At 34.6% G+C, this 102,191-nt stretch overlaps 6 protein-coding genes, 3 long non-coding RNA genes and 2 pseudogenes across 10 annotated transcripts; 7 read left to right on the top strand and 4 right to left on the bottom strand.

Moving 5' to 3' along the window:
* The first annotated feature begins 4,191 nt into the window (after positions 1 to 4,191).
* LOC112020076 (epidermis-specific secreted glycoprotein EP1) lies at positions 4,192 to 6,074 on the top strand. Its single transcript, XM_024052637.2, has one exon. The coding sequence runs from the start codon at positions 4,250 to 4,252 to the stop codon at positions 5,495 to 5,497; it is 1,248 nt and encodes a 415-aa protein (XP_023908405.2). The 5' UTR covers positions 4,192 to 4,249; the 3' UTR covers positions 5,498 to 6,074.
* Positions 6,075 to 7,985: 1,911 nt separating this feature from the next.
* LOC136070312 (uncharacterized) lies at positions 7,986 to 11,127 on the bottom strand. Its single transcript, XR_010631587.1, has 2 exons — positions 10,829 to 11,127; positions 7,986 to 10,224 (listed from the first exon to the last, which is right to left on the bottom strand). It is a non-coding gene; the product is annotated as an uncharacterized LOC136070312 (long non-coding RNA).
* Positions 11,128 to 14,221: 3,094 nt separating this feature from the next.
* LOC112020070 (uncharacterized) lies at positions 14,222 to 16,571 on the bottom strand. Its single transcript, XR_002883757.2, has 3 exons — positions 16,346 to 16,571; positions 15,219 to 15,305; positions 14,222 to 14,735 (listed from the first exon to the last, which is right to left on the bottom strand). It is a non-coding gene; the product is annotated as an uncharacterized LOC112020070 (long non-coding RNA).
* Positions 16,572 to 24,260: 7,689 nt separating this feature from the next.
* Positions 24,261 to 25,797, top strand: LOC112020075 (G-type lectin S-receptor-like serine/threonine-protein kinase SD2-5; annotated as a pseudogene).
* Positions 25,798 to 38,069: 12,272 nt separating this feature from the next.
* LOC136070469 (uncharacterized) lies at positions 38,070 to 40,881 on the top strand. The gene is made up of 3 exons (XR_010631707.1): positions 38,070 to 38,511; positions 38,785 to 38,844; positions 40,475 to 40,881. It is a non-coding gene; the product is annotated as an uncharacterized LOC136070469 (long non-coding RNA).
* Positions 40,882 to 45,857: 4,976 nt separating this feature from the next.
* LOC111997384 (G-type lectin S-receptor-like serine/threonine-protein kinase SD2-5) lies at positions 45,858 to 47,575 on the top strand (annotated as a pseudogene).
* A 10,692-nt stretch (positions 47,576 to 58,267) lies between these two features.
* Positions 58,268 to 59,194, bottom strand: LOC111998131 (uncharacterized). The gene has a single exon (XM_065780488.1). The coding sequence runs from the start codon at positions 59,192 to 59,194 to the stop codon at positions 58,268 to 58,270; it is 927 nt and encodes a 308-aa protein (XP_065636560.1).
* A 1,651-nt stretch (positions 59,195 to 60,845) lies between these two features.
* LOC136070315 (uncharacterized) lies at positions 60,846 to 61,965 on the bottom strand. The gene is made up of 2 exons (XM_065780119.1): positions 61,664 to 61,965; positions 60,846 to 61,564 (listed from the first exon to the last, which is right to left on the bottom strand). Exons 1-2 carry the CDS (start codon positions 61,748 to 61,750, stop codon positions 61,082 to 61,084), a joined length of 570 nt encoding a protein of 189 aa, XP_065636191.1. The 5' UTR covers positions 61,751 to 61,965; the 3' UTR covers positions 60,846 to 61,081.
* Positions 61,966 to 62,043: 78 nt separating this feature from the next.
* LOC112020084 (G-type lectin S-receptor-like serine/threonine-protein kinase SD2-5) lies at positions 62,044 to 65,561 on the top strand. 2 transcript variants are annotated; one of them, XR_002883760.2, is made up of 3 exons: positions 62,044 to 63,893; positions 64,201 to 64,271; positions 65,353 to 65,561. XR_002883760.2 is itself a non-coding variant. In XM_065780113.1 (2 exons), exon 1 carries the CDS (start codon positions 62,152 to 62,154, stop codon positions 63,853 to 63,855), a length of 1,704 nt encoding a protein of 567 aa, XP_065636185.1. In that variant the 5' UTR covers positions 62,044 to 62,151; the 3' UTR covers positions 63,856 to 63,893; positions 65,353 to 65,561. The 2 variants fall into 2 exon arrangements, 1 of the variants encoding a protein (XP_065636185.1); XM_065780113.1 differs by lacking the exon at positions 64,201 to 64,271.
* Positions 65,562 to 74,331: 8,770 nt separating this feature from the next.
* On the top strand, positions 74,332 to 79,691 carry LOC136070316 (CRM-domain containing factor CFM2, chloroplastic-like). Its single transcript, XM_065780121.1, has 6 exons — positions 74,332 to 75,133; positions 76,288 to 76,816; positions 76,891 to 77,021; positions 78,626 to 78,940; positions 79,021 to 79,177; positions 79,339 to 79,691. Exons 1-6 carry the CDS (start codon positions 74,453 to 74,455, stop codon positions 79,674 to 79,676), a joined length of 2,151 nt encoding a protein of 716 aa, XP_065636193.1. The 5' UTR covers positions 74,332 to 74,452; the 3' UTR covers positions 79,677 to 79,691.
* A 61-nt stretch (positions 79,692 to 79,752) lies between these two features.
* Positions 79,753 to 90,217, top strand: LOC112020091 (CRM-domain containing factor CFM2, chloroplastic; the record flags this gene model as incomplete). Its single annotated transcript, XM_024052652.2, has 14 exons — positions 79,753 to 80,322; positions 81,477 to 82,005; positions 82,080 to 82,210; positions 83,815 to 84,129; positions 84,210 to 84,366; positions 84,528 to 84,820; positions 85,381 to 85,440; positions 85,564 to 85,620; positions 85,713 to 85,832; positions 88,049 to 88,276; positions 88,361 to 88,580; positions 89,115 to 89,245; positions 89,339 to 89,635; positions 89,747 to 90,217. Coding segments are annotated over 13 exons (3,030 nt in total), but the record flags the coding sequence as incomplete, so codon positions are not given.
* Between the last annotated feature and the right edge of the window lie 11,974 nt (positions 90,218 to 102,191).

Consider the following 102,191-nt stretch of genomic DNA (forward strand, 5'->3'; position numbering starts at 1 on the left):
AGAGAGAGAGAGAGAGAGAGAGAGAGAGAGCACTTTGATATTTATTCAATAGCCATCATAAGAGCATTCGCATCTGCTCTGTTATATATGTGTAAAATACACATTTTGATCACTTTTACACATTTTGATCCAAAAAACACTCCGCATCAATCCTTTTAAAATCATATAAAACTGTGGAAATTTATCAACGAGCTACAGTACCCGTGTATATTTACACGGGCACTGTAGCTCGTGTATTTAATTTTTTATTAATTTTTTCTCCCTCATCAACTGACGCTCATCTCCCACCTCTCTTCCCCAACTTCCAGCGCGCCAGAATCAACTGAAAATGATCCCAAACAAACCCACACACAAACACACATACAAACCCAAACAGCCAGAATCAACTAAAAATTAACCCAAACAAACCCACATGTAAACACACCCACACACAAACAAACCCAAACGGACAGAGATATCGGTGCTTATCGGAGCGATCTGGGTTGCCGGAGCTCGTGGGTCTGCCGGTGAAGCGTGGAGCGGCCGATGAAGAGAGGATCTGGATCGCCGGAGATCGTGGGTCTTGCTTAACCTCGTGGATCGCCGGTGAAGCGTGAGGGAGACCGAGAGGGAGACTTGTGATCTGGATCGCCGGAGCTCGAGGATCGCCGGTGAAGCGTGAGGGAGATGGAGAGGGAGACTTGTGATCTGGATCGCCGGATGGATCGCTGGAGCTTGTGATCTGGATCGCCGGTGAAGCGTGAGGGAGACCGAGAGGGAGACTTGTGATCTGGATCGCCGGAGCTTGTGATCTGGATCGCCGGATAGAGCTTGATCGGAGATGGCTATAGAGAGGGAGACCGTGAGAGATATGAGAGGGAGACCGTGAGACCGTGAGAGATATGAGAGAAATAGAATCAGAAAAATGGAAAGAGAGAAAGAAAGTGAGAGACAGCGCGTATAAAAAGGTCAGTAGAAAATAATAAAATAATTAAAAAAATTGATTATTTAAATAGAAGGGGGATAGAATAGATGAACTGATGTGAAGGTATTGTAAAAGTGAATGGGTAAAATAGAAAAAGTAGGTTTTTATGTGTAAAATAGACACAAATTTTAAACGAGCTGATGTGAATGCTCTAAGTTCTGCAGAACTTGTTTCTAAGTCTCCAAAAATCATCTCATCCAGAATAGCGTATATCTGCGCATGATAGAGATAGACCGGTTGAACAATAAATGTAATTGGTTAAAGTTCCAAATAAGAGAAGGCTTTGACTAAAAATAAATATATGTGTGTAATATTTATTTATATATTTTAATTATAAAAAAATAATTTAATATTTTTATTAGTCAATAAAATATATTAATAAAGTACATTGTATCTTAAAATACAAAAAATTAAATAGAAAAAAATAAAAATAACCAAACTTTGGCTAATAAAATCAAATTTTAAAAAGTAAATTTATTAACTCATTCTTAAAATATGTTAAAATTAAAATTAATACTAGATAAATTTATTAATAATATAACATAATTATCTTAAAATATACTAAAATAATGATTATAAATTTCTAAATAAAAAAAAGGGTAAAATATCATTTTCATCCCTAAACTATCACAAAAGTTTATTTTTCATCCCTAAACTTTCAAAAGTTCTATTTTCATCCCTAAACTATCATAAAAGTTCGTTTTTCGTCCTTAAACTTTCAAAAGTTCTATTTTCGTCCCTAAATTTTCAAAAGTTCTGACGAAGTGCTGACGTGGCTTAACAGAGTGCTGATGTGGGAGGGACGAAAATCAATACGTTTGGAAAAGTTTAGGGACGAAAATAGAACTTTTGAAAATTTAGGGACGAAAAACGAACTTTTGTGATAGTTTAGAGACGAAAATAGAACTTTTGAAAGTTTAGGGACGAAAAACAAACTTTTATGATAGTTTAAAGACAAAAATAATATTTTACCCAAAAAAAATCTCTCATCTTTCTTTTTCTCTGCCTCTCTATCTATATTAACTCATTTCTTTTCTTCGTCGTGATACTTGATCGTTTTTTATAAGCTCAGTCATTCATTTCAACTTATATTTTTTAATAAACTTGATTGATAGGACGAGTACAGGGACAATACGCTGGTCTTGATCTTTTTCTATAAGTCTAGTCATTTATTTTAAGTTATATTTTTTAATTTACTTTATTGAGAGGATAAGGACAACACGTTGAGTCTTGATCCTTGATTTTTTTCTATAAGCTCAATCATTCATTTTTAGTGTACTTGATTGACGGGACAAGGACAGCACGCTGAGTTTGCTCTTACACTTGCACAATCTGCTCACACTCCACAGCACTAATGCCACTGCACAGTGACAATACACACTGCACAAAGCTTGATACTTAATAAAATGACAGTACTTAGCACAGCACAGGCACAGCTGCAAACTCCCCACCGACACAGCTGAAAACAATTTAGGCCCCTACCGACACAGCGTGTGAGCAGATTGTGCAAGTGTAACAGCTAACTCAGTCAATCAAGTAGATTAAAAAAAATAACTTAAAATGAATGACTGAGCTTATAGAAAAAAATTAAGAACCAAGACTCAGCGTGTTGTCCTTGTCCTCTCAATTACGTAGATTAAAAAATATAACTTAAAATACGTAGATTAAAAAATATAACTTAAAATGAATGACTGAAAAAATCAAAAATAAAGACGAAGAAAAAAAATGAAAGAATATAGACAAAAAGGCAAAGAGATAGAAAGATAAGAGATTTTTTCTTTATAATCTTTATTTTAGTATATTTTAAAATAATTATATTATTAATAAATTTGTTTAGTATTAATTTTAATTTTAATATATTTTAAGAATGAATTATGAATTTGTCTCTTAAAATTTAATTTTGTTAGTTGAAATTTGGCTTTTTTTTTTCCTATCTAATATTTTATATTTTAAGATATAATGGTGCTTTTTTAATGTATTTTACTAACTAATAAAAGGACCAAAATATTTTTTTATAATTAAAATATATAGATAAATATTACACACACACACATATATATATATATGGGGCATTTTTTTATTTAGAAACTTTAGATAATTGCATCAATTATTCAACTTGTCCTGTTTATTTTACCATCTTAAACTCATATTTTTACATTTTAAATAACATTACACATTTTTCTACACATTTATTAATTCACACGTATATAAAAAAAACAAATAATCTTTTTTTAAACTACTGTACCAAATACTCTCATATATATATATTTTCTTTTTCTCATTGTTTAAGCACAGATAAAAGGAGTGTTTGATAAAGTAGTTTGAAAATTGTTGTTTGTAATTTTTTGAAATACATGTGAGTGAAAAAGCGTGTTAAAATACATAAAATACTGATTAAAAACTAAAAAATATTGTTTAAAAATACAAACCAAACAGGCCCAAATAGTTTCCTCATTAGCTTTCAGTCTTGTTTCTTGTTCTTTCAGGTGTGGCTTTCTCTTTTTCCTTTCTTTTGTCAGGTTCACGTGGGATGGGAGGCCATGATTGTTGACTTACCTATTTTTTTTTTCTCATTGTTTAAACACAGTCAAATAGAGTTTTGTTTCTTATTATTCTTCCAGGTGTGGGTTTCTCATTTTTTTTTTGGGTCAGTCTCACGTCAGATGGGAGGCCACAATTGTTGACTTAGGTTTTATTTTTTATTTTTTTTCATCGTTTAAAACACAGGCAAATCCAAGGAACTCTAGTTTCATAAACTCTATTTTTAAAAATAGTACATTGTTAAATATTTTTTAAATAATAATAATAATTTTTAAATAATAATAAAATATAAATAATTTCAAAAAATAGTTATATTTAATATTTTTGCCTAAGTCTTTGGATGAGCCAAGGAAAAAAATATTAAAAGCTTAAGAAAAAGAAAGTAAGGAGAGTTTATTAAAAAAAAATACTAGGCCAAAAATAGACTTGGCGTTAGGTATAAAGAAGTTTAAATAGTGTTATTTATAATTTTTAAATATATATAAATAAAAAAATAAAAAAATAAATATAATGTTATTTAAAAATTAAAAATAAGTATTTAAAATGTCGTACAAAATTAAAATTTAAATTAAAAAAAAGTAAAAAAGAAAAAGGAAAAAAGGTAACAGCGAGGATCACGTTTCAACTTTCCTGTAGCAATTCAGAATTACATAAAAAATGTCTCTTTAGTTATGCTACTCATTCAATCCGCCTTTCCTTGCCCTCTTTGCCTTTCTTTCTTCCAGCACTGCATACGTGTTAGTTATGCACACGGTGTTACAGAGTATGGGTATAGGCAGCAGTTGGGCTTGCTGTGGTTTTCTTCTTTACCTGCTTGCTCTTTTCTTAACACCTTTTCGCACCATAGCGACGGCCTTACCTCGCAGTTCTCTGAGTACAAATTCTTCTACTTCATGGAACACCGGTTTTTCTGATCCCAATAATACTGTGAAGTTCGATGATGGATCAATTGCGAGAAGCATACTTGTCAGTGAAAGTGTAACAGTATCCGCCGAGGCCAATGTTGAATATGCTTGTGGTTGTGGCTTCTTCTGTAATCCACCGTGCAACAGTTATCTCTTTGCCACTTTCGTTCTTTATTATAATGACTACGACGAAGACGACAGCGGGACGGTTGACACATATTGGGGTCCACATGTGGTATGGTCTGCTAACCCAAATAATCCGGTTAGTGCTAATGCGACTTTGCAGTTCGCGTCCAACAGAGGCTTGGTGTTACTAAATGCTGATGGAGCTGAAGTGTGGTCCGCAAACATCACCAACAAATATGTGGCTAGCCTAAAGTTAACTCCCACATGCAACCTCATGCTCTTGGATAAAAATAATAAAATAATTTGGCAGTCTCATGAACACCCAACGGACACGCTGTTTCGTGACCAAAAGTTGGGGGTAGGGAAGAGCCTCACTAGTAAAGGAGGATTGTTTTCGCTCAATCTCACAAGTGAAGGGATTTTTGCTTATATCAAGTCTAATCCTCCTCAACTCTATTATTCTTATAATATATCCGGTTCTGATATCTCAGGTATTGAGTTTCGGAATGGAAGCATACTTTTGTTAGATTCAAAAGTGGGTTCTCGAGAATTAGAATCACCTGGTCGTTCAGCATCATTCGCGCGGTACGCAAGATTTGAGAATGACGGACACTTGAGAGTCTATTATCTCCGTCCGAATCCCGGGGATGACATTCTTCTGGCAACACAACTTCAAAGTTGTGACTTCCCTAAAGCTTGCGGCGACTACGGTGTTTGTGAAAACAAAGTCGACAGGAGTAATAACCAGTGTATTTGTCCTCTAGAAAAAAATAAAAATGGAACAAGCTATTTTAAGCCAATCAATGAAAGGAAGCCTGACCAAGGATGCATCCTGGTTACTAACTTGTCCTGTGATGCTGAAGCTTTGAAACGCCAAACTTTTTTGGAGGTCGACAACATCACGTACTTTCGGTTTAAAGCACAAGACCCAGATGATATAAACCAGACCATCGAAGTATAACTTTAGAGAAATGTAAGGAGGAATGCCGAAACAAGTGTTGGTGCAAGGCTGCTATTTATTATTATAAATTGAGATCAGAAGACGTCGGGATTGCTACTTGGAATCCCAAATCTTCTCAATGATAAATACCACTCAAGAAGAACTCCGATATTCTAGTGATCGCTATAAAATATGCATGAAGGTGCAGGATGTTCAGGAGCAAGGTGTTCAACGGCAAAAACATGGCTTAGAATAATTGTGGGATCTAGCATCACATTTGGTCTGTTTCTTTTGATTGGAAGCTTTGTTTTCCTAATTTGAAGAAGAGAAGTGCTGATGAAGGTGATGAGTATTATTTGGATCATATACCAGGAATGGTCACAAGATATTCTTACGATGATTTGCAATACATTACAGCAAATTTCAAAAAGGAGCTTGGTGCTGGTGGATTTGCACGGTTTTTGAAGGGACTCTAATTGATGGCACTGAAGTTGCTGTGAAGCGTCTAGATGGATTAAATCAAATCAAGAAGAGATCATTTTTAGCTGAGGTTGAGACAATTGGCAGCATTCATCATTTCAATTTGGTGAGATTGGTTGGAATTGTGCTGAAAAAATCATCTTCCTGCTATTCATCACGTGGATGAACTGAAGAACTTTGCAGCCAACCATTCTTTCTCAAGTTGGTGTTCTGAAGTCGCGTACTTGGATCCGCGCATTGGTTAGTCACGTACTTGGGAGTCGTGCATCAAAGGTGGAGACTGTCACTACAGATCAAGTCCAATTGGGTATTGGGGTAAGGGTTCAACTGTAGGTTGGTAAGGTACTTGGGATTCCTTTCTTGTAACCGCTTGATTTGATAATAGTGGAGTTTCGGGAGTGGTGACCTGAAAATCACCCGGTGGGGTTTTTGCTGTTAGGGTTTTCCCCATTCGTAAACAAATCACCATGTCATTTATTTTTTCCGCTGCATAATTAGTATTTGGTGATTTATTTGTGCTTCCACGTATTTGCATGTTAAATTGATTAATTAATAACTTGGCTAATTAATTAATTAATTAAGGTTAATCACAATGGGTCATTCAGATTGTGACCAAACAACTAGTATATGTTATTGCTAGTAACAATGATATAGAATATAGTAAGTGTATTAATAAACACCTTATAAATATTCTCTTCTTTTGAATTTTTGGATGGATATTGTTGAGTTATATTTATTGATTTTTTTTTTTTCAATACTTGTAAGCATTCTTAAATTTTATATTGTGATGTTGATAATTGTGTTAGGATGAATTGTTGAGTTGGAGCAAGCGAGTGGCTTGCATGGTGTTATAAGATAGTTTCCATTCATATTGGGAGTATTTGTTATTTTTTGAAAATTTGGATGGATATTGCTGAGTTATGTTTGTTGATTACATTTTGGACTTCAATAATTGTAAGCATTCTTAAACATTCTATATTGTGATGTTGATAATTGTGTTAGGGTGGATTGTTAAGTTGGAGCAAGTGAGTGGCTTGCATGGTGTTATAAGACGGTTTACATATATATTGTGAGTGTTTATTATTTTTTGAAAATTTAGCTGGATATTGTTGAGTTATAGACCTAGACATAAAGGGTGTTATTAAGCTTGTGATTCTAACTCTTTTTTTTTTTTTAGGGGATTCAAACTCATTTGATAACAAAACACTTTTGATTTATTATTGTTATCCTTCCTCTTCTTCTTCTTCTTCTTCTTCTTCTTCTTCTTATTATTATTATTATATTGTGATTGCAAGGTGCAGATAAACGAGCTTGATCAGTTTAGCTTGAAACATATTGAAGCTCATATCGCTATGCCAAAGCCTTAACTAAATGTGGTTGCAACTGGATTGTAGATTTTCTAGTATACTAGTATTATGCCCATGCGATACACGGTTTAATTAAAATTATATAAAAATAAATTGAAACTATCACTACAAAAAACTGGTCTACAATCGAGTTTTAAAAACACAGTTGTAGCTCCTAAAAAAGTGGCTATAGGTCCATTTGGTCTATAGCCACATTTTTAAGTGCGACTTATACATCATGACAATAGACCAGCAGGTCTATAGCTGCGTTTGTAAAAACGCTGCTATAAGGGTTATGTTAGTCATGTTTAACAAACGTGACTGTGGGAGTTACTTTAGCCACGTTTCAAAAACACGGCTATAGATTCCCTTTTTTTTTTTTTTTTTTGGGTAAATCAGAAATTCCTATTTTTTTTCTATAGAACTGTGTAGGTAGTTTGATCACCCTTGTTTATCAACCTGTTTATACATTATAAATCAATGGACAAACCAACCTATCAAAATAATACAGTATACATTCAAATTAACACATTAGGTATCCTACAATATTCATTCAGCAATAACTAAGTAATAGTACTACTAAATCCCAAAAATATAAGAACTAAGTTAACTATCCTACTTTATACATTGATGTATACTTCTTGCAGTCGGATAGTTTTCATCAATCATCAAAACCATCATCATAGTCATCCTAAATATATTAAGGGCATCATATTAATATCACATAACAATGTTCATACAAAATAGCCAAAAAAGAATACAATACAACTAATTTCCATCCAACACATTGCAATAAGTTGAGTTTTATTAAATTAAATTTTTTTGGTACTTGAGAAAGACGTGAAGAATGCATATGTGTGCTAAATTTGGCCAACATTTCTCTCATTTGCAACATTCTTTGTTGCATTTCTTCCTTCCTCTCACTTCGCCCTTTCTCTAGTTGCTCTTTATGCATTGCATTTAATTGAATTCCTTCACACATTGGTTACAAGGACATGAGATCTTCCCATTGCGTGCAGTTAGAGATGCAAACTCCACAAAGTTGACTACACCTTGAACATATTCCATTGAATTCCTCCTCTTGTCCATCCAACTTTTATCCATTGTTATACAATATTTTCAGAATTTTACCTACAAGACCATTTTACAGCAGGAACTAGGCAAAATAAAATTAAAAATTACCCAAATCTTTCACACAAACAAATGCATGCAGATAGAAATTAAGCAAGATATGGTACAGAAAGTTAAGCACGTAAATGATTAGCAGGAAAAAAAAAACATGTTTTCTTTTCTAGGACAAGATATCACAGAGAAGGGTGGTATGTTCCTGCAATAAGCTAGTAGGAATTTGGATAAATCCCTGCAAAAAGAGATCGACTTTTTCCATAGAGTGCTTTGAGGGACAGGTGTGATTACATATAGCAAACCTTTATAAGTGTTAATGCCTCCCACTATCTCAGTTCAAAATGGAATTAAGTTTGTGGGATTGTCAGAGTCATCAAATTAGGGATTACATTGAATATGGAAATGGAAGCATAATATGATAATAGATATAAAATAATTCATGGAAACAATTCCAAGAGGAAATGAAATGGAAGTACAAATTGCTATCTTAAATAAATACTGAAACATTTTTTAGCTACAAATTACCATCTTTTAAAAGCACTGAAACATTTATTACTCCCTTAAAACTTATTAAAGCTCAAAAGTAAAAACCTTTTCCAATCAAAATATCATTTATATTGCAATTAATTTTTCCAGTGTGACTCTAAGGATGAAAAGGCATGGAATGCTTTGCAGGAAATTGATGATGGGATATAGTTCTACAAAAAGTGTTATTGTTAGATGATATGCAACCAAGAACAATAAGATGATGACAATGAAGGATAAAAAACACCTTGAGTTTATCTTCCAAAGAGTAGTCTCCCATTTGCAATATCATATATGAAATTGAGAGAGAGAAGTAAGCTCATGGGGGTTTCTGGCATCCTAGGATAGTAAATACACAATCTGTTGTACTAAACATTAAAATTTCCATTGACATTTTTGTAAGTAAAAATTAGAAATATCTCTTATGATTTATGTAATTAATTTATAATAAGAACATGCAATCATTGGGCAAGTAACAATCTATAGTATATACTTCAGTACAACAACTTGACCACAACTCAGCAACCATCTATTACGAGAAATGATTCTAGCTTATTTTATATAATAAAACTTTACCCTTCATCTCCCCAGACAAACTTGCATTACAATGGATAAAATCATGACTGATTACAAATCATGGCCAGAGCTATGCAGCTAAGAGACAGTAAATAATGATCGATTTAGCAAGTTGACACAATAAAGTAAAAGTGACCCACCAAGGCCAACACTCAAAGGTAAATTTTCAGAGCCTTCAGAGCTAACTGCCAAGCCAACGAGACTTGCATTCAAACTGTAGAATACCTAGGAACTTGGGACCTAGCATTGAAAATTTGAAACATTTTTAAGAACTTGAATTAATTTAACAAATAAATGTATACATTCCTGTGGCATGGATAAAAAAAAAAATAAATAAATAAAAAGAGTTAATAGCAATATTTTAGCAAATTCTAATGACATGAACTATTTTTCTCTGAATTCTACCTTAATATATCCTAGATGCTCCTACACTGAATAGGTAGGTAATATTACAATCAAAGTGGTATGTGCTGAAAAATAAATTTTAAAAACAACACTGCATCAATGCAATCTACATCTTGAACTAACCTAACAATGAAGATGCTTGATACTGGAACTGCATAAGAAAGATGAGAAGCTCGTGCATGCACAAGTTCTTTAATTGTGGTAATATTCAAGTTACTAGGAAAGTACTACCTAAAATATGTCATTATACGAAACTCCCACAAAGAACATGCATCCTTTTGCACAAGCACCCTGCAAAACAAAGTGAAGATAAAATGTAAAGAAGAAGAGCCACAACTCTAACAAAAATCCATGTCTTGTAGCAATAAATATTCCACTCATCAAGACAACAGATTGTATAGTATCCTACCACAATTACTTTAAGGATTGACTAACCAAGAATTCTTTGCATAAAAGATCCAAAATAAACCCAAGACATTATGACATTCAAACTGCCAAATAAACTGTAAATTCCTTTTAAAACATAGTAAGCTAATTCGACAGTCAGCACTTTCACACTGACTAATGTTATCAGTAGAACACACTTTTTATTACGGATAGGTTACATTGAAAGACTCCCGAAAAAATTGCATCAACATAAAAACTTTTCACCTTAGCCATGGTTAGTCAAATGGCAGAATGACTTTAAGCATAACCATAGCAAAACAAAACAACACATTTGCACAATAGCAAAAATAACCAAGCCAAAATTTAAGAGTAACAATAGCAAAACCCAATCCAAAATTCAAACTTTAAGCATAACCAGAGCAAAATAACACATTAGCTTTGTTTTAAAAAAATATGAAATTGAAATTATAAAAAAAAAAAAAAAAACAAAAAAACAAACAAACATAACTAGAGAAAAGAGAGAAATATCTTGAAGAGTGAGGTGGGGGTTGGAGGACAGGCTTCGTTGGTGGCACATGGAAGAGGATTGGCTAGTGAGAGAGTGAGAGAAGAAATTATAGAGGCGGCAGGTAGTGGCTGAAGGCCAATTAGCTCGACAACTAGAGGCTGGTTAGCTAGGCGGCGGCACATTGAGGTGGTAGGTAATGGCACATTGAAGATGGATGTGTGAGCTAGCTAGAGAGAGAGAGAGAGAGAGAGAGAGAGAGAGAGATGGGTTAGGGAGAGTGATATGATTGAATGGCTTAGAAAGAGATCTGATTTGGTTTAAAATTTTAACCCTAATTTTAAAAAAATAAAATAAAATTTAAGGGCCCTATTACCTACTGTGGCACGTTTTAAGCGCCATAATAGGTTATTGGTACACCCTTCCTTAAGCTCAATGCTTATAAGGTAAGGGTGGGAGGTGTCTCTCCCCGATGTGGGATTGAGTAAATCCGTAAGGGTCACACCTGAACTCAAAGCGGACAATTCCTTCTTGGGGTAGATTCGTTCCTCCCACAATAATAATAATAGTTTCACAAAAATTATTTATAGCCCCATGTTCTTGTTTAGTATTTTTTTTTTTGGGTCGAATTTGATTATGATTTTTTACATGAGTTACATCTAGTTGATGTACTCAAACTTTTATCCTTTATCATCATACATAGAATTCCTCCAAGTTTTTATATCATCCTCCTCACAAATCTTGCATATGCTAGAGAAGGAATCTATTATTTTCCACCAAATTAATGTCACTATATAAGAAAAACGTAAAATTTTATAAATAGTCATATTACACTATTAAGAAAAAAAAATTTAATTCCTTTCTCACCCAAATTTTTTTTTTTTTTTTTTTTTGAGAAGAGATAGAAATTATATTAAAAAATAAAGAAGGGATAATTACAATTTACCCACCTGTGATTTGCCTCTAATTCTAAGTGCCTACCTATGGTTCAAATTTTGACACTTTACCCACCTATGATTTCCTCTGTTACTGAGCCGTAACCCACCTCTCCTTCAGTCGTTACTCTAACATATAATATGTCAAAAAAAAAAGCCTAAACGGATCAAAACACTCCTCACATGAAGAACATAGACAAATATGAAGAACATTAACCCAAAAAACTAATACAAATCAAATCAAGCATTATCATCCAACTTGCTCACCAAACTAAGATCCTAGATCCAAGGCAGTAAATCTACAAAAACAAAGTAGATTGCAACAGCACCCAAAAACAAAAAGTAATTTCCAAACCCCATTTCAAAAATCATAGATTACAGCAATCTCAGTTAACTTTCCAAGCATTCATCATTAAAAACTGATAGCCAGAATTCCATCCCATTACTTTCTTTAAAAACCCCAAAAACATTAAAAAAAAAAAAAGTAATTCCCAAACCCCATTTCAAAAAATCACAAAACACAACAATCCCAGCTAGAGAGAGAGAGACAGAGAGAGAAGAAGACCCCATCAACAAGAGCATCATAGAAGCGAACATCGTCTTCACGGATAGCAAAGGAGGCGCAAACAATGTCGCCTACGGAGACTTTAGAGCAATCAGAGTCTTAGACCTGTACAGAAATGGGTCTGAAGCGCCTCTCTCTTTTATCAACTCCATCGCCTCTCTCCTCGCTCGCACCTCTCTCTTTCCTCTTGTGCAATGAAGAATGTCGCCCCTCCATGAACCCATCCCTATCGTACAGTCTCTCGAGCTCCTCATCATCGGACAACTCGCGTTTCGCGTCGCGATGCTTAGTCCTGTCCTTTTCTCTACTCCCTTCCCTCTCGTTCTCGCGCTTCGAATTGCGGACTCTGCTTCCTTCTCGATCCTTGTGAGAGCGCTCTTGACCAGATCGGTGGCGGTGAGAAGAAGAAGAAGAAGAAAAGTGGTGGTGGTGAGATGATCGGTGCTTGTGGTCTCGGTCGCGATCGTCTCTTTTGTCTCTGGTCCGCTTGCTTCTTCTGTCTCTCTTCAAGAGGCGGTCCATGCTTGGGTTTACTTTTGCAAATCACTCTCTCTCTCTCTCGCGCTCGCTCTTTCTCTGTGTGTCTCTCGCTCTTTCTCTGTGCTGTAATGTATGATTTTTGAAATGGGGTTTGGAAATTACTTTTTGTTTTTGGGTGCTGTTGCAATCTGTTGTTTTTATAGATTTACTGCCTTGGATCTAGGATCTTAGTTTGGTGAGCAAGTTGGATGATATTGCTTGATTTGATTTGTATTAGTTTTCTGGGTTAATGTTCTTTATATGTTCTTCATGTGCGGAGTGTTTTAATCTGTTTAGGTTTTTGTTTTTGACATATTATGTGTTAGAGTAACGACTGAAGGAGAGGTGGGTTACGGCTCAGTAACGGAGGAAATCACAGGTGGGTAAAGTGTCAAAATTTGAACCACAGGTAGGCACTTAGAATTAAAGGCAAACCACTGGTGGGTAAATTGTAATTATCCCAATAAAGAATACATATACAAGAGGTCTGGCTATCCTGTAGACCAGGTAAAGAAACAAGACACTTCTAAGCCTTGCCAAAACAAAATAAAGTAAGCCTAGACAAAGGAAAACTATGGGACTAAACAACAATCAACCCTGACGTTGAGCTTTAGTCAAGTACTGGTACTCAGTCAATAGATTCAAGGCATTGTCTAAGATAAACTTTGGCTGAAGTTGCACTCTTTTAAAATAAAATTTATTTCTTGCATTCCAAATGGCCCAAGAGAGTGTCGCCCATACCTCCAGGTCTTCAATCTCTAGCTTTGACATTAGCATTCGAAATAGTAAGAAAATATCTTGACCGGTATTAGAACTGTCATACCCCAAACCCAAAAGGGTCCAAAGCGTGAGTGAACATCCCAAGGGTACCTGTTGGTTTTTCCTTTTTGGCAAATCAAACTATAGGAGATCTTTATTTTCCTTTCTTTTCCATAGGATAAGAATAAAAAACCATACTAAAATCTTTATATTACAAGTCAGAGCTTTGTAACACAATTACAATAACTCAAGTCACGTGCCTCCAAATAATGCATGAATATATTTCAAAGCTCCAAATGGAAAACACAAAACCACAATCCCTTTTAGAATACACAACCTTAACATTGACGTTAGGCCTACAAAACCTAAGGCTAACAAACCTCAAGTATCCAACTTCCAATAGAATTAATTATAATCTGGTTAAACTTTGCAAGATTGAGTCACCAACCAATCATAGCATAAATCTCTCACTTAGCATAATGCTCCAATCACCACCAATAAAACAAGCTCCATGTTTGAGGTATAGTAAATTTATCTGAAAAACTGTTGGAAAGTGGGATGAACTAAAGCCCAGTAAGTAGCATAATTAATGGGGGTGGGGGAAATGCAAGTTTCATCTTCTATAAAAATAATATGACAAGAATAATTAAATAATGAAACACAAAGTTTCTCAAAATAGATACCTTGAAACTACATACTATAACCTTGAAACCTTGAAACTACAGACTGTGAGCACCAACAATATAATTTCCAAATCCATAATATCTAACATAAGGTAAATTATCACAAATATATCACACTACCACATAGACCGGTCAGGGGATTCACCCATTCACAACTGGCATGATATTGTCCTCTCTGGTATGTAAACTCTTGGCCCCATGGACAGCAATCTCACCCATACCCTCAAGGTTTTTCTCTCCTCCCGTGGGCAGCAGAGAGAGCATGTCAAATAGGACCTCTCTTGCATGTGGTCTCTTGGCCCCATGGGTAGCAGCCTCACCCCTACACAATCAAGGTACCTCTTCCCTCCATGGGAGGCAGGGAAGAACGCGTCATCCAAAGTGAAAGGGCACTGACCTTGATTTGATTCTGTTGTCATAAAGACTACGGAAACCAAATCGGATGATCACTGAAAAATCACACATGGCATGGTGTTAAAACCACATAAACTCACAGGTTACATTACTTTAAAACACATAGTTCATATCCAGGTAGTTTCAGAAAACCTTAAATAATCTAACTTATACAAAGTTTGTAAGGTTTTCAACTTCATTCTTGTCAAGAGATTTTCTATCAATTTTCCAAATAATACAAGACAAGATAAGCATCTTTAAATTTTTTTCAATATACCATAAAATCAATGATTTTCTTATAAAAGATTAAATAAAAAATACTCATTTTCCCATATCAACGATTCATGCATTTCCCTAACTGCCATACCAAATATGATGCATTTTCATATATAATCATATATGTATATTAAGGTTACGACACAACAGTTTTTAGGAAAAATATATTTTCCATAAGTAGTTTCCAAAAGCGTGTCTAATCCAAAAACGACATTCATGCAACATGGTTATTTTTCAAAAAATCCCATTAAAAAGCTACTTACCTCAGAAGGCCAACCAATTTTACCTCAATCGGGCACCACAAAATCAACTAATCTAGTCACTAGGTCCATCACCAAGTATTTTAGAACCTAAAAACACAAGCATCAAGTCTATTAATAACAAGGTCTAGAACAAAATTACACTATCAAATTTGTCTCCATAAATCCGAGAAGATTCTGTCAAAAATCAAACCTAAAGCCCTAAAGCCTAGCTTGACCATCCCAAGACAAGTATCCCTACCCAAACGGGAACCAAACAGACATCCAAGAAATTCATAGTGTTGACACAACCAAAACATTTTAAATTCATTACCGCAATAATGTGCATCATAAGATAATGTAACATCCTCATGAATCTCTTTGAATACTAAATAATATATTTAAGCCAAGATAAGATCAACCGAGATTTGGGATTAATTCCACAATGTCTCAACGTTTTAGTCTTACCTTCAGATTCAGTACATAGCAGGGCAGCCATTTTGTAAAAATTGTTTGGCCAATGAAAAGTTATCCGATTAATTCAAAACTTTAAGTGAACATTCCGCTATATGTATACAATGTACCACACAAAATTCAGCCCAAAAAGATTTTTCTGTAATTTATTAAAAATCATGCATTGCGGCTGACTCAAATCTGTCATGACAGCTTTAAAAAATTGTTATAGTTGTAAGACTAGCCCAAATTATATGAGAATTTACTCACATTAAAACTATCAAATTTAAAGCATATTAAAAACAAGGAATCAAACCCAAAATCTCATATAAACAACTTATCAAACACTTGGTATGCAAAAACACATGCTCACACTTAACTTGCATAAATTCGTAGTTATCACTCCACTTACACCCACATATGCCAAAGTCATTTAAAATGCAAAGAACACACTTCCAAAAATCAATCCAAACTTCCATAAAATCCACCCACATGATTTGCTCAAGAAAACCCAAATTTTTTTAACTATGAAGAAACCCCAAATGATCATCATTTGTAAAAACCCTTAACCATTTAACAAATAAATCCACCAAACCAAAAACCCATGTACTCAATCACATGTATACCACTCATGTAGCTTAGATTAGAAAGAAATCTTAGAAAAACTTGAAAAGCTACCAAAGAATTAAGAGTTTTACCTTTAAAAGCTTTGAGAGAATGGAGTGTATGGGGTTTCTAATGGGGTTCTCCAGTGAAATCTGCAAAAAATGGTGGTGGGTGGCCGGTTTACTAGTGAGGGAGTGAGAGAAGTAGAGGAGCTAGAGTGTGTTTGTGTGTTTCGGTGGGTGGGTGAGATAGAAGGATAGAGAGACGGAGAGAAGGGGCAGCCGGTCAAGATGGAGAGAAACATATCAACGTGAAAATGAGGAAGAAAAGGGGGCTAACTTAAGTTGAAAAGCTTAATTACTGATTTGCCCCAAAAATATCTTATGAGTAAATTTACCAATTTGCCCCTCTATCTTCCTCCAAATTACACTTAACAACCGGGATGTTACAGGAACACTTCTGAATTTTGCCACGACCCATTGCCCAAATGTTCCTAGCGAAGGATATTCCCACAATATATGGCCTGCTGTCTTAGAATGGTGATCACATAGCTCACTCCTCGCCTCAATATTCACTTTCCTTCACTAGAGATTTGTTCTTGTTGGTAAAATATTCGAGCATGCCTACCAAACAAAATTCCTAACCTTTGGAGGTACATTGAGTGACCATATTTTCTTCCACATAGATCTGTCCAATCTTGCTAGAAAGTGTTCCCCAGTTGATGCTTGCTGTAGTCGAATAGCAACTTGATACGCTGACTTAACAAAGAAAGTTTTCTGCTTATTTTCTTGCCACATGAGAGAGTCATTAGAGCCAAAATTGTTCAAGGGAATAGCTAATATTTCCAGCCAAGTTGGTGTTCAAAAAGTGTATAGATTTTCCCCCTATCCCACTGCCTTGTTCAAAAAGTGGATAATTATCGAAGCTCCAAGGGCTATTGTTCAATACCCATTTCAATTGGCTTTCCAAGGTAAACTTAAATTGGAACAAACCATCCCCAACATCCACAATTCTCAAGTCTGTACCAAACTTCCACACAAACCGAAGAAGCTCTTTGGCGGCTCTCTGATTATATGGCCTTGTTGTAAGGAAATGCCCAAGGAGACTAAGCGAGCATTCTTCAAGAATTTTCTCCCTATGTGCATTCTTCATGACTTCGCCTTCTTCCTTAGTCAATGTGATGCTCTGTAACTTTTCTATGAACTCCGAGTCCGTAGGGTTAATTGAAAAGAAAATTATTCGGAGCAAGACTACCGAGTGTTGGATTGCATAAGAAAAGAAAGGAAATCAAAAGCTAAGAATTAACAAGAACACTAGAACTCACCCTGCATGAGAGGAAGCACTCACCCTAAATGAGAAGAAAAACTCACCCTAAGGGAGAAGAAAAATCGTGTTTTTATAAAATAAAAAAAATAAAAAAAAATTATTTTATATCCAAAGCAAACTTTCATTAAGCAGAAAGAGAAATTGCATCAAAGGAAGTAGAATTCTCAACAAAGAGAGGTACATCCTCAAGCCAATACATCGAATCGTTTAAGGATTTGGCATGTTGTGCTAGCAAATGAGCCAAAACGTTTCCTTTTCTTTTAACATGGGATGTTTCAAAGCTCCTAAAGCCTGGTACTCTATGTTGGATTCTGGAAATAACCTCAAAGATTGAGGAGGCAGGGAGAGATTCCCCTCAGATTGCTTTGATGACATTCTAGGAGTCACTGTCTAAAATTACTTCTGCCATTCCCAGGTCTGATGCGAACAGGATGCCAGATTCCACTGCTAGAGCTTCTGCTTCCATGGCCCTAAGGGGAAAAGGGATCTTTTTGCTTTGTGCTGCCACAATGTATCCCTGCGAGTCTCTAATGATCACGCCAACTCCAGCTTCCCAGCATTTTTGAAGATAGCTCCGTCCACATTAATCTTGAGTTTATTCCTCGGATGTGCTGACCACTTAAACTCCTTAGTGCTAGTTTAGTTCTGAGCTAGGAGGTTTGTTGCAAAGAACTCGTCCACAAGGTATAGGGCTCTCTTGACAATCTCTCTATCTAATTTTACAGGTTCCCCATTTCTAACTTCATTCCTATCAGCCAGATCCCCAAGCAGATGGTGATGAAGAGTTCTAGATTCATAGGAGAGCTAGTCTCATTTTCTATGAACTTCCATAGTATGTCAGTGAAGTCATCACAACCATTTCCCAGGCCTTCAAGATTTAAACTTACCACATTCCATATTTCCTTAGCCCTGTTGCAATCCACAAGGAGATGACTAGTTCTTTCTGCAGCTAGGCCGCAGGCCTCACAGACCGGGTCAGATATAAGGTGTCTGTGGCAAAGGGTGGCCTTGGTGGGGGGGGGGGGGGGGGGGGTTCTTTTAGATATTCTCCAGGCAAAGCATTTGATTTTACTAGGGATAGTCATGCTCCAAATTCTTTTCCAAATTGGCTTTAAGCCTTTATTAGAGCTACCACCATTGTAGGGGCCTAGTAATGATTCCATAGCCAGCTTGTAAGCTCTCCAAACTGTAAACATCCCATTTTGCATACCAACCCAAACCAGCTTGTCCTCAGGGAATCATGGCTTAAGGGTATGCTCAAAATGGCTTCTGCTTCATGTTGGAGGAAGACATGCTTTATCACCTCTGATTTCCACATAGTTGATCTATTATTGATTAGGGAACTAACTAGTGCTTCCCTGGGGAGGTGGTTTGATGGGGAAATAATCCTGAAAGGGGATGGGGTAGGGATCCATTTGTCTTCCCAGATTCAAATTCTCCTACCATTTCCTACCTACCATCACAAGCCGGGTTTGACTCTTGGTTGGACATGATACTTCTCCATGCAAAAGAGGGCCTATGCCCCATTGTGATTTGGATAAAGTCACACTTTGGGAAGTACTTTGCCTTGAAGACCTTGTGGAAAAGAGAATCACAGTTTGTCTGGAGTCTCCAACCTTGCTTTGCTAGGAGAGCCAGGTTGAAAGCTCCCAGGTGGCGAAAACCCAAGCCCCCCTCACTTTTAGAGACACAAAGCTTCTCCCAGCTTATCCAAGCCCGCTTCCTTTCCTCGTGAGAAGAAAAATCGTTGAATTTATCTATTGTTATGACAATACATTAGTCAAAGTAAATTGTGTCATATCATTTAAAAAGTACATGTAAGTAAATATAATTTAAAAAGCACACGAAATCAAAGGTTTAGACACAAAACCTGAAATTTCCTATCTCTTGCCTCATTTTTTGAGCAACCAAACAAAGACTATAGAAAATTAATACTATCCAGAAAAAGAAAAATATGAGAGAGAGGTTTTAGTCAAATATTTATCAAGCTCCAAACACAAATTCAATGAAAATTTTCCTGCGTTTTTTTCAAGGAAATTTTTTTTTAATGATTTCCTCATCCTATTTCCAGTCCAACTAAAGAGGAGGAAAAAAAAAAAAAAAAACCTTGATAAAGTGGTACTTTGTGCTTAACCTAGTCTATCTTGATTTTTATTTTAACTTCTGTAGTGGTTTGAATATTTTATCACTTTAAATAAATATGAGGGCGTTGGGGTGCATGGCTGGAAAATTAGTAAATAAATGAATAACATGATTTAAAAATCAAAGCTAAGAATAAAAGGGTAAAAAAAGATATATAAAAAACCCTCAAAAAATAAAAATTCTTGAGGAAGTGATACTACCATCAAATCACAGGGTTTTTATTTGGGTTAATAAAAAATAAAAACAAACTAAGCTAAACAATCCTATTTGAAACAGGTTAGAAAAATTAAAAATAAATGAGTCTCAAACATTCTAAAACATTAAAAAATTAAAAAGAGTTTCAAATATAAGTAGTTCATATAAATAAAATACACCATTTAGATTCAGTACCACATAATATATACATACATATTTCAATGATTTATCCAAAAATTTCAAATCCTACTTTTAGAAAAGAACAGTAATTTTTTTAAATATTAGGAAAGAAGTCTCCACCTAGCCCGTGGACCTACAAGCTTTACCTACAAGCTTTGCTGAGTTCAACAGAGATCTCCGCACTCTAGTCTGGGCCACTTTATTGAACCTGGCTGTATGATTTTTCCATAGTGAGCCCAACAAGAGAAAGCCCACTGAATGACAATAAACCACCTAATCTTTTCCCATACCCACCGCTAGTTATCCCCTTCGATCCATTTATTCAGTTTGACTCGTTAACCTCAACCCTCTTTATAAGCCAAGATTTGTAAAAGAATAATTAATTAAGCCCAATGGGTGTTTGCCGAGAATGTAGTGGACCTAGTGGTAGACATGCCTGGTTTGCAAACTGATATTATGGGGCTTTTGGAGGGCTGGCCCTAATGAGCCACCAATGGAGATGCTATGAGGATCATCTCTTTGAACTGTTGGGGTTTAGGCAATTTCCTATATAGCTTGTTCCAGCCCAAAAAATGTCCCAAAGGTAAAAACCATATCCATCTTAATTTCTTATGGAAACCAAGTAACAATAAGGGAAAGGGAAATACTATGCTCACAAGGGGGCTTGTGTTAACTTCAGGTCTTAGAAGTAAAAAAAATAAAAATAAAAATAAAATGTAATCAATGTAGCAACAAGTACAAAGTTATGTTATAATCTCTCTTTTGTTTATGGGCGGCAGTGTATCCATGAAAGGCAAGAGGTTTGAACTTTGAAATGTGGCTATGGAAGGGAGATTATTTAACCAAATTATCTCACCACATATAGTTAAGCCCAAAGCACGTCCCTAATAAAGAAATTAAAACAATATCATCTTTATCCGATCCCTCCTAATTAGTCACCCACTTCCACTTTTACCTCAAGCCAGTGTTTTTAATAGAAATATATAGAAATAAAAAAAAAATAAAAATAAAAAGCTAAAATGCAAAACTGACCTTTTAACTTTTTCCTGATTTCATTTTAATGCTCTAACTTTGCTTTCGTTTATTTCAGTCATCTAAGTTTCAGATTTATTCAATTAAGGCCTTTCCGTTAACTTTTGTTAAATTTTTTTTTTTTTAAATCTAGAAAATATTTTTCAATTATTAATTGAATTTTTTTAATTTAAAAAATTTGAAGAAAAATTTATAAAATTAAAAAATTAACCACAACATATAACAAAAGTTGATGAAAAAGTCTTAATTGAATAAACTTGAAAGTTAAAGGACTGAAATAAACAAAAACAAAGTTAGAGGACTGAAATGAAATTTGAAGAAACTTAGAGAGTCAGTTTTGCATTATCCCCAATAAAAAACTTAGGTCTTTAATCTTTATCCTCTCAGACCTCTCCTTTGTCAAAACCTCCCTGGCCCAAACAAAATTACCCCCATCAAAACACTCTAGCCACTACGCACACGGGTCTAAGTCTTCAGCTTTTCTGCCTCCATCATTTTGTATTAGACTGTAGCAAACAAAGCACCAAAAACACACAACAAACAATATATGTTGCTATAGTACATATTACTGTTCACTCAATGCAAACACATGGATAAACTAAATTATTACATGATTCTCGTCCAATTGCATCACTTTTAATCCTTGTCGAGTGTCCACTTTTCCTTTCTTCTTCTTAGCACAGAGACAATGGATATAAGCTAGGCTTGCTGTATTGTTCTTCTTTACCTTGGTCTTTTTCTAAAGCCTTTTCCCATCTTAGTCACAGCCCTGCCTGGCTATTATTGGATCACAGGCTCTTCTCCTTTAGTGACCAATAGTATTTCTACCCCCCATTCTGTGAAATTTGATGATGGGTCATTTGTGAGAATCATACTTGCTAGTGATTTAGAAGGTTATTATGCTTGTCATTATGGCTTCTTCTGTAATCCAACGTGCAACGGCTATCTCTTTTCCATTTTCAGTCTTTATTACGTAGATGGAAATATTTCAAAATCTGAAGCTCCAAGGCTAGTATGGATTGCAAATCCTGAGAATCCAGTAAGCGTTAATGCGAGTTTGAAGCTCACTTCAGAAAGAGGTTTGGCGCTAAAAGATGCTAATGGAAGTACAGTGTGGACAACAAACTAATATCGTGAAAGCCTGAAGAAAAGTACACACGACACTCTCTTAATGGAACAAAACTAAACTATTAATTCCTGGTAGTAAACCTTGAATCCACGAGGGGTTTCCCTGAATCCACAAGAGGATAAAACTGGAATCCACCATAAGAAAATTTGACAAAATGTCTGTTTTTATTGATAATAGTCTATGAAAAACGTTTACAGACTAGGGGCTTACTTAAGAGCTCCTTCAAACTTGACAGACAAGAAAATATAATCTAAAATACTTCTAATCGATACCTAACCATAACAGGAATCAAATTTGACCTAAAAAGCATTAGATAAACCTAAAAACAAGGAAGCAAATCACCTAAACCTAAAATAACGTTTTCTACATAAAAATACCAAAAATAGTAAATTACAATAATTAAAATAGTAAATTTTGTCCTACATCAGACCCCTCAACTTGAAACAAACTCATCCTCAAGTCTATCTTTAAAATCTGAAATCTCCCATGTCAAGAGAACAAATACTTTGAATACTTCATCTTCTTTGTCTTCTTGCCAAACTTGAAAGTCATTAATTGGGAAACTTGAACTTCTTCTCCCTTGATCTTCATGTAATTGACAATATTCACCAAATAAGAGTCAATAATCAAATCAAATCCTTCTACCCCAATAAAATCAATAAACTTTGTTTCGGTATCTCCCAAAAAAATAATAGGAGTTTGAATATTGCAATCATCTAACTTGATTTCATTGAGATCGTTGACAACTTTCTCTATAATTTCTTCTTTAATAGTCTTTACTATCTCAACCTCAAGATCTTTCTCTATAATAGGGTCTTCATTAATCTCCCCCACAATCTTGATTTCAGGTTCTTCTATAACAAGACCTTCATTAGTTTCCTCAGAAATCTCTATATTTTCTTCTTTGACTTCTCCATATTCTTCAAGATCAATATTTTCTTCAACATGTAATTCTTCCTTTAACGGTGGATTATTTGGCTCTTCAAAATAATTCAAGTATGAACTTCTTGGCCAATAATAATCTTGTATTGTATACGACAAGATTTCTTCACAATCCAAAGGATAAAATTTGATAGCAAGCATCTTTTTTCATCCTTGGCCATAATCGAATTTTGTCTTTACCTTGTCAAATTCTATCAAATTGTACTCATTCCCACCAACATAAGGCATACTTACTAAGTTTATACAAAGCAAGTCCAACTCTTCTCTCATAACAAATATTCTCATAGTCAAATAAATCTTCTAGATCAAGTAACCAATCAAGAAAATCTTCTTTTAAAAAATATCCATTAAAATTTGTAATTCTCTTATAAGGTCTATATGAAATTTACTTACCAATAGGTTGCTCGTGAGTTATGTCTCCGCTGAAGCTATCCCTATTGTTTCCTTTCTTCAACGGCGCCATCCTATCATAGATATTTGTGAGTGCTTGTTGTACGTCACGTAATACTTGATAAGTTATTCGTCATTGTGGTGGTGGTGGTTACCGTCTCGCCGGTTAGCAATCAGACCAGGGTAAATCAAGGCTCTGATACCAACTGATATCACAGAAATCTGAAGAAAAGCACACACAATGCTCTCTTGATGGAATAGAAACTAAACTTTTAGTTTTTGGTAGTAAATCTCGAATCCACGAGGGAATAAAACTGGAATTCACCAGAAGAAAATTTGACAAAACATCTATTTTTATTTATAATAGTCTATGAAAAATGTTTACAGACTTAGGGCCTACTTAAAGGCTCCTTAAAACTTGACAGACAAGAAAATATAATATAAAATACTCCTAATTGATACCTGACCATAATAGGAATCAAATTTGACCTAAAAAGCATTAAATGCACCTAAAAAAAGGAAACAAATCACCTAAACCTAAAATAACGTTTTCTACATAAAAATACCAAAAATAATAAATTACAATAATTAAATTGTAAATTTTGTCCTACATCACGAACATCAGCAGCAAATCTATAGGTAGCCTTTAATTAACCAAAACGTGCAACCTCATGCTCTTGGATGACAACAATGCAACAATAATCTGGCAATCTTTTGATCATCCAATTGATACTCTGGTTCTTGGACAAAAGTTAGTGGCAGGGCAGCAACTCATTAGTCAAGGTGGATTGTATTCGCTCTCTTTCAACAGTGAAGGTTTGTTTTCTTATATCAATTCTAATCCTCCCCAACGCTATTATTCTAATGATCCTTTTTGTAAAGGTGAAGATCATGTCAATTTCCATTATAGGATACTTACGAATAGAGGAATGACTCTCATCTCAAGGATAGAGGGTTTGTATTCTTTGAATATTAACTTTTGTGTTCCTTTGGGCATCTTCTTGCTGTACATGAGATTTGAGCTTGATGGACACTTGAGAGTGTATGATAGTGACTAGAAGGAAGAGCCTGATTTGCTGAGAGAATTCATTGGTGTCTGCAATTTTCCAATGGCTTGCGACAAATATGGTATTTGTACAAATGACCAGTGTAGTTGTCACCCACCCATAAATGGAACAAACTATTTTCGGCAAACCAATAACAAGTTGCCTAACAATGGGTACTCCCTAGTTACTCCCTTGTCTTGTGAAGATTCCAAATATCATGTTCTTTCTGAGCTAGAGAACACCACATACTTTCCCATGGATATCCCCTAGAAATAAAACTAGACCACCAACATCTAAATTTAGAGAGTTGCAAACAGGCTTGCTTGAAAGACTGTTCGTGCAAAGCTGCTATTTTTAATTCGAGCAATCGTGTGGGGAATTGCTATTTACAATCCCAAATTTTTTCACTAATGTCCACTGATGCAAGACAAAAAACTTACCTCTAAGAATACATCAAGTTGCAAAAAGTTACCCCTTCGCAGAAAAAACACTAGCTTGAAATAATATTGGGTTCCAGCTTCACATTTGTACTGTTTCTTTTAATTGGATTATTTGTTTTTCTATTTTGGAAGAAGAAAAGTTTCGGTGAAGCAGAATAGTATTATTTAGATCATGTATCAGGAATGCTCACAAGATATTCTTATCATGATTTGCAAGCAGTAATAGAAATTTCAGTAAGGAGCTTGGTAGAGGAGGATTTGGCACAGTTTTTGAAAGGACTCTAATTGATGGCGTTAAAGTTGTAGTGAAGCGTCTTGATGGTCTAAGTCAAATCAAGAAATTGTTCTTAGCAGAGGTCGAAACAATTGGTAGCATTCATCATTTCAACTTGGTAAGACTAATTGGATTTTGTGCTGAGAAATCACATAGACTTTTGTTCATGAATACATGTCTAATGGGTCTTTAGATGGATGGTTATTCCAAAAAAATCTTGAGATGTTGCTTGATTGGCAACATAGAAAAAAAATCTTCAATGACATAACAAGAGGATTAACTAATATACATGAGGAGTGCAGACATAAAATTTTTCATTTCGATATAAGATGAGAATTTCAATGCAAAAGTCTCTGATTTTGGGTTGTCTAAACTAGTTGATTGTGAACAAAGCCAAGTTGTGACAACTATGAGGGTACTCTTAGCTATATGGCTCCAGAATGGTTGAATTCAGTGATTACAAAAAAAGTAGATGTCTATAGCTTCAACATAGTACTCTTAGAAATATTGTGTGGAAGGAAAAATGTTGATCACTCTCAACTAGAGGAAGCAATGCATCTACTTGATATTTTCAAAAAAAAAATTGAGGACGGCAAATTATTGGATCTTGTTGATAAGTACAATGAAGATTTGCAATTGCATGGAGAAGAAGTGGTGAATATGATGAGGGTTGTAGTATGGTGTTTGCAAAATGATTTCACAAAGAGACCTTCTATGTCCATGGTGGTTAAGGTCTTCGAGGGTGTTCTAAATGTTGAATTAGACCTAGATTATTTCTTCTCAAATCCACATTTACTAAACACTAAAGCTGGAGTTGATAACCAGGAAGTGCACATTGTTGCTACTACTCCATTATTGCCTTCAATTCTATCAAGACTTCTGTTAGGATTAGTGTCCTTAAATCCTATTGTATGATGCTATGTATAATATTAAGTATGACACTATGTACGACATTATGTATGACTTAATATTGTGATTGATAAAGTTGTTTTATTATTATGTAAAATAATGGTAACATGAATGTTTAGACATTATCTTGTAGTCCATGAGATGCATAGTATGTAATTTATGTGAAAAGTCACAGAAAATATAAATCACAGGTTCTTGGTAAATTCAGAATTTTAATTCATAGTCGGTGATGAAATTGGGCGTTTCATCTGCGAAAACTATAACATATCAACAAAGATGATTTGTATTGATCATAAAAGTGGAGATTTCTAGTTGATGTGTTGATATGTTTTAAGAGTTAAGACATATTGAACTGGATTGCTGTGAGATTTATTATTTTCCTAAAGATTGTCAAATAAATAATAAATCACACGACTTATATTTACGTGAACTCTTAATCTTGAGAGAATAATGGACATGATCATAAAGTGTAGGTTGCTTTAATATATCATAAATGAGATTTAAAGTAACAGTCAAAACCTTAGTATGTTGGGCAACCACATTTAGTATATATGAAACATATATTCTCAAGATGGAATTCATAGTCTCTTAATGGAGATACAAAATATTCCGTTGAGAAAGTTTAATGGGTTTGTTATTCAGAATGTTAGGCCTAAACTGGGTACTCAAGGATTAAGATGTAGTAATTTACAAAGTGACAATCTACATTCATAACTTTGTATTATTAAGAATATTTTATAAAGGGGTTGCATGTACAATAAAGTCTTAGGATATAATTTATTAATAAGGCCTAGAGTGCAATTATATTTATATAATGATATTAAATATAATTAATGGTAACTTTGAACTTGTTAAGAGTTGACAAAAAAACCCAAGGCCCATTGGAGCTAATGTCTTATTTGTTCCCTTTTGGTCCTACTCCAAACCACATACTTAAGCCCAATTGGAAAGACCCAAAAGCTAGCCCAATTAGATAATCAGTTATAAGGAGAGAAATATACAAAATTTTTGGTAAGTACATGAAACTGTATGTATGTGAGTGTTGGACACTATTTTTTTTCTCTCAAGAACATATACATATAACTGATTGAGAGACCACACTTCTTGGGTATCAAGTGGAATTGAAGTAAAGATTAAAAATGTTCTTAAGTGCTTCTAATCTTTGGTTTTTGAATTTCACCACTTCAAAGTACACTATCTTGTTCTTATATTCTGAAACTTACATAGCACATGTTATTAATTGAGAATGAAGTAGATTCGTTAATTTTCCGTTGTGTACATTCATATTTCCATCAAATGGTATCAGAGCGTTCTTTAATTTCCAATCTGTATAACATGTTTTGTGAGTTTTGGAATTAGAGATAATAGTTTCATGATATTAGAAGATTATATATGTATTTAATTTTCTACATGGTTGTTGAAACTATGGTTTGATGAAAACTGATATTGATGTTATGATGTTGTTTAAATTGAATTTAAGTATGTTAAATTGAACTTTAAGGCTATAGCATCAATGGAATTCAGTTTTGATATCAAATTCTATCTATCATGTTCATATGGTGGTTGTTTGTTCATGAAAACTATTGAAAACTGTTCAGATTTTTCCTTCAAAAACTGAAAACATGGGTTTTCCGCGAGTAACTATCTTGCGAAATTACTCACAAAAAATGCCTCTGAAGTACAAAACTTTTCACAGGTAAGCTTTACTAGTGAAACAATCACAAAAGTTTCTGTTTGATTTTCGTGTTTTCACAAAATTTTTCACGGGTAAGCTTTACTAGCGAAACCGTCACGAAAGTTTCTGTCTGAATTTTGTATTTTCACTATTTTTCCTTAACTCATTTTCGTGAGAAGAGCTTAGTCGTGAGATTCTTGCAAAAATGCCACTGAAGGGAATTTTGAATTTTTTCTAAGTGTTTTAAAATGTATAAAGTGCAAGGCTATATGTGATCAGTTTACATATGTTTATAAAATAAAAACCTTTAATTTAAAACATCTAGTGGGAGAGAGATACAAGGGTTGGATCTCACGGTCTCCATTGTCGGTTCATAGTAGTGTGAAATATGTACTTTGTATTTGCTTCGAGCTTAGCATTCCATGCAGAGAGTATTTATTTCATGGTACTACAGGATTGAATTTCTTGATTTATAGTGATTTGATCAAATATCTTGTCTTAGCTTTGAACTTTACATTCTATGCAGAGGGTGTTTTATATCATGGTACTACAAAATAAGCCTATTAAGGGAATGAAATGTGGCTACACATGATTTTAGACAATGGTATACACTAGACTAAATATTATGGTATCCTCTATGTTGAGTTCTTACTATTATTATTTATAGGCTAAATGTATAACGGCATGTTATTAGTGTTTGATAAGAGTTATCACGATAACACTAGTAATAAGAATAATTCTCAATCAATCATAGTATTTTATATTCACTCTATGCTGAGGGATATTGAATATGGAATTGGATTGTCATTGCATATATTATATTATAATTTTATTAAGGTTCCATACTATATGTTTATATGCTAAATTGATAATGTCCAGTTTACTTATTATATTCATGTTTATTATTTTCAGATTTAAACATGGCATCATTTAACCCACTTGTTACTATTCTTAATCAAAACAAACTGACTGGATCCAACTATGTTGACTGGAAAAGAAATTTGGGCATTGTTCTTATAGCTGAAGAGCACAAATATGTGCTTACTCAACCATATCCTAGCTTTCCTTCATTAGATACTCCTCCTAAGGAAAAACAGCAATATGATCGTTGGCAAAAATCTAATGAAATGGCCAAGTGCTACATCCTAGCATCTATCTCAAATGTTCTTCCGCATCAAATGTAGGATGTAGAACTAGTTTCGGACATTATGCTAAGTCTGAAGGAGATGTTTGGTGAGCAGGGTCGTTCTGCAAGGCAAGAAACCATGAGGTAAATTTATAATACCAAAATGGCTGAAGGCAGTTCAGTTAGAAAGCATTGTCTTACAATGATCTCTAATCTGAATACATTGGAGGTTTTAGGTGCCTATATTGATGGAGAATCCCAAGTGGATATGATACTCCGGTCACTACTGGAATCATTCAAGGAATTCAGATTCAATTATAATATGAACAAAAAGATTTATTCTTTGTCTGAATTAATAAATGAATTGGTAGTGGCAGAAGCCATTCTTGGTACTTCTAGTGTTGATGCTAATATGGCTGAAGTTTCTACTTCTCAACCTAAGTTGAAAGTCAAGGGTAAGAAGAAGAAGAAGAAGGACTTCATCAAGTAAGGTGGTAAACAAATTGCCTTAGGGGTTGCCGACAAAGGAAAGAAGATCAAAGGAAAGTGTTTCTATTGTGGAGAGAAAGGACATTGGAAGGGGAATTGTCCAAAATTCAAGGCTGCCAATAATAAGGGCATGAAAAGTTCATTCCTCAATGAAATATGTTTAGTACAAAATCTCATAAATTCCTGGTGTATGGATTCAGGTTGTACTAATTATATCTGCAATTCTTTGTAGGGGTTCCAGGAGACTAGAAAGCTTAATGAAAGGGAATTGTTTCTTACTTTGGCTGATGGGAGCAGGATTTTGGTTGTAGCTGTTAGAGTGTTTAATTTATGCTTTGAGTCTAGGGTTTTAATATTGGAAGACTGTTTATATGTACCTAATATTTGTAGGAATTTAATTTCTGCAACTTACTTAGGTAAACATGGATATTGTGTTATCCTTAAAGACAATGTTATAATAAAGAAGGGTAAAGAGTTTATCTGTTCTGGCAATATTGTTGATGATCTTTATATTTTAACTCCTGATAAGCATGAATTATATAATTCTGAATTAGATAATAACTCTCATGTGAAATCATTAAAGAGAAAGTTTTCTTCTACTAGTGATGCATATATTTGGCATTTACGTTTGGGTCATATTAATCCAAATAGGATTCAAAGACTGATCAAAGATGGACTTTTAGAGCCATTAGATTTTGATAAATTTCCAGTTTGTGAATCTTGTTTGGAAGGGAAAATGACCAAACAACCTTTTAATGCAAAAGGTAGAAGAGCCCAAGATTTGCTAAAACTAGTACATTCAAATGTATATGGTCCTATGTGAATCCAAGCAAGAGGTGGCTATAAGTATTTCATTACTTTTACTGATAATTACTCTAGAGTTGGTTATGTATATGTATATCTAATGAAACGGAAGTCTGAAACCTTTGAAAAGTTCAAAGAGTTTAGGGTTGAAGTTGAGAATCAATTGGGTAAACGCATAAAAGCTATTCGATCTGATCGTGGTGGTGAATACCTTCTTGGGGATTTTAAGGATTACGTAACTGAAAATGAGATTATATCCCAATTGATTGCACATGGAACACCACAACAAAATAGTGTAGCAGAAAGAAGGAATAGGACTCTTTTAGATATGGTCAGGTCCATGTTAAGTTATTCAACTCTACCAATTTCCTTTTGGGGATATGCCTTAAATATTGCAATGTATCTTCCAAATTTAGTACCTTCGAAGTCTATTCCTAAAACACTTGTAGAGTTGTGGAATGGGCGTAATCCTAGTATGAGACATCTCCATATTTGGGGTTGTCCAGCACATGTGTTAAAATGAAAGTTTGACAAGTTACAGTCTAAAATAGAAGTGGTTTTCTTTGTAAGGTATCCAAAATGAACTGTTGGAGGTTTATTCTATAGTCACAAATGCCAAATTCTTAGAAAATGACTATATGAATGATTATACTCCTAGAGGTAGAGTTGTTTTGGCTGAAATGATGAACCTGTAAATGAACAACCAACGAATGAAACTAGAGATGATGTGGCTATATTAGATACATACTACTCATGAGATGTCTAGTACACAGGTGCTTCGTCGTAGTGGGAGAATTGTTCAGCCTCCTATTAGATTCATAGGTTTGGGAGAAACTTATGAAACTATCTCAGAAGATGCTGAATTAGATCCCTACACTTATGAAGATGCAATGAATGATATAGATGCATATCATTGGGTCAAAACTATGAAATCTGAATTAGATTCTATGTATTCCAATCAAGTTTGGGATCTTGTAAAGGCGATTAACGGCATTAAACCAATTGGTTGCAAATGGGTTTACAAGAGGAAGAGAGGGATAGATGGAAAGCTTGAAACCTTTAAAGCAAGGCTAGTGGCGAAAGGATATACATAAAAAGAATGTATTGATTATAAAGAAACCTTTTCACCAGTAGCAATGCTTAAATCTATCAGAATTCTCTTATCCATTGCTACTCATTATGATTATGAGATTTGGCAAATAGACGTCAAGACTGCTTTTCTAAATGGCAATTTTGAAAAAGAAATCTATATAATGCAACCAGAAGATTTCATAGCAAAGAACCAAGAGCATATGGTATGCAAGTTGAAAAGGTCCATTTATGGACTTAAGCAACCATCTAGGTCATGGAACATCAGATTTGATCAAACAATCAATTCATTTGGTTTTGAACAAAATCTTGATGAACCATGTGTGTACAAAAGACATATGGATAAAATAGTAATGTTCTTAGTGATTTATGTTGATGATATTCTACTCATTGGAAATGATGTAGGGGTAATGTCATCGGTAAAGGTTTGGTTGTCAAGCCAATTTGATATGAAGGACTTGGGTAAGACTAACTTTATTTTAGGGATCAAGCTTTGGCAAGGTCGCAAGAATAAGATGTTAGGCTTATCACAAACTGGATATATAGATAAGGTTCTAGAACGGTTTAGCATACAAAACTCCAAGAAGGGATTACTTCCTTTCAAACATGGAATTCCTCTGTCTGGTGACCAAAGGCCTAAGACTCAAGAGGAAGAAAATATGATGGGACAAGTTCCTTATGCTTCTGTAGTAGGAAGTCTCATGTATGTCATGCTTTGTACTATACCAGATATCTGGTATTCAGTTGACATGATCAACCGATATCAATCAAATCTAGGACCAAAACATTGGCAAGCTGTAAAGCATATTCTCAAGTATCTACAAAGAACGAGAGATTATATGCTTGTTTACTATAGTAGGGATTTTATTCCCATTAGCTATACATATTCAAATTTTCAATCTAATCTAGATTTTAGAAAATCCACTGCAGGATGTATTTTTACCTTGGGAGGTGGAGCCATAAGTTGGAGGAGTGTTAAGCAATCTTGTATTGCGGACTCCACCATGAAAGCTAAGTATGTTGCGGCTTGTGAAGCGGCAAAGGAAGCTGTATAACTCAAGAAATTCCTTTCTGATCTTGGTGTTATTAGAATGGAGCAAGTTCCAATCATATTATTTTGCGACAATAATGGAACAGTTGCACAATCCAAAGATCCAAGAAATCATAAGAAAGGAAAGCTCATTGAGAGAAAGTACCACATTATTTGAGACATTGTTACTTGTGGAGATGTAATGGTAGCAAAGATTGAAAGTGCAAATAATCTAGTAAATCCCTTTACCAAAGCCTTGCTTCAAAAGACTTTCAAGTCACATTTGGAAGGAATAAGAGTTAGATTAGTGCACAATAGTCTTTAGGGTAAGTGGAAGATTGTTAGGATTAGTGCCCTTAAATATTATTGTATGATGCTATGTATGATATTAAGTATGACATTATGTACGACATTATGTATGACTTAATATTGTGATTGATAAAGTTGTTTTATTATCTAAAATAATGGTAACATTAATATTTGGACATTATCTTGTAGTCCATGAGATGTATAGTATGTGATTTATGTGAAAAGTCACGGAAGATATAAATCATAGGTTCTTTGTAAACTCAGAATTTTAGTTCGTAGTTGGTGATAAAATCAAGCGTTTCATCTGCAAAGACTATAACATATCAACTAAGATGATTTGTCTTGATCATGAAAGTGAAGACTTCTAGTTGATGTGTTGATACGTTTTAAGAGTTAAGACATATTGAACTAGACTTCTGTGAGATTTATTATTCTTCTAAAAACAATCAAATGAATAATAAATCTCACGACTTATATTTACATGAACTCTTAATCCTGAGAGAATAATGGACCTGATCATAAAGTGTAGGTTACTTTAATATATCAAGAGTGAGATCTAAAATAATGGTTAAAATCTCAGTATGTTGGGCAACCACATTTAGTGTTGATGGAATATATATTCTCAAGATGGGTTTGTTATTCAGAATGTTAGGCCTAACTACTTTAGTAAATAGTTACTAAAGTATATATTTATGAAATTGGATTTCATAAATATATGATGAATAACTTAAAAGATTAAACCGGGTACTCAAGGGTTAAGATGTAGTAATTTACAAAGTGACAGTTTACATTCATAACTTTGTATTACTATGAATATTTTATGAAGGGTTTGCATGTACATTAAAATCTTGGGATATAATTTATTAATAAGGTCTAGAGTGTCATTATATTTATATAGTGGTATTAAATATAATTAATGGTAACTTTAGACTTGTCAAGAGTTGACAGAAAAGCCTAAAGCCCATTGGAACTAGTGTCTTATTTGTTCCCTTTTGGTCTCACTCCAAGTCACATTCTTAAACCCAATTGGAAAGGCCCAAAAGCTAGCCCAATTAGATAATTAGTTATAAGGAGAGAAACATATAGAATTTTTGGTAAGTACATGAAATTGTATGTATGTGAGTATTGGACACTATTTTTTTCTCTGAAGAACATATACATATAACTGATTGAGAGACCACACTTCTTAAGCATCAAGTGGAATTGGAGTGAAGATAAAAAGTGTTTCTAAATGCTTCTAATCTTTGGTTTTTGAATTTCATCGCTTCAAGGTACACACTCTTGTTCTTATATTCTGAAACTTAAATAGCACATGTTATCAATTGAGAATTGTTAGGACATATGTGATTCATTTGTTATGAACATATATCACTATTTTATGTAATTGGCTAATCCTTTGACAAAATGCACTTTAATTGTATCTGAGTATATTTAGGATGTGTTTAATACTTCAAAAAACCTTGTTTCAAGATCAAGTGTTGAAGCCATGCAAGTCTATCTGAAATTCAAGCTGAGAAAGTGGCTATCATTAAAGCTCAACAGCTAGCCATCTATCGAGCCTTGAAGAGCTAGTCTAGCTCATGGCTTGACAGCAACTCGACAGATAGGGTATCTGTCGAGGTTTATGAGAAACAGATTTTTAGTTCTGTTTTAATTGTAGTTCGTAATTATGTGTTTGGACTTTTTTTTCTCACAACCCTAGACATATAAAAGGATTATTTTAAAGGCCGTCAAAGTGGACACAAGTTGCACAAGTATTGAGCAAAGTTTTGTTCAAGCAAATTGTGACTGAAGACACAGTTTTGCCCTAGTTCATCATTCTTGTGAAGAAGTTGCTGTATTCATACACAGTAGGGTTTTGTGACCAAGCATCCTTTGAATCTTCATCGCTATAATGAACTCAAGAACTTTGCAGTCAACAATCTTCTCTAGTTGGTGATCAAGTCACGTACTGAGATTCACGCAATTGGTTAGTCACGTACTGGAAGCCATGCATCAAAAGGAGAGATTGTCGCTACACTACAAGTCCAATTGGGTATTGGGGTAAGATTCAACTATAGGTGGGTATAAGGTATTGGGATTTCTTTACTTGTAACAGTTTGTTATGATAATAGTAGATTCACGGGAGTGGTGATCTTAAAATTACCTGTTGGGATTTTTGCTGTGTTGGTTTTTCCCATTCGTAAACAAATCACTATATCAAATTTATTTTTCGTTGCATTTAGTTTAATTGGTGATTTGTTTATACTACCACGCGTTTGCATGTTAATTTAATTACTTAATTAAACCTGGCTAATTAATCAATCAATTAATCACTAGGGGTCAATTCATTTTTGGCCTATCAAGAATGAAGTAGATCCGTTAATTTTCCGCTGCGTATATTCATATTTCCATCAACCACGATGATTGTTCACTATACAATCTTTTGCTACTTGACAAATGAGGTAATTTCCATACTTCTAATAAAGTCTCACATAATGACTAATATTAGTAGTTCAAGTTTTGACGGAAGCTTTCAACACATTATTTCACGTGGTCATTTATTGGCAATAACATGGCTTCTCTAGTAACATTTATTTGACATTATTGCGGTGATGTATAAGTGTTTGTTCTGTCATTGACACTAAAATTTAAGTTTGAGTTGTAGACTTTTTTTTAAAGAGGATGAGTTGTAGACTTTATTGTAATGTTGTGTTTTGATCCTATATGTACGTTTTTAGACCCTATAAACTAGATTGTTTAACCTAATTAATTAACCAAGTGAGTACTTAGATTTATTATTCAGATCTAGGTTAAACACAAATAATCATAAACAATAAAGCAGCGGAAAATAAAGAGCACAAAGATTTGATGACCTACGAAAACCAAACCGGTAAAAAACCTGGGAAGGATTTAACCTAGCTATCCTCAAGGCAAAACAGATCCACTATGAAATAATTGAAATTTGTATAATAGAACTTAATCCACTAACATTCTAATGCTACCTTGAGTAGAAAGCTTACTACCATGACCACGTGACAACTCCGAATTTACGGACTATTTCTTTTTTTGATCCACTGCAACCACAAGTACTCCCACTTGTGACTTTGAGACTTTACTCAAAGGTTTCAGATCTTCTTTAAGTTCTTTATGCAGTAACTGAAACAATCACCAAGTTCTTGACATAAATCTTGATCTTGATAACCCTAAGTGTGTATGAAGGTAAACACCTTTAGATCTCACAAGAGATTCAACACACAGCACATCAAAGACTTATAAAATGTAGCTAGAGTTTTTCCTTTTACACTTGGAGTAAAACATAAAACCCTACACGTCACATGGACTTAGGCTGAGTTGAAAATTCTACAGAAAAATTAATTTGCACGAGGTTTGATCGATCAGGTCTAATTTTCAATCGATCGAGCCTTGCAGATTTAGTCCAATAAATTCTGCAATTATTCGATTCCAACTTTACAAATAAACACTCTTTGAGCAAGTCTAAACCTGACTCTATGTTTTAATCATGGTTTGCCAACATAATACACAATAAAGTTCTAATACATTTAGTTTCTAAAGACTTGGAACTTAACACAATGTGTAATATATTATTATATATACTTAGCATTGTTTATGTAAGTTTGAACCGTAGTAGCAAAACTGAGATTTTGCTGTGGTTGTGTGCTGGATAGTGTCCCAGTCAGGGAGGTCCTTTGCCAAGAGAGGCATTAATTGTTCCACTACTTTTTCTGTTTGCAACTTAGGTAATGAATCCATTATTTACATTCTCAGAGGCTGTAAATTTGCTAAATCCTTTTGGAATAGAATGGGTATTCATAGAATTTGTGTTCAAAATTAAACAAATCTTAAAGGTTTAGTACAGTGAAGATTTGTGGATTCTCTAGATCTATTGGGACTTCTTCCAGAGTGGTTGCTGAGTTCTTGGCTGATCTAGCTTCTAAGCATGCTAAATCTGTTGTGGACTTAGTCAACTCCAACTCTTCTTCTAATCCTCTCTTTTATCTGATTGCAAGTGTTTACTGAACGAGCTTGAACAATACAATAGAGTCCGGCATGTCTTACATGAAGCCAACCCCTGTGCTGATGCGTTAGCTAATTTTGGATGTAACCAAGAAGAGGACATAGACTTTTTAGTTTATTCTGTTGTTCCTTGTAAAATCGTTTTGTACCTTAATCAGGATGCCATTGATTCGTTTTTGAACCAAGTGATCTCAGTTAACATCTTTGTTGTTAGTCCTACCCAAAAAAAAAAAAAAAAATTGTTGTTCATAATTTTATATATGTATTTAATCTAGTTCAAACTTTCCTGGTTTAAATCACATGAGAATGGTTGCATATTGAAGTTCGTATACCTGAAGAAAGGATCAGATCATGAGGTTTGTAATCTACTATTTTGAATTCCTCATATTCATTCTAGTATCCTGAAGCAGCTAACAAACTTTTTTCAGGCAAGTTAATTTATGGCAAACAATGTTTATGGTGTATTGTAGTTACATCCATTTCTAGGATGCTACTCAGTCTTAGAGCTTTGTTGAGCACAACGACATTTGGCACAGTTCCCTCTCTTAATTTTGACTTGTAAAATGCATAGATGTCCAATTGCAAAAATCCTTATTTGAAAATTCTTTTAATGCAATGTTGATGAAAAATCTTATGTATTTATGTAGTGGAATAACGATTTAATTGATTGATTTTCAATTACGTCTAAAGTCTTTTCTTGTTTTTTTTTTTTTTTTTTTTTTTTTTTTTTTTTTTTTTTTTTTTTTTATAAAAAAAACAATTTGATATATTGATATATTGAATTGAGCAAATACAATAATTATCACCAATATTGCCACCACAACTATCAAATTATCAATTGATAAAAACAAGTATCACCAAAATCCAAAAGCAATAAATAACAATAAAAATCATACATATTCGTAACAAAATGGCAATTTTGTAGAACTTTTCAAAAATACTAGTTTTGCTGCAATTTTGTTTGAGCAAGCATATAGCAAGGATCGAGCAAAAACTCGAACACAAGAAAGATGTGTTAACTTTTTTTTTTTTAAGAGAAAGATGTGTTAACTTCAAATAATTATATTTTTTATTATACGCTTTCTTTGCATGCGTTTATAGTTTTATACCTCATTGACGTTGTAGTTTTGGGCTTTGTCAGCATTCACAAAATCAATTGTAGTGAATTTTCTTTTTCTTGATGACAAGGAGCTACATTCTCATTAATTATGAAATTAGTTTTTCTATATGTATATATAAAACCGAAACTTTTGAAGCTCGTATAATTTTCCACGTCATCATTATTTAAAAAAAAATAAAAAAACTATTTCTATTTCCCATCCACGTCATTATTATTTTTAAATCATCATAATTATTAAAAAAAAAATCAGCTAAAAAAAAACCTATTTCTATTTTCCACGACAATATCAAACCCAATACCCAAAATTTTTGTTCTCCTTCCCCAAAACCCCAACTCTGAATGCCATTCCTCTTTGTTCTCTATTTCTCTCCCTCATCTCTCTTCTCTACCCTTTCAGCATCCTCTGATTTGTTTTTCAATCAAATTCGAAAAAACCCTAAACCTCTTCAAGAACTGACCACCACTGACTCTCACCATTACAGTTTGCATACCCAAGCCAGGCCACAATATGTGTAAAGTCATTCTATTTGATTCGATACCCAAAAGTAAGTGTTGCCCCAAAATCTCCCGGTTCAATTTCTCAAGAACTCCTTGGTAAGATCACCTTGAATCCTCAATCTTCCTTATCTTCTTCCTTTTTTGTTGCTGTTGTCCTAATCTATTTGCTTATAATTAAATTGTGGTTTTTGTTTCCATAGTTTCTGAACATTCTTGAATTAGGACAAAATCAAGATGACTTTGAGGCTGAAGGATTGATTTGGGGTTTTTATTAGTTTTGGGATTTTGGGGTTCCTAATTAGGGTTTGCTGCAATTATAGATTTCAATTGCTAATATGTTTCCTCTTTGTTCTTTTTTGTTTTTCCCAGGGGAACACCATAGAAGATCAAATTCTACCTAGGCTTTGTCTCTTGGCGTTTTGAGGAATGGTTAGTGATGTTTTTAATTTAATTTAGGATTTCCTCCCTAACCTGTTCTCTTTATTTATTTGTTAGTAGGAGTGAAATTGTGGTTTTTGGGTCCAGTTTAGCACTTTGGTTTACTAATTTTGTTTGTTTGTTTTTTTTTTTTTTTTTTTAATTCAAAGCTTCTGAATAAGGTTTTAAATATATTTTAGGTTCTATTTGTTGTTATCTATATAATTGTAGACAAGCTATGAGTCTTCCATGTTTGAAAGACTTAATCTTCATCAAAATATATGAATGCTAACAAACATATTTTTAATTTTGCATTTCATAGGATTTAGTTTTCTGTATTTTGGTTGGTTGGTTTTGATTTAATTTATTGGGTATCAAACCTGTGAAGAATTCCGGAGAGCAAGCTTGATCAGCTTTGTGGAGGCTCTTTGTGTTCTAAACCTGCTTGTATGTCAGTTCTCTGTGCACCAATGAACTCTAGCAAATCACACATCATCTCCTTGTAAGAGCAAAGTGTAGGTTAGCTCAGTATGTGTAACTTACTTATAAAAAAATGTAGGTTAGCTTAGTCTTTAGGCTTATCATAGCAATTTCTGTTGTAATTTTGTACAATATCAGCTCTGTTCCATTTCAATTTTTTTATACATTGTATAGTTTCTTCTTATAGTGTTATAATTTTTTCAATGATATGATTGTGATTTAAAATGGTATGGAGAGTTGCAAAGATATTTTTGATCCAAATTCCAAAAGGAGCAGCTATGCTAATTGTTACTCCCTATAAGATGCATTTAGATTTTATTTATGTTGCCACTTCCCCTATTGTTATATCACTGAATTATCCTCTAGACTTATTATATTTATAAATGCTCTTGGCCGATTTCTGTCTTTGGAAGAGACCCAAATAATGGTAAGTGGCCTACTTTGCAAATCAAATTCTTTTTGAAGCTACTGGCTAAATTCCACATTGATGATAGAATATTGAAGGGTTGATTTGGAACCATTGTAATGTTTGAATAGTAGATTTGCTAGGCAATACTACCAAAAGAGCATAATCAGCCAAACTTAGAGTTATCTAATCTAGAAGAAAATTGAAAGTCTCAAATTTTAGAAGCCTTGAGCTATTTGCAATGGGTTTTCAAAAAGATCTTGTTGTTAGTCATTTGTTGTTATTTTAATGACTTAATTTAGAAAAGATTGCATTAAACGACTTCAGTTTAGGAGGTTTGGTTATTTTGGTGTTTTAGAAGGTGTAGAAGTGGTGGAAAAAGTTCTGTTTACATAATGTATATTTTTTACCTTGAAATCTTTGTGAACATGTACTTCTTCTTTTTTTGCCTCCTATCCATATGGCTGTGGCATGTTCTTTTTGATTTTAGGGTAATTCTATAGATTTCTTAGAGTAATGCAGGATGGAGGTTGTCTAATCTTAGCTTTTGAGTAAAATTTGATGGCCAAAATTGCACCATATTAGAGTAAAAAGATATATGTTGCAAGTAACAATGGCAAAATTGCTAATTGATGTGCAATCATTAAAATGTTGAATTTTGGTTAAAAGGTTGATATCAATCTAATTTTAGCATCTTTCACAATTTTAAGTGAATACATGTAAATTTGGTCAAATGTTAATTTTTATGCCTTACAGGTCTTTGAGGAGTACATAAATTTGATTTTGGAAGATGTTGGAAAAGTCAACTTCAAGAGGGAGAGCAAAAAACTTTAGGTGGGTTCATTTTCTCATTTTACTTTACTCTTAATCTCCCAAATGTGCATACTCTAAATGTGGTACATCTATTTTGTTATTTGTCGATTACATATCAAAAAATGTATAGGGTAGATTCTTCTTAAGAGATGCAATACAACAGCCACCCCTCTCTCTCTCACTCTCTCAATAGTGGAAATAATGATTTTAGAAATTGTGTAAATTGGCATTATGTTGCCTTTGCAATCCCATTGAGGTCTAGCATCTTTGTTTACTAACAATGTTAGAATTTAGATACATCTTGGACATCAAGAACGATTAATCTAATTTATGAAAGATACTTGATTGAATGAGTATGGAATTAACTATATTTGTGTAATTAATTGTATTAGAGTGTGCTTATATTAGTTATATATTTTCTAAATATGATCTCAAGCTCTTGGTTATCATGATATCTCATTGTATGTGATAGATTTTATTACTTCGTAAGTGATAGATTTTATTGGTTTGGTATATAATTTATACCATGATATTGATTTTTTTTTTTTTTAAATATATTAGAGAAGTTATTAATAGCTTTCCCGTGCATCGCACGGGTTAGCAACTAGTTTTATTAATTATCGTTACAATTCAATATATAATTGAGAGTCCTTATAAAGGAGAACAAACAATACCACCAAAGCATCTTCTTCTTAATTATTAGGATAATTTAATTGAAACTAAACTCTTTTACCTAGATTTTAAGAAATTAAAGATTCTAATCCAACTTATAAATTGTATTTATTTCCTAAATTTTTAGGACAGTTTAATTTTGGCAAAAATCTATTATCTTAGCTTCACGAAATTTAAAATTCTACTCCAATTAGAATTCTATGACAAAATTTTAAAATAAAATTTAATATGATCTCATCAATTGTTATAATTTTCAAATAAAAATAAATAAATCATGATTTTCTAGATAATTTTAAAGATCTTATCGAAATTTTATTTTAATTAACTATCATAATTTTATATTTTATACAATAGAATTTGCATATATATATATATATATTACATACTACGTACTGTCCCAAATCAAGTGTGTATATATATATTCATAAATAAAAAAGTGTGTGTATATATATATATATTAAAATAGTTATTATAATATAGTTTCAATAATATTTATAAGTTTTTTTTCTTTTACATAAATTTTTTTTATTAGTCCGTGCATTAATTACATAGGCATGCTGTTAGTAATAAATAAATATTAGAGTTTTTGGACGAAGTGGCTTGCTTCTGTTATGATTCAAACAAGCATTGTCATTCAACAAGGGACTCTAGGCTAACTAAGGATGATGATGAAGATATACAACATTAATTTAACATGAATAGTGTCAATATCTTGCAGCATCAACAGAATGGACAAATTAATGACTAACAAGGTGGATAAGCATGAGTGTTAGTTATCCAAGCAAGACAGTTGTTAGTAGTCTATTCGCATTAGAATTTAGCCAATAAATTCCTTTTTAGGCAGTTTTTTCAAATTGAGTAGTTGTAGTTTATTATTTGTTCTTGGATATTGTCAGGTTGAAGTTTACAGGATGTATGTCTTCTCACAGAATGTATTTGATATTATATATGGTAGATTGCTCAAAGAAAATTCATGATCTATGAATTCCTAAACTAAGCAAAAGCCAAGAAAGTATCACAAGTATTGACTATCAGTTTCATATAGACTGACTTTAGATTAAAAGCCTAGTTAATTAATATCCATATAAACTACAATTGCAACCACTCAACAATGCCAATGCCATTGCAGCGCAAGTTTGGGTCACCAATGGCCGAAGTGTAGAAAAGGTAGGGGTAGGGAGGATTTTCATCAGGGCTGGCCCAAGGCCTAGGCCTAAGGCCCCAAAAAAAATTCTAGGGAAAAAAAGGCCCTATCTCCCATTGTCAAATGCCCACAATTTTATAAAAATATAAATTTTTTTAAATGATTGAGCACTTATTTTTTTGAGTGATCTTAAGGATATCATAAATTTTACTATTGTCTTACAAATTGAAACGTCACAAATCACATAAAAAAGTATTTCAAACACTCATTAATGAAGTTGAAGTTCATCAATTACATCATATTGTGAACATTTTATAGTATTTTTCTTTTTCATTTCTAACAAGGCTTTCAAAATAAGAGACCAATAGAAATTCAACCCAATTGAAATCTTAAAATATTTTAAAAAAAATGTTGCAAATGTGTTAAATCATCAATGTTGACTAATCTCCCCTGATAGTTTGAGACATTAATTTTTTTAAACTAATATCCTACAAAGTCACACACCAAATAATATTTATTTTTCTTCTTAAAAAGAAGATATAAAATTAAAATTTAGATTACAACTTTACTTAACTTTGCAGAGTCATATATCTAAGTTAAAGTAAGTTCTATTTTAAAATTTATGTTTCAACTATGATATTTAATCTTCTATATAACATTAACCTTAGTTCAGTTAGTATTATTCATCTATTTTTATATTTAATACATCAAATTAGTCTTAATTTAATTAGTATTAAATAATTTTATTTAATTAATATTTACATATAAAAGACTCCACATAAATTTTTTGCCTTACGACTCAAAGTATGTTGAGCCGGCCTTGATTTTCATAGGCCTAACTTCTTGTTTATGAGTTCTATAAGCACTAGTTGCAAGCAAGCAAGCATACTCTTAAAGATTCACTAAAAAAATGAAATAAATCAATTCTTAAGCGGGTTCCATGTGCTCCCATCTTTGCTAATACAACCTACTGTAGATTATTGAGATCTATTTTGATCAAATTTCGTTTATTTTCAAATCAACCATACACTCCACAGTTCACGTGTAAGTCCTGCGCATGGAACCAACAGATTTATGTGAAGCATTTCAAAAAACACTTTCTATGCAACCAATAAATAAATGTTGGGGATTGATGATTTGCCTAAATAGTAAATAATAATATAGCACTTTTGATCCCAATCACTCCCAAAAGCTATCCAATCAGATCAAATCCAATAAAAACAAAAACTTTTTTTTAATAAGAAACTAAAACAAAAACTATTCCTCATATTTAACAATCAATAAAGTTCAACTGTAAATCAAATCTAGAATCAATGTTCATGATTTACTGAACCTAAGATTCCAACAAAGTGCTACTAAAGGAATATGATTAAAGCTTGACCCATATAATATAAAACAAAAGTAAGGCAACAAGAACTTAACCCAATTAATATTGAGCTAAGAAAGGAAAAATAAAAAACTAAAAGCAGTGAGATAGCCGTAGAAGCGGGGACAGATGAAATAGAAACAGAGCGGAAGTGTTGCCAACGTTGCGATGGAAAGAAACCGCAACAAATACTAAATAGTGATGACTGATGATGATGAATAGAAAGATACATCTCAGAGAGAGAGAAAGGGAGAGAGATAATTCCCAAAAATAATGAAATTTGAAAGCTTTTACATTGTGAAATCTCTCGCCGAATGCCGACCCGCCGATTCAATTCGCAGATGAAATTATGAAATTTGAACAGAGTACGGGGTTAACGGAAAGTGCTAACGATGTTAATATTTTATGGGTGAGTTGGAATAACGTGGCAAGTAAACTGATGTCATACTTTTTTTTAGTAATGTGTCTTCTCTCTATTGGCTGGGACTACACCTAAGAATTTCCTACCAAACGCGCACGATGTGTCTTCTCTACCGGATACAAGATATAAATTTTCCAACACGTGGACTGAAGTTGATTTTGTGAGTCACGCGCGAACAAAAAGCAATGTGGAGTGATTTGCGGACTAACTGTGTTCAAGACTCAAGTCGTTACGGAAGTTGCAGTCCACCACCACAAGTTGATCGTTAACTAAATCTCTTGCTGTTTATGCTTGTCATTCCATCCCCTTAATTTTCTAGCTTGTCCACTCCCCGCCTTTCTTCTGTCACTGATCTGTGTGTTACGGACAATTAATTAATGGGTATAAGCTGCTGGATTTGCTGTGGTTTTCTTCTTTACCTTGCTCTTTTTCTAACACCTTTTCCCATCTTAGTGACGGCCCAGATGCCGAGGCCTCACAGTTATCAGATTGCCAACTCTTCTACTTCATGGACTAACAGTCTTTCCAGTACTCCTGATTCTTTGAAATTGGGTGATGGATCATTTGTGAGAATAATATATACTACAATATTCTACTACCATACGGAAACTGAGTATGTTTATTGTAGTTGTGGCTTCATCTATAATCGAACGTGCAACAGTTCTCTCTTTGCCATTTTCAGTTATTTTTACGAGAACAGCTACGGTATTCATGAGTATGTTAGTCCAGAAATACTCTGCTCTGCTTACCCAAAGAATCCGGTTAGCATTAATGCGACTTTGAAGTTCACTTCAGAAAGAGGTTTGGTGTTACAAGATGCTAATGGAACTGAAGTGTGGTCCACAAACATTAGAGGCAGTGGCGGAGCCACACACAAGGGTGGCCCCCCAAAATTTTAAAAAATTAATTTATAGTATGTATATTATTTACATTTTAAAAAATGTAACATGTAAAAATTGAAGTTGGTCCCCTCAAATTTTGAGTTATTTCAATGGTGCTCTTAAAAAAAAATGAAATTATATTAAAATCATATAATTTAAAAGATTTAACAAATTAAGCTATGTAGAAAATGATAAATTTTTGTACATGTCTAATAGAAAAAATACATGACTTTTATATACTCATTAAAATTTAGAATATGATAAATTCCCTTAGTAAATTAATTTATATATGTGTGTGTAAAAGTTTGTCTTAACTAACATATTTGCATCACAACTTGGTCCTCCCAAATCAAAATTTCCGGCTCCGCCTCTGATTAGCGGCAAATCTGTGGCTGGCCTAAACTTCACCAACACGTGCAACCTAATGCTCTTGGATCACAATCAAGCAATAATTTGGCAGTCTTTTGATCACCCAACAGACGCTGGTTCTTGGGCAAAAGTTGGTGCCAATGAAGCAACTCACTAGTCAAGGGGGATTGTTTTCCCTCTCTCTCACCAGTCAAGGTTTGCTTGCTTATATCAATTCTAATCCTCCTCAACCCTATTTTTATTATGAAGCTAACAACCTTTTAAACATCAGTTATTTTAAATTTGAGGATAAAAGGTTAGCTTTCTTTGAAGCTGATCTAGTACCTTACGCAATTGGTCAATTATTCTTTCGTTCGTCTCTGTACATGAGACTTGGGCCTGACAGACACTTGAGAGTGTTTGATGCACAATGGAAGCAAGTGTCCGATGTCCTCACACCATATATTGTTGACTGTGGCTACCCTACGTTTTGCGGCAATTATGGAGTTTGTACAAACAACCAGTGTACTTGTCCTGCACCCATAAATGGGACAAGCTATTTTCTGAAAGTCAACGAGAAGCGGCCTGAGCTTGGATGCTCCCTGGTTACTCCCTTATCTTGTGAAGCTTCCAAAAATCAGGTTCTTTTAGAGTTCGAGAACATCACATACTTACCCCTTGCAAAATACCCCCCAGATGTAAATATAGACCATCGAAGTATAAGTTTAGAGAGTTACAAAGAGGCTTGCTTAAAAGACTGTTCATGTAGAGCAGCTATTTTTAATTCAAGCAACCGTGTGGGGAGTTGCTATTTACAATCCCAAATTTTTTCCGTGATGTCCGCTGATGAAAGACCAGAACTTTACTTTAAAGTATACATCAAGGTCCAAAATGTTCCTCCTAGAAAGCGAAAACATCAGCTTAATTGAAATAATATTGGGATCAAGCCTCACATCCTTCTTTATTTTGTTTCTTTTGATTGGAATCTTTATTTTTCTATTTCGAAAAAAAGAAAATGCTGAAGTTGAGGAATATTATTTAGATCATGTAACAGGAATGCTCACAAGATATTCTTCTAATGATATGCAATCCATGACAGAAAACTTCAATAAAGAGCTCGGTAGGGGAGGATTTGGTATAGTTTTTGAAGGTACTCTAATCGATAACACTAAAGTTGCAGTAAAGCGTCTAGATGGGTTGAATCAAATCAAGAAATCATTTTTAGCTGAAGTTGAGACAATTGGCAGCATTCATCATTTCAACTTGGTGAGATTGATTGGATTTTGTGCTAAGAAATCTCATAGATTTCTTGTTTATGAGTACATGCCTAATGGATCTTTAGATAGATGGGTATTTCAAAAAAATTGTGAGATGTTTCTTAATTGGCAACAAAGAAAGAAGATCATCATTGATGTAGCAAGGGGGCTAACTTATTTACATGACGAATGCAGGCAAACGATAGTTCACTTGGATATAAAATCCCATAACATCCTCTTAGATGAGAATTTTAATGCAAAAATCTCTGATTTTGGGTTGTCCAAACTAGTTGACTGTGACCAGAGCCAAGTTGTGACAATTATGAGAGAAACTCCTGGTTATATGGCTCCAGAATGGTTAAGTTCAGTAATTACAAAAAAAGTTGATGTCTATAGTTTTGGAGTAGTGCTCTTGGAGATACTGTGTGGAAGGAGAAATTTGGATCACTCTCAGCCAGAGGAAACAATGCATTGACTTGATCTTTTTAGGAAAAATATTGAGGAAGATTGATTGTTGGATTTGGTTGATAAGTTTAGTGAAAATATGCAATTACATGGAGCTGAAGTTGTAAAAATGATGAGGCTTGCAGCATGGTGTTTGCAAAATGATTACACTAAGAGGCCTTCCATGTCCATGGTGGTTAAAGTCTTGGAGGGTGCTATGAATATTGAATATGACTTAGATTATTTCTTCTTGAATCCTCCTTTGCCAAACATGAGAGCTGGAGTTGATGATCAAAAAGTGCATGTTGTTGTTGCTACTCCTTTATTGCCTTCAATTCTAGCAGGACCACGGTGACTTTAACTGTACAATGGATGCTTCTCCAATAGGTAATTTCCATACTTTTATTAAATTCTCTCTCCCAGTAATTAATATTAATTGTTTAAATTTAACGGGAGCTCTCAACATGAGTCATTCATGTGTTCATTGATTGGCAATAGCATGGCTTCTCTGTTGACTTTTATTTGAAATTGTTGCAGTGATGTATAAGCGTTCATTCTGTCAGTGACACTAAAATTTAACTTTGAGTTGGAGATTATTTGTTGCGTTGGTGTGTTTCGATCCTAAATATCAGTGTGTAATATGTTGGAAAATTGGTTTTGCATCTCACACAAAACCCACGGTGGAAGCAATACAAGGATCTACTTCATTCAAGAGAGATAATATATAACCTTGAATTCTAGAACAAAGAAGAGATAGCGTACCTTAATGCAGTAAAATTGAAAATAAGACTTGAGAATATCTTCAATCTTCATTCCAATTCCACATGGTGCCCAAGATGAGTGGTCTCTCAATCAGTTCTTAAGTACGTTGATTCTCCATAAGGAAGGTGTATTCAAAAGATACTTCAGAGAAAAACTATTTTATCTTCTTTTAATCATACATACATTTTTAACTACCCTAGGCAGTTACTTTATTTAATAACTCATATTAAATAAATAACTGATTATTTAATTAGTTTAGCTTTTTAGGCCAGCCCAATTAGGTTTAAATGTGTGGCTTGGGATGGGACCAAAGGGACAAATAAGGCTCTAGCTCCAATGGGTCTCGGACTTATCTGTCAACTCTTGACAATCCCAAAGTTACGATTAATTATATAACAAGTACTACTATAGAAATATAATTACACTCTAGGTCTTATTAATAAATTATTTCTCAAAACTCTAATATGATATCATTTGACCCCTTCATGAAATATCTATGGTGAACAAAGTCATAATAAACTATTACTTTGTAAACAATTATTTTATTCCTTGAGTACCCGGTTTAATCTTTTAGTTATTCATATCTATGAAATTTAATTTTAATAAATATAAACTTTTGTAATTCTTTGCTAAAGTGGTTAGCCCTGAATAACCAGTTCTCATTATTAAACTTATCTCAAGGGAATATTTTGTATCTTTATAGAAAGAGACTATGGATTCCATCTTAAGAATATGTGTTTCTTCAATACTATGTGCGGTTATCCAACATACAAATATTTTGACCGTTAAATTAGATCTCACTTCTAATATATTAAAGTAACCTACATTTCATGATCAAGTTCACTATTCTCTCAGATTGAGAGTCTATAAAATTAGAAGTCGTGAGATAAATTATTCAGGTGACAGTTGTTAATTGAATAATTAATTTTACAGCGATCCAGTTCAATATGTCTTACACAGTTAAGACATATCAACACATCAACTTGAAGTCTCCACTTCTATGATCAAGACAAACCATTTTAGTTGATATATTATAGCCTTCACAGATGAAATGCCCAATTTCATCACCAACTATGAACTACATTAGGAGTTTACAAGAAACTTGTGATTTATATTTTTTGTAACTAAATCACATATAATGCATCTCAAGGACTATGATAATGTCCAATTAGTTCATTTACAAATAGTCTTATATAATTAAATAATTTAATTATTTACAACATGCCAATAAATTGGATTTTATGGCATAAACCCTAACATAATATGCATTCTTTATGTAAGTTTGAACCAACGTTGCAGATCCGAGATGTTGTTGTTCATAATTATATACATATCTAGTTCATAGTTCAAACTCTCCTGGTTTAAATTACATGAGAATGGTTAGAATTGTGAGGTCACAGATCAAGTTTGCATATTGAAGTTCTGATTACCTACAGAAAGGATCAGAACATGCAAGTTAATTTTTAACCAAAAAAATCTTTGGTGTATTGTAGTTACATCCATTTCTTGGATGCTACTCTGTTTTAGAGCTTTCTTGAGCACAAGGACATTTGATACAATTATTATTATTATTATTATTTATGCATTGTGCATACATCTCCAATTGCAAAAAGAATTTCCATTTTTAAGTGAAGTCTCTTTATCAGATGTTGCTAAAAAATCTTATTTAGACCCCTCCAACCTATGCAACGGAATAGCGAATTAATTAAATGATTTTCAATGATGAAGTCCAACGCTAACAATTTGATATATTGCACAAATTCGATAGGTAGCACCAAAATCCACAACAAATAACAATAAAAAGAATATAAGGATTTGGTAACGAAGTGGAATTTGAAGAATCTATAAAGAAAAACCAAGGATGGTAAAGTCTGGCACTGAACTGTGAACATGATACAATTTTTTTGCAGATTAGTGTTTAGTGTAAATAGATTCATATCAAAGCATGTAGACATAACACAATTAATAAATGGGTCAATTGTGGGTTGACTGGCTTAACCCACAATCAACCTGATTCATATAAATAAGTACCATGTCATTTTTATTTAACATAAATAGGAATTCTAAAAAGATTTTGGTGATTAAAAGAATTTTAAAAGTTATATTGATTAATCCTTTATTGAAACTCTATATTCCTAATCCTTTTACCCAAAACAATGAAAGCAACTTTATTTTCCTAGACCCGTTTTTACTTTAATGTCTACCCTCTTTACTAGGCGAGATAATACCGAGCAAGTGGTACACAAAGGTGTTTCAAATGAAGAATTAATCAAGCCCAATGAGTGTTTGTCGATAAAGCAGTGTTAGACATGCCTGTTGTGCAAACTGATATTATATATGGGGCTTTTGGAGGCTGGCCCTAATGAGCCTCCAATGGAGCCTTGATCGAGGATCATATCTAGGAAGTTTAGAGGCTTAGGTAATTCCTTTACAGTTAGTTCCAGCTCAAAAAAAATGTCATATATAGAAGCCATCCATCTTATTTCTTATGGAAACCAAGAAATAAGTAAAGAAAGGGAAATACTAGGTTCACAAATGGAAGCTTGAGGAATTTGTGGAAGTAGCACGGGAGGGCTATGCCTAGGGCCTTTTGTTGTGTGGGTCGCTTTAAGAATACAATCCTCTACCCCACTTTAGGTGTTAGAACTAGACCATGGTGGTAAAATAGCTTCATCCTCAAACTCCAATTTAGTGCCTAGCTTCAATGATGCCCAAGGCAAATTTTTTTGCCTTCTTGCTATTGTGAACTACCAAGACTAGTAGCTCACTTAGTTAGGTTAATTTTATCACTTATAGGTTTTGTGGCAAAGAGGAAGTGGGAAAAAATTTAATAAAAAAATGAATAGTGCTTAGTTGATGGAAAAAATAAGAGAATTGATGCAGGGTGTTGTAAAATTGTGTGTTAAAATAGATGAAGTAGCTTTTTAAGGTGTTAAATACTAAAATTTTTAGCTTCACTGATATGGATGCTCCTAGAAGCAACAAAAAATGTAATCCATGTAGCAGGTGCAAATAGGGTTTTGTTTTTTAGAAAAATAATATAATTTTATTAATAATTATTAAAAACATAGCTAATTTGTTTATTTTTTGGGAGAGTAGCATCTTCATGATTTTAAGCATTGAAATCATGTTTAAAAAATACGATTTCACCTAAAATTCTACTGATGTAGCAGGAGCGGATAGGGCAAATGTCTACCTAGAAATTGTGTTTCTAAAACACTTCAGTTAATAGTGCAAAATTTTCTACATGCTGACTTGTTAGATTTCACCTACCTTCACCCAAATTCAGAGTAAAAATCAAATTTTCAAAATTTATATTGAAACACAATTTTACAATTTAAACATGATTTTTGTTAGGTTTTAAGGATTTAGGATCTAAATATTTTAGAACTTCAATATGTAATGTTGGCAAACCATAATCAAAACTTAGAATCTAGATTTAGACTGCTCAAAATGATGTGTGTGTAAAGTTGGAATCGAATAATTGCAAAAAATTACTGTTCAATTTCTACAAGGCTCGATCTATCGAAAATTAGACTCGATCAATCGAAGCTCATGCATAATGTATTTTTTGCAAAATTTCCAACTCAGTCCAAACCCATATAACGTGTAAGTTTTTATGTTCTGCCTTAAGTATAAAAGAAAAAACCCTAGCCACGTTTTTAAGTTATTGTTTATGCTATGTGTATAAATCTCTTGTGAGGTCTAGAAGTGTTTTCCTTCATACATACTTAGGGTTATCAAGATCAAGATTGATGTCGAGAACTTGGTAATCGCTTTAGTTGCTACATAAAGAGCTTAAAGAAAATACAAGTGGGAGTACTTGTGGTTGCTATGAATCCAAGAAAAAAGTAGTCTATGGACTCAAAATTGTCACGTGGTTGTAGTAGTAAGTTTTTTACTCGAGGTAGCAATAGGATGTTAGTAGTCTAAGTCGCTATTGTAAAACTTCAATTCTTTCATAGTGGATCTGTTTTACATTGAGAATAACTATGTTAAATCCTCCCCAGGTTTTTTACCTGTTGGTTTTCCTAGATTATCATATCGTTGTGTTTTTTATTTTCCACATTGTTTACATGATAAGATTTACTTGTGTTAACCTAAATTTGAATAATTTACCTAAATAATCACTTAGCTAAATAACTAGGTTAATCAACTTGTGTTTTAAAGGGTCTAAAAACGTACAATTTCAATATAAAAACACAATTTACCTTGCATGGATTATAGAATTTAAAATTTTATACTAAATCTTGTTTTGGAAACACGAGTTCCATGCAAAGAGTTACCCTACCAGCAGTAAAATTTTAAATAAAACTGTGTTTTGAAAACACAATTTTAAGATAAGGGCCTTCTTTGAAATAGTTTTTCCAAAACCTTCTTTTAATAATAATTAATAAAATGATATTATTTTCCTAAAACCCCATATACAAATTTATGGGCAGCCATGTCTTCATAAAAGGCAAGAGGGTTTGTTCAAGCTAAAGGCGATGATAAATTCTCCCTAAACAGTGTCCAGACTTTAGACTATCCAGTGGCAATGGTTCAACTCCATGAAGCTAAAGGCGCCCATTACAACTAGAACAAATAATAGACAAGGCAATAATGATCTTGTACTTGGAACGCATTGATCAAGCTTTTTTTAATGAGGAATGGTTAACTGACTCTTGGAATATCAGTATATCTTGTTCTGCTGCACGTATCCGTTGAAAGGATTCCTTTCCTCCAAACTGAAAGTGCTCCAAAATGATTTTCTGGAATGAATATAATTGTGTTTGGTAACCTCCACTACAAAATCAAGGAAATTAGCCACTAATGAATTGGTTGATGTTCAAAACGAGGCTTTTAACCCTGAATTCAATCAACAAGCAGAAGCTCTAAAACAGAAACTCTAAGAATTATTGGACATGGCGAGGAATCTTTTGGGCTCAAAATGCAAGGTGGAGAATAGTATGCATCTGCCCATAGCTAAGGGAAATAAAAAATTGAAGCCTAGTCCATTGGAGATTTTGCAAAAATTTGTGTAAGCTTGAAAATCTATGGTTATATATATATATATATATAAACAAATTTTGTCAGAATAATAAATAATACTTATGAACAAATAACTTATCAAACATTTTATAATATATAAATCTCACAATATTTAGGTAGCATACAGAAAATAATAATAATAATAAAAAGAATAATTTGATTAATATTTAAAACGTCATACAGACTTTGCTACACACATCACTTATCATTATTTCACTCTTGCTATCATATTTTCTTACACATGCACTTGCTTCATTTTTATTTCCTTCCACTTTCATGCAATACTGTAGAAAACTATATATTATAATAGGGAAATACTAACAGATGCCCTTAGGATAATGGTTAATAATTTATTTAAAGAAAATTTTTATGAAAAAAAAATTAATGTTTTGACAGATTTTTTCATTTCTCATAAAAAAAGTATTAAAACTTTTCCAAAATGAATTGTTAATCATTGCTAGGGCTGTCTAGACCTGACTGAAGCTCATCAACCTGGCCAAACTGCCCGACGCCGACCTGATTCCAGCCCAAACCAAAGGTCTAGTCAGTTAGCGGCGGGTTTCCGTTCTCAAAAACTGACGCCGACGGGTTGAGTGGCTAGTTTGCATCTCCAAAACCCGAGCAACTTGAACCTGACTGGAGCTGTAAAAAAATCCGGTCAAATCCTTCAAAAAAAAGCCAGATATGGCGAGATCTCGACCAAATCCGGCTAGATCTTGTAGGATTTAGCTATTTACAGAAAAATCCAAGCAATTTTTAACAAAAAAATCCAGATTCCGGCGAAATTCCTGAGGGTTTTCCCAGTTTCCGGCGAGTTTTTCCAGTTTTCCGCATATTTTTCCAGTTACCGGCGAGATTTTGTAGATTCTGGCGACACTTTTTTTCAGATTTCAACGCCGTTTTTTATTTCGGAAAACGACCTAGCCCGACCAACGCTCACCCTCACCCGAAACCGACTCGACCAATTTTTCCAGCAGTCAGTTTTGGGTTCCTCCACCCCTCCACCCAACCCCGACGGGTTGAGTCTGGGTTGGGTCCAAAACTGACCCAGCTCGACCCATGAACAACCCTAATCATTGCCCTAAAGACACTAGTTAACATTACCCATTATAATATACTTTAGAGCACTAGTTAACATTACCCGTTATAATATACGAAGGAGCTAGACAACTTTCTTGAAAATATTGAAAACCACGGCAAAAGAAAAGTCAAGAAAGGAAACATCTTCATCTTGAACTCCTCTTCACCTAACTATTGTCCCTAACTTGCCAACACATGCAAATGTTTTAAACAAATCACCGTCCCAAGTCCCAAAACATAATCAAATTCAAACTACTTGAGTATAGCTGTATAGGAAAGACTCCTCCAATATCCCTTAACCTTTTAATGTAATTAAGGCAAAAATAACTATTGCGATTTGCTAATGTCTTATACAAAGAAAATTATTTCTGAAAATGGAATCAGTATTTTTCAAGTATCATAGTTTAATTAAAGTTCTGCCGAATAGTGCTTTCTTTGAGAATAAAAGAGGATATTCTTTATTTAACCTTTCAAGTCACCAAATTTTGTATTTATATCAAAGTATTATTTGATTATTATAAGCTAATGGGATAGATGCATTTATTCCATGTGGTAATTATCTATAGATTATGCATTAAGTATTTATTCAAAAGAAATTTACATGGTTATTTTAAAAAATTTATATAAGAAATTTAATTTATTTGGATACTTATTACTAAAAAATAAAGACTTGGAATATGAAATTCTTTCTTGTATTTAGTTGTTTTGGCAACAATTGAAACAATGTGAAAATACTATTTTGGTCTCTCTATTTTGGGATCACTATCAATTTGGTACATAGTTCATATATTTTGGTAGTATTTTTCTTTGATCATTGTTATTTTTTTGCAGCCAATTTGGTCTCTATCGTCAACTCACTAACAAAACTTGAGTGCAAGTTAAAAATAACATGACCAATTTGGTTATTACCAAAATATATGAACCAAATTGACAGTAACCTCAAAATATAGAAACCAAAATGATATTTTTTTCAAAAATATTAGATGACAAAAGCAATTTTAATAACACATGCAATCAACAATATAAAGATATTTGAGTACTCCAGTTAGTCCAAATAATTAAATATTTTTAATTATATTAATTTTAACAATTTATATTTTCCAACTCAATTTTTTTTATCCATAAAATAGATATGATAATAGTAGAAATCTATGGTGTTCCTTATATGATAATTGCTCCTTACAATTAGGCCTAAGCACCCATGTGTTTTCCTTTTCTTTAGAAGGAAAAATTCGAACTAACCCTTATTCAGTAATAAAAGGCTTAACCAATTGAGCTAATGATACTCAATTCTTTTTTCTTTTTCTTTTTTTTATCTGAGATAGAATTTTACTCTAACCAAATCTATGTGTATGTATAAGAAACTCTCTCTTGGAAATTTGAATCTTAACCCTTACCCGCAACACTCCACAAACACTTATACTACTTATGAATTGACCATCACGCCAAGGGTAGGTGATGGTAATTCATAACTCCTTTCAATGGCATGTAATAGATTACTTTGTGCTATGTAACTAAAAAGAGTGTTAATAAGGTAATTGCATTTATTTTCATATATTTTGTTATTTATATACGGTTCTGAAAAAAGCTATTCATGTAAAATGAATTTTTATAGTTACATTTTTATATAGGAAAAAAAATATATTTTGAAATATGGAATTCAAGCTCGAATCTAGTTGTTTCAATAATTATTGAAACAAAATCCAACAAAAGACAAGCAAATTTAATAACATACAATCAAGAATCTTAAAATAAAAAGTTGTGTGCTAAAGTAATGAAAATAATTAAAGTCCGTCAATTCAGTCAAGCAATATATTTATATTCTCAGTTATATAAATATTAACAATTTGCATTTCTTTTTNCCTAGTGAGTTGCTGCCCTGCCACCCATTTTGCCCAAGAACCAGCGTGTCAGTTGGGTGATCAAGAGACTGCCAAATTGTTGCATTCTTTTCATCCAATAGCATGAGGTTGCATGTGTTAGTTAAGTGTAGGCCAGCCACAGATTTGTTGCCGATGTTTGTGGACCAAGCTATAGTTCCATCAGCATCTTGTAATACTAAACCTCTTTTTGAAGTGAGCTTCAAAGTTGCATTGTTTCTGACCGGATTGTTTGGTTGGCAGACCATGGTACTTCTGCACCATCTAATGCCACAGAGGTGCTGTCAAAATCAGAATGAAAAGTGAAAATGGCAAAGAGAGAGCTGTTGCACGTTTGATTACAGAAGAAGCCACAACCACAAACAGATTCATAGACTGGATCGGAGAAGGATCTACTGGCAAGTATGATTCCAGCATTGGTTTGTAAAAATCGGCAGTGGACTCTCTGTCGGTCCATAAAGTAGGAGAGTTTTCAACATCGCCAGTAGGCTCTCTGTTGGTCCATGAAATAGGAGAGCTTACAGGCAGATAACCATAAGCTGGCAGGGCAGTCACTAAGATGGGAAAAGGAGTTAGAAAAAAAGCAAGGTAAAAAAAAAGACCATAGCAAGCCCAGCTTACACCCATTATCTGTAACTTGTATATGGTGGTAGAAGGAAAGAAAGGCAAAATGGACACTGGACAAGGAAAGAGTGATGGAATGACTAGCATCTATAGGCTATAGCTAAACAATTCTTTTGGGCATAAAAATAAAAATCTTAATGATCCTGTTTGACTGCTCAACTTGACTGCAACTACTGCAACGACAATTAATATCATTTTCCCACCGTTATCTGTTCATCCCATGTTCCAGCAATCAAAATATGCTATGTGTCTACTAATTCCTAATTTTATGCTATTTTATTTGACTTACCTAAAATAAATAACAATGAAAAAACCTCAGGGCATATGAGGGACAAAGGCAAAGTCAACAGTTATGGTGGCGGACTTGGTGGTGGGTGTGGTATTTGACTTGGACCAAATTATTTTATTTAATGAAAAATGTACTTTTTTTTTTTTTTTTTTTTATGAACAAACCCCGGCCCACTTGAACTCATAGTACTCATGGTGTGGGGCACTCTGGGTGCGTTAAAGCTATCAACATCGTGGCATAGCATTTTTACGAAGGACACGACTCGAACCAAACAATGCAGGTGTGATCCAATCCAAAACTCCTACCAATGGACCATGAGCGCAGGAGGCATGAAAAATGTACCCATGGCAAAGAGTTTTTTGCACACAATGAATTAAAATTAAAATAATAGGTCAGTTTTGATAATTATCATCACAACAAGGTCTCACCTCTAATTTCTTACTAAAAAGTACCTGCACAACTCTATCCTCCTACTTTCATTTCCTTCCACTTAGGTACTTACAATCTCCAATTTCCACTAACACACTACTTCAAGAATTCGATTGTAATTCTAGCATTATAAGAGCATCGTAGCAGATATTGTAAAAATTATGCCATTTGCCACACCAAAAGCCTACTTTATTATTTTACCACATCATTTTACAATATCCCATTTATCAGATGTTCTATATTTTTACTACTTTATTTAAATATTATTTTTTAATTCTTATTTTATTCTTTCTTTATCATTGTTCCTAACGGTAACTTTCTTATCCAAAATTTCAAATTTTCTTATTCTTTAACGGTAACTTTTTGTTTCTCAAAAAAAAAAAAAAAAAAAAAAGTAACATTTTCAAACACATCCCCTTCATTGAACGGTCATATTTAAAAAAATGATATTTTCTTAAATTTTTTTTTTATCAGTTAACATTTTTTTTAAAAAAAAAAAAAAAAAAACTTAGAACCTGTTGCCTTCCCACCCCACCCCACAACCCAAAAAAAAAAAAAAAACTTAGAACCTGTCACAAAAAAAGAAAAGAAAAAAAGAAAAAGAAAAGGAGAAGAAAGCACATCCAAATATCAATATCATCATGATATCGATATCAATATTATTGTAAAACATCAAAAGATAAGCAAGTCATCATTGTCATATCTGACCAAATATTCAAAAGCCATCACATTCATAATTCTTTATACTGAGACACCTTGTCAAGTCTCATATCAAAAGCCAAAAACATATGTAATCTAAAAGCCAACCTGTCAAGTTTCAGTTGTTTCAACTGAACTAAACTACCATGTAGTCCATAGAAAACTTACACAAATAACTCATATCCAGTAACATTAAACATAATTGAGCTTGCCACTTTCTTGATAACAAATGGTACTTAAATTTAACACAACAAAACAATTGGCTAATACTAAACTTAACACAACAAAACAACATAGCCAATGAGTTTTAATAGTAGCTTCATAAAACAAAATGAAACAAATAAACCAAATCAAAAGTTTTAATGGCAACTCCATAAACAAGAGGAGACAAATAACAAAACCAAAAGTTTTCATGACTCTCCTTGTAATTGCCATAAATGTTCAACAAGATCCATTTGGAGTTGAGAATGAACTTCTCGATCCCTAATGCATTGATGAACTTGAGTAAACTCCGTAAATTCATTTGTCGGCTCACGTGACATTGGTGTACATGAAATCTCATCGATTTGTTCATAATCTAAGTCCACTACTTCAGCTTCTTCTCGCTCATCTTCAATAATCATGTTATGAAGAATTATGCATGCTTTCATAATGTCATGTAGTGTTTCATGATAGAAAAACCGTCCAGGTCCACGTACAATTGCAAATCGTGCTTGAAGTACTCCAAATGCACGCTCTACATCCTTCCTATATGCCTCCTGAGCTTTTGCAAATAATTTTCTTTTTGCTCCTAGTGGACGTGGGATTGTCTTCACAAATGTTGACCATTGTGGATATATGCCATCGGCAAGATAGTATCCCATTGTGTAATCATGACCATTAATTGAGTAATTAACTGCAGGAGCACGTCCTTGTGCAAGCTCAGAAAATACATGAGATCGCTCCAACACGTTGATATCATTATTTGACCCAGGTAACCCAAAAAATGAGTGCCATATCCAAAGATCATATGAAGCCACTGCTTCCAAAATAATACTTGGCTCACGAATATGACCACAATACATCCCTTTCCATGCAGTTGGACAATTTTTCCATTTCCAATGCATGCAATCAATACTTCCCAACATGCCTGGAAATCCACGATTTTGGCCATGGGCTAATAATCGAGCGATGTCTTCATTGTTTGGCGACCTTAAGTATTCCTCTGAAAAAATAGCAACCACTGCTGCAACAAATTTTTTCATACTGGTTATTGCAGTAGATTCTGCTATTCTCACATATTCATCCATAAAATCAGCTGCTACTCCATAAGCAAGCATCCTAAGTGCAGCGGTCATCTTTTGAAGGGGAGATAAACCAAGTTTTTGAGCAGCATTTCTTTTTTGATAAAGTAAGGTTCATGAGCTTCTACCTTAGATAGGATTCGAAGAAAAAGAGAACGACTCATTCGAAATCTCCTTCGAAATAATTTGGGAGGATATACAGGTTCTTCGGCAAAGTAGTCATCATAAAGCCTTCTATGGCCTTCCAAATGATTACGGTCGATATACGACGATGCTTACGTTGTGATGTCGAACCCGTGAGAAGTTTTATAATTATCTCATCTTCATCTGAGTCATCATCAAGCAATTCACGAAAAAGAATGACCCATGGAGATAAACTAGAAGAAAACATTAGAAAGCAATTATCAATATAAATGCAAGAAACATAATATGAAATGAAATCAATAAGATGCTATTTAAAAGTCACTTCTTTTTAACAAACGTATTGTTGGGAATTTGGGATGCTAAAAATTTAACAAGGTCATAAGTTTAGAACTACTCTGCCACCTACTATAATCATCAAAAGAACACATATGGTATGGTGCATTAGTAACGGAGCTTCTCAAGCACTTAAGCTAAAGATGTTCAGAGTTCTAAACTTAGACTAATCGAAGCTTAACTTCTGTTTGATTCAAAAGCAATAACATTAACTCGTGGATTTTCTGAAAGTTGAAACAAGTTCAGAAGCCATGCAAATATCATGTGTGCATATAGTCCAACAATAAAGAAGCTGATAAGGACAATTTATAAGAGGTACCCAAATTCAATAATTGCAATCTAAGGTTAATAGGCTATTGATAAGAGGTACCAAATATATAGTATGTAAATAAAGACAGCTTTTATAATATGTGTGAGGCATACATATGGACTATTATATTATATTCATTCCATTGACAAAATTGTCTCTGTGTCTCTCTCCTCATTAATTTTTCTTGTGACTTGCTCAGACTAGCTCCAGCAAATTGTTCATCCTTTTGCCTTAAAATATTTATCACGCGTTCTATACTTCAACTAGATTACTATAATGATCACACCAACCAAGAAGATTTATAGCTCCAATCAAAGTTTTCGTTCCATTGGCTTTTATACTTTGGTGTATATACATGGAAAGCAAAGAAAAGGACATGAAAACTATGAACGAATTACCTCACAAAGTAGAAAAAGCTTGAGAATAAAAACACCTAGTTGTCATCTACTAACCATGTTAATGGTCAACTAAACCCACTTCTAACATTTTACAGTTGAGGCGAGTTAGTTCCTACTAAATGTACTTTGTTAAACAAGCATTACTTAAGGTTAATAGGCTATTGATAGTTGCATCTTTATATGATGATGGGAAGGCATCCAGCTTCAATATCAAGATTTACATAAAATAAAAAAAGAAATAAAATGCAGTAAAAATCTAATTTAAGAGATATTTGATAAAGAATCTTTCAATGATGCTAAAAAGGGGGCCAAAGCATAGATCACACACGCACACATACACTCCAATCATTCACGCACACATATTTTGATTGAGAATTTCCCTTCACTAACCTAACTTTTATATGTACCATACCATCACAATACTATGTTCATGAATGTTAGCTATAACTAGTTACACATTTAATTGGTCAATCCATAAACACAAAAGAATATAAATTTTATAGTAATATAAAATCAAACATAGAAAATACATTACATTTTATATAAGCTAAAATGTTATGATTACTTACATTGTAGTGGCCTACTAGAATCTACAACGAAATCATATAATAAAAGAGTCAAGAACTCTTGCTAAGATCACAAAATACATAGCAAGGCCTAAAATTAGCTACACCCAAAAATGCCACAAAATACATATCAAGGCCTAAAATTAGTTACTACCAAAATAAAGTTAAACAAGACATCATCAACATCATCTCAACCCAATGAATGACTCGATCTTTGTTTTGCAAGGATTTCCTTTTTGAGTCCATCATAAAAAGTTCTTTGGTCTTCATTCATGCCACTTGTGTCTAGCATCATAATTCTTTCATTCTCTTTCAACTCTTGCAAGCGAACCTTTTCCGCTTTGATACGTACTTTCTCTTTCTCAGCTGCACAACCTTCTTCAAGAATTTTCATTTTCTTTTTCAAATATTCCGTTGCAATATCTTTCCCATCATCTTTTCTCTTTCGATTAGCCTTTTCAGATTTTCTACCTATTGGCCTCTCGAAATCCATAATGCCATCAACCCTCCCTCCTTGATCTATTGAATCTGGAGTTTGAGGCATTTCTTTTCTTGAATCTTCCCTAGGCATAGTAGATGCCCACTTTGGAAAATCTTTCAAGATTAGCCAACAATGCTCAAATTGAAAAAGGTAATTGTGAATTTCTTTAAACAAGTCCCTTGCTTTCTCAATCTAAAAAAAATTATATAAATATAACATAATTAGTTTCTTCAAACAATTCATTTGGGTTGTAAATCTAAAAAAAATAAAAGACCGTTGCAAAATTTATACCTTGTCATGAGCCGTGGTTCCACTTTCATTCTTTGCTTCAATTTTAGCTAAAGACCCACAAAATTTAACTGTTTCCCTATTAATCATTCCCCATCGGGTTGTTAGAGATGAAGTAGTACGCGTAGAATCAGGTTTGTGGTCCTTGAAGTATTTGGCAACTTTGCCATAAAAGGTTGTTTTATGTTGCTCATTACCATACACAGGATCAACACTGGTATTGAGCCATGCTGCTACAAGCAGCTTGTCTTCCTCAACACTAAAGTTGACACCACGTGTTGATTTTTTCTTAGAAGTGGCACCTTCATCATAAAGGAGGAGTGTTTTCACTCTCCCTCACTAGTCAAGGGTTGTTTTCTTATATCAATTCTAATCCTCCACAAGGCTACTTTTTTTATAATCCAGGTATTGACAACATCAGTTATGTTCAATTTCTTAATCGAAGCTTAGCTTTCTTCAATCAATCATTTAAGCTATTTAGCGAATTAGAAATGGTTTCAACATCATCAGCATTGCAATACATGAGATTTGAGCCTGACGGACACTTGAGAGTGTATCATGAGGATCAGACACAATGGTATGATGTCCTTACACAATATATTAATGATGGTGATTGTGGTTACCCTACGTTTTGTGGCAATTATAGTATTTGTTCAAACGGCCAGTGTATTTGTCCTCCACCCATTAATGGAACAAACTATTTTCGGCAAATTAATGAAATGCTGCCTAATCTTGGATGCTCCCTGGTTACTCCCTTGTCTTGTGAAGCTTCCAAAAATCACATTCTTTTAGAGCTCCAGAACATCACATACTTTCCCTTTTCAAAATACCCCCCATATGTAAATCCAGACTACCAAGACATAACTTTAAAGACTTGTACACAGGCATGCTTAAAAAATTGTTCGTGCAAAGCTGCTATTTATGATTCGAGCTTCAATGTTAGGAATTGCTATTTACTATCCCAAATTTTTTCATTGAAGTCCATGGATGAAGAAACAAAGACTTACTTTAATGTCAAAGTATACATCAAGGTGCAGAATATTCCTCCACGACAACTCCAGCTTGAAATTATATTGGGATCTAGCCTCGGATCTTTGCTTGTTCTGTTTCTTTTAATTGGCATCTTTGCTTTTCTTTTTTGGAAGAAGACGAATGCTGATGAAGTTGAGGAGTACTGTTTGGATCATGCATTAGGAATGCCTACAAGATATTCTTATCATGATGTGCAGGCCATGACAAGAAATTTCATTAAGGAGCTTGGTGGGGGAGGATTTGGCACAGTTTTTGAAGGGACTCTAATTGATGGCACTAAGGTTGCAGTGAAGCGTCTTGATGGTTTGAGTCAAATCAAAAAATCATTTTTAGCTGAGGTTGAGACAATTGGCCGCACTCACCATCTCAACTTGGTAAGATTGATTGGATTTTGTGCTGAAAAACTTCATAAGCTTCTTGTTTATGAATACATGTCTAATGGGTCTTTAGATAAATGGATATTTCACAAAAATCTTGAGATGTCACTTGATTGGCAACATAAAAAGAAGATCACTCTTGACGTAGCAAGGGGAATAACTTATTTACAAGAGGAATGTAGGCAGAAGATCGTTCACATGGATATAAAACCCCATAACATCCTCTTGGATGAGAACTTTAATGCAAAAGTCTCTGATTTTGGATTGTCTAAACTAGTTGATCATGAGCAGAGCCAAGTTGTGACAAATATGAGAGGGACTCCTGGTTATATGGCTCCAGAATGGTTGAGTTTAGTAATTACAGAAAAAGTAGATGTTTATAGCTTTGGAATAGTGCTATTGGAGATATTGTGTGGAAGGAGAAACTTTGATCGCTCTCAACCAGAGGAAGCAATGCATCTAGTTGATTTATTTAAGAAAAAGTTTGAGGAGGACAGATTGTTGGATTTGGTTGATAAGTACAGTGAAGATATGCAATTGCATGGAGAAGAAGTTGTGAATACGATGCGGGTTGCAGCATGGTGTTTGCAAAATGATTTCACAAAGAGGCCTTCTATGTCCATGGTGGTTAAGGTCTTCGAAGGTGTTATGAATGTTGAATCAGACCTAGATTATTTCTTCTCAAATGGACCTTTACTAAACACAAGAGCTGGAGTTGATAACCAGGAAGTGCATATTATTGCAGCTACTCCATTATTGCCTTCAATTCTATCAGGGTCACGATGATTGTTCACTATACAATCTTTTGTCGCTTGACAAACGAGGTAATTCCATACTTCTAATAAAGTCTCACATCCAATAACTAATGTTATTAGTTTAAATTTCGACGTTCAACATGTTATTTCATGTGGTCATTTATTGACACTAGAATGGCCTCTCTGGTATCAATTATTAGACATTGTTGCAGTGAAGTGAAGTGTTTATTCCATCATTAACGCTATTTAATTTTGAGTTGTAGACTTTGTCGTAATGTTGTGTTTCAACGCATACATAATATAGTAGTATTGTTTATGTAAGTTTGAACCGAAGTAGCAGAACTGAGATTTTGCTGTGGTTGTGTGTGCTGGATAGATTCCCACTCAGAGAGGTCCTTTCCAAGAGAGGCATTAATTGCACCACTACCTGTTCTGTTTGCAACTCAGGTAATGAATCCATTATTCACAATCTCAAAGACTATAGATTTGCTAAATCCTTTTGTAATAGGATGGTATTTCCGGAACTTGTGCTCAAAATTAAACAAACTTGATAATTTGTTTGGGAGTAGAGGGGAGTAGAGTAGAAGGAGGGAGAGCAAGTTAAATTACTTTGTTTGGATGTTTTCTAAGGGAGAAGGGGTAGGGATTTGGAAGGGTTCTTACTACTTCTACCCTCTCATTTTTAATTTCTCCAAATTGGAGAAATTTGGAGGAAAAGTATAATATAAAAATGTTTGACCAAATGAATTATTAAATTTATCCTTACCATATTAACAAAATTACAAACTATGAAAAGACTAATTATTCTCCTCCTTACTTAATTTTAAAAACATTCATGTTATGTTTGGAAGTTTTGAGAGAGAGGAGAGTATAAGGGAGTAGAAGGAAGGAGAGTAGTGGAGGGGAGAGTAAAGGAGAAGGGTTATCCTCTACCTTGTTTGGAGGTTTTTAAAATTAAGTAAGGGAAAGGGGAATAATTAGTCTTTTCATTTATAATTTTATTAATATGGTAAGGGTAAATTTGATAATTCATTTGGTCAAGCATTTTTATGCTTCACTCTCCTTCCAAATCTCTCCAATTTGAGGAAATTAAAAATGAGGGATTAAAAGTAGTTCAAACTCCTCCAAATTCCTCTTCCTCCTTCCTTAAAAAACATCCAAATAAGGTAATTAAATTACTCTCCCTCTCTCTACTCTACTCCCCCTCCTTCCCCCAACATCCAAACATAGCATCAAATAAGGTGGAGGATAACCATTATCCTCTACTTTCCTCCCCTCTTCTCTCCTCTCCCTCCCAACTTCCAAACATAACATGAAGGTTAGATTAATAAGTACTATGAAGATTTGTGGATTCTCTAGATTTTTTGGGACTTCTTCCTACGTGGTTGCTGAGTTCTATGCTAATCCTGGCTTCTAAGTTGGGGTTCAAGAGTCTTGAAATAGAGTTGTATGCTAAATTTGTTGTGGACATGGTCAACTCCAACTCTTCTTCTAATAGATCTCTCTCCTCTCTTTAATTTGATTGTAGGTGGTTGCTGAACGAGCTTGAGCAATACAGTCTGAAGCATGTCTTACATGAAGTCAAACATTGTGCCAATGTGTTAGCTAATTTTAGAAGTAACCAAGAAGAGGACATAGACTTTTTAGTTTATTCTGTTGTACCTTGTGAAATCGTTTTGTATCTTAATCAGGATGCCATTGCTTAGTTTTTGAACCAAGTGATCTCGGTTAACAGCTCTGAAGTTCGTTCTACCAAAAAAAAAAAAATTTGTTTATAATTTTATATATGTATTTAATCTAGTTCGAAACCGAGCTATATAGCATTTTCTAGTGAGATTTTTTAGATCTAGCGAGATTCTAGCTAGATCCATGAAATCTCCACCAGATTTAGCGAGATCTTGTCGTTTACGCCCAAATCCAGCTACAATCTAATGGGTTTTGCTCAAATAAGGCACAGATCCGTTGAAAATATGATGGGTTTTCTTCAAATCTAGCGAAACTTTGATGGATTTTACTTAAATTCGACAACGATTTGGTGTATTTTTGCTTAGATCTCGAGAGTTTTGCAAAAATCAGTGACGATTTGATGTTTTTTTGCTTTGATCTAGTGATTTTTGCACAAATCCGATGAAAAATACAGATCACCGTCAAATGTAATCTCTGGCAGCATCATCGTCGGCTTCAATCAATTCGACCGCTAATCAAACAACTCCGATCTGACCTGACCCATTGGTTTTTACAGTCGGCGACGGGTTTACTCACCAGAAACCCGATGTCATCGAGTCGGTTTTGGGTTGGGCACAAACCCGACCCGAACCGACCCATGGATACCCCTACTTGGGTATGATGTATTCTATACCCAAATTATGCATTCAAAACAACTTACCAAACACTACTAAAGGTGAAAATAAGTATTTTTTTTCTATATTCAAATTTAAGATTTGAATATTGAATAAAGAAAACGAAAAATAAATACACACTTTTTGAAACCAAACAGCCCTAAAATTTCATATCCCTTGCCTCATTTTATGAGCAACCAAAAAAAGGCTAAATAAAGTTAAGGGCTATTTGGTTTTAAAAAAAAAAATGCTCACTCATCACTCAAATATCATCACTCGTCACTTTATAACTTATCACTGAAAATACCACTTCTTAAGGTTGCATGTTTGGCACTTGTTTCCAACTTTGATAACTCAAAAACATTTACTTTTATTGGGACCCACTACTTGAGCACCATGTCAAAGATCTTGTCAGCATACCTGCCTCACACACATTCACATCTNCAAAAAAAAAAAAAAAAATTGTTGTTTATAATTTTATATATGTATTTAATCTAGTTTAAACTTTGGTTTAAATCACATGAGAATGGTTGCATATTTGAAGATTGTATTACCTGGAGAAAGGATCAGATCAAGAGGTTTCTAATCAACTATATATGGAATTCGTCATATACATTCTAATCTCCTGAAGCAAATAACAAACTATTTTTTAGGCAAGTAAATTTATGGCAAACAAAGCACGGTTCCTCGACGCCCCGAACATCCCCCCTCTATTTTATATTTAACTATTTTATACTTTTATATATCAAACATTTTTTTTTTCTATATTCAAATTTAAGATTTGAATATTGAATAAAGAAAACGAAAAATAAATACACACTTTTTGAAACCAAACAGCCCTAAAATTTCATATCCCTTGCCTCATTTTATGAGCAACCAAAAAAAGGCTAAATAAAGTTAAGGGCTATTTGGTTTTAAAAAAAAAAATGCTCACTCATCACTCAAATATCATCACTCGTCACTTTATAACTTATCACTGAAAATACCACTTCTTAAGGTTGCATGTTTGGCACTTGTTTCCAACTTTGATAACTCAAAAACATTTACTTTTATTGGGACCCACTACTTGAGCACCATGTCAAAGATCTTGTCAGCATACCTGCCTCACACACATTCACATCTCACTCCATTTTATTTTTCCCTTTCAGCCCTGTTTATTCTCCCAAACCCCTCCATGAACCCAGTGTAAGTCTTAGCAGGAAGGAACCCCAAATCCAATCTTCAGCTCTTCAAACCCTCACTCTACCTCACTGCCTCTCATAAAATGAGAACCAGCTTCGGCAAAGAAAAAAAAAAAGGACCCAGATGCGTGAAGAACAGAGTAGATGAAGCCCAGCAAACTTTTCTCACCTTTCTCTTCCCCTACATCTCAAATCCAAACCCACCACAACCACATCACAAATCCAAACCCTACACCCATAACCACATCTCAAAAATCCAAACCCCACAACCACATCTCAAGTCCGAACTCCATGCCCACAAATCAGATCAGAAGCTTGAAATCGCCATTAAAATACCATACCACAGATCTTGAAAGAAGAAATAATGAAAGAGAGAAAGAAACAAGACGAAGTTGAGAAAAGAAATGGGTGAAGAAAAAAAGAAAGAGAAAAATAGAGTAGAAGGATCTAGCACAAACTTGAAAAATACTTTATTAAAAAAAAAAACAATTACACAGCATCAGATCTTCGTGGAGGTTGCTAGGTTTTAGCTAAAGCTACGGTAGGTGTGGGTTTAGACAGTGGAATAGAGATACAAATGAGAAGGAAGAAAAGGGAGAGAGACGTTAGGAGTAGCTGAGGTAGATTGACTTGATAGAGACACAACATGACAGTGGGTCCTATATAAGTCCAAAAATTTATAACAATGCCCCAATAACTCAGTTTCCATAACTTGAAAACACCTAAAATGTGTTTTCAGTTTTGCTAATTCATCACTCAAAAATCAGAGAATTGAGTTATGGAAACAAAAACTGAAAACAAATCCAAACACACCCTTCTACCATGGGACCCACCAATTTTGAGGTATGGGTGATGAAAACAAAATGATGAGTGATGAAAAACATGAAATCCAAACAGCCCCTTACTATCTAGAAAAAGAAAAATATGAGAGAGAGAGAGAGAGAGAGAGGATAACACCTTGAGAGATTTAAAGAGTTGTAATACGAGGATGACCATCATTTTATGACTTGGTTTGTACTCAATGACTATGCTCACAGTCAAGGTACCATGCTTATCCTTTTGTCTTGGTCACAAGAAAAATCAAAGATGGCAATTACGATGCAAAGGCTCAATGTTTATCATTCATGGCGACTTTCTCATTGAGTGGATTTGATAAACTAGTGCAGAAATAAGAACATGATCCTCTTCAATTAACTTAAAATGGAGAGTCTATTCACAATTGAGATTTTATTTCTTGAATCTAATAAAGTACAAAATGTCATGTCATTTAAATTTTTAAAGGACATGATATTGAATTTAACTTCACCTATCATGAAACTCTAAAATTAATGAATTTTGTCATTTTTGGGTGTTTAACCATCAATGTAATGTCATTATCATGCTATGAACTCTCTCAATTCTTTGCTATGTGGAGAGCTATTTTTAATTTGCAAAAAATGATCCACTTTATGTCACTTGAAATGGAGAGAGTATTTTTTTTTTTAATTGAAATGGAGGATCCTTAGTATGAGAGGGTTGCTTTAAGAGGATAAAACACGTGAAAGAAATATATTTATATATATAATGTGAATAAAAACTAGGAAAAATAATTTTTTTTCTAGCATGTTCAAAAGTACATAGTTTTGCATATTTAGAGCAACCACGTCAGTTCGTCTAAAAATTTCTGTCTATTTTATACTAAAAACCTACTTTTTCTATTTTATATTACCACATTTCTAAAACACCCATATCAGTTAATCTATTTTACAAATCTATTCTAATTAAATAATATTATTTATTGTTTTTTTATTATTATTTATTAATACCCGTTTCTCTCTTTTCCTCACCCATTCTCTCTTTCCCTCATAATCTATTTTCCTTTTTTAGCTCACTCACTTGTTTCTCTCTTTCCCTCACTCACTCCTAGCTCGTTGCCGTCGCCGCCTTAGCCATCAGTCGATTTAGCCTCCTTTTTGCTTTCGCCCTCCCTCTCTCATTCGCCCCTCCCTCTCTCCTCCACCACCGACCCTTCGCATCCCACCCACAACCGACAACAACAATGGAAGACCCGACGGCAACAGATCGGGCGGCAGCAATGGCAACAGATCGGGTGGAAGATCCAACTTCGTTGGGCATTTCATGTGAGTTTTCCATTAAGTATGGTTTGGGCTGGGTTTTCCAGTGGGTTTGGACTGTTTTTGGGTTGGGTTTCCCGGTGAGTTTTGATTGATTTTGAGTTGGGTTTTCCAGTGGGTTTGTCTTGATTTTGAGTTGGATTTTTTAATTGCTTTTCCGTTGATTTTGGGTTAATTTTATGTTGATTTTGGGACATTTTTGTGTGCTAGGTTGCGGTGTTTGGTGGTGGTGCTAGGTTTGGTGGTTGGGTGGTTATTCTCTTTTTCCTTCTTTTTTTGCCGTGCTAGTTTATTGTTGTTTGATAGAGGAGAGAGAAAATAAAAATAAAAAATCATTTACACGGTGAACAATAATCGTGCATATTTACACGGCCATAGTGTATATTTGCACATCTTTACAAAGACTGATGTGGGTGTTTTTTGGATTAAAAAGTGTAAATATTGGTACTTTTTTCTATTTAACCATAATATGTCTTGAAAAGTAACTTTAATTGCGAAAAGTGAACCCTAGTTAATCTATCGGTAAAGGATACTATTCAATGAATAGTTTAAACTTTTCATGAATAATGACATTTTTGTTTTATTATATAGGCTTTGTAGTAGATGGTTCCTTCCTATCATTTCTTCTTTCTATCTTCTTTCTGCCCTTATTCTTTTTTTTTTCTTTTCTTTTTTTTTGTAATGATGAAATGTGGCATCTTGAGTTTTCTATCTTGCAATGATGAAATGTGGAGATTCTTTTACCTAACTATCTGTCTTGAGTGCGCTAATGAACAGTGTCTACCTGCCATGCCTGTTAGTGGGAGTCAGTCTGTATCTGCATAGTTGTCATAATCCAGGGGACTGGAGTTATCTACTTCTATGTCAACGTACCTGGGTTGGCATTCATGTTTTGTTGGTTTGAATTCTTCACAATAAGGGCAATAGTTGACTACTTGTAGTTCTGGGGATTTATTTGTCGGGTTTCGGGCACCTAAAGTGTGGGGTTGCAGTCTTGTGAAGAAGGGAATTATGCATCTGTTATCCGGGCACCTGAAGTGTGGGGTCGTAGTTTTGTGAAGAAGAGAATTATGCATTTGTTATTGCCAAAAATGACAATTATGTTGTTACTAGCAAACACTTGGTTACCTATGTAGAGCTCCTTAAAACATCCATATTGTCAACAAGGGGCTATGGCTTTTCATCTGTGTGTGCAGCAAGAAGCAATGGCTCCACTCCATGAAGCTAAAGGCGCCCATTACTCCTAAGACAAATAATTAATAGACAAGGCTGTGATCTTGTAGTTAAACGCATTGATCGAGCTTTTGTTAGCAAGGAATGGTTAAAGGATTTTGAATTTTGTAACTTGGATGCTTGGCCAATGGCCAATAGTAGTATCATCAGATCGTACTCCGCTAGTTTTGGATACTTGTTTTGTACCAAGATATAGACGTAGGCTCGTAGTCTCGTGGAACATTCCGGTTTGAATATCAATATATTATATATCTTGTTCTGCTGCTTGTATCCGCCAACTATGAAGCACGGGTGCATTTTGGGACTCGAGTGCGTGTGTGGGTGCGGATGCGGGTGTGGGACTTGGCAATTTTTTAAAAAGGTGGGTGCGGGTGTGGTGGGACTCGGCAATTAAGAAATTATTAAAAATATTTTTATTTATATTTTTAATATATTGCTAAGCATATTTTTTTATATAATAATAATAATAATAGTAAAGTTTTTGACACTTGAATTATTGATAGAGGTATTAAAATAAATGAAGCTTCTCATAAATAATAAATAAATAAAAAGATGTGACTTAGCTCAAAAATAAAATAAAATAAAATAAAATAAAATAAATGATATATGAAGTAAGTATTAAAATAAGTGTAGCTTCCTATTAAAAAAGGAAAAAAAAGGGTAGATGTGGCTCTCACGTGTTTGGTCAGAGAGGCGTGAGAGCCACAAAGAAAAAATAAAGTTTTTTTTTTATCTCCTGGGACAGTCATAAGAAACAAAGCCCTTCAAAAAAGAAAAGAAAAAACAAAACAGAACAGAACTCACTCAGACGAACCAAAGAAGAAGAAGAAGAAGAAGAAAGGGGTTAAGGCTGGTGAAGAGGAAGACGAAGAAGCAAAGAAGAAGTAGAAGACGAAGAACAGTGAGCCGGCCAATTTCCTTTTTCCGACCGAAACACATCGATATTCGGCCGATACGGCCCAAGTCGGCCCGATTTGAGCCGCGTCGGCGCGAGTCGGGGAATCCACGTGGCAGGACGCGACCCTACGTGGCGTGGACTTGCGGTCAGCAACGTCTCTCCCGCGTCGCCACATCCCGCCAAGTCAGATGTTGGTGCGGCTCCTCTGGAGCCACATCCGTGCATTCCAGTCCTCCAAACTAAAAGTGCCCCAAAATAATTTTATGGAACACAACAAAATTGTGTTTGGTAACCTCCACTACAAAATCAAGGAAACCACTAACAAATTGGCTGATGTCCAAAACAAGGCTTTCAAGTTTTAACCCTGAATGAATTCAATCAACAAGTAGAAGCTCTAGAGGAAGTCTTTTGGGCTCAAAACCCAAGGTGGAGAATAGTATGCATCTGCCCACAAAGGGAAACAAAAAATTGAAGCCGTCCATTGGAGATTTTGCAAAATACTGTGGAAGCTTGAAAATCAAAGATTTGTTGAGATTTTTTGGTGCAAATTTTTTTGTTAGAATAATAAATAATACTTGGAAAGAAATATCTTATCAAATACTTTAAATGTCACAACACTCAAGTAGAATAAACAAAAAAAAAAGAAAAAGTAATCAATAAAAGAATAATTTGATTAATACTTAAAACATTATGCATGCTTTGCTACACACATACTTTTTACTATTTTACTCTTTCCGTGGTATTTCCTTACACATGCACCTGCTTCCTTCATTTTCTTTTCCTTGCACTTTCATGCTTACTGTAGATCTAAGCTATATATAAAATACAAATGAGACAACTTTCTTAAAATTACTCAAGGAAAAATGCTCATTCACTCCCTTAAACTTTAGAGCAGTGGTTATTACACATTCTAAACTTTTATTTTAACCAATTTATTTCTAAAACTCTATATACTTGCCAAATTGATACCACAATTAGCCTACCGTGACTACACAACAGAAAACACATGTGAGACACATGTGAAATTTAAAATATCAATATTAAATTATTAAGTCTCTGTTGATACCTATTTTCACGATACATTTTGTATAAGCCCAACTTTCTTGTGGGCTCAATTCATGTATTATATTTATTATATTTTATTATATTATTTTAAGTATGGCTCAAACCCATATGACTTATTGGGGAAAATTAAGGAAGTGTGGTTTAGAGGGTATGGGTTAATTCCTTTCGGACCTTTTGCATGAGCCCAGCCCATGCGTGCTACCAAGTAGGTAAGGGACATTAGTAGCACCTTAGACTCATTGAGGAAGTCTTGTATCCAAAATTTCCACCCTAAAACAGCTTTTATGCTCTGAGTGACTGTGGTCCAACTTTTCTACTCTACCATTTTTTTGCCTAAAACACAAAGTTGACTCTAAGTGGCTGGCCTTGTTTACTACAATAACCAGATGCAATCTCCAAGGACCTGCCATATCTAGGAAACATCAGCCCATGAATTTAGGCTACTTTATTTCCCAAATTATGCAAAAAGCAAGGCATCCCTCTTACCCAATTAAATCAAATCTGACCATAACTTCTTTGATTGATACCTTGGGGTTTAAAGCCTCAACTATTGACAAAAAACAGTCATTTAGAGCACCCCAAGTTCAACACAAAAGGTCCCAATCAGATTCAAAAGGGACCAACCACGTTCTACCCATATACTTGAAACTTCAGAGCAAAAACTCATTCAGCCAGTCAACATTCTCATAATTTTGAACCTTAGGGGTGGAAATATGGGTACAAGGGAACCTTCCCTCTCTTCCTTACAACCTCTCTCAATTTCCTCTTCTTAGTGACTGTGAGTCGAAGTTTCAGACCTATTGAACCACGTTTTTTCCATAGAGCCAAAACTTGAGAGCTAAAACCCACTGAGCCAGGAAACATTCTCACAATTCTGAACCTTAGGGGTGGAAATATGGGTATAGGGGAATCTTCCCTCTCTTCTTCACAACCTCTCTCAATTTCCTCTTCTCGGTGTCTGTGTGTCGAAATTTCAGACCTGTTATGTTTTTATGCATTTTCTGCATTTTTTTTTATTAGCATTTTGATTTTCTCTTGTCAAAGCACCATTAGCCTTTGTTTTCTATACATTGTAAATTTTGGGCTTGATTTTTCACAAATAAATACTTCTAAAGAACCCAAGGGGAGATTTGCGCCGTTTTCACATTTTTGGCTCTTGTCGCAAAAACATAGGTAGAGACGATACAACAAAATTGATGTCAACTGTCACATCCCTCCCTTTGGTGCTAGAGTTATTTTTCTTGCAGTTGACTTTGCTGTCCATGGTCTGCCATGCCATACAACTGCTATTATGGATAATACTAATTACTAATTAATTTTGGATCATGCTCTTGAGTGTCCTTAGGACAATGGTTAATCGTCCACTTTAAGAAAGTTTTGGCACCACTTTTATTAAAAATGAAAAAAATTATCAAAAAATTATTTTTATTTTTCCATAAAAACTTTCTTTAAATGAATTGTTAACTATTACCTTAAGGGCATCCATTAGCATTTTTCATTAATTTTTTGCAACAAAAGTTTCAAATATAGTTTAGCTTTAATCTTTCTGTGATATAGTGAATATTAAGCAGGACTTTATGAAAATTGATTTTGACAAAAATTCTTATTGCAAAAGCAACTTTGGAACTGTAAATGTAATTAAATAATTCCGAAATTGTAAAAATAGAAAAAAAATCAGCTTTTCCCTCGCAGAAAAGAAAAGGCTTACCCTCTCCTCATCTTCATCCTCTACACTACTCTCTCTCTCTCTCTCTCTCTCTCTCTCTGATTCTAATTATCATATCTATCCATATTCTTCATGTTGCTTCCTTTAACGCACATTCACATTCAGCCTTCCTCACTCCCCTCAAACCCCCTCACTTTCACTGACCAATCACCCTTCCCCTTCACCTTCTTCCCCTCACAGCCACCACTTCCCAAAACCCGTTTCCTCATTCGGAGCTCCACCTCAGATACCCATACCCTCCCAAATTCCGCTATCCAACGCATTGCCCACAAGCTCCGCTCTCTCGGCTTCGCCGAAGACCCCCAAAACCCGAACCCGAATCCGAGCCCAAATGCCGGAGAAATCTTCATCCCTCTGCCCCACCAATTACCCAAACACCGGGTCGGGCACACTCTCGATACGAGCTGGTCCACTCCCGAGAACCCGGTTCCAGTTCCGGGCACGGGTTCCGCCATAACCAAATACCACCAGCTGAGGCGCGAGGTGATTAAGCAGAAGGTGATGCATAAGAAGGAGAAGAGAGAGGAGAAGAAAGCGCCGACATTGGCTGAGCTGAGCTTGAGCGAGGCGGAGCTGAGGAGGCTGAGGAGACTTGGGATTGAGACGAGGAAGAAGCTAAAAGTAGGGAAGGCGGGGATCACTGAAGGGATTGTAAATGGTATTCATGAGCGGTGGAGGCGCTTTGAGGTCGTGAAAATCGAGTGCGAGGATCTGTGTAGGATGAACATGAAGAGGACTCATGAATTATTGGAGGTTAGCTTAAAGCTTTCCCAATTCTTTTGCTTTTCAATTGTAAATTGAGCAATGTGCTGTATTGGATAGTTTATGTATGTGTAGTTATTAATGTTTGTGTTGTTATAATGCTTGAATTACAATCGAATTCGTGAAGTAGTGTGTTAGTGGAAATTGGAGATTGTAAGTGGAAAGGAAATGAGAGTGGGGTAGAGTTGTATTATGTATAGGTACTTCTCTTAAGAATTTAAAGGTTAAACCTTGGTGCGATGGAAAGTGTCTTCCGACCATTTGATGTGTTCTGAATTTGATTTGAGAATCAGTTTCTTCCAAACCTCGTGTTATGCAGGAGCCTTGTGCACCTGTGGCGGGAGTACCTTTGTGAGTAATTATAATGGCACTCTCATTGTATTGGATGTTAAGGTTGTTTGATATACAGGAACATGAGCATGACAAGGACAAACCTAAAAGCCAAGGAATGATCTTTATATTCCTTCATCTCTACTAAGTACTATAACTTTGCTTCAACAATTTACCTGTGATTGGCAATCATGATAAATTTAATCTTATATTCATTAAGTTCACAACCCACGAGCTTTTCAAGCCCTTGACTATTTCCCCTGGTGTATGATGCACCTGTTCTGCACACACCTGGTAATTATAAAGAGGATCCTTTGGGGTTGGCCCCAAGATGCTTGTTTGGAGTTTTCAACCCAAGACCTCATGGATTTCATGAGTCATTGGAAACCACTAGACCGACCCTTTGGAGTTATCTTGCTCGATATTTTTCCTCCCAGAAAGCCTCGGGCTGTCCTGTTAATTTTGCTTGATTTTATTCGTCATTAAACAGATTCTGTGAAACCCAGTCTATAATTTTTTTCAAATTTTTACAAACATGCCTAACCTTGACCGCACTTTTAGCTCTATCTCAAATTGCAAACCGTAGGTAATGTTTTGATTTACCTATTTGAATGTCTTTTCTCTGATAATCGTTGAGGTTTTGTTTTGGTCATTAAAAAATTTTATAGTGTGCCTTACTGGGCTTGATTTGTGATAATCACTTAACTTAGATTCCTGATATCCACAATTAGTCGTTAGAGGATGAGGTTTGGAATTTATGTATAATTATCCATCTTGTATAGCTTTCTAATTTAATTTTGTTTAAACATTTTCAGAGGAAAACTGGAGGTCTGGTTGTTTGGAGGTCTGGAAGTAAGATTATCTTGTATAGGGGGGCCAATTATAAGTACCCTTACTTTTTGTCTGATAAAATTTTGACAAGTGACTCCATGATTGATGATATACTGGATCCACACATTGATGATGGTGAACAAAATAAAACAGAGAGCTGCTCATCCAGCATAATTGGTGTAAAAGCTGCTGCAACAAGTCCAAGCAAAGAAATATCTCAACCAAAATTAATCCAAGGTGTTGGTATGCCAAACAGAGTACGATTTCAATTGCCAGGTGAGGCAGAGCTTGCGGAAGAAGCAGATCGCTTATTAGAGGGGTTGGGCCCACGATTTACTGATTGGTGGGGTTATGACCCTCTCCCTGTAGATGCTGATCTTCTGCCAGCCATTGTTCCTGGATACCGGAAGCCTTTCCGCCTTCTTCCCTATGGTGTGAAGTCTGTATTAACAAATGATGAAATGACTACATTAAAAAGACTTGGTCGACCCTTGCCATGCCATTTTGCATTAGGTGAGTATGGCTTTTGATACACAACTGTTACAATCTGGTCAACCCAAATTTACTTGCTTTATACCTTTAAACAGGCAGAAATAGGAATCTTCAAGGATTGGCTGCTTCCATTGTCAAGCTCTGGGAGAAATGTGAGATTGCCAAAATTGCTGTTAAGAGAGGGGTACAGAACACTAATAGTGAAATGATGGCTGAAGAGCTGAAGGTTAGTAATAATGTGACAATAATTTAGAACATTTATGTATTTTTAAGTTCCTACCACCTCAATTATGTTTGACGCATGATCTTTTTCCTCTAAACTAAAATATATTCATGATGCATAGATTCATAGTTCTTTCATGTGAAGGGATAAGGGGATGTAATTCCCTACTTTTTAGACTGCAGGAAAACTGTTGGTAGATGAGTAATGTGAGCATGTTTTATCTGGCCACTATAAAAGATAGAATTTGTCATAAATTTCCTGTGTTTCTACATATATTTAAATGGGTGAAGCACTTTACATAAATCCCCCCTACCTTTGTGTCCTTGATCACTAAGGTTAACAAGAGAAAGTACAATAGATATGCAGATTACGGTCGAGGTGAAATTTTTTATTTTATTATTATTATTATTATTTGTGGTAATTATAAGTAGGGCTTTACTTCCTCAACCCAAAAAAAAGGGATAGGGTAAGTTAAATGAAAAACTTGATCAAGATTTCTATTAGACTAGCCATGCTCTAAGGTGATGAATGTTGGGATGTTGAGAGGACATGTTTGTAAAATGAATATAGTTGAAATGAGAATGTTAAGATGGATAAGTGGAAATACAAGAGAAGATAGGATTTGAAATGAGGAAATCCCCTTAAAGATAGGGGTGACCTCTATTGAGGAAAAGATGGGGAAGAGTATTTTAAGATGGTTTGGTCATGTACAAAGGAGTGAAATTGCTGAACCTTGAGAAAGAATAAATTTATTCAACTCTAGGGAATGAAAAAAATAAAAGGAAAACAAAAGAAAGAAAAAACATTAGTAAAAGTAATAAAATAGAATGGTGGAAAAGAGTTCATGTGACTGACTTTGACTAGTCCATTTGAGGATCTGTAGTTGGCCCCAAAATGTTGGGACTAAGGCTTGGTTGTTTTGTTGATTGTACTTTGTGGATGCAGAAGGTTCTATGTTTTGCAATTCCTAGATTTCTGACTCTTCTCGATGCCTGTGCACCCAAATAATCTTAACAAAGCACAAATAATTGAACTATGTTTCTAATATCTGCTAACTTCTCTCTCTCTCTCTCTCTCTCTCTCTCTCATATTATCTCTTCCTAACTGATGAAGAATCAAATGGTGGGGAATTTGACTTTTATTTATTATTTTAGAAAAATAAAACAGATATGTATTTCCATTTTTATGTAAAGATAATATTTAAGCTAGTCATTTGAAAAATTTTTAGGGAACTTTTATTCTTTGCAACAACTTTTTCTGGAGGTATATTGACCTCTGAAAGGCAATCCCTCATTGGCTCACGTGGTTCATTTGGAGAGAGAAAAATGTCAGCTGCTTTGAAGGGTGTGAAAAAATCAGTTGTGGACCTGAAACTTTCATTCCTCAAATTCCTCATTTGAGAGGATGACAGCTTTAGGCCTATATTCATTTTCAAATTTCATTGAGATGCTCGATCGTTGTAATTTTTTGTGCATAATTGTTGGTGTACCTATTCCTATTGTATACTTTCCATGTACTTGGGTTGCACCTTTTTTGTGCTTTTAATAAATTCCTTACTTATAAAAAAATTCAGACATCTTTTAAATAATAATTAAAAAATGTTGCAGCGGCTGACTGGAGGAATATTACTTTCCCGGGATTCAGAATTTTTTGCCCTATATCGAGGGAAAGATTTTCTGCCACCTGCAGCTTCTTCTGCAATAGAAGAGCGGAGGAAGTATGGAATTCATGGAGAGGAAGAAAGGACAAGATGTAGTACATCAGTGACAACTGTACAGGAGCCTAAACTTGATACTGCAGAGTGTAGTTCTGAAAGTGAACCTGATGGGGGCAATAGTGTGGAAAGGGGTCTCCTTTTCGAACAAAGAAAGCTAAGGTCCACTGAGGCAGCTATCAAAAGAACTAGCATCAAATTGTCGATGGTATGATTTACTAAGGCGCTGTGGCTAATTCCTTGTTGAATTGTTTTTTATCTTGCACTCAGCATCTTTCTCATGAATAGGCAATAGAAAAGAAAGCAATGGCTGAGAAACTCCTAGCAGAGCTTGAGAAAGAAGAGATCCCCCAACAATCTGAAATAGATAAAGAAGGTATAACTGAAGAAGAAAGATATATGCTAAGGAAGGTTGCCTTGAGAATGAAGCCTTTCCTACTAATGGGTGAGTTTTGCCATCTAGCATACATTTTTTGTACTCTGAACCTGGCACAGTGGGCATGCAGTTTTTTCCTCTCTTAAGAGTAAACAGAATGGCAGTTGAAGACTGATAAAAATGTCACACAGAAGTGGGCACTAATGAGCATATTGTCTTTCCATATTCAGGTAGGCGAGGGGTTTTTGATGGAACAGTTGAAAACATGCATCTTCACTGGAAGTACAGGGAACTTGTGAAGATAATATCTAAAACCAGAAGCATTGAAGCTGTTCACAAAGAAGCACGGACATTAGAGGCAGAAAGTGGTGGAATATTAGTGGCGGTTGAGAGAGTGAGCAAGGGTTATGCAATCATTGTGTATCGTGGGAAGAATTATACACGGCCTGCTAGCCTAAGGCCTCAGACACTCCTAAATAAAAGAGAAGCATTGAAACGCTCTATAGAGGCACAACGCCGCAAGGTAAATTGGCTTGTCTATCTGTGCACACACATACATGTCAACTAGTTTTAATTATCACTTTCTTCTTTTGATAATAGTTAGTAATCCTACACTACTACTTGAACATGTTCTCTCTCTCTCCCCCCCTCCCAAAACCCGTTTCCTCATTCGGAGCTCCACCTCAGATACCCATACCCTCCCAAATTCCGCTATCCAACGCATTGCCCACAAGCTCCGCTCTCTCGGCTTCGCCGAAGACCCCCAAAACCCGAACCCGAATCCGAGCCCAAATGCCGGAGAAATCTTCATCCCTCTGCCCCACCAATTACCCAAACACCGGGTCGGGCACACTCTCGATACGAGCTGGTCCACTCCCGAGAACCCGGTTCCAGTTCCGGGCACGGGTTCCGCCATAACCAAATACCACCAGCTGAGGCGCGAGGTGATTAAGCAGAAGGTGATGCATAAGAAGGAGAAGAGAGAAGAGAAGAAAGCGCCGACATTGGCTGAGCTGAGCTTGAGCGAGGCGGAGCTGAGGAGGCTGAGGAGACTTGGGATTGAGACGAGGAAGAAGCTAAAAGTAGGGAAGGCGGGGATCACTGAAGGGATTGTAAATGGTATTCATGAGCGGTGGAGGCGCTTTGAGGTCGTGAAAATCGAGTGCGAGGATCTGTGTAGGATGAACATGAAGAGGACTCATGAATTATTGGAGGTTAGCTTAAAGCTTTCCCAATTCTTTTGCTTTTCAATTGTAAATTGAGCAATGTGCTGTATTGGATAGTTTATGTATGTGTAGTTATTAATGTTTGTGTTGTTATAATGCTTGAATTACAATCGAATTCGTGAAGTAGTGTGTTAGTGGAAATTGGAGATTGTAAGTGGAAAGGAAATGAGAGTGGGGTAGAATTGTATTATGTATAGGTACTTCTCTTAAGAATTTAAAGGTTAAACCTTGGTGCGATGGAAAGTGTCTTCCGACCATTTGATGTGTTCTGAATTTGATTTGAGAATCAGTTTCTTCCAAACCTCGTGTTATGCAGGAGCCTTGTGCACCTGTGGCGGGAGTACCTTTGTGAGTAATTATAATGGCACTCTCATTGTATTGGATGTTAAGGTTGTTTGATATACAGGAACATGAGCATGACAAGGACAAACCTAAAAGCCAAGGAATGATCTTTATATTCCTTCATCTCTACTAAGTACTATAACTTTGCTTCAACAATTTACCTGTGATTGGCAATCATGATAAATTTAATCTTATATTCATTAAGTTCACAACCCACGAGCTTTTCAAGCCCTTGACTATTTCCCCTGGTGTATGATGCACCTGTTCTGCACACACCTGGTAATTATAAAGAGGATCCTTTGGGGTTGGCCCCAAGATGCTTGTTTGGAGTTTTCAACCCAAGACCTCATGGATTTCATGAGTCATTGGAAACCACTAGACCGACCCTTTGGAGTTATCTTGCTCGATATTTTTCCTCCCAGAAAGCCTCGGGCTGTCCTGTTAATTTTGCTTGATTTTATTCGTCATTAAACAGATTCTGTGAAACCCAGTCTATAATTTTTTTCAAATTTTTACAAACATGCCTAACCTTGACCGCACTTTTAGCTCTATCTCAAATTGCAAACCGTAGGTAATGTTTTGATTTACCTATTTGAATGTCTTTTCTCTGATAATCGTTGAGGTTTTGTTTTGGTCATTAAAAAATTTTATAGTGTGCCTTACTGAGCTTGATTTGTGATAATCACTTAACTTAGATTCCTGATATCCACAATTAGTCGTTAGAGGATGAGGTTTGGAATTTATGTATAATTATCCATCTTGTATAGCTTTCTAATTTAATTTTGTTTAAACATTTTCAGAGGAAAACTGGAGGTCTGGTTGTTTGGAGGTCTGGAAGTAAGATTATCTTGTATAGGGGGGCCAATTATAAGTACCCTTACTTTTTGTCTGATAAAATTTTGACAAGTGACTCCATGATTGATGATATACTGGATCCACACATTGATGATGGTGAACAAAATAAAACAGAGAGCTGCTCATCCAGCATAATTGGTGTAAAAGCTGCTGCAACAAGTCCAAGCAAAGAAATATCTCAACCAAAATTAATCCAAGGTGTTGGTATGCCAAACAGAGTACGATTTCAATTGCCAGGTGAGGCAGAGCTTGCGGAAGAAGCAGATCGCTTATTAGAGGGGTTGGGCCCACGATTTACTGATTGGTGGGGTTATGACCCTCTCCCTGTAGATGCTGATCTTCTGCCAGCCATTGTTCCTGGATACCGGAAGCCTTTCCGCCTTCTTCCCTATGGTGTGAAGTCTGTATTAACAAATGATGAAATGACTACATTAAAAAGACTTGGTCGACCCTTGCCATGCCATTTTGCATTAGGTGAGTATGGCTTTTGATACACAACTGTTACAATCTGGTCAACCCAAATTTACTTGCTTTATACCTTTAAACAGGCAGAAATAGGAATCTTCAAGGATTGGCTGCTTCCATTGTCAAGCTCTGGGAGAAATGTGAGATTGCCAAAATTGCTGTTAAGAGAGGGGTACAGAACACTAATAGTGAAATGATGGCTGAAGAGCTGAAGGTTAGTAATAATGTGACAATAATTTAGAACATTTATGTATTTTTAAGTTCCTACCACCTCAATTATGTTTGACGCATGATCTTTTTCCTCTAAACTAAAATATATTCATGATGCATAGATTCATAGTTCTTTCATGTGAAGGGATAAGGGGATGTAATTCCCTACTTTTTAGACTGCAGGAAAACTGTTGGTAGATGAGTAATGTGAGCATGTTTTATCTGGCCACTATAAAAGATAGAATTTGTCATAAATTTCCTGTGTTTCTACATATATTTAAATGGGTGAAGCACTTTACATAAATCCCCCCTACCTTTGTGTCCTTGATCACTAAGGTTAACAAGAGAAAGTACAATAGATATGCAGATTACGGTCGAGGTGAAATTTTTTATTTTATTATTATTATTATTATTTGTGGTAATTATAAGTAGGGCTTTACTTCCTCAACCCAAAAAAAAGGGATAGGGTAAGTTAAATGAAAAACTTGATCAAGATTTCTATTAGACTAGCCATGCTCTAAGGTGATGAATGTTGGGATGTTGAGAGGACATGTTTGTAAAATGAATATAGTTGAAATGAGAATGTTAAGATGGATAAGTGGAAATACAAGAGAAGATAGGATTTGAAATGAGGAAATCCCCTTAAAGATAGGGGTGACCTCTATTGAGGAAAAGATGGGGAAGAGTATTTTAAGATGGTTTGGTCATGTACAAAGGAGTGAAATTGCTGAACCTTGAGAAAGAATAAATTTATTCAACTCTAGGGAATGAAAAAAATAAAAGGAAAACAAAAGAAAGAAAAAACATTAGTAAAAGTAATAAAATAGAATGGTGGAAAAGAGTTCATGTGACTGACTTTGACTAGTCCATTTGAGGATCTGTAGTTGGCCCCAAAATGTTGGGACTAAGGCTTGGTTGTTTTGTTGATTGTACTTTGTGGATGCAGAAGGTTCTATGTTTTGCAATTCCTAGATTTCTGACTCTTCTCGATGCCTGTGCACCCAAATAATCTTAACAAAGCACAAATAATTGAACTATGTTTCTAATATCTGCTAACTTCTCTCTCTCTCTCTCTCTCTCTCTCTCTCATATTATCTCTTCCTAACTGATGAAGAATCAAATGGTGGGGAATTTGACTTTTATTTATTATTTTAGAAAAATAAAACAGATATGTATTTCCATTTTTATGTAAAGATAATATTTAAGCTAGTCATTTGAAAAATTTTTAGGGAACTTTTATTCTTTGCAACAACTTTTTCTGGAGGTATATTGACCTCTGAAAGGCAATCCCTCATTGGCTCACGTGGTTCATTTGGAGAGAGAAAAATGTCAGCTGCTTTGAAGGGTGTGAAAAAATCAGTTGTGGACCTGAAACTTTCATTCCTCAAATTCCTCATTTGAGAGGATGACAGCTTTAGGCCTATATTCATTTTCAAATTTCATTGAGATGCTCGATCGTTGTAATTTTTTGTGCATAATTGTTGGTGTACCTATTCCTATTGTATACTTTCCATGTACTTGGGTTGCACCTTTTTTGTGCTTTTAATAAATTCCTTACTTATAAAAAAATTCAGACATCTTTTAAATAATAATTAAAAAATGTTGCAGCGGCTGACTGGAGGAATATTACTTTCCCGGGATTCAGAATTTTTTGCCCTATATCGAGGGAAAGATTTTCTGCCACCTGCAGCTTCTTCTGCAATAGAAGAGCGGAGGAAGTATGGAATTCATGGAGAGGAAGAAAGGACAAGATGTAGTACATCAGTGACAACTGTACAGGAGCCTAAACTTGATACTGCAGAGTGTAGTTCTGAAAGTGAACCTGATGGGGGCAATAGTGTGGAAAGGGGTCTCCTTTTCGAACAAAGAAAGCTAAGGTCCACTGAGGCAGCTATCAAAAGAACTAGCATCAAATTGTCGATGGTATGATTTACTAAGGCGCTGTGGCTAATTCCTTGTTGAATTGTTTTTTATCTTGCACTCAGCATCTTTCTCATGAATAGGCAATAGAAAAGAAAGCAATGGCTGAGAAACTCCTAGCAGAGCTTGAGAAAGAAGAGATCCCCCAACAATCTGAAATAGATAAAGAAGGTATAACTGAAGAAGAAAGATATATGCTAAGGAAGGTTGCCTTGAGAATGAAGCCTTTCCTACTAATGGGTGAGTTTTGCCATCTAGCATACATTTTTTGTACTCTGAACCTGGCACAGTGGGCATGCAGTTTTTTCCTCTCTTAAGAGTAAACAGAATGGCAGTTGAAGACTGATAAAAATGTCACACAGAAGTGGGCACTAATGAGCATATTGTCTTTCCATATTCAGGTAGGCGAGGGGTTTTTGATGGAACAGTTGAAAACATGCATCTTCACTGGAAGTACAGGGAACTTGTGAAGATAATATCTAAAACCAGAAGCATTGAAGCTGTTCACAAAGAAGCACGGACATTAGAGGCAGAAAGTGGTGGAATATTAGTGGCGGTTGAGAGAGTGAGCAAGGGTTATGCAATCATTGTGTATCGTGGGAAGAATTATACACGGCCTGCTAGCCTAAGGCCTCAGACACTCCTAAATAAAAGAGAAGCATTGAAACGCTCTATAGAGGCACAACGCCGCAAGGTAAATTGGCTTGTCTATCTGTGCACACACATACATGTCAACTAGTTTTAATTATCACTTTCTTCTTTTGATAATAGTTAGTAATCCTACACTACTACTTGAACATGTTCTCTCTCTCTCCCCCCCCCCTCCCCCCCCTTGAAACCCCAATCTCTAAGGTTTGGGGAGGTACCATCCCACCTAACAGGCAGGTGGTTAATTCTCACTCTCTTCTTGAACTTAAAATAATAATAGAAAAAGCACCTTCCATACTTTCATGCAAAAAAAAAAGGAGATCGAATTGATGACCAAGTGATCTATCCCTGTTAAAGCATCAAAGGTACAAGGCAAGCCCTATAAAGACATGGTTAGAATTGATTGATTTGGTCAGAATTGTGTTCCACGTGGAACCTGTCAAGTTAAGGGACTTAGTTGCAGGCATAAATACATTATGATATGGACCTTGACTCTGTCCAGGATGGTTTATCAATGGGGAGACTGCCGGCTTGTTTAATTTATATCAGCTAATATTTTACCTTGATATTTACTTCAGCGTTCTTTTTTCCTGCTTTGTCATGCAGTCTCTGAAACTCCATGTCTTGAGCCTTACGAAAAACATAGATGACTTGAAACTTCAGTTGGTAAGTTATCTTTTGTCTGTGTTTCATTGTATTCTTTTTTTCACCGATAATTTTTGCTTTGTTATTTTATGCTGATTTACCCAATCATATTGAGGAAAATTATTTGTTATTTTCTTGATTCAGGATAAAGACAAGGAGGCAAACAATGTTCTGCCAGCTGATGCATTGAATTATAAATTGGTGAGCCATCTTATATATCTGTTCATTCTGTGTTCTTTCACCCAAGTAAAGCTATAAATTTGTGGTGAAGTTTACAGTTTGACTTAAATTAGGTGAAAGAGGATATGAACAATATGCAGGCAACTGAATGCTTGAGATCACAAGTGGAACATAATTCCAGTCCTCTCTCTCACTCGGTAATTCCTGCTTGCCATGAAGAGAATAATTTAGAGGTAAGTTATTGATCTTGGATTCAGAAGCTATGTGCTAAAACAATGTGGTTTATATTTTTTATTTGTATTTCTAGGTCTATGCATATATGGGGTTCTCATTTTCAAAATAAAAATCCAACGTGTGTGCTTACCATTCGAATTGATATAGTTGCATTCAAAACCTTATGAGGCATCTTGTTTTGATGAACAAGTGAGAACTTACAATAAAACCACATTTCAACTAGGAAATACACCAAGTATCAATACCACTTGATCTTTTAAACAAGAGTCGATTCAGAAACCCCCCAAGAACAGCCAAGGGCCCTGTTCAAGATAGAATTCTTAAAATGAGCTCCGGCAGCAACATGAAGTCTAACTTCCAATTCAATGCCCTATAATAAACTTTCCTCTGTTTTGAGATGGCCTCCCTGAATATAGTTGTTTCTTTGGACCCATAGATGGTAAAGAGCAGCTCCCCAAGCTAATTTACACAAAACTGCCCTCAAACTCTTACACTTCCAGCTTTTCCAAACCCCAATCTACTATGTCATTCCAACTGGTTACAGGATTAAAAATCAAACATAATCTCATGATGTGAGCCCAAATTCTATCAGTGAAAGGGCAACTGAAGAACAGATGATAATGGTTTCTAAGACAATTTCAACAAAGGACACATGTTGTATCACCTGGATAACCCCATTTTAGCATATCCCTTGTGGCCAACCTGTTTTTGGGGGCTAACCACAAAAAGAAAGCATGTCTGGGGACTGCCATTAAGATCCATACAAGTTTAGTCCATACTGCGTCTGGGAGTTTATGTTTAACAACATTTTAAGCTCTAGCATTACTAAATGTACCAGAGTTGGAAGGGAGCCAGACAGGTTTGTCATAGTCACCAAATTCAATTAAAGGCAACTTACTTTGGATGGCAACCAGAGCATCAAATGTAGAAGGATTTTCCAACACCAAATCCCTTCCCCTTCCCCTTCCACCCCCCCGCCCGGGCACACTAGAAACTTTTGCATATAACTTACTAGCAGCATCATATATCACCCTAGAAATATACTCGGTATGGAGGACACCGTCTGGATGCTAATGGTCTAGCAATAAAAAGATAGACCTTCCTTCACCAATTATAAATTTCAGAAGAGGCTTAACCAACTCTCTAAACTTGAGCATTTTCCTCCATCTCCATGAAGATACCTATGAGACTTTGATCAACTAGAAGCTTCTTTCTCTTAGGAGATTTTCCTTGACCCAAGCTACCCAAATTGATCCAGCCCTTGCAAACAAATTCCAGATGTGCTTCATTATATAGCTAAAAAGTTGTACCCAGTGCAGAAAGCTTCACTTTTGTGGGGCCTGGGAGAGGTCATGTTGGGCAGCTTTTCTCCTAATTTATTGGAGAGGCTAATTCTCAAACTTGAACCTGCCACATGTCACTTTTGTTCGAAGGCACTTGCCATCGAACCAAGGCTGACCTTTATATGCTTCGTTATAGCTGCACGATTCTAATCATCAATTCTGTTAAACCCAAGTTCCCCTTGTTCTTTGGACTACAGACTTGCTCCCAAGCTTCCTTGGCCCCTTTGGATGGTTATCTCCACCACTCTGCAAGAAGCTACAAAATTTCTGCTTTTTAGTTTTAATCTCTTTTTTGGGCAAGATGAAAATGCTAGCCCAATACACCTTGATGCTAAACAAACAGAGAATATAAATTGTATTCTGCCTGCAAATGATGATTTCTTTGAGGCCCAATAGTTGGCCCGAGCAGAGATTTCTCCACCAGTGTGGCACAATCACTCACAGTCAATTTGGAAAGGGAAATGTGGAACACCAGGATACCTCACTGAACTTTAATGCGGGAGAGACATTAGCACAAAATTAAGCCCTCCCCCTACCCACCGCACATGCGTGCATACACATATATATTAACTATTGATATATTGTAACTTGAGATGCTCTTTCAAACGAAAGAGTATTTTATGTATTAGATGCATGTAGCATCTCCCTCAGAATGTGTGGGCCCCATTTACGTGTGGGACCCATACACTATGACAGAGATGCTATGTGTGTCTAATACATATGGTACCACCTTCTTCCCAAACGAGGTGGTATTATGTGTAACCAATGTTGGGTCCACCCCATGTGAGAGGATGTTTCATGCAACATGTTATACAAAATAATAAATCTATTCAAACTGATATCTGAAATAGTGCTTTGTGTGAATACTTCAGGCTGAGGACAAACATGGAGCTCAATTAACTCTCACGAACTTAAATGATGGCATGGATGCTTCAATATACAATACACAAGCCACTCAACAAGATAAAGTGCTTGGCCTCTCATCAACTTTTAGATTTTCATCTGAATTAGTTAGTAAAGAACCCCATGCAAAATTGTGCAAGGATATGAATGGTGAAGTTGAAACTGCTGTCTCTACACCTTGCCCTGATAACTTTATGGTAATGTAAAGAATCCTTTCTGTGTTTATTTATATTCATATTTTTCTTCTAATGGCTAATGCTGTATGGTTTATGTACTTTCAGTCAGAAGAAACAGGCTCTTCTGCAGTAGTTCAGCATTGTGTTTATGATAACAATGCAATAGAACCAGCTAAGTCGGCAAAAATTGATTTGAAACCGGTTCCAATAGCAGTGGAAAATGGATCAGAGATGCCCCACAGAGCTGTACTTCTTTCCAATAAAGATAGGCTTCTTTTACGAAAGCAAGCCCTGAAGATGAAAACTCGCCCTGTACTGGCAGTAGGTAATTTTTTAATCCTCTTTCACAGCTTTCAGTTTTCCCTCATTGTTGTTAAGGTTTTAGTAATTACAACATTTGCCTTTTCTAACTTCATACGGGTCTTGGTTGGTCATAATTATCATCTTAGCTGCATTCTCCTTCAGTTTTTCGTTCATCCGGAATTGTTTCTTTATGGTATAAACTGCTGGATTTTTATTTGAAATGTGTTCAACAGAATGGAGCTGTATTCAGAATTTATAAGTTTACTTGCTTAATAAGACAAAAAATAAGTGATAAAAACTTAAGAAACTTTTTTCAACTGTTTTAAAGTTCGTATAGATTTTGTAGTAATTGGAAACTTTTGAATTATGTTCAATATCCTAAGATGCCTTATGGTGAAGAATTATACATTTTCTTCTTAAGGCCTTTGCATATTTGCTTCTTCCCCTTTCTCCCCCCCCCACCCCCACCCCCAACTTTTTTGGTTATGTTTCCTATCTATTTGCTAGCAACTGATGTATTTTGAACAACTTGATCATTTTTGGGTACTGATACTAGGGAGAAACAACATTGTCTCTGGTGTAGCAAAAGCAATCATGGTTCATTTCAAGAAGCATCCTCTTGCTATTGTGAATGTCAAAGGTAGGGCAAAAGGAACGTCAGTCCAGGAGGTGGTTTTTAAGCTGGAGGTATGCACACCTGAGGCCCTCTTTGTTTTTACATATAGATTAACCAGATTGGCTGATAGTCTCTCTCTCTCTCTCTCTCTTATACCCTCACAGCAAGCAACAGGTGCAGTTCTTGTCTCTCAAGAGCCTAGCAAAGTCATACTTTACAGGGGTTGGGGGGTGAGAGATATACCTGGGCACGTCGAAAAGAAGAATGTCATTGACGGTGGGAAAGAGGGTGGAGCTCGGCCAACTGTCTCTCCTGAACTCTTGGCAGCAATCAGAATGGAGTGTGGGTTGCAGGGTCACGTAAAGGAAGAGACAACTCTATAACTTGGAATTGAAGCTTGTATCCATGGTAGCACTGCCATCCGCTGTCCCATGATTCTTGTCCATATTATTTAATTTTGGGTAAGTAATTATTGTTGACACTGTGAATTACTTTCTGTTTCTGAGCTATAATTGTGGTAAAAGTTCCTCCTACTCTGGTGTTGGATAAAGTGCTTAAATCAACATTTTCAGGATCATACCAACTCAACATATATTCAATTGTCAGCACATTTTAACTAGGAGGGACATGCACATAGATACTTTCCATATCTCTGAACAGCAGTTACAATCCAAAGGTATGTTGGCCTGATTTCCACTGTATGCGTCTGTCTGCTTTCCTCTTTTGGTACAGTAAATCTAGAAACAAGATGGAGAGGTGACATCTTCGAAAGCAAGGTCTTTATTTGTTATTTGCTGTATTTGAGTGTGCCCTCCGTATGTATACTGGTCTTCTGATGCAAGGAGAGAAATACTCTAGTGACATCTCAGTCGATATTGTAATATAAGAAATTCTTCAGCAATAGCCAATGACCTCTGGCTTTAATGGCTCTTTTCTTGCAAAAGCAACATGATGATGGATTCGAGGCCCATAGGATCCGTATGTATTTACTAGTTTTAAATAACAATAATAAATTCTTTGGGCATACCTAGAATTGATTCAAATTGAGTCTCAAAATCAAATTATTATGTGGTTTCAACAAAACTAACATCCAATTGTTTGTATTAGAATAAAAATTGAGTTGGATGAATTTTATTTTGCTCCACCATAAACTAACCCTAAACTTGCATGAAGGAGAGATCCTTGCTAAAGATGGCGAATACTTTAGCTTTTAATTATTCTGAATGTTATAAGAATCACAAAATTCAGGATCTCACGGTGAGATTCTCACCCCGCCTGTGATGCTTGTACTGGGCTGGAGGTGTAGGCAGCTTTAGAGTCTGAAGTGTGTCTTGACTCATGATTCTCATGAAATGAGCTCTTTCCAATTGGTCCCACATTAGCTGAGCCTTCGTTGCCGACATGTTTTGGAGACATGCTCAGATATTACTCGTTCATGTCTAGGAATTGATACCATGAAAAAAAAAAAAAAAAAAAAAATACCTTCTTTTTAATCTAGTAAGAACGATAATAAAATGTGTAAAAGACAGCTTAAAACATTGATTTTTTTTTTTTTTTTTACTTTCGGGTACAATTCATGAAAATCTTTAAATTTATTTTCCCATTATATCCTATTTTGTCTTAGCAAAAGAAAGTGCCATCATGAGTGATGAGAGGGAGACACATCACGATGACTAAAAGCTCTCTCTTTTAAAATATACCCAGGTCAATATGAAAGTAAATTTTTCTTCTTTCACACTTTAGTTTACTCTTCAAATTACAGTGCTAGCTTTTTGTTGGCCTAAAAGATAACATATTATGTTATCACACAGAAAAGCTGAACGAACTGGTGACTTTAACTGGGACCAAGTCTAAATTTGTTTCAATCTAAAAGTCGAGATTCCAGACGCACTATCTGTCAAAAGGCTAATCTCTCTTGTAGGGTGAAATAACCTAAAAAGCTCCATGAGTCAAAAAGAAAAAAAAAAAACCTAAAAAGCTCCATCACTATGCTAGGATAACTACTCGAACCACACGCCTTGAATCTCGATGGATCCTATTTAATGGATATTTTTGAAATATAAAAAGAAAAAAGTTATTTAATAATAGATGCAGTGTAATTATATCATAATAAGAGGCTGTGTGTGAATAGATATGAGAAATTATTTAGTTAAGAGAGAGAGAGAGAGAGAGAGAGAATATGGAGACTTGAGAAACTCTTACTTGTGTGTAAATCATAAAACATGTGAAAAATAAAATAACATCACATGAGAATTTTGTGTTAGGCTAAAATATCTCAAGACCATTATATGTTATACAATTAACATTTTATGCATAAATCGTCTCAAAAAAAAAAATTATGCATATATAGGACAAGTGTTGTTTCCAGTGCATAGAGTATTGGATGTAAACCAAACCCTACTTTCAATACTTTAGAGGGGGTTTCACATTTTAGGAAAAACCACAAGAGAGTTTTGTATATTCTACCAAAATTGTTTATTGAGCTTATTGTTATATAGAACATGGGTTGAATTTGAGTCATATTAGTTTATTAAAATGACCACATAATTATTACAGTATTATTTTTTAAAATTTTTCTTTGATTATTTAAAGTTGTAAATCTTTGATCATCTTTTAAATAAGTAATTTGTTATGGGTTTGGCTTACTTTCAGCACTTTTTTAACTAGTATTTTTTTTTTAATAAAAAATTGTCAGATCATCCATTAATTAAATAAAATGTGAATATTAAAACTCACTATCACTTACCATTGTACATTTAAAACAAAATGACATGTCTAGTAAAAAAAATACTAGAGATAAGTCAAACTCATTTATTATTATGTGTATTAAAAAACATGAAACTAAAAGAGGGGAATTTCCTTTCTAATACTAGTATAAATTACTCTACTTTTGGAATGGTAGGTCACCATTTCTCTCTCTCTCTCTCTCTGAATTTTGAACACATTATTGATGCATTTCATCTGACTCATAAAAATATTGTGACTATAGATTATTACTTTAAGAATTATTTATATATTTGCTAAAATAATACACTAGAAACGTTTTTTTTTTTTTTCTCGTCAGTGAATTTGCCTCAAGGGAAACAATAATAGAGGTGAGAGGTTTGTAGCTTAATAACATTGTCTAATGTTTCTAACAGAAACATCCCCACTAAAAAATGTATAAAAAGGGGGGAAAGAAGTATGGAGAAAATGAAAATATTTAAATTAATGATCATAAGACTTTAGTGTCTAATGGGAAATTTTTTTTTTTAAAAATCTTATCCTATTTTGTATGTTACACTTTATGTTCCATTAATTACAAATTGTTATATATTCTCTCTATCTCCCCCCCCCCCCCCTTTTTTTCTCCTGTAAAACAACCAAAGTTAATAAAAAAAAAAAAAAAAAAAAAACAAACTCATGACAAGTTATTTATTTATTATCTCCAAGTTGGTAGAATTAAAATTAAAAAGCAGAACACTGGGAAGAAGATTTCTAATCATCTCGATTGGAATATGGTACCCCTAAATTTAAGATGCTCGAAATCTAATTAAACACTTTCTTATGTAGTAATAAACTTTCCACGGATTTTCACAAGTCTCAAGAGAAAAACATAACATACTATATCATTCCTTAGTCAATTGCTTGAGAGGGCGTGTCCTCTTTAGATTCATTCCTCAAGTGTGGACCACTTAATTAGTTTCTATCAGCAATTTCTTGGGAGAAAGAGAATGATTATTGTCTTTGAGGTCTAGAATGTTGCTCTACTTTTTTCTTTTACGTTTTAATAAAGAGAGATGCTACGTCTACAACAATTTTACAACATTTTTACAACAAATCACAGGTTGTTAATTGTTATTGGTTCAAATTTGAAACTAACACTAAGATTATTTTTATGCCCCAACAATAACAACCAGTAACAACCTGCCACTTAGGATTTGTTATAAAAATGTTGTAGACATATCATTTCTCTTTAATCAAAGGGTTCTAGCGTTGAAAGGAGCATGAGAAATTTGAAGAAGCCGCCACCAACAACCTATCATCTCCATATGTCAAATAAAAATAAGAGAAAATTATGGGAAGGTAATGGCTTATCAGATAAGATTCCCTCCCATTCAAATCCTTAAATTTAGGGATGATAATAAGGAGGGGCGAGGTGGAAGGAGTAGATTTTTTTCCTTGTTCTATATGTTTTTGTCTTGTCACATTTCGGTCCCACCTCGTATGATGGGAAAACTCTTTGCCCCATCCCTATGGAGCGTTGTCTCATCTTGTAAAATTCTACTTTATGTTAATTTACTCCACAGCTATTATAATTTTTTTAATAAAACATGTTTCATTAATATAAATATATTTGAAATTACAACTAATCAAACTAATTTTTAGTAAAAACTTAATAATATTATTCAATTGTTTAACAAGACAATATCATGATAAAAACAAAATTTTTAATATTCATGCATTTAAATAAGCTAGTATGGATTTGTTAATTTGTTTAAAATTAAAGAAAATTTAAGGATTTAAATGAGAGAGAATCATTTCTCAATGCGCCTCCTCATACGAAATAAGTTAAAGAGTAATTATTTTGCACAAAAGTCAAACATGTGATCCCTTAATTTGAAACATGCAAATCTCGCTCATCAGCTTATATACACTCATTATTTACTTTCACAATCTTTTCGTGAAGAATCACCATGCCACTCCTTTTCGAAATTACCATTTATAATAATAACATATTGGACTAAATACATTTTACTCTTTAACTGTTATTAATTCGTTTTGATCTCTTAAGTTTCAGAACTTATATTTGCTTTCTAACATTTAAAACTTTTTTTTTTTTTTTTTTGGCAAACATTTAAAACTTTCAATTAACAATTTAACATCCTCATGTTTAACTTGATCTTGATATGGTCCTTCTGTTATATTATGATGAATGTTGGTCGTTAATTACCCCTCTATAACTTCATTTAGTTCACTCCCCCTAATGTTTCAAACAAAACAATGTCATTTCAAAATAGTTAATACCTTAATGGTTAGTGAAAAAGAACTTTTAGACCTCTTCATTGATTAATTATGCGAATTAATTAATGATTAATTAACTTAAGTCAATTAGATGATTACAACTTAGATTAATTAATCACAGCCACACTGAATACTAAATCTAAAAATCAAATAACCAAACACAAGAAACACATAGATTTGGTGATAATAAAGTGGAAAAAATTTGATAAACACTCCAAAGGAAAAACTACCAGCTACAAGGGTACTTGTACCTTAATAAAGCAATTCAATTACTGTAGAAGAGAAGCATTACAATTTAGTTCAAATCCTTGAACCTAGACATCGCTTTATAGTTTAATTTACTCATGCAACCTCACCCTAGCTCTTGAATTTTTGAACTTTTCGTACATGAATCTCTTTCAGAAATCTCATCTGTGATCACGATCAAACCCTCTAACCAACTTTGACAAACTCAAAGACAATAGTTGAGGATTTGAGCTCCACAATAGCACACCAGGATTGATGATTCTGTATCGGGGTGTATAACCAACCCACTAACTTGTCAAAATTGACCCGACCCAATCCAACCCACCGAGTTGGGTCGGTTTTTAGGGGTTGGTGGGATGAGTTCAGTTATTTAAAAAAAAATAATAATTTAATAGTAGGTAGGGTTTGGCTAGGTTTGGGTCATAACAATTACAAACCTGCCTAACCCGAATTAATCCACCTATATATTTAAAATTTAAATTATATATAATTAAAAAAATATTATATAATTAATAATTTTTTATCTAATTTTTTCTCCTATTTGGCTTTTCCTATATAAAACTCAATTACCTCACAAACCCTAGCAGTCATATATCTCTCTGTCGCCTCCCACTCCTACTCTCCCACTCTACTCCTATTTGTTTATAACTAAACTGAGATACTAGGTCATGTACATTTTGTTTACTAACTCAGTTGGATATATTTTGTTTATAATTTAGTTGAAATACTAGTTCATATATATTTTTCTTATTAACTCAAGTAGCAAGTAGGATTTTTTTTTTTTCCTGTTCAATTTAATAATAATAGTAATAAATAAATAAAAAATTGTCTAACTCATAAGTTTAACCTGACCCAACCCGATCCATGTGGGTTGGGTTGAACTCCTATAATGAGTTGGATTAGGTTAAATTTCTTTTAATCCACCGCGGTGGGTTGGGTCGAAAAAATCCCCTCAACCTGACCATGCAAATCTCTAATTCTATAGCTTCAGCTCTTCAACACTAACAGGTAGCAACTCCTTTATGAATACCGACTTCTAAACTCACGCAATAATCAATTTAAGTTTATATTTTCTCTTGACGTGGTACTTGGTAGTAGTCTTTTTAAAACTTTTGTGAAGTGGTGTTCATAAGATGTCTTTTATAGATCAAGTCGTTGTAACAACTAACAACAATCAAAACGCTGTCAAAATTTCATGGTCTAATTGACATCCATTCAAAAGTTTAGGCGACTAATTGATTGCAGTTTTAAAAGTTAGGCCAAAGTAATAGTAACATCAAAATTGGAGGGAGAAAGCCGTATTTAACTTATAAAAAAAAAAAAAAAAGTAAAAACCAACCATTTGGATATCAAACATATTGTGCTTGGCCATATTTTTATGCAATTTTTATTCAAATGAAAATGAACATCGGACGAAATTCATTTGTCACAACTTTTCTCTGCCCTATTTCATATATTACCAAAAGTAAAAAACCAGACTTTCATCATTTCATTCATTCATTTCATTGTATTAATTCTGATGAATTTCATAACATAGTTATCGTATAGTCAGCTTTAGTACTGAACTTCATTTCACGCGCGCACTGATCATGTAGGTTGGGGCTAGCTTTTGATCACCAATTGTATATAAGTACTATTAATATAGTGTTGGGTTTCATGATTATCATCACTGTCTCTCTCTCTCTCTCTGACACAGAGAGAAAGAGAGAGAGAGAGAGAGAGAGGGCACAAAATACCTTGACTATCTCCTGCCTTTCTTTCAACGCCCAGACCCAACAGCAATCATCATGTCCTCTGCCTATCGACTCTATCGCCATCATTGTTCCCACACCATCCTCTCTTTTGCTCTCAACCACCCCACCACAAGCCTCAAAGCATCATCATTATCATCATTTCCAGGTGCAAGAAAGAGAAGGAACAAAAAGGAGAGAGAAAAAGATCACAAACATGCTGTACATGTGTTTGCAAAAGAAGAGGTATTAGCAGAAGATTTAGCTTTCTTCATTTCATTGATCGAGCTGCGCTTGCTTAATTGCTTCTTGGTTTTGAGTGAAGGGTGGTCTCCTCCTTTTTAAGACTTTCGCTGAAACTTGAAAGTCTTTTGCTTTTGGGGAATCAAGCATCCCGGTCCGATTATTTGCTTGTTTCAAGCAAATTAATTACTCAAGTTCTTACTTATATGTGTTCTTCACTTTTGTTTAGGTGAACTTCTTAGATCTTGTAACTCAGTTAGGGTTTATAGTTTTCACCCCTTTTTGGTTGATTTTAGGTTATTGAAGACAACTAAGAAGGTATAATAAAGGGTGTTTTTGTTTTCTCTCTCTTTCTAGATCTCCTTCAAGTTTTAAGTTTTGACCTACTTTGTGTGGTTTTAGTTTTTATCTTGTTTGTGTGGAACTGTTTTGGTGCAAACTTGATGTTTGGAGATATAAATCTATGTTTTGTGCTTATGGAATGAAATATTGTTTACCTTCAAGAATATTCTGATTCTAATACTAACTGTCTTTGGTCTTTGTTTGATGAGAGATTTTAGCTATATTTTTTTCAAGCAGATCTACCTTATACGTATTATGGTTTGATGTCTAATTATTCAGCTTTAAACTTTTTTCCTCTTCAATGCTATAAAGCTTGCTGCCATGCAAACTACCCGTGTTTAATGAGCCATCCTCTTCTAATATTACTGTGTTCTGAACCTATTGTTATATGCATATAAGCATATAGTCGTATATATATATACGCAGATAGGAATACATAAGAAACGTACTTTGGAATGAAATATGATTACTTAGAGAAGTTTTTGATTTTATTTCTATGATTTAATTCAAAATAAGCTTTTTCCTTGTGGCCATCTTAGTTGGTTGAGGAATTTTTTGCAGTAAGAAAAATGAGCCATTTGATAATACAAAGGGATTATATAACCCTATTATATGCAATTTACGGTGTAAATGGTGTGTAATATACAATTTGATTTTTTGTTCCGGTTTGAATGGTCTGCATTCATATATTCCTGAAAGACATTTTATATATAATCAATCTTGTTGATTAATGGGAAAGGCATATCATATTTTAGTTTTAGGAGAAGGGATTGCATAGAAACTAGAGCTTAGTTTGTATACGTTGAGAAGTATTTATGATTCCTTTTCTCTCCTTAGTTCTGTTGCCATATGAATTATGGTTGCTTTTTTGTTTTTTAAAATTTATATATCTTCTTGGAGCATAAAGTGTCTTTTCAAGTACTAAATTTATCTTTTTAAGATGTCAAATTGAGCGGTGATTTTTTGAAGTAAGAGCTAAATTTTGGGCTTTAATTTTTAGGGTAAATTAATTAATGATATCATCCAAGTGGTATACCCCTAAAACACGTGGTTATCCTGTGGTACATTTTGTGACGTTTACCTTTGTTGTGATTAGTTTTATTAGGCATTTTTGTTAGCTTTAATAGAATTTGGTGGTGTGGCATTTGTTAACTCAACTAATTACACTACTCACATATGAATATTTTAACAAATTTCTGTTTTCATGTGTAAGCTTTATACCAAATTACTTTTGGCACTTTGGTTAGTTTTCCCCTTAAACGAAAGCTTTTTTCCTTCACAATCCAAGTATCATGCATTACCATTATGAATAGAGTACCCTTTACTCAATCATGAGTGGATCGAACATGAGTCTTGCTAGTTCTACTTAGTTGGATCCAATAACGAACACTTGCCCTCAAACTATCAACTCTTGATATTATTTGTTGGGAAGATAAAACCTTGAGGAGACTCCAATTAAGAAACTAATACAACATATAGAGATACTACTTGACCTAAAAGCTTGAGTATATGAGTATAAGTTCAATTATGTTTTATTAACTACTCATTTTTTTATTAGTATCTAATATGAAATTTCATTACTCAATTAACTACACTACTCACACGTGAATTTCAACAACACATGACTGTAACATTCATTGAAAAAGAATTGAAAAAGAGGATTGTTCTACCTATTCCTCACATCTTTGGTTCTCACTTTAATTTTTTCCTTCAATCATTATTTTGATTTGTATCTATCTATAAGATGTAAGCTTTAAGGTATAACAATATTTCTCTTTAATTCTCTCATTCAGTGTTGCTGGCACTTGCCACGTCATTAAATTTCATTAAATTTAGCCTAAATGCCTCATAAAGTAAATCACATGGGTACATGATAACTGATTAGTGTCAAACCACATGGTAATCCTATGTTTTAAGGCCATACACATGAATGTTATCTGTTATTTTGGTCCAGATTTTGTTAACTGATACATATTCGTTGGGTATTAGAAGGGTGGTAAGTGGTAACCTAGTTGTTTTTAGAGAAAGTGATGGTTTGCGGTTAAAAACTTAATATATTCACACTTATGGTTTGATTCCAAAATTCCAATTAACCCCAATGGGGAAAAAGGTTTAGCCCAATATGCAGATTCTTCATTAATTCCATAATACTAACAGTGATTCACATTCCTTATCACCCAACTAAGTGATAGATATGGAAAACTTAAAACTTTACCTATTAATTGTATTACAACATGATCCCTGACCACTTTAGCTTGTTTCTTCTTCAGTTAGTAGGTGACCTCATTGATTACTCAAAAACTCTGGTACATAAGTACATTAGATAGTGCTTGTCATCACTGGGGTGCATACATTCTTGTTCTTCTTTGCAATGAGCAAATCTTTTACCCGGAAATTAATTTGGAGAAGTGGATGAGCAAGGAAACTCATTATAGGGACTTAGTAACATTGTCAAATTTAGTCAAATTTATCAAGAATATTGTAACTCAATAACATTGTCTAATTCTTCCACAAATGAGAAGAAAGACCTCATTCAAATCTTCCTTCCCTACTTGTTTTAGTTAAAAACTAAAAATACTTGGTCAAACTCAAATTATTTTAATATCACTAAAATAGGTAATGTCAAACTCAGTAAGTATAAAAATCCCTACTATTTTGACTATTGTGAATGGATTTTTGCTATATTCAAACTCTTTCATATCCCCTAGCTAGGACAGATTGATGCACTGTGAACATTTCCATTTGGTGAACCGTACATAATTCAATACTTTTTCTCGACCTATGGTGACACTGAAACATACTAAAATGGAAGACATTGGGGCTTTTGGCACATGATTTTCTTCCATGTGAGTTGTTTAGCATTGGAGGGGAAACTAAGCGGCGTGATTAACTAAGTACTTTTTTTTTTTTTTTTTTTTTTTTTATGGATTTGAGAGCCTGAGACTTGTGCTCTTTTTCTTTTATTTTTTTACAAAAAAAGAAAAGATAAACCAAATACTTATATGGACGATACTAACGAGTGTCCTTAAGCATTTGTTAATAATCTATTTAAATAAAGTTTTTATGGAAAAAAAAAGTAATTAATATTTTGATAACTTTTTTCATTTTTTATAAAAATAGTATCAAAACTTTCTTAAAATGAATTATTAACGAGTGCTCTTAGTATGACCCTACTTATATATATTCCCATTTACCTTTTCGATTAAATAACAGATTAACATTAGGTTCTTTTGTTTTTGTTCCTAATTAAACTGTTGGTTGTGATCTCACGCTATTTTGATTGGTAGCGCATAGATTCACGGGTTGTTCTACTGGGCAGGTTTACCATAATTAGTAATTACTACATTGCTTGGGAAGTTATTATTACCGCTTACCAGGGTGTATCCATAGCACTTGTCAGTGCATTCATAGGCCACTCAATAATGTTAATATTTATTGGGCTTGACTAGCCTCAGAACAAGCTTTAATTGTAAGCAGCAGAGGCATTGAACATGGTCTAGCTTCACCAAAAGCCCGGAGATGGCATTAAAGAGGTTCTGTTCAATGATGTTCTCTGCACGTTTGTAAATGATATATTTAGAAAGAATAATAGTACAAACTATTTCATAATATTTTTATAAATAATTAATATGGTAAATTTTTACTGAATTTTATTTGGCCGATCATTGATATTATTTTTTTACTTGTTAATAATTACTCACCATATCAATCACATTAGCATTCATAAAAAATAAAAAATAAAAAAAAATAGAAAAAATTTGTAAGATAATTTGTACTTTTACCCTTTTTTTAAGAAAATTTTTTATATTATTTTCATGAGAAATATAAAAATTGTCAAAAAATTAGTTTTTTTTTTTATAAATTTTTTAAAAAATATTTAATAAATTAATGTTTTTAGGGCATCTATTAATTTTTGTTTCCTTAAAGGAAATGCTTTTTTTTTTCCAAAAACAAACACACACAATGAGAGGAATGAAATTTTCACATAAAAACATACCATAAACTCTACTTAAAAGCGTTGGAGTCTAACTTCTAACCAAAGGGAAAACAATATAACAAAAAAGAGAGGAAAATAGTGAGTTTTAATTGACTTATTGACCAACCTCCTAAACACCATACTTTTTGTGTGTGTGTGTGTGTGTGTGTGGGAAAGTAAAAAAATGGAGAAGATGAGGAGTACAACATAAAGCAACTACAAAATTCAAAAAATGGTTGTGTCCGTTTTTTTTTTACCCTATAAGCTCAGTTTTTAGTTTTTATATACAACTTTTTAAAACTTTTTTTTTTCACTTTTTTGAAATACAAGTGTAGGGACTCAATTTGGATTTGACCCTGAATATGAAGGGGTTTTCAGCCCAACAAGCCCAAACAATAAATTTGTAGAGAGTGGGTTAAAGGTTTAGACGCTGGCCGTCGTTCACCAAGCATGAACTCTCTTTTATTAAGAAACACTTAGAATTAATTTGGAACGGGGAGAATGCTCCTCGGCCCGTGGCCGAGGAGCCCCTTTTCTTCTCTTTTTTCTTCCCCCCTCTTCTTTACTTTACTGGCTTTTCTTATATAGTCTTCATCTTCCTATCCCCTTCTTCCATCTGTTGATCATCCATTCGCCTCCCTTCTGGCCATCCGTCCCATCAGAGGCCTTATCAGTACTCAAGTGGTTCACTCTGATCAACGTTGCCTTGCTAAGGGGTTATATCCCCATTAATGCGGCCAGAGGGGTTAGGTGAATGCATTAAGTGCGAATGTGACAGTTTGCTCTGGGCTTGTCCCCTCCCAAAATTATCCCTAGTATGCCGAGGACGAGAGGTCCTCGGCGTGGGTCAAAAAGGGGCTTTGTCTGACTTAGCCTTGGCTGGTCAGTCCTCTTCGGCGCTGGCCTTGGCCTACTAGCGATGGGCTGTGGCTGTCAGGCCCAGGGCCCACAATAGCCCTCAAAACCCTGCTGCACGTTCCCTCGGACGGGGAGGAGGGTTTTGATACCTACGGGCCCTCTTAGGCGAATCGCCTCACTTTGGCTTGTGCTAATGCTGGCGACTTTTCGACTGCTCGATGTGCGTTTTTTACGTTTCAAGACTTAATGCGTGCCCACATTAAATTTTGACGGCACCATGTTTCCCACGTTCAACGGCGTAATGGTAATCGTTCGGTGGGGATCTCCTGCTTTTATGTGCAGGCAGTTACACTTGGGGAACCTAAGGGGGAGTATAAGACCTGTTTAAACCGCCTGGTTTCCTCATTTTCGCGCTTACAACCATTGATGCGTATGACTTGCGTCTAGTTCAACTTGCACTCTTCCTGAAGAGAATCGCCATATTTCTGTAAGTCTTCTTCTTCTATTGACCCCCAAATTTCCTTGATTTTACTCCTCCTTTTCTTCTTCTGGAACTTTTAGTCGTCTTTGGGGAATGGGTAAGTTTAAGAAGTTGGTTGATTCCGAAGAGATGATGAA

This window comes from Quercus suber, unplaced genomic scaffold (assembly GCF_002906115.3).
Source record: "Quercus suber isolate HL8 unplaced genomic scaffold, Cork oak 2.0 scaffold_13, whole genome shotgun sequence".
In the NCBI taxonomy this organism is placed as follows: Eukaryota; Viridiplantae; Streptophyta; class Magnoliopsida; order Fagales; family Fagaceae; genus Quercus; species Quercus suber.

Excerpts from the sequence above, each read along its gene's own strand:
- LOC136070315 (XM_065780119.1), bottom strand. The coding sequence starts at position 61,750 with ATGATTAATAGGGAAACAGTTAAATTTTGTGGGTCTTTAGCTAAAATT. Across the intron at positions 61,565-61,663 it reads GAACCACGGCTCATGACAAG|ATTGAGAAAGCAAGGGACTT; the intron begins GTATAAATTTTG and ends AATTTTTTTTAG.
- LOC112020084 (XM_065780113.1), top strand. The coding sequence starts at position 62,152 with ATGGTTTCAACATCATCAGCATTGCAATACATGAGATTTGAGCCTGAC.
- LOC111998131 (XM_065780488.1), bottom strand. The coding sequence starts at position 59,194 with ATGACCGCTGCACTTAGGATGCTTGCTTATGGAGTAGCAGCTGATTTT.
- LOC112020076 (XM_024052637.2), top strand. The coding sequence starts at position 4,250 with ATGCACACGGTGTTACAGAGTATGGGTATAGGCAGCAGTTGGGCTTGC.
- LOC136070316 (XM_065780121.1), top strand. The coding sequence starts at position 74,453 with ATGTTGCTTCCTTTAACGCACATTCACATTCAGCCTTCCTCACTCCCC. Across the intron at positions 75,134-76,287 it reads GGACTCATGAATTATTGGAG|AGGAAAACTGGAGGTCTGGT; the intron begins GTTAGCTTAAAG and ends AAACATTTTCAG. Across the intron at positions 78,941-79,020 it reads CTAGCATCAAATTGTCGATG|GCAATAGAAAAGAAAGCAAT; the intron begins GTATGATTTACT and ends TCTCATGAATAG.